The 101,567-nt window shown below is 53.9% G+C and overlaps 6 protein-coding genes and 2 long non-coding RNA genes across 21 annotated transcripts; 5 read left to right on the top strand and 3 right to left on the bottom strand.

The window, feature by feature from the left end:
- Positions 1 to 1,141: 1,141 nt before the first annotated feature.
- Positions 1,142 to 18,026, top strand: HOMER3 (homer scaffold protein 3). Of its 9 annotated transcripts, XR_011683166.1 has the most exons (11): positions 1,433 to 1,975; positions 7,806 to 7,944; positions 11,179 to 11,335; positions 11,954 to 12,085; positions 12,652 to 12,789; positions 13,349 to 13,470; positions 14,157 to 14,313; positions 15,670 to 15,780; positions 16,171 to 16,251; positions 16,658 to 17,014; positions 17,056 to 18,026. XR_011683166.1 is itself a non-coding variant. In XM_071452013.1 (10 exons), the coding sequence occupies exons 2-10, from the start codon at positions 7,931 to 7,933 to the stop codon at positions 16,844 to 16,846; spliced, it is 1,101 nt and encodes a 366-aa protein (XP_071308114.1). In that variant the 5' UTR covers positions 1,142 to 1,293; positions 7,806 to 7,930; the 3' UTR covers positions 16,847 to 18,026. The 9 variants fall into 9 exon arrangements, 8 of the variants coding, with proteins under 8 accessions (XP_071308114.1, XP_071308119.1, XP_071308116.1 ...); XM_071452013.1 differs by lacking the exon at positions 1,433 to 1,975 and adding an exon at positions 1,142 to 1,293 and having other exon boundaries at positions 16,658 to 18,026; XM_071452011.1 differs by having other exon boundaries at positions 16,658 to 18,026.
- A 361-nt stretch (positions 18,027 to 18,387) lies between these two features.
- DDX49 (DEAD-box helicase 49) lies at positions 18,388 to 26,301 on the bottom strand. The gene is made up of 13 exons (XM_071452010.1): positions 26,143 to 26,301; positions 25,692 to 25,815; positions 25,493 to 25,578; positions 24,960 to 25,081; positions 24,298 to 24,485; positions 23,606 to 23,746; positions 23,000 to 23,075; positions 22,843 to 22,919; positions 22,246 to 22,343; positions 21,620 to 21,694; positions 20,925 to 21,013; positions 20,726 to 20,797; positions 18,388 to 19,930 (listed from the first exon to the last, which is right to left on the bottom strand). Exons 1-13 carry the CDS (start codon positions 26,255 to 26,257, stop codon positions 19,727 to 19,729), a joined length of 1,467 nt encoding a protein of 488 aa, XP_071308111.1. The 5' UTR covers positions 26,258 to 26,301; the 3' UTR covers positions 18,388 to 19,726.
- Positions 26,302 to 26,545: 244 nt separating this feature from the next.
- Positions 26,546 to 32,697, top strand: COPE (COPI coat complex subunit epsilon). The gene is made up of 10 exons (XM_071452020.1): positions 26,546 to 26,708; positions 26,930 to 26,992; positions 27,476 to 27,582; positions 28,198 to 28,350; positions 28,725 to 28,778; positions 29,043 to 29,124; positions 30,096 to 30,251; positions 31,222 to 31,290; positions 31,781 to 31,855; positions 32,323 to 32,697. Exons 1-10 carry the CDS (start codon positions 26,592 to 26,594, stop codon positions 32,368 to 32,370), a joined length of 924 nt encoding a protein of 307 aa, XP_071308121.1. The 5' UTR covers positions 26,546 to 26,591; the 3' UTR covers positions 32,371 to 32,697.
- A 1,034-nt stretch (positions 32,698 to 33,731) lies between these two features.
- Positions 33,732 to 34,704, bottom strand: LOC139602298 (uncharacterized). Its single transcript, XR_011683172.1, has 2 exons — positions 34,239 to 34,704; positions 33,732 to 34,011 (listed from the first exon to the last, which is right to left on the bottom strand). It is a non-coding gene; the product is annotated as an uncharacterized lncRNA (long non-coding RNA).
- Positions 34,705 to 34,802: 98 nt separating this feature from the next.
- CERS1 (ceramide synthase 1) lies at positions 34,803 to 47,670 on the top strand. The gene is made up of 7 exons (XM_071452022.1): positions 34,803 to 35,192; positions 42,427 to 42,586; positions 43,541 to 43,721; positions 44,327 to 44,488; positions 45,574 to 45,721; positions 46,327 to 46,463; positions 46,889 to 47,670. Exons 1-7 carry the CDS (start codon positions 34,971 to 34,973, stop codon positions 46,929 to 46,931), a joined length of 1,053 nt encoding a protein of 350 aa, XP_071308123.1. The 5' UTR covers positions 34,803 to 34,970; the 3' UTR covers positions 46,932 to 47,670.
- Positions 47,671 to 48,554: 884 nt separating this feature from the next.
- GDF1 (growth differentiation factor 1) lies at positions 48,555 to 52,242 on the top strand. Its single transcript, XM_071452019.1, has 2 exons — positions 48,555 to 49,088; positions 49,719 to 52,242. Exons 1-2 carry the CDS (start codon positions 48,827 to 48,829, stop codon positions 50,510 to 50,512), a joined length of 1,056 nt encoding a protein of 351 aa, XP_071308120.1. The 5' UTR covers positions 48,555 to 48,826; the 3' UTR covers positions 50,513 to 52,242.
- UPF1 (UPF1 RNA helicase and ATPase) lies at positions 52,217 to 76,372 on the bottom strand. Of its 2 annotated transcripts, none has more exons than XM_071451997.1 (24): positions 75,816 to 76,372; positions 69,544 to 69,686; positions 68,896 to 68,985; positions 68,236 to 68,403; positions 67,242 to 67,422; positions 66,624 to 66,785; positions 65,946 to 66,030; positions 65,704 to 65,802; positions 65,393 to 65,510; positions 64,437 to 64,596; positions 64,214 to 64,332; positions 63,803 to 63,967; positions 63,516 to 63,630; positions 62,599 to 62,742; positions 61,537 to 61,750; positions 60,510 to 60,627; positions 59,366 to 59,522; positions 58,316 to 58,458; positions 57,520 to 57,694; positions 56,813 to 56,894; positions 55,783 to 55,944; positions 55,476 to 55,693; positions 55,031 to 55,153; positions 52,217 to 54,625 (listed from the first exon to the last, which is right to left on the bottom strand). In XM_071451997.1, exons 1-23 carry the CDS (start codon positions 76,038 to 76,040, stop codon positions 55,034 to 55,036), a joined length of 3,363 nt encoding a protein of 1,120 aa, XP_071308098.1. In that variant the 5' UTR covers positions 76,041 to 76,372; the 3' UTR covers positions 52,217 to 54,625; positions 55,031 to 55,033. The 2 variants fall into 2 exon arrangements, with proteins under 2 accessions (XP_071308098.1, XP_071308099.1); XM_071451998.1 differs by having other exon boundaries at positions 65,393 to 65,501; positions 75,816 to 76,371.
- LOC139602297 (uncharacterized) lies at positions 75,861 to 98,858 on the top strand. 5 transcript variants are annotated; one of them, XR_011683170.1, is made up of 4 exons: positions 75,861 to 75,999; positions 79,623 to 79,743; positions 80,961 to 81,074; positions 98,625 to 98,858. It is a non-coding gene; the product is annotated as an uncharacterized lncRNA (long non-coding RNA). The 5 variants fall into 5 exon arrangements; XR_011683167.1 differs by lacking the exon at positions 98,625 to 98,858 and adding an exon at positions 84,090 to 86,821; XR_011683169.1 differs by lacking the exon at positions 98,625 to 98,858 and adding an exon at positions 82,524 to 84,079 and having other exon boundaries at positions 80,961 to 81,078.
- The last annotated feature ends 2,709 nt before the right edge of the window (positions 98,859 to 101,567 follow it).

Here is a 101,567-nt window from a genome sequence, read left to right on the forward strand (position 1 = left end):
GCAGATCTTGGGGTTTATTGGAGTTCTGAGCTCCAGGGGGAGATGGGGGATCCCTGCAGGAGGTTACATTGCAGTGGTTTGCATTGAAACACTCTAAATTTAAATACTAAAATAACACGAAATACTAAAATAACACTGAATACTACTGCTACTCAATATTGGCAGTGTTCAACTCGGACAAAGCGACAGAGAGTGAGAGGAAATGCAGCATCAAATGGGGAATTTCTGTTCGGTTTTAGAGAAACACAGAATGGGAGGGGATGGGGATGGGACAGGGGTGGGACAGGGACGGGGACGGGGATGGGGATGGGGACAGGGATGGGACAAGGGATGGGACAGGGATGGGGACAGGGAAACAGCGTAGGATGGGGAGGAGAGGAAAGGCTGAGTGAGAGCAGTGGGGGATTCACACTGGGTTATCACACCCGGGTTATCACACTCAGGATATCACACTGGGTTATCTCACTGGGTTATCACAGGTTATCGGTCTGGGTTATCATCACTTGTGTTATCACACCCGGGTTATCACACCCGGGATATCACACCCGGGTTATCACAGGTTATCAGTCTGGGTTATCACACTGGGTTATCACACCTGGGTTTTCATCACTTGTGTTATCACACCTGGGTTATCACACTCAGGATATCACACCTGGGTTATCACAGGTTATCAGTCTGGGTTATCATCACTTGTGTTATTACACCCGGGTTATCAGTCTGGGTTATCACACCCCGGTTATCACACCCGGGTTATCAGTCTGGGTTATCACACCCGGGTTATCATCACTTGTGTTATCACACCCGGGTTATCAGTCTGGGTTACCACACCCGGGTTATCTCACTCAGGTTCCCACACCCGGGTTATCACACTGGGTTATCATCACTTGTGTTATCAGTCTGGGTTATCACACCCGGGTTATCTCACTCAGGTTCTCACACCTGGGTTATCACACTGGGTTATCATCATTTGTGTTATCACACCCGGGTTATCAGTCTGGGTTATCACACCCCAGTTATCACACCCGGGTTATCAGTCTGGGTTATCAGTCGGGGTTATCACACCCGGGTTATCTCACTCAGGTTCTCGCACCCGTGTTGGTGCTGCCAGGGTGGAATCTGGATTCCAGGGCTGAGGGCGTTTTGGGGCACAGAGAACCCCAAGGATTCCAGGGTTTTGTGCTGCAGACACTCCCGGGGCCCCGAGCTCCCGTCCCCGGTGGCCCCGAGCCGCTGTCCCGGCAGGCGGTGCCGCCGCCGCCGCGAATAAAGCGGGGAGAAGAAAAGCGGCCAAACGTGAGCGGGATGGGGCGGCGGGAGCGGGGAGGGACCGGGTAGGGGGCGGACGGGGAGCGGGCAAGGACCGGGCAGGAGCGGGGAGGGACCGGAGAGGGAGCGGGCAGGAGGGACAGGGACCGGGCAAGAGCGGGCAGAGAGCGGCAGGCAGCGGGCAGGAGCGGACCGGGAGAGGGCAGGAGCGGACCGGGAGAGGGCAGCGAAGAGCTCGGGCCGGGCGGGCTGGGGGCAAGGCTCGGAGCGGGGGCAGGAAAGGCTCGGAGCGGCACCGGCTCCATCCAGGCGCTCCCTGCGGGGCCGGAACCGAGCGGGGCAGCCGGGGAGCAGCGGGCGGAGAAGCGCCGGGGCCGCTCCCGGTCCTGGAGCCTCTCCCTGAGCCACTCCCGGAGCCACTCCCGGTCCCGGAGCCGCTCCCGGTGCCGGTGCCGCTCCCGATCCCGGTGCTGATCCCGGAGCCGAAGCCGCTCCCGGTGCCGATCCCGGTGCCGCTCCCGCTCCCGGTGCCGCGGAGCAGCAGCAGCAGCTGCAGCAGCTGCAAGGCTTCAAAGTGAAATTCCGGAGGAAATTTAAAGAGCATCCGGATCCGGAGAAAGACAGAAAGAAAGAGGAAGGGGAGAAGGAGAGGAAGAGGAGGCAGAGGAGGCGGCGGCGCCGGGAGAGGAGCGGCGCCGGCGGGGATGGGGTGAGAGCCGCGGCCGCCGTTCCTGCCCTGCTTTCGCTGTTCCTTTGTTGTTTCGTTATTCATCGCTCCCGAGGCAGCGGGGACGGCCACTCAAGGGTTAAATCGCCGCTTTTCTCCGCGCTCCGGCTGGAAAGTTTCGCCTCCCTTTGATTTTCGGGGCAGGGAAGCGGGGAAGGGCGAGTTGCTGCAAGTTCTTTAAACCAATTCCCGTGGAAGGGAGAGCTCCGGGGTCTGTGGGAGCCGAGCCGGGAGGGCTGGAGCGCGGCTGTGCCCGAAAACTTTCCCGGAGTTAAAAATTGGGGTAAAATTCGGGGATTTTGTCGGGTTTGCTGCGGCTCGGGATGCAGGAAAATGGAACCCGGCGGTGCTGAGCGGGTGGGAGCTGCTGGAAACTGCCCGGGCTTCGGTTGGGCTTTGGGGCTGGAATTTGGGGTTTGGGATTTGGGGTTTGGGGTTCTCGTGTTGGGATTTGGGGGTTTGAGGTTTTGGGGTTTGGAATTTTGGTGTTGGGATTTTAAGAGTTTGGGATTTGGGGTTTGGGATTTTGGGGTTTGGGATTCTGCTGCGGGGATGTGGCGCTGTGTGGATTTTAGTGGATTTTGGTGGATTTTGGGTGGATTTCGGTGGATTTTGTTGTGGGACAGGAGCTCAGGCTGGGCTTTGATTCCTGTCCCAGTTCTGAGCCTCAGCCACTTTTAGGACCCGGCGTTGTTGGAGTTTCTTGTGCAGATCATTCCCTGCCAGCGTGGGCATTGGAATAAATCACATTCCGGGGGCTCCTTTTCCTTTTTTTAAATTTACTATTCTCCTTTTTAAATTTTTTTCTGTTTTCCTTTTTTTTAAAAAAAATTCCCTTTTCTTTTTTTTTAAATTTTCTAGTTTCCTTTTAAAAATTTTTCCCCTTCCTTTTTTTTTTTTTAAATTTCCATAATTCTGAAATTCCAGCACGATTTCCATAACTCTGAAATTCCAGCAGAATTTCCATAACTCTGGCTACAAAAAAGATTTAAAAAATCACCTTCAGGGAGCTGATTTTAGTTAAATTATTTTTAAAGCAATATATCAATATATTAAATCTCCATTTCTCTAATTCTCATTTTCCCATTTCTCTAATTCTCATTTTCCCATTTCTCTAATTCTCATTTTCTCGTTGCTGGGTTTTTGGTTTTTTTTTTTTTTTTTTTCTGGGATCTTTGAAAAATTCCTGAGCTCCAGCCTGGCTTTGATTTTTAAATTTTAATTGCTAAATTAAATTTTAAATTTTTTTAAAATTTTAATTCCGTGGTAGCGGCGTTTGTGTCCCAGAGCAGGAGGAGGAAAGGGGCACCCAGGAGGCTCCATAATTCCAGAAAAATCCATTTATTGGGGTTTAAAGGCCCTGGGAGTGTGTGTGACCTTGCTGGGGGCTGTCCCTGATCTGGAGCAGCTGCCCCAGGAATCTCCTGGGATGGGGCAGAGCCGGATCCTATTCCTGGAGCTGCTCCTCCCCAAGGGCACAGCCTGGGGAGGGAAAAGCCCTGACTGGGAACCCAGACCTTGTCCCCAAAGCCCCAAATCCGGATTGGGAACCCAAACCTTGCACCCAAAACCCCAAATCCGGATTGGGAACCCAAACCTTGTACCCCAAAACCCCAAATCCTGATTGGGAACCCAGACCTTGTCCCCAAAGCCCCAAATCCGGATTGGGAACCCAAACCTTGTCCCCAAAGCCCCAAATCCGGATTGGGAACCCAAACCTTGTCCCCAAAGCCCCAAATCCGGATTGGGAACCCAAACCTTGTCCCCAAAGCCCCAAATCCGGATTGGGAACCCAGACCTTGTCCCCAAAACCCCAAATCCTGCTTTGGAACCCAAACCTTGTCCCCAAAGCCCCAAATCCTGATATGGAACCCAAACCTTGTCCCCAAAGCCCCAAATCCTGATATGGAACCCAAACCTTGTCCCCAAAGCCCCAAATCCGGATTGGGAACCCAAACCTTGCACCCAAAACCCCAAATCCTGATTTGGAACCCAAACCTTGTGCCCAAAACCCCAAATCCTGCTTTGGAACCCAAACCTTGTGCCCAAAGCCCCAGATCCTGATTTGGAACCCAAACCTTGTCCCCAAAACCCCAAATCCGGATTGGGAACCCAGACCTTGTCCCCAAAACCCCAAATCCTGCTTGGGAACCCAAACCTTGTCTCCAAAGCCCCAAATCCATCTTCCCAAACTTTATTCCCAAACCCCTAAATCCATTTTTGGAATCCAAACTTTGTCCCCAAAGCAATTCTGCAGTTCAGCGCCCTGGGGAGGAACCGTGGGATATCCTGGATTGTGGGAAATCCCGGCTTGAAATGTGGAATATCCTGAGATGTGGAATATCCTGGATTGTGGAATATCCTGGGTAGTGGAAAGTCCTGAATTGAATTGTGGACTATCCTGGGTAGAATTGTGGAATATCCTGAATTGTGGATGTGGGCTATGGAATATGCTGGGTAGAATTGTGGAATACCCTGGCATGTGGAATACCCTGGCATGTGGAATACCCTGAATTGTGGAATACCCTGGCATGTGGAATACCCTGGCATGTGGAATACCCTGGATGGGGAGGGATCAGCCAAGGCCGGCTCCAGGCCCTGCCCAGGACAGGGACCAGGGCTGGGATTCTCCTGCACCCCCAGAGGCTCTGCAGGGGCAGAGGGAAGGAGCTGGGGCTGAGTTTATCAGCAGCACTGACAGACAGGCAGACAGACAGACAGACAGACAGACAGCTCCTGGGGCTGCTGAGGGGAGATAAAAGGAGAGCAGGCAGACAGCCCTGGAGGAGGAGCAGGAGGAGGAGGAGCAGGGTTGGGCTCCCAGCCCCTCTCTGTGCCCCAGTTCTGCCTTCGGCTGCTGGGCTCAGCCTGGGCTGCCCTGGGCTCAACCTGGCCTGGGCTTTGCTGGGGGGGTCTTTCCATCAGGGATTCCTGGGGGTTCTTTCCCTCTGGGATTCCTGGGGGGTTCTTTCCATCAGGGATTCCTGGGGGATTCTTTCCCTCGGGGATTCCTGGGATTTCTCCCTCCTCAGGGATTGCTGGGGGTTCTCCCTCAGGGAGGGGAGGCAGAGCCTGGCTCAGCCCCAGGCTGGGCTCAGCTGACTCAGCATGGCCAGCGGCCAGGGCTGGGCTCATCCCTGTCCTGCTCACACTCACTCATCTTAATCCTGCTCACACTCATCTTAATCCTGCTCACACTCATTCCTGTCCTGCTCACACTCATTCCTGTCCTGCTCACACTCATCCCTGTCCTGCTCACACTCATTTATTCCTGTCCTGCTCTCATCCCTGTCCTGCTCTCATCCCTGTCCCCCTCACTCATTTCAGTCCTATTCTCACCCATCCCTGTCCTGCAGACCCCGCTCAGGGAGAGGCCCCTGAGGGTGGGAGGGCAGAGCCCAGGCCAGGACAGTGAGGACAGCAAGGACAGCCCGTGTGACATCCATGGCAGGACAGGACAGCCCCTGTGACACTGTGACAGGACAGGACAGCCCGTGTGACACTGGGACAGGACAGGACAGCCTGTGTGACAGGACAGCCTGTGTGACACCGTGACAGGACAGCCCGTGTGACACTGGGAGAGGACAGCACAGCCCCTGTGACACTGTGACAGGACAGTACAGCCTGTGTGACAGGACAGTGAGGACAGCCCGTGTGACACTGTGACAGGACAGTGAGGACAGCCCGTGTGACACTGTGACAGGACAGTGAGGACAGCCTGTGTGACACTGTGGCAGGACAGGACAGCCCCTGTGACACTGGGACAGCACAGCCCCTGTGACACTGTGGCAGGGCTGGCTCCTGTCCCTGCCAGCCCCTGGCACCTCCTGTGCCCAGCCTGGTGCCACTGGTGCCATCTGTCCCTCCTGGCACGGGGCTGCTGTGCCCTGGGCCTGTGTCACCGTGTCCCCAGCTCTCCTCACCCTGCCCTGCGGGGCACTGCTGCTTGCCCAGACCCACAGCTGGGGGCTCAGAGCACAGAGCACAGATCACAGATAACAAATCACTGATAACAGATCACTGATAACAAATAAGAAATCACAAATAAGAAATGACAGATAACAAACATTCCTTGGGACCTTCCCTGGATCCCTGGATCCTCCCCAGACATCCACTAAAAGAAGGGATGCTTTTAAAGGATATTCACTGAATTCAGGGGTTCTTTTAAATGATATTCACTAAATTCAGGGGTGCTTTTAATGGATATCCACTAAATTCAGGGCTGCTTTTAATAGATATTCACTAAATTCAGGGGTTCTTTTAAAGGATATTCACTGAATTCAGGGGTGCTTTTAAAGGACATTCACTAACTGGAGATGCTCTTTCAGCGGATAGCCACTAAAAGAAGTTGCAGCAACTCACAACTCCCCACTTCCTCACCCCTAAAATAAAATGCAAGGCTAAACATTCCAGCTCAGAACGTGTTAAAAATGCAGCATTTGACCCCTTCCCTATCCCCTCATTCAGTGAATATCCCCCGGTTATTTTGAAGCTCCCAGGGCTGTTGAATTCTGCCCTTCCCCCTGAGCTGGATCCCTTCCAGTGCCACCAGATCTTTGTCCTTCCAGGCCTTTGCTTTGCTCCTCCTCAGTTATCTGCCAAGGCCAGCCCCGGGTGCGAGTGGTTTTATTTACACCTTTATTTATTCACTATTTGCACCTTTATTTATTCACTATTTGCACCTTTATTTGTTCACTATTTACACCTTTATTTATTCACTATTTGCACCTTTATTTGTTCTCTATTTACACCTTTATTTATTCACTATTTACACCTTTATTTATTCACCCTTTGCTGCGGGGACTCAGCATTTCAGGGAGGGGAACAGGAGTGGGAGCCCCAGCGCTGCTTTGGAACGCTTGGTGGTGTCTGGGGAGCAGCTCCTGGGGCAGCTCAGCTCCGGCTGTCACCCCTGGGTGTCCCTCTGTCCCGTCCCTCTGTCCCGTCCCTCTGTCCCGTCCCTCTGTCCCATCCCTCTGTCCCGTCCCTCTGTCCTCACCTTCTGCTGGTTCAGGCTGGAGATGATGGGAAGGGGCTGGGATGGAATTCCCAGAGCAGCTGAGGCTGCCCCTGCACCCCTGGAGGTGCCCAAGGCTGGGGAAGGGAAGTTACAGAGAAACCCTGGAGCTGTTCCCAGAGCCTGGAAAGGGCTCCAGGAGAGCTGGAGAGGACAGGGAGGGACAGGGACACGGGGACATGGGGACAGGATGGACAGGGACACAGGGACAGAGCTCCAGAATGGACAGGGACACAGGGACAGGATCTGGATGGACAGGGACACAGGGACAGGGCTCCAGGACGGACAGGGACACAGGGACAGGGCTCCAGGATGGACAGGGACACAGGGACAGGATCCTGGACAGACAGGGACACAGGGACAGGGCTCCAGGACAGACAAGGACACAGGGACAGGATCCTGGACAGACAGGGACACAGGGACAGGGCTCCAGGACAGACAGGGACACAGGGACAGGGCTCCAGGACGGACAGGAGCCCAGGAACAGCTGCTGTGCCCGAGGAATGATCTCCCAGGAGGGTTTTCCATCAGGCAGCAGCACCACGTGGGCTTGGCTGGAAGCCCTGGAGCCTCCCAGGCTCCTGTGGCCCCTTCCCTGCTGCCAGGGGGTTTTGCTCCATTTGCTCAGCTCACCCAAATGTCTCCCACAGCGGGGAAATAAACCTTGTTCAGTGATGAGGAGTCACTGCAAACGAGCAGCTCTGTGAATGCTGGGGGCACACAGAGCCCCTGGAGGTGCCTGCTTGTGTGGGGAGTAACAAATCACAAATAATTGTTGGGTTTTTCCCTTGCCAGGGAATGAATCCCTGTGGAGGCAGCGCTGGGAAGGAGCCTCAGAGCAGCTGAGGGAGCCCTGAGGAGGAGCTGCTGGAGGAGGGGACACCCCACTAACTGCACGAGCCTCCTGCCCCTACTAACAAATGTCAACAACTCGGTAAAGTCCTGCCTCGGGCCTGTCCAAAACCAGCCCAGGATCTGGGGGTTCAGGAGCAGAAATATCAGTTTTTTCCCCTGTGCCAAAGATAGGTCATGATCCACGTGAAAACAGAGCCTGGGAAATTGGAATCTCACTCCAGAAATGCAGGCAGAGAGGGAGGGGGGTTGTGCTGGCGGGAGAAATCTGAGCCAGGGCTGGGAGGGGGAAGGAAATCAAATATTCCCTGCTGAGCTCTGGGGCTGGCCCTGGAGAGCTGCAGGGGTGCTGGGATTGATGGGACAGGCGGCTCAGGCTGCCCCGGAGCGGGGAGGGAGCAGCAGGGGCTGGGGCTGGGCAGCTGCACACAGCGGGAATGGGCCTGGGCCTGGGCCTGGGCTTGTGCCTGAGTCTGGGCCTGGGTCTGGGCTTGGGCCTGGGCTTGTGCCTGAGTCTGGGCCTGGGCCTGGGCCTGGGCCTGGGCCTGGGCCTGTGACTGGGCCTGGGCCTGTGGCCGTGCCTGGGCCTGTGGCCGTGCCTGGGCCTGTGACTGGGCCCGGGCCTGTGACTGGGCCTGGGCCTGTGACTGGGCCTGTGCCCGTGACGGTGCCTGGGCCTGGGCCTGTGACTGTGACTGGGCCTGGGCCTGGGCCTGGCAGCTGCCAGCGGGGCCAATCCCATCAAACTCCCCTGGGTTTGGGTTCTGAGCACGGCCCTGGGTGCAGTCAGAGCCAGAGGAACCCTGGAGCAGTTGGGCTGTTTTATCATGGAAAACATTCCTGAAACCAACCTTCCTACCTTCCTTCCTTCCTTCCTTCCTTCCTTCCTTCCTTCCTTCCTTCCTTCCTTCCTTCCTTCCTTCCTTCCTTCCTTCCTTCCTTCCTTCCTTCCTTCCCTCCTTCCCTCCTTCCTTCCCTCCTTCCTTCCCTCCCTCCCTCCCTCCCCTGGAACACCCTGGGGGCAGCAGCCCTGCTCAGTTGGGACAATCCAACCCCAGACCCCCAACCCTGGGGGCAGCACCCTGGGATATTCCTGACCCAAATCCCTGACTCTGGGGGCAGCAGCTCTGAGCATTCCAGCCCCAAACCCCGCTGGGCTGGGGGCAGAATCCCTGCTCAGCTCCTGGGATATTCCAGCCCCAAACCCCACTGGGCTGGGGCTCCCTGAGCAGCTGCACGTCTGGGGGTGCAGAGTTTCCTTCCATCACTGGGGGACCTGCTTTGATCCTGGGACGTGCAGGATGTGCTTCCCTGGTGTGAGTCAGGGCAGGAAGGGCTGTGCTGGGGGCAGGGAGCTTTGTGGGCTCAATTCCTGTGTCTGTCTGTCTGTCTGTCCATCCATGACCAATCCATCCATCCAGGAGTAGCACTCTGGAGAATCATGTCTGTAAACAACAGTTTTAGCCACATTGCTCTGCACAGAGAAAAGCAAGGCACAATTCCTCCCAAGAATATTTCTGGGTTTCACATTCTCTGAACCTCAGAGAAAGGAAAAACACAATTCTCATCATTTTCTGTGCCTGTGTTTGTGCCACAGCAGAATGCAATGTGGGGATTGTTCACCCACAGTGAGGGGGCTTGGTTCCTTGGCCTGTGTGTGTGTCAGGACTGTCAGGACAGGCACAGATTCTGGGCAGGGTGAGCAGGGTTGGGTGCTTGGCAGATTCAGCTCAGATGTGTGGAATATAGTGTAATACAGCATAGAATAATAGAGGATAATAAATAATTAATTAGCCCTCTGATAAGATGGAGTCTCCTCCTCATTCCTCCCTACCATGGGGGCTGTCCTGTTTCGATAAATGGCTACAGAAAGAGAGATAATAATTGTAGGAATCCTTTCCTCTGAGTTTCCCAGGATTTTCCTGGGAGAAGCATGGTTCAGAGGATCTGTGATTATTACACAATGATCTCTGTCCCTGGAGGGGCTGGCGGGCACCTGGCAGCAGCAGCAGGGCTGACCAGGACAGAGGGAGGCAGCGTGGCTGGAAATTGCTGCTCTTGCCCCTTCCCTCAGCTGCCCCCACACTGGGACCAAAAATCACAGACAATTCTGAAATGTGTGACTGCGCTGCACAAGGCTCTTTGCCTTCTATTTATTTCCCAAAATAATGCATTTGCATAAGGCCAGCCCCGCCCATCCCTGCTCTGTGTTAAAATGAGGTTATTAGTCCTTCACACGTGTGCACTTCTTCTGTCTAATTGGGTCAGTGGTCTCAAACTGGGTCAGGGATGAAGTCAGGAAAGTCTTCCTCAGGTCTCTGTGACCTCTGGCACCATCCAAGCCCCCCTGCTTTGTGTTCCAGGTGCTGGGCACTGTTCTGCTGGTTCCAATAATTCCTTTAATGCTTCACTTGCTCCACTTCCTTCTACAAATGAGCTCGTAATAGAACAATTACCTTTAGATTGTTATTTCTACAACAGATTTAAGCATCTAATAATCACTAACCTATCATTGGTGTATCTAGCTTCAGTGGGAATTGGTTCTGACCCTCAGCTGAAATTTTAACCCTATAAAATCATGATTCAAAGCCCTGTTCTCCTGCTGGTGTATCTAACTTCAATGTGGATTGGTCCTGACCTGAAATTTTAACCCTATAAAATCATGATTCCAATGTGAATTGGTTCTCATCTCAAATCCTGCCCCTATAAAATCATGATTCCAATATTAGCTGGTTCTGACCCCCAGCTGAAATTCTAACCCTATAAAATGATGATTTCAGTATTAATTGGTTCTGGCCCCCAGCTGGAATCCTGCCCCTATAAAACAATGATTCCAATGTGAACTGGTTCTGGCCCCCAGCTGGAATCCTGCCCCTATAAAATCATGATTCCAATGTGAACTGGTTCTGACCCCCAGCTGGAATTCTGCCCCTATAAAATCATGATTCCAATGTGAACTGGTTCTGGCCCCCAGCTGGAATCCTGCCCCTATAAAATGATGATTTCAGTATTAATCAGTTCTGGCCCCCAGCTGGAATCCTGCCCCTATAAAACGATGATTCCAATATTAATTTGTTCTGGCCCCCAGCTGGAATCCTGCCCCTATAAAATCATGATTCCAATGTGAACTGGTTCTGACCCCCAGCTGGAATCCTGCCCCTATAAAATGATGATTTCAGTATTAATCAGTTCTGGCCCCCAGCTGAAATCCTGCCCCTATAAAACAATGATTCCAATATTAATTTGTTCTGGCCCCCAGCTGGAATCCTGCCCCTATAAAGCCATGAATTAACAGCCCTGTTCTCCATCCCTGCAGGGAGCAGCCCATCTTCAGCACCAGGGCCCACGTGTTCCAGATCGACCCTGCCACCAAGAGGAACTGGATCCCAGCCAGCAAACACGCCCTGACCGTCTCCTACTTCTACGATGCCACGCGCAGCGTCTACAGGATCATCAGCGTGGGGGGCACCAAGGTGGGCACTGCCCCGGCACCCCCCGGCAGCTGTGCCCCCCAAAATGACAGCTGTGCCCCCCAAAATGACAGCTGTGCCCCTAAAATGACAGCTGTGTGCCTAAAATAACAGCTGTGTGCCCAAAATGACAGCTGTGCCCCCAGAATGACAGCTGTGCCCCCCAGAATGACAGCTGTGTCCCCAGAATGACAGCTATGCCCCCCAAAATAACAGCTGTGCCCCCAGAATGACAGCTGTGTGCCTAAAATAACAGCTGTGCCCCCCAAAATGACAGCTGTGTCCCCAGAATGACAGCTGTGCCCCCAGAATAACAGCTGTGCCCCCAAAATAATGGCTGTGCCCCCAGAATAACAGCTGTGTCCCTAAATAACAGCTGTGTCCCTAAAATAACAGCTGTGTCCCTAAATAACAGCTGTGTCCCAAAAAAAGCAGCTGTTCCCCCCACAAAAGCAGATGATTCTCTGATTGGTTCTCTGATTGATCCCCTGACTGACTCCCTGACTCCCTGACTGATTCCCTGATCAATTCCCTGATTGATTCCCTGATCAATGATTCCCTGATCGATGATTCCCTGATGGATTCCCTCCTTCCCCATTGTCCCCATTGTCCCCTGCCCAGGCCATCATCAACAGCACCATCACCCCCAACATGACGTTCACCAAGACCTCGCAGAAGTTCGGGCAGTGGGCAGACAGCAGGGCCAACACGGTGTACGGGCTGGGCTTCGCCTCTGAGCAGCACCTGAGCCAGGTGAGCTGGGACCTGGGGAGCCTGGGGAGCCTGAGCCAGGTGAGCTGGAGCCTGGGGAGCCTGGGGAGCCTGGGGAACCTGAGCCAGGTGAGCCTGGGGAGCCTGGGGAACCTGGGGAGCCTGGGGAGCCTGAGCCAGGTGAGCGGGGACCTGGGGAGCCTGGGGAGACCTGGGGAACCTGTCCCAGGTGAGCTCAGGGACCCCCTGCAGAAACCCCTCCAGAGGATCCTCAGGCACCTCCTGAGGTGCTGTTCTCACCAGGCTGGAATGGGATTCAAGGTGCCAAGGTTCCAAAACCAGCTCTAAAGTGAAGCTGGGTCTGCAGAGGGGTTTGGGTGCCACGAATGGAGCTGGGGCTGCTTCTGTGCTGAACCCACGGCCCTGAGTGCCAAACTCAGATTCAAATCCCTGAATTTTGGTGTTGGAGAGAAGTTCAGAAGTGTTTTAAAGGAGGCTGCAGGCAGAGCATCATTATATGTTTATATAATATATGGTATATTATATATTTATATGATATTTATATAATATCAATATAATTTCTATTACATTGCTCTGCTGGCCCCCAGCCCCAGGGTGACTCTTCCCTTCCCCTCCAGTTTGCAGAGAAGTTCCAGGAAGTGAAGGAGGCAGCTCGTGTGGCCAGGGAGAAATGCCAGGATAAAACTGAGCTCACCAACCCTGCCCTGAGCATCCCTTCCCACCAGGTGAGGCCGGGGAATGGGGAGAAAAGGGGAGAAAAAGGGAAAAATGCTCCCTGTGCTGCTGCCCTGCTGTCCCTCTGTGCCCTGCATGGACCCCTCCAGGTCTGACCCTGCACAGCCAGGCCGGGTTGGTGGCCCCAGGGCCAGCCCAGAGGGAGGGGACCCTGCTGGAGGTGCCCACCCGTCCCTGTCCTTCCTCCCAGCCCCATCATCATCATCACCTGTCCCTGTCCTTCCTCCCAGCCCCATCATCACCATCACCCGTCCCTGTCCTTCCTCCCATCCCCATCATCATCATCACCCGTCCCTGTCCTTCCTCCCATCCCCATCATCATCATCACCCGTCCCTGTCCTTCCTCCCATCCCCATCATCATCATCACCCGTCCCTGTCCTTCCTCCCAGCCCCATCATCATCATCACCCGTCCCTGTCCTTCCTCCCAGCCCCATCATCACCATCACCCGTCCCTGTCCTTCCTCCCAGCCCCATCATCACCATCACCTGTCCCTGTCCTTCCTCCCAGCCCCATCATCATCATCACCTGTCCCTGTCCTTGCCCCAGGTGCTGCCCAGCCCCATCATCAGCTCCAATGGACCTGGGGAGGACAAACTGTTCCGCAGCCAGAGCGCGGATGTGGAGATCAGCACCGAGAAGGAGAGGCTGAAGAAGATGCTCTCCGAGGGGTGAGGCTGCCCTCAAATTCCCCCTCTGTCAGGGTTGGGTGCTTGGTTTTGTCATCCCAAATTGTTCTGACCCGTTCTGCACTTTTCATTCTCTGCCTACTGCTCAAAGCCTCGGCTGGATTCAGAGAATCAATCACAGAATCAATCACAGAATCCCAGAATCACAGTCACAGAATCAATTACAGAATCACAGAATCGTTACAGAATCACAGATTCACAGACTCACCACAGAATCCCAGAATCAATCACAGAATCAATCACAGAATCACAGATTTACAGAATCATCACAGAATCCCAGAATCGATCCCAGAATCAATCCCAGAATCAATCCCAGAATCATTCACAGAATCCCAGAATCAATCCCAGAATCAATCCCAGATTTACAGAATCATTCACAGAATCCCAGAATTAATCGCAGAATCAATCCCAGAATCCCAGAGTCAATCTCAGAATCAATCCCAGAATCAATCACAGAATCCCAGAATCAATCCCAGAATCAATCACAGATTTACAGAATCATTCACAGAATCCCAGAATCAATCCCAGAATCAATCTCAGAATCCCAGAATCAATCCCAGAATCAATCCCAGAATCAATCAATAGATTTACAGAATCAATCCCAGAATTAATCCCAGAATCAATCCCAGAATCCCAGAACCAATCCCAGAATTTCCCCCCTGTCCCAGCTCGGTGAGCGAGGTGCAGTGGGAGGCCGAGTTCTTCAGCCTGCAGGACAACAACTCCAAGCTGGTGGCGGCGCTGCACGAGGCCAACGCCAGCGTGGAGCAGTGGAAGAAGGAGCTGGCGGCGTACCAGGAGGAGACGGAGGCGCTGCGCCAGCGGGTGAGCCAGGAGGGCAGGGGGACACGGCCTCAGGACTGACAACAGCCTCCATCCCTCCATCAGGAGGGACAACATCCATCCCTCCATCCATCCCTCAGGATTGACAACATCCCGCCCCAGGGATTCCCTGGGCTCATTCCCAACATTCCGCTCCCAGGGTTCCCAGTGCCCATCCCTCAGGATCACCAACATCCCTCCCTCAGGACTCCCTCAGGATTCCCCTTTGTTATTCCCAACATTCCTCCCTCAGGATTCCCTCAGGATTCCCTGGTGTTATTCCCAACATCCCTCCCTCAAGTTTCTCTCAGAATTCCCTTGGTATCCCCAACGTCCCTCCCTCAGGATTCCCCAGTGTTATTCTAAACATCCCTCCCTCAGGATTCCCTCAGGGTTCCCCGTTGTTATTCCAAATATCCCTCCCTCAGGATTCCCTCAGGATTCCCTCAGGATTCCCCATTGTTATTCCAAATATCCCTCCCTCAGGATTCCCTCAGGATTCCCTGATGTTATTCCCAACATCCATCCCTCAGTATTCCATCAGGATTCCCTCAGGATTCCCCGTTGTTATTCCCAATATCCCTCCCTCAGGATTCCCTCAGGATTCCCTCAGGATTCCCTCAGGATTCCCTGGACCTCGGCAGGATCACAGAAGGAGCCATAGCTCAGTGAAACACCCCCATCACTGTCCCTAAATCCCTAAATTTTGGTGGGTTCTGGCCCCACCCTGGCCCTGGTGCTCCAGGGAGCTGCAGGATCTGCTCCGTGTCTGGGTGAGCTCCTTGGAGCTCAGAGCAGAGCTCAGAGCAGCCCAGAATCACTTTAAAAATTCATCCTCCTCATGAATAATCCAAGGCACCGAGCTGCATTTTCCAGGGGAGTTCTCCTGGGCAAACCCTTCCAGCTCAGCTCTGCAGCAGCTCCAGAGCTTTTGGAGGCCTCCAAACGGAGCTGGATCTGCAGGCTGGGGCTCAGGGGCCGGGTGTGAGCCAGTTCAGCCGTGCTGGAGCACAGAATTCCTGCAGAAAGCACAGGCACGGGCTCTAAAGTGGGTTTGTTTTGAGCACAAAATGGTTTTTTGAGCCACCAAATGGGTGTGGTCCGGGCAGAGCTGAAGGAATTGTTTCCCTCCCAGCCCCAGGCAGGAGCTGCCCGGTGAAAGCCAGGTGGGTTTGCAGGGAGGCCAGAGCATGGCAGTGGTGCTGAGGGTGAGGAAATTCCTGAGGGGAGGATTCCACCTTGCAGGGAATTATTGAGGGGTCAGGAAGTTCCTGAGGGGAGGATTCCAGCTTGCAGGGAATTATTGAGGGAATTATTGAGGGGTCAGGAAGTTCCTGAGGCAATGATTTCACCTTGCAGGTGGCAGAGCTGGAGGCTCAGGGCACCCAGGACTCCTCCAGTGACAACAACAAGGAGGAGCTGAGCCAGAGCCTGGAGGAGCTGGAGCTGCTGCTCAAGGCCAAGGATGAGGTGAGGCTGGCAGAACCCCCCAAAACCTGTGTAACCCCCCAAAACCTGTGTAACCCCCCCAAAACCTGTGTGACCCCCCCAAAACCTGTGTGACCCTCCCAAAACCTGTGTTACCCCCCCAAACCTGTGAGAGCCCCCAGCTATCTGAGCTCTAAGGGACAGGGATGTGCTGGGGTAGAGAGGCTCAGGATCTTGGCAGCTCAGAATTCCCAGAATCACCAGGTTGGGAAGAGAACTCTGATCACAAACCCCCATTTTTCACACTAACACACACAATATTCACCTCAATATTTGCACAAAGCCAATGATAAACCCCCATTTTTCACACTAACACACACAATATTCACCTCAGTATTTGCACAAAGCCAATGATAAACCCCATTTCCCCAGGAGATCCAGCTGCTGAAGAGCCAGAGGTGCGGCCGCTGGGAGGCCGAGGGCGAGCGCGAGGAGACGCTGCAGAAGCTGCAGGTAAAGGGGGAGGTGGCACCTTGGGGACAGCCCTGCTTTGCCCAGGCTGTGACTGGGGAGCCAACCCCACCGGGCTGGGAGGATCCAGGCTGGGATCCTGGGTGGGATCCACACCTGGGGAGGATCCAGGGCCGATCCCACGGGGCTGGGGAGGATCCAGGGCCGATCCCACGGGGCTGGGGAGGATCCAGGGCCGACCCCACAGGGCTGGGCCATCCCTGCGGGCACAGCTGCCCTCCCACAGCCTCACCCCATGGGCAGGGCAGGGCACGGAGCTCCCCCCTGGTGGCTCAGGAAGGAGCCCTGGGGTGGCGCTCTGGGCTGTGAGCAGCCTGTCTGTCCGTCTGTCCGTCTGTCTGTCTGTCTCTCTCTCTCTCTCTGTCCGTCCGTCCGTCCGTCCCCGCAGGAGCTGGAGGCCCGGAACGCGGAGCTGGAGCAGCGGCTGCAGCTGGCAGAGCAGAGCCTGGCAGAGAGCCTGGCACAGAGGGACAGGGTGCAGCACGAGGTCACCAGGGTGGCCGAGATCATGGATGTGAAGATCTTCGAGCTCAGCGAGCTCAGGCAGGGCCTGGCCAAGCTGGTGGAGAGCAACTGAGCAGAGCAGAGAGCCCTGGAGAGGGGCAGCTCAGCTGGGGCTGGGCACCACCCAGACACCCTGAGGGCACCCAGAGGTCCTTGGGCACCACTGAGAGATCCTGTGGGCACCAAGAGAGATCCTGGGCACCACCCAGAGCTTCCGTGGGCATCACCAAGAGATCCTTGGGCATCACTGAGAGCTCCCGTGGGCACCCAGAGCTCCTGCAGGCACCACTGAGAGCTCCCGTGGGCACCCAGCAGCCTCAGCCCTGCCCGGGCAGGATTTGCCACCCACCAGCAGCTGCCTGGCCAGAGCGGGCACCAGGCTGGGCCCTCGCTGCCCAGGGAGCCCCAGAGCAGGGCACAGAGCTCCTGAACCCCCAGATCCTCTCCAGGGAGCTCCTGAACCCCCAGATCCTCTCCAGGGAGCTCCTGAACCCCCAGATCCTCTTCAGGGAGTACCCAAAGTCCTCAAATCCTCTCCAGGGAGAACCTGAGCTCCCAAATCCTCTCCAGGGAGCCCCTGAAGCCCCAAACCTCTCCAGGGAGAATCTGAACCCCTGAACCTTTTCCAGGGAGCTCCTGAACCTCTCCAGGAAGCAGCTGGACCCCCAAACCTTCTCCAGGGAGAATCTGAGCTTCCAAATCCTCTCCAGGGAGCCCCTGGACCCCCAAACCTCTCCAGGGAGCCCCAGCCCAGCTCCCTGGCCCTGCCCCGGCCGTGGCACAGCCCAGAGGTGCCAGCTGTGCCCAGCTGTGCCCAGAGGTGCCAGCTGTGCCCGTGCCACCCCCTTGCCACACCCCAGAGCTGCCCCCCAGGTTTTTACATTTTCCAAGGGCACGGGGCCGAGCCCTTTGGTTTTCCTGTGGTTTTTTAGGAGCCATTTGCCTTCTGCAGGTCCTGCCTGGAGCAGCTGGGCACGGCCAGCACTGAGCCTCCTCCTCCTCCTCTTCCTCCATCCTGGGCGCTCCCAGCCCCTGGAGCATCCCAGGGGAGCAGAGATGGAGGAAAATTCTGGATTTCCCCAGGGGAAAATGCTGCAGTTCCACAGCCTGGATGAGCTGAACACAGAGGATTTGAGGCCTGCTGGAAAACTGGGGCTGGGCTGGGGAATTTGGGACAAGGGACATCCCTGAGGGCACCAAGCTGCTGGGTTGGCACCTCTGAGGTTAATTGGAATTAAATGGAGCAAATCTCAGCTGCTCGTGGGGTTCTTGTTTCCTTTTTTGGTCCTTTCCACATTGAGGAGAAGCCCCCAGGGATGCCCTGCTCTGTGTGGGACAGGGACGGGCCCAGCTGGGGCCAAGGACAGGCCAGGAGCTGGGGACAGAAATTCAGGAGCTACCCCAGGAATGTGGGAGGTATCACAGAAAATTGGGAATAATCTCAGAAATTTGGGATTGATCTCAGAAGTTTGGGATTGATCTCAGAAGTTTGGGAGTCGCCCCAGATGTTTCCCAGCCTCTGGAACTGAGCAAGGCCTGAGGGAGGCCCTGGCTCTGCTTTACCACAACTTCCCTGTTTTATTTTAAGCGTGGTTCCTCTTGCTGCCTCATCTCTTTATTTCTTTTATTTCAATGCTTTATTTGGCTTTTTGGTCAGAAAGTTTCAAAACCTTTCCTTGTGTCTGTTTTGGACACAGCAGATCCAACCAGCATTTGCTGATTCCATTGCAAACTGACAGGAAAACCACACAAAATTGACACAAAATCCCACAAAACTGACACAAAAGTGCACAAAATTGACACAAAATTGGCACAAAATCCCACAAAACTGCCCCAAAATCCCAAGAACATTTTCCTCAGCAGCTTTGGGGCCGTCCCTGGGCAGTGCCAGCCCTGTGCTCCCCCCGGCCATGCCCAGTGTCCCCTCTCATCCTTGCCAGAATTTTCTGGAAATCCTTTTGGAGCAGCCCAGGGCCGGGCTCAGCACTGGGAATGACAAAAGCTCTGTCCAGGCTGTGATGGATGGGGCTGGGAGGCGCTTCCCTCCCTCCTCCCTTTCATCCCCAGCCCTTCCCTCACTGCCCTGGGCTGCTCCAGAGCATTTTCCTTCCAATCCCAGCCATTTCCAGAGGATTTTATTTAATTTCTGGTTGTTTCAGAGCAGGGGGACCAACACCTCCCCTCTGGGCCCTCTGCAGCCCTGATTAATTCCTCATTAACCGTATCACCCTGATTAATTCCTTATTTTTGTGCTTCCAAAGGGGAAAACCTTGTGCTGCAAAGGTGACAAAGCTGCATTTGTGTGTCTGGCAGCAGCATTTGGTGCATTTTGTGTGGTTTTGTGTCTGGCAGCAGCTCCATCCCAGCATCCTCCTGGCTGAGGCCTCACAAATGAGGATTTCAATTATTCACAAGGCAGCCAGAGCGTTAATAATGGGAGAAATTCATCACAGAGGAGGGTGGGATGGGCAAGGAAAAGCTCTTGGAGATTCCCCCTGAGCACAGAAGGCAAAGCTGAACGCAAAAGGGATCCAAGGGAAACCTGGAGCTGCTTCCAGAGGTGCAAGGGGCTCCAAAGGAGCTGGAGAGGATTTGGGATGAGGGACAGGAGCCAGGGAATGGATCTGGGATTTGGGAATTCCAGGGCACAGGGAATGGATTTGGGAATTCCAGGACACAGGGAATGGATTTAAGCTGGAAAGGGGAATCTGGATGGGATTTGGGCAGGAATTCCCAGAGGAGCTGAGGCTGCCCCTGGATCTCTGGAATGTCCAAGGCTGGGAGCGGATGAGCCCTGAGCTCCTCCCAATCCCAATCCCAATCCCAGTCCCAAGGGTTCTGGGGTTCTTCCCTCCTCCCCAGCTCTGATTTTTTTCCCCACATTCAAGAGTTCAATCCCAATTTTCCCAAAGCAGCAGCAATTCCAGGGCACTCCAGGCCAGTCCCAGCCACGTCACTGCTCCTCCTTCTCCTTGTCCTTGTCCTCCTTGTCCTTGTCCATCTTCCTCCTCCTCCTCTCCATCCTCCTGTGCAGTTTCCTGTGGAGCTGCAGCTGCCGCCTCCTGTGCAGCCTCTGCTGCAGCTGCTCCCGGCACTCCCTGTTCCTGCTCCTGATCCGCGACAGCTCCGCCCTCCTGCGCGCCTCCTGCTCCGGGTCCTGGGGACACAGCGGCGATGGGGACACCGGGGACAGCAGGGACACAGCCGGGAATGGGGACACCAGGACAGCGGGGACACACCCGGGACACAGCCGGGACAGAGCTGGGAATGGGGACACCAGGGACACACCCGGGACAGCGGGGACACAGCCAGGACACAGCCGGGAATGGGGACACCGGGACAGCGGGGACACACCAGGGACAGCGGGGATGGGGACAGCGGGGACAAGCGGGGACACAGCCGGGAATGGGGACACTGAGGACACACCCGGGACACCGGGGACAGCGACACTGGGCATGGGGACACCGGGGATTGGGACAGGACACTGGGGACACTAGGGACAGGCCCAGGATGTTGGGGACAGGCTCAGGACATTGGGGACACGCCCAGGACACACCCAGGACATTGGGGACACACCCAGGACAATCCCTTGCCCTTTCCAAGGTGTGCCCACTGGGACTGAGGAGGCCCCAAAATTCAGCCCCTTCTCCATTTTCTCCAGAGCATTTTTAACTTCCTAATATTGAATCTATTTAACCTCATAACACCTAATATATTTAATATTTCATATTTTTAACAGCATAGTGTTTAATCTTTTTAAACCCTATAATATTTAATATTGTAATAGAACAGTATTTAATATTTCTTTTAAGATGATTTTAAACAAACTTTCCCCACCCAGAAGGGAAAGGAAGGGAAAAGGGAAGGAGAGGCTGTGCTTCCCTTTCCCCTTCCCTTTCCCGTTCCCGTTCCCTTTCCCACATTCCCCAGCTCATCCAGCAGCAGCTCTCACCTTCCCCTCCAGGATCATCTGTTTCCTTTTATTGATTTCCTTCTTCTCATCAAAGTCCATCCCCTCCAGCTCCTGGCCAAGGGAAGAGCAGCAGAGCCACAAACCTCAGCCCTGAGCAGCAAAACCCCTGAAAAGCTGTGAAAAAAACCCCAAAAGCACGGGGAGAGGCCCCAGGCCAGGCTCCCCCAGGGCCACTCACGATCTCACACTCCCGCCTGGTGACGTTCACTTGGGTCAGGATGTCCAGCACCAGCTGCTCCTGCACTGAGAACTCCGGCAGCTGCAGCTCTGGGGAGACACAGAGGGTGACAAACCCAGAGGTGACAAACCCCCAAACCCCAGAGGTGACAAACCCAGAGGTGACAAACCCCAGAGGTGACAAATCCAGAGGGTGACAAACCCCCAAACCCCAGAGGTGACAATCCCCAGAGGTGACAAACCCAGAGATGACAAACCCCACAGAGAACTGCTGCAGCTCTGGGACACACAGAGGGTGACAATCCCCAGAGGTGACAATCCCCAGAGGGTGACAAACCCAGAGGTGACAAACCCAGAGGTGACAAACCCAGAGGGTGACAAACCCAGAGGTGACAAACCCAGAGGTGACAAACCCCACAGAGAACTGATGCAGCTCTGGGACACACACAGGGTGACAAACCCGAGGTGACAAATCCAGAGGTGACAAACCCAGAGGTGACAAACCCAGAGGTGACAAACCCTGTTTTTGAAGCAGCTGCTGCTTTCATCAAGAGCAGCTCCACAGAAATTCTGCTCCACCAAAAGCAGCAGGGACAGGAGCAGGGGCCCTGAGCCAGCCAGGGCTGGAGCTGGGGAGGGGAGGGGAGGGGAGGGGAGGGGAGGGGAGGGAAGGGCCCAGCCCCCAGCTGCACTCACTGATCTCCTCCTCGATGGCGTGCACCAGGTGGATGTCATACTGTGTCACCAGGGTGATGGCCATGCCCTTCCTCCCTGGAAGGGTTGAAAGCAGGGATGGATGGGCCAGTCCTGGCAGGCACAGAGGGATGGACCCCAGGCACCCCAGCCCCTCCATCCCCAGCAGCCAGGCTGGGAGGGCTCCTTGAGCTCTGCAATCCCATTCAGGATCCCGTTAAAACCAGCAGGGATTAATGATCCCCCCGAGAGACCCAGGGCAGGATCCCAGCGGTGCCTTAAAGGGGGGAAAATGAGGATTTGGGGAATTAAAGACAGAAATGGGAGAATGGGAGGTGTCCCAGGAGCTGCCCAGGCCAGGCTGGAGCACCCTGGACAGTCCTAGCTCTGTCCTGCTCCATTCCCTGGAGCATCCTGGGCATTCTCCTGATTGTCCACTCCCTGGGTTCTGTGTCCCCCCCTGGGTTCTGTGTCCCCCCCTGGGTTCTGTGTCCCTCCCTGGGTTCTGTGTCCCCTCCCTGGGTTCTGTGTCCCCTCCCTGGGTTCTGTGTCCCTCCCTGGGTTCTGTGTCCCCTCCCTGGGTTCTGTGTCCCCTCCCTGGGTTCTGTGTCCCCACGGTGTCCCCGGACCTGCCCGTGCTGTCCGTCCCACGCGGTGGATGTAGATCTTGGGCAGCCCTGGGGTGTTGTGGTTGATCACCACCTGCACTGCTGGGATGTCCAAACCTCTGCAGGTCAGGGGGAAACACAGCCAGGGGTGGGCAAAGAGCGTAAAGAGCACAGCACTGTCAGAGGGAGCAGGCTCTGGGCTGGGAGGGACCTCAACACACCCTGAGTGCCTGCCTGGCCTTGGGCAGGAGCTCTGCCAGTGCCAGGATCTGTTCAATCAACCCCTGCCTTCTCCAAACACCCCAGATTCCCATGGAAAAAGCCTTTATTGGCTGATTGGAGAAATTCCTTCCTCATAACAATTCCCCAACTCCTTCCCTCAGGGCTCATCAATTCCCAACTCAACAATTCCCCAATTCTCCCTCAGGGCTCATCAATTCCCAGTCCCCTTGGAGCTGCTCCAGGCGCCCTCAGCACCCCCAGGCTCCAAAGCCCAGCTCAGTCAGGCTGGGAGAGCCTGTCCCACCCAGAGCTGGGGCATTTGAAGGTCTGGCCTGGCTAAACTCAGCCTAAGCTGGTTCTGGTGGACAAACCCAGGTGGGAGAGCTCTGGTTTTACCTGGCAGCCACATCTGTGGCAATGAGGATCTTGAAGATGCTGGACTTGAACTTGGCCAGAGCTGCAAATCTCTGTTTCTGGGAGGGGAAGATTCCAGGTGAGGGCTGGGAGGAAATTCCAGGTGGGAGCAGCCCCTGGCAGGGCCTGCAGGCCTCACCTGCTTCATCATGGAGTGCAGAGCCACAGAGGGGAAGCTGAACTTCCTCAGCATCATGTTCAGCACCTGGCAGTCCCTGCAGGGGAGGGAAAACCAGGAGAATGCTCAGGATGCACCAGGACAGAGCTGGGCCAGGCAGGGACTGGGACAACCCAGTTCCAGGGACACTTCACACTTCTGGGTGCAATTCCCAAAACCCTCATTGTTCCCCTCTTTATGACACCTCCCACTATCCCAGAGTGCTCCAGCGTGGCCTGGGACAATTCCTGAGGTGGGAAATCTGTGCCAGGGAGGAGGAAAAGGGAGGAGGAAAAGGGAGGAAAAGGGAGGAGGAAATGAGGAGGAAATGAGGAGGAAAAGGAGGCGGAAAAGGAGGCGGAAAAGGAGGAGGAAAAGGAGGCGGAAAAGGAGGAAGAAAAGGAGGAGGAAAAGGAGGAGGAAAAGGAGGAGGAAATGAGGAAAAGAGGGAGGTAAAGGAGCAGGAAAAGGGAGCAGGAAAAGGGAGCAGGAAATGAGGAGCAGGAAATGAGGAGCAGGAAATGAGGAGCAGGAAATGAGGAGGAAAAGAGGGACGAAAAGCAGCAGGAAAAGGAGCAGGGCTCTCACTTGCAGGTCTTGGTGAAGATGATGATGGCCCAGTCCTCGTGCTGGTCCTGGAAGCTCTGCACCAGGTGCACCAGGTAGGCGTCCTTGAGCGCCTCGGGCACCAGCAGGTACCTCTGCTCCAGCCCCTCCACCGTCCTCACCCTGCAGGGACAGGGACCCCCAGGATCCCTGAGGCTGCAAAAGCCCTGCAGGATCCCCCAGCCCGTCCCACACCGGCCCAGCCCTGCCCTGCTCCCTTTCCATGAGGAAATTCCTGCTGAGGTCCCACCCGGGGCTGCTCCCTCCTGTCCTGGTGTCCCCTGGGGCCCTCCTGGCTGTCCCCTCCTGCTGGGACCTGTGGGGATTGGGAATCTGATCCTGCTGATCTGGTCCTGCTTTGCTCCAGGCTGGGCCCTTCCCAGCCCCCTCGGGAACTCCCCAGCTCCTCCCCAGGAATTTTCCCTTCCCAGCTCCCTCAGGAATTCCCAACTCCCTCAGGAGTTTTCTGATCCCTTTTCCAGCTCCCTCAGGAGTTCTCCAGCCCCTTCCCAGCTCCCTCAGGAATTCTCCAGCCCTTCCCAGGAATTTCCCAGCCCCTCCATGTCCTTCTCCCGACACCCCCAAAGCCCCAGCAGGGCCCCAGCAGCGCCAGCACAGGAAAGGGCGGCAGAAGGAGCCAAGCCCAGGGAGGATGGGGGATCCCGGGCACTCACGGGGCCGTGGCCTCCCAGCAGAAGGGGCTGTTGGCAGCCAGGGCCCGCAGCTGGCACAGGGTGCTGGTCAGGGTGGCACTGAACAGCAGCGTCTGCCGGCGGGCGGGCACAGCCCCCAGGATCAGCTCCAGGTCCGCGCTGAAATCGGCGCTGCCCTGCTCCAGCAGGCGGTCAGCCTCGTCCAGAACCTGGGCACAGGGCCCACAGAGGCTGGGAAACCCTGGGAGCCACCAGGGAAACCCTGGGAGCCCAGGATCCACCAGGGAAACCCAGGATCCACCAGGGAATCCACCAGGGAAACCCTGGGAGCCACCAGGGAAACCCAGGATCCACCAGGGAAACCCTGGGAGCCACCAGGGAAACCCAGGGAGCCCAGGATCCACCAGGGAAACCCAGGATCCACCAGGGAATCCACCAGGGAAACCCAGGATCCACCAGGGAATCCACCAGGGAAACCCTGGGAGCCACCAGGGAACCCCCAGGGTATGCAGGGAACCCACCAGGGAACCTGAAGGGCATCCCAGGAACCCCCAGGGATGGAGGAAACCCAGGGGGATTCCTGGAAATGCTCCCAAGGACACAGGAAACCCCCCAGGATTCCCAGGAACCCCCCCAGGGATGGAGGGAACCCCCAGGATCCCCGGGCCGGGTTTGGGGCTCACCAGGAACTGGACCTTGCTGAGGCTGAAGGTGCTGGAGCTGCGCAGGTGATCAGCGAGACGGCCGGGGGTGGCCACCACCACGTGGGGCCTGCGAGACAGGGCCAGGGCCTGCGACACCATGTCTGGGACAGACAGACAGACAGACACACAGACAGACTGGGAATGTGAGCCAGGGCCTGCGACACCATGGCTGGGACAGACGGACAGACAGACAGGCTGGGGTCAGGGCCTGGGACACCATGGCTGGGACAGACGGACAGACAGATAGACAGACAGACTGGGAATGTGAGCCAGGGCCTGCGACACCATGGCTGGGACAGACGGACACACAGACAGACAGACAGACTGGGAATGGGCTGGGAATGACGGGGAGAGACTGAGAATCCTGGGAACACTGGGAATGGGCTGAGAACACTGGGAACGGGGCAGGACCCCCCAGACCCCCCACAAGCCCCCCAGTGTCCCCCCAAATCCCCCCCAGGCTCACTCACCGAGCCCCCCCCAGACCCCCCAAGCCCCCCAAGCTCACTCACCGAGCCCCCCCACCACCACGCAGTCCTTGAGGCCCAGGGGTTTGCCCAGCACCCGGAACTGCTCTGCGATCTGGTACGCCAGCTCCCTGCGGGGAAGGGGGGAACCGCGGGGGTCAGCCCGCACGGGGGGGTCCCCGGGGCTCCCCCGGAGCTCCCCGAGTCTCCCCGCCGCTCTCCCGTTGCCCCGCGGGGCCGGTACCGGGTGGGGGTGAGCACGAGGCAGAAGATGCCGTAGGGGTCCTGGGCCAGCACGTGCAGCACCGGCAGCACGAACGCCGCCGTCTTCCCGCTGCCCGTCTGGGCACAGCCCAGGCAGTCCCGGCCTGCGGGGAACGGGGGCGTCAGCGGAACGGGAAATGGGAACGGGAATGGGGAATGAGAAACGGGACCGGGAATAGGGAAAGGGAAACGGGACCGGGAACAGGGAACGGGAATGGGAAACGGGGACGGGAACAGGATCGGGGAACGGGAAATGGGAATGGGGAACGAAACCGGGAACGGGACCGAGAACTGGGAGGGGAATGGCCGGACCAGGACCGGGGAAAGGGGCACGGGGGGAGAACGGCCCGAAGGAGGGATGGGGACCATGAGGGGCCGGTCCCGGGGAAGGACCGGGGCTCGCCCATGGCCGTCCCGGGCCGGGCGCTCACCCTGCAGCACGGGCGGGATGCAGGCGGCCTGCACGGGCGTGGGCCGGAGCAGCCCCACCTGCCGGGCCTGCTCCACCAGCCACGGCGCCAGCCCGAGCGCACGGAACTCCGCCATGGCCGCGCTCCGCCGCCTCCGCGCGTCCTGATGGCGTCACCGCCGCGCGCGCCGCTCATTGGCCGGCTCGAGCTGACCCCGCCCGCAAGCTGCGCCGCGCGTCCTGATGGCGTCACCACCGCGTTCGCCGCTCATTGGACAGCTCGCTCTAACCCCGCCCCGATTGCGTCACAGCCTCGCGCGCTGCTCATTGGCCCTCTCGCCCTGACCCCGCCCACACGGCGCTTTTTGCTGACGTATCCTTTTGCTCGCGTTGCTATTGGCGGTTCCCATGGAGACGGCGGCTCCCGGCAGCCCGCGCGGCGCGGGCGCTTCCGGGTTCGTGTCTGCGGCGATGGCGGCAGGGGCGGGCGCGGCCCCGGCCGGGGAGGCGGACGAGCTCTTCGACCTCCGCAACAACTTCTACATCGGAGCCTTCCAGGCCGCCATCAACGAGGCCCAGCGCGCCAAGGTCCGGGCCCGCCGCGCCTCCCGGGGCTGGGCGGGCCCGGGAGGGTTCGGGAGGGGCTGGGCTGCGGAGGGTTTGTGTGGGGTGGGTGTGTGGGGCGGGTGTGTGGGGTGGGTTTGTGTGGGGCTGGTTCTGTGGGGTGGGTGTGTGGGGTGCGTTTGTGTGGGGCTGTTTTGTGGGGCTGTTTTGGGGTCCCTGACGATTCCCTGTTTCCCACTCCCCAGCCCAGCAGCCCCCAGCAGGAGGTCGAGCGGGACGTGTTCCTGTTCCGATCCTACATCGCCCAGGTGAGCCTGGGGAGGGGCAAAGCCCTGGAATTCCCAAATCCCAAATCCATTCCCTGGGCCCTGGGATTCCCAAATCCCTTCCCTGGGTCCTGTCCCTGCAGATCCTTGAGAGTTCTGCTCAAACCTCAACCTCCCTTCTCTCCCTTCTCTCCCTTTCTTCCTGCCCTTCCTGCTTTTTTTGATTGTCCTTTTCCTTCTCTTCCTGCCTTTCCTGCTTTTTTTTTTTATTTTCCTGCCCTTCCTTCTTTTTCTTCTTTTTCTTTTTCTGCTCTCCCTTTCTTTCCCTGTTTTCCTTTTCTTTCCTTTTCCCCCATTCTTTCCTTCCTTTCCTCTCTCTCCTTCCTTTGCTTTCTCTCCTTCCTTTGCTTTCTCTCCTTCCTTTTCTTTCTTTCCTTTTTTCCTTTCTCTCATTTTTTCCTTTTTTCCCCTTCTTTCCTTCCCTCCCTCCCGCCCTGCCCTCCCTGCCGTGTCCGTGTTTTTCAGAGGAAGTTTGGGGTGGTTCTGGACGAGCTGCAGGGCAGCTCCAGCCCCGAGCTGCAGTCTGTCAGGATGTTCGCTCAGTTCCTGGCCAGCGACAGCCAGAGCCAGAGGTGAGGGGGGCCCAGCCCTTCCTGGGCTCTGGGGCTCTGTGGGGTGGCAGCAAAGCTGGAAAAGGCACAATTCCTACAGAACTGGGAGCTTGTGGGGTGGGGGTTTGGGTTTAATATCCAGGGATCCCTTCCAGGGTGCTCCAGCCTGGCCTGGGGCAGTCCAGGGATGGAGCAGCCACAGCTTCTCCTCTTTTCTCCTCTTTTATCCTCTTTTCTCCCATTTTCTCCCCTCTTTCCCCCAATTTTCCCCATTTTCTTCCCCATTTTATCCCATCCCCCCACCACCATTTTCTCCCATTTTTCTCCCCCATTCTTCCCCATTTTCTCCCTCATTTTATCCCATCCCCCCCCACCGTTTTCTCCCCAATCTCCCCCCCATTTTCTCCCCTGTTTTCCCCCTTTCTCCCTCCCATTTTCTCCCCCATGTCCCTCCCATTTTCTTCCCCTTTTCTCCCCATTTCCCCCTCATTTTCTCCTCCCTTTCTCCCCCATTTTATTCCCTGTTTTTCCCCATTTTCTTCCCCGTTTTATCCCATTCTCTCCCCCCATTTTCCCCCATTTTTTCTCCCCATTTCCCCCCAAACCCACCCCATTTCCCCTTGTCCCCCCCCACAGGGACTCCATCGTGGCAGAGCTGGACAAGAAGATGGCCAAGAGCGTGGATGTGGCCAACAGCACCTTCCTGCTGATGGCAGCGTCCATCTACTGCCACCAGCAGGACCCCGACGCTGCCCTGAGGGCCCTGCACCAGGGGGACAGCCTGGAATGGTCAGGAGATCCCAAAAACGGGGTCACATCCTCCCCAAAACCCAGGGGGACAGCCTGGAATGGTCAGGAGATCCCAAAAATGGGGTCAGATCATCCCTAAAACCCAGGGGGACAGCCTGGAATGGTCAGGGGATCCCAAAAACGGGGTCACAAGCTCAGAGTTTGGGTCAGGAGGGCCCCTCAGGAGGGCCCCAGGTGGGGTTTGGGGTCAGGAGGGCCCCTCAGGACCCTCCCAGGTGGGGTTTGGGGTCAGGATGGACCCTCAGGACCCTCCCAGGTGGGGTTTGGGGTCAGGAGGGCCCCTCAGGACCCTCCCAGGTGGGGTTTGGGGTGTGAGTCCAGCGGGGTCAGTCCCTGTGCTCCTGTCCCTGCAGCTTGGCCATGATGGTGCAGATCCTGCTGAAGCTCGACAGGCTCGACCTGGCCAGGTGGGATTGGCCCTTCCCTTTTCCCTTTCCCCTTTCTCCTTTTCCCTTTTCCCTTTTCCCTTTTCCCTTTTCCCTTTCTCCTTTTCCCTTTTCCCTTTTTCCTTTTCCCTTTTTCCTTTTTCCCTTCTCCTTCTTCTCCGTTCCCATTTCCAGGGATCAGACCAGGCCTCTCCTGGTGAAATGAACCCCAGGAAACTCAACCCCCAGTTAATTTGGTTTTGTGCTGAAATCCCTTTTCCTCTGTGATTCCCCCTTTTCCTGCAGGAAGGAGCTGAAGAAGATGCAGGAGCAGGATGAGGATGCCACCCTGACCCAGCTGGCCACAGCCTGGGTCAACCTGGCCCTGGTGGGTGCCCCCTCCTCCCAGGAGGAGCCAGATGACCCCAAAACAACCCCAAAAAACCCCAAAAAAATCCCCAAACAGCCCAGGGAGCTGCTCTGCTGCCCCACCCAGACTCCAGGACACAAAATGTCCTTAAAGAGGTTTGGGAATGAGGCAAAACCACCGAGTTTGGGGTGCAGGAGGGATGGAAATCAACTCCTCCAGCTCCTGAAATCCGGGGTCACAGAGCCTGGGCTCCATGGAATCAGCTCTGAATCAGGAGTGACCCCAGGGATGGAGATCAGGAATTGCCATCACCCCAAGGATGGAGATCAGGAATTGCCATCACCCCAGGGATGGAGATCAGGAATTGCCATCACCCCAGGGATGACCCTAAGGATGGAGATCAGGAATTCCCAGCCCAGGGGTGACCCCAAAGATGGAAATCAGGAATTCCCATGACCCAGTGGATGTAAATGAGGATTCCCCATGCCAGAGGTGACCCCAAAGGTGTCAGTGAGGGCTCCCCAGCCCAGGGCTGACCCCAGAGGTGTCACTGAGGGCTCCCCAGCCCAGGGCTGACCCCAGAGGTGTCACTGAGGGCTCCCCAGCCCAGGGCTGACCCCAGAGGTGTCACTGAGGGCTCCCCAGCCCAGGGCTGACCCCAAAGGTGTCACTGAGGGCTCCCCAGCCCAGGGCTGACCCCAGAGGTGTCACTGAGGGCTCCCCATTCCAGGGGTGACCCCAAAGATGGAAATCAGGAATTCCCATGACCCAGTGGATGTAAATGAGGATTCCCCATTCCAGGGGTGACCCCAAAGGTGCCACTGAGGGTTCCCCAGCCCAGGGGTGACCCCAGAGGTGTCAATGGGAGCCCAGAGGTGACCCCAGAGGTGCCAGTGAGGGCTCCCCAGCCCAGGAGTGTCCCCAGAGGTGCCACTGAGGGCTCCCCAGCCCAGGGCTGACCCTGTGTGTGTGTGTGTGTGTCCCTGCAGGGTGGGGAGAAGCTGCAGGACGCCTTCTACACCTTCCAGGAGCTGGCAGACAGGTCCAGCCCCTCGCTGCTGCTGCTCAACGGGCAGGCGGCCGCCGCCATGGCCCAGGGCCGCTGGGACGAGGCCGAGGGGCTGCTCCAGGAGGCTCTGGACAAGGTACAGGGGATCCCCCAGGGATGGGGAGAGACCCAGGGAAATCCCTGATGGACAAGGTACAGGGAATCCCCCAGGGATGGGGAGAGACCCGGGGAAATCCCTGATGGACAGGGGAGAGACCCAGGGAAATCCCTCAGGGACAGGGACAGACCCAGGGAAATCCCACAGGGATGGGGAGAGACCCAGGGAAATCCCACAGGGACAGGGACAGCACAAAGAGTCCCCAAATGGACAGGGGACAGCCCCACAGGGACAGGGGACAGCCCCACAGGGACAGGGGACAGCCCCAATGCCACAGGGACAGGGACAGCCCAAAGTGCACCCCAAATTCCCACACGGACAAGGGACAGCCCCGAATTCCCAGGGGTTTTCCTGCTCACATCCACAGCAATGGCAATTTATGGAATTTATGGATCCCCCTCGCTGGGCTTGGCCTTGCACAGTGGTTTGGTTTGGTGTATTTTATTTTATTTTATTTTATTTTATTTTAGTATTTTATTTTATATTTTATATTTTATTTTTTATTTTATTTATTGTATTGTATTTTATTTTGTTAAATTTTATTGGCTGGCTATTCTATTGTTTTAATTTTTATTTTATTTTAGTATTTTATTTTTTATTTTATTTTATATTTTATTTTTTATTTTATTTTATATTTTATTTATTCTATTGTATTTCATTTTGTTAAATTTTATTGGCTATTCTATTCTATTTATTTTTATTTTATTTTAGCATTTTATTTTGTATTTTATTTATAGTATTGTATTTAATTTATTGAATGTTATGATTTATTTTATTTTATTTTATTTTATTTTATTTTATTTTATTTCCATTCCATTGCACCTGCACAATCCCAGGTGGCTCCCAGCCAAGGGGCAGCCAGGGATTTCTCTGGGAATCCCATCCCAGAGTTCCCAAATCCCTGTCTGGGCCCCCCAGCCCCTTTTCCTGTGATAATCCCATTTTCCAGGACAGTGGGCACCCTGAGACCCTGCTGAACCTGGTGGTGCTGTCCCAGCACCTGGGCAAGGCCCCCGAGGTGAGACATGGGGGAAATGGGGTCCTTTGGGGGGAAATGGGCTCATTTTGGGGATAAAAGGGCTCATTTTGGGCTCATTTTGGGCTCATTTTGGGCACGGGCAGCTCAGAGCCCCAGGGCACCGTTTGGGATTTGGGGCATTTGGGGATTTGGCTTTTCCCATGGAATTTGATGATCCTTGAGGTCCCTTCCAGCCCAAACCACTCCAGAATTCCAGAATTTCCTCATTATTGAGAAAAACCCTGGGCAGAAAAAGCATTTGGAGTTGGAAGTTCAGCTCTTCCCAGTTTTTAATTTTTTTTAACTTGGAACCACCACAGAAAGTTGATTTTGAGGTGTTTTGTTTTTTATTTCAAGTGTGTGCATGGGTCCTACTGGTTCGAACTGGGACAGTGAGAAAATCAGGATTTTCTCAGGTGTAAAACCCCCACATTTGGGTGGGATTTGTTCCACTCTGCCATCCCAAAATTGAATTTTCTCGTCCCTCCAGGTCACCAATCGTTACCTGTCCCAGCTGAAGGATGCTCACAAGAACCATCCCTTCATCCAGGAGTACCAGGCCAAGGTAGGCAATGGCAGAAAATAGAAACAATAATAGAAACAAATCAAATAAACTGAATTTTCCCCGTTCTGATGGATCCAGGGGAAATGAATCCCAAGGGGGCAGCTCCTTCTCCTTCAGTTTTTTCATTTTGGGATTCCCAAGGTTGGAGCAAAAGCCCTGAGATGCAGATTTTTAATCCAGGTGGAAATTTGTGCTCAAAACAGGAAAAAACTGGGAGAGGGAATTTGGGGAGAGGGGAAGGGAAAAGCAGCAAATGACAAAAAAAGGAATAAATGGGGTTTGCTGTTAATTTAGAGTCAATGGGAATGAAATAAATTGGAATTAATTTAGTTTTAGGGAGCTGGTTGTGGTGGGTTCAGCCAGAGGAGAGGTAATAAATGCAAATTGGAGGGGGATGGATTGGTAATAATTAATTAATGATTAATTAAGGATTAATTTAATCCATTTATTTTTGGCTGTGGTTGCAGGAGAACGACTTTGACCGCCTGGCCCTGCAGTACGCACCCAGTGCCTGAGCCTGGGGCCCAGAAAATCCTCCTGGAACACAGAAAATCCCCCTGGAACCCAAAAAATCCCCTCTGGAACCCAGGAATCCCCTCTGTGGGACCCCCCAAATTTGGGGTTAAATTCTGGGGTTCAGGCCCCAGCTGAGCCCTGAGCTCAGCTCCAGGGAGATCCCAGAGCAGCTGAGCCGTGCCCAAGAAATGGAATTTATTCCTGAAGTTCTGCATCACCTCCAGCCCTTCTGACAATTCCTTGGGGATGAAAACCCCCAAAAAATAATAAAGAAATGAAAAGAATAAAAAGAGAAATAAATAAAAATAAAAGGAATCCTTCTGTAAGAGGCTGAGGCTGAGTCTGGTGTCCCTCCTGCCGCGTCCTTGTCACCAACCCCTGCTGCTGCTGGGTCCAACCTGGGTTTTTAGGAATTATTGTGGCAGAAATCCCCGTGGGAATTTCCCCAATCCCAGCCAGATCCAAACAAGAATTTTTAGGAATTATTTTAACAGAAATCCCCATAGAATTTCCCAAAATCCCAGCCAGATCCAACCTGGAGTTTTTAGGATATATTTGAACAGAAATCTCCCTGCGAGTTTCCCCAATCCCTGCTGGGCCCACCCTGCGTTTTTGGGAATTCTGGCCCCTTCCCCATGGAACCCCTGCCAGATCCTGGATTTTTGGGAATTATTGTAGCCGGGATCCCCATGGGAATTTCCCTCAATCCCTCTATGGCTCTACCCTGGGTTTTTGGGATTTCTGCCCCCTCCCCACGGGAATTTCCCCCGGGTTTTGGGATTTTGGTGGCTCTGAAAGGTCCCTTTGTGCCCGGGCTGCGGTGTCCCTGCAGTGTCCCCTCAATGTCCCCTCAATGTCCCCTCAATGTCCCTTTGTGCCGCTCTGAAAGGGCCCAGTGTGCTCAGAAATTCCTGCAGCACCCCCGGGGACACCGAGGACATTGTTTGGTTTGAGATTTGCATAATTTTTATTTTACATCGGTGCAGTTTTATTTTAGATTTGCATCATTTTTGTTTTCTATTTGTGTAGTTTTTATTTAATAGAATTTTTATTTTATATTTATATCATTTTTATTTCAGATTTTTATCATTTTATTTCATATTGATATCGTCTTTCCTTTCCCTGGCAGCTCCGGGGGTGCCTGTGGTGATGGTGATGATGGTGATGATGGTGATGATGATGATGGTGATGGAGTTCAGTGAGGTCTTTTCATCAGGGGTGACCTTTGAGAGGAAGTTTGGTTTTTAAGCTGAATGTTACAGATTCCAGGCCCATCTTTAGGGTGAATTTTATGATTCCAGATCCACTTTTAAGGTGAATTTTATCATTCATCTTCAAGGCGAATTTCATTATTCCAGGCCCATCTTTAAGGTGAATTTTATGATTCCAGACCCATTTTCAGGGTGAATTTTATTATTCCAGACCCTTGAACTGCAGCAGGGGCCCCAAACGGCTGAGGGGAAATTCGGGGCACACCTGGAGGGTGAGGAGGGAAAGGCTCCGAGGTTTCCTCTGAGGTTTGTGCCGAGGGAAGATAAAAAATCCCTGGAGAAATGAATTTATTTTCTTTGTACATCCAATGCAACAGCGCTGCAGGAGGAAGGCTCCGGCAGGGATCCTTAACACGGGGCTGTGTGCACCTGAACCCCCAAAATTCACATTTAAAACCCCCAAATTCACGCTTGAACCGCCCAAAATTCACACTTGAACCCCCCAAATTCTCACTTGGATCCCCTCAATTGGCACCTGAGACCCCCAAATTGGCACCTGAGACCCCAAAGTGTCCCCTGACTCCCTGCAGTGGCAGCTCCGTGCTGAGCCGTGCTGTGCCATTTCTGTGCCATCCCTGTGCCATCCCCGTGCTGACCATGCCATGCTGTGCCGTGCCATTTCTGTGCCATCTCTGTGCCATTCTGTGCCATTTCTGTGCCATTTCTGTGCCATGCCGTGCCATCTCTGTCATCCCCGTGCTAGCCATGCCATGCCGTGCTGTGCCGTGCTATCTCTGTGCCATCTCCATGCCATCCCTGTGCCATCCCCGTGCCATTCCGTGCCATTCCGTGCCGTGCCGTGTCTGTGCCATCTCCGTGCCATCCCCGTGCCATCTCCGTGCCATTCCGTTCCATTCCATTCCGTGCCATTCCGTGCCATCCCCGTGCCATTCCATTCCGTGCCATTCCGTTCCATTCCATTCCGTGCCATCCCCGTGCCATTCCGTGCCGTGTCCGTGCCGTGTCCGTGCCATCCCCGTGCCATTCCGTGCCATCCCCGTGCCATTCCGTGCCGTGCCGTGTCCGTGCCATCCCCGTGCCATTCCCGTGCCATTCCATTCCGTGCCGTGCCGTCCCCGTGCCCCTCCCAGCGCTTCCCCCGTTCCCATCACCCCCGGTACCGAATTTCGCTTTTCCTCCGCTCTCCCCTCCCGGTCCCGCGGCGCCCCCAGCGCGCTCCCCCCGCGTTCCTCCCTCTGCTGTGCCCGGGTGGGCCGGGCCGGGCCGGGCCGTGCCAGGGGGCGGCTCCCGCCCGGTACCGGCGCGGGGGGAGCGCGGTGCCCGCCCCGCCGGAGCCTGCGCGGGGCCGCGGCCGTGCCAGCTCCGCGATGCCGCCTCCGGAGCCCATGCCCGGCTACGGGGAGCTGCTCCGCCGGGGCTACGGCAGCCTGGCGGCGGCGGCGCGGGGCTGCGGCGACTGCGGCTGGGAGCTGGCGCTGCGCACCTGGGCCGAGAACGCGCACCTGGGCTGGGCGGAGGTGCTGCTGTGCGGGATCTGCGCGCTGGGCTGGACCGCGCTGCGCCGCGCCTGCTCCCGCCGCCTCTTTCGGGTCAGTGCCGGGCTCCGGCAGCGGGGATCGGGGCTGGGAGCGGGGAACGGGGCTGGGAGCGGGGGAACGGGGCTGGGAGCGGGGAACAGGGCTGGGAGCGATGGAAACGGGGCTGGGAGCGGGGATCGGGGCTGGGAGCGGGGGAACGGGGCTGGGAGCGATGGAAACGGGGCTGGGAGCGGGGATCGGGGCTGGGAGCGGGGGAACGCGGGGGGCAGCGCCCGCAGCCGCTGCGGGATTCGGGGATGCGTTGGTGGGGCCAGGGACGCGCCCCGGGGGCCGCATCCCCGAGCGCGGAGCATCCCGAGGTGGCGGGAGAGCCCCCGCGGGGCTGAGCGCGTTCTCTTCCAGGTTATTCCCGGGTTGTTCCGCGCCTTCCTCCGGCGCTGCAGCCCCGGGGATGGGGCAGGGAGAGCCCCCCCTGCGCCGCTGCCCCCTCCGCCATCCCCCGCATCCATCCCCAGCCCCTCCAGGCCGAGGCCATTTCTTCCCGGTTATTCCCGGATTTTTCTGCCTTTCCCGGGGCTGCATCCTGCAGGATTTGAGCATCCCCGTGCCCCCCCCGCTCCATTTTCCCCTCCGCGTTTCCATCCCTGCCCCCACAAGGCTGAGGCGTTTTTCCTCCCGGTTATTCCCGGTTTTTTCCGTGCTTCCATGCCTTTCCCGGAGCTGCATCCTGCAGGGTTTGAGCATCCCGGAGCAGAGCCCCCCCTGCTCCTCTTCCCCCTTATTCCCCCCACATTTCCATCCCCACGAGGCTGAGGTTTTTTCTCCCCGGTTATTCCTGGTTTTTGTGCCTTTCCCGGGGCTGCATCCCGAAGGATTTGAGCCCTCCCTGCTCCTCCCCCGCTGCCGTTTCCATCCCCGCATCCCCAGAAGGTCACGGATTTTTCCTTCCCGCTCGTTCCCGGCTCGTCCCTTGCCCGGGGGGAAAAAAGGGGACACAGAGGGGACACGGAGGGGACACGGAGGGGGCACGGAGGGGACACAGAGGGGACACAGAGGGGACACAGAGGGGACACGGAGGGGACACGGAGGGGACACAGAGGGGACACAGAGGGGACACATTCCTGCGGGTTTTGGAGCAGATCTCGGTGCCCGGCTCGCTGCTGCAGCGCTGCCGCTGCCCGGCCCAGGAGCGCCGTCCCCTCTGTCTGTCTGTCCCCTCTGTCTGTCTGTCCCCTCTGTCTGTCCCCTCTGTCTGTCCCCTCTGTCTGTCCCCCCGCTGTCCCCTCTGTCTGTCCCCTCTGTCTGTCTGTCCCCTCTGTCTGTCTGTCCCCTCTGTCTGTCCCCTCTGTCTGTCTGTCCCCTCTCGCTGTCCCCGCTCAGGGACGGGCCGAGCAGGGTCCCTTGTGGGGCTCTTGGTGGCTCTGTCCCCTCTGTCCCTGTGCTCCGGTTCCTCGGGAGGTGCTGCCGGCTCTGCCGCGGCCTCCAGGGCAGAGCCCTCGGGGATTTGGGGCATTTGGGGCATTTGGGGACAGTTCTTTGTCACCCCCCGGGCCTGGCTGCCCTCCCCTGGCCGAGCTGGGGGCTCAGGGTGTCCCTAAAGGGGTCCCGGGGGCTCCCGGCCTTGGGCGAGCTCCAGCCCAGTCCTGCAGGGCAGGGGTGAGGATTGAGAGCAGAATTTGTGCTGGGAGTTTGTGCCAGGCTGGATTTCCCCCATTCCCAGTCTGTCCCTGATGTGTGGGAGGGACTGAGGGTGAGGATTGGGAGCAGAATTTGTGCCAGGCTGGATTTCCCTCGTGCCCTGTCTGGCTCTGAAGGGTTGAAGGGGCTGTGGGTGAGGATTGTGATGGAATTCGTGCCAGGATGGATTCTCCCCATCCCCTCGCTGCCCATGAGGCATTGAAGGGGCTGTGGGTGAAGAATCTGCTGGGACTTTGTGCCAGACTGGATTTCCCCTCATTCCCTGTGAGGGCTTCAACAAGGGGCTGCGGATGAGGAAAGTGCTGGGAATTTGTGCCAGACTGGATTTCCCTGGCAGGTCCTGGCAGCTCCTGGTGGGTCCTGGCAGGTCCTGGCAGCCCCTGGCAGTCCCTGGCAGCCCTGGCAGCCCCTGATGGGTCCTGGCAGCCCCTGGCAGGTCCTGGCAGCCCCTGGTGGGTCCTGGCAGCCCCTGGTGGGTCCTGGCAGCTCCTGGCAGTCCCTGGCAGCCCCTGGCAGCCCCTGGTGGGTCCTGGCAGCCCCTGGCAGCTCCTGGTGGGTCCTGGCAGCCCCTGGCAGCCCCTGGCAGCCCCGAGGTGCCGTTCCCTGGGGAAATGGGTCACGTCTGTAACTGCAGAAGGGCCAGGGGGGCCGGGGGTTCCAGCTGCCTGTGCCTGATGCTGATGAGATGCTGAGCAGGGCTCTGGTGGCATCAGCTTTCCCTGGCAGCAGGGAGGCACAGCTCAGGCTCCAGGGCTGTATTTTAAAAAGATTGGAAAATTTCCTGGCTGGAATGGCAGAGGGCAGGGATGGGGACACTGGAATTCCTGTAAAAGGTGCCAGGTTTGGGTCTCAGAGACTCGGGGAGGGCAGGGCTGGGTCAGGATGGTCCAAGGGGAGAAAAGGGAGAGGTTTGAGCCCAGGAACTGCTCCCCTGCTCAGCATTTGGCTTCTTGGGGCATCCTTCCTCCCCTGGAGGCTGAAATGACCAATCCTAACCCTAACCCGAGCCTAATCATAGCCCTAAGCCTAAATTTAACCCTAATCCTAACCCTAACCCAACCCTAACCCTAAATCTAACCCTAACCCTAAATCTAACCCCAACCCTAACCCCAACCCTAACCCTAACCGTAATCCCAATCCTAACCCTAACCCTAATCCTAAACCTGGAACTAACTCCAAACCCGACCCTGACCTGCTGGTGTCCAGGTTTTCAGGACATCCCAGTGTCCCCTGCAGGGAAAAATGTCGGGAAAAGTCCTCAGGGGAGGGGAGCAACCCAGAGCAGCCCCAGGGGGATGTGAGAGCTGGAAATTTGGGAGGCTGGAAATCCAGGATTCTGGAAATTCAGGATTCTGGAAATTCAAGGTTCTGGAAATTCAGAATTCTGGAAATTCAGATGCTGGAAACTCAGGATTCTGGAAATCCAGGATTCTGGAAATTTGGGATTCTGGAAATTCAGATGCTGGAAATTTTGGATTCTGGAAATTTGGGATGCTGGAAATTCAGAATGCTGGAAATTCAGATGCTGGAAATTTGGGATTCTGGAAATTCAGGATGATGGAAATTCAGAATGCTGGAAATCCGGGATTCTGGAAATCTAGGATTCTGGAAATTCGGGATTCTGGAAATTCAGATGCTGGAAATTCAGGATTCTGGAAATTCAAGATTCTGGGAATTCAGGATTCTGGGAATTCAGGATTCTGGAAATTCAGGATTCTGGAAATTCGGGATTCTGGAAATTCAGGATTCTGGAAATTTGGGATGTTGGAAATTTGGGATTCTGGACATTCAGAATGCTGGAAATCCGGGATTCTGGAAATTTGGGATTTGGAAATCCGGGATTCCTGGCGTCCTTCCCCCCTGCAGCCCTGCCAGGAGCTCCTTTCCCAGCCCCGTGTGGGAGCGGAGGACGCGGAGCCGGGGCTGCTCTGCCCCTTCCTGCCCTGAGCACAAAGCCGGGGCTGCCGGGGGGGCAGAGCCACAAAGGCGCCTTTGTGCCCCGGGGCTGCTCTGCTGTGTCAGCAGCGGCTCCTCCTTCCCCGACACCAATCCAGGGCATGGAATCGCTGCTCCTGCTGGGAATCGGGGGGGAATCGCCTTTTCCCACCGCTGCGGCTGGGGAATGCCGGCCAGGGCTTGGCACGGCGGGGAAACTGAGGCACGGGGAGGAGAGGAGAGCGGGGAGGGTGGCAGCCACTGCCCCCGTGTCCTCAGGGCGCTCTGGCCTCACAGATCAGGGATTTTTTCCTGGTTTTTCCTTTCTGGGGCTGCCGGGTGGGATTTTGGGGAGGAACGGTTCCATTTGGGGCAGAATTCCCAAAGAATTCCCAAAGAATTCCCAAGGAATGCCCCAAGGAAGCTGCATCTGCCCTGCCCCTGGCAGTGCCCCGGGGGCTTTGCTGCACCCTGGGGGGGTGGAAGGTGCCGGGTTTGGGGTCCCAAATCCATTCTGGGACCCTTTGGGAGCCCCAGCCCTGGGGTGGCTGAGCCGGGAGCAGAGGGACAGAGGGACAGAGGGACACAGGGACACAGGGACACAGGGGACAGAGGGACAGAATGGGGCAGAATGGGACAGAATGGGACAGAGGGGACAGAGGGACAGAGGGGACAGAATGGGACAGAGGGGACACAGAGGGGACAGAGTGGGACAGAATGGGACAGAGGGGACAGACGGACAGAGGGACAGAGGGATACGGGACAGAGGGACAGAGGGGATAGAGGGACAGAGGGACAGACAGACGGACAGAGGGACAGAGGGGGACAGAGGGACAGAGGGGACAGAGGGACAGACGGACAGAGGGGACAGAGGGGATGGAGGGACAGAAGGACAGAGGGACGGACGGGCAGAGGGCTCGGAGCCCCCTGGGCACCCCCAGCCCTGGAAGGGGAAGGAGCCGGAGCCGGGCTCGGGTGAGGCCGGGCAGGGCCCGGGGGCTGTCCTGGCTCATCGTCCCCCCTGGCACTGCCAGTTCCGGGGCTGCTCCGTGCCAGCCGCTCCTTTGTGTCCCTGGGGAACGTTCTGTGCCCCGGCCAGCCCTGGCACCGGCCCTGGCACCGGCCCTGGCACCAGCCCTGGCACCGCCGGCTCCTCCCAGCCCTGGCACTGGATGCCCCTTCCCCCTGCCCAGCTCTCCTGGCTCCTGCTGCTGGGACTGAAGAGGGATTTAGGGTCCCTGGGGGTGGATTTGGGGTCCCTGGGGATGGATTTAAGGATACCTGGGGATGGATTTAAGGATCCCTGGGGATGGATTGAGGGTCCCTGGGGGTGGATTTGGGGTCCCTGGGGATGGATTGAGGGATCCCGGCTGTGGATTTTGGGATCTCTGGAATTTGGGGTGGATTTAGGGATCCCAGCTGTGGATTTCGGGATCTCCGGAATTTGGGGTGGATTTAGGGAGCCCGGCTGTGCTGGGGGCTGGCAAAGGAGCCCCCTCATTGTCTCCTCCCCGCGGGTGTTCCCGGCCCCGGGGGCAGCCCCAGCCCCTTCCCCCGGCCTGCAGGGCCCCGCGGGAGGAGGAGGAGGAGGAGGAGGGGAGGCAGGGCAGGCTCGGCCCTTTCAGCAGAGCCCGAGTGACATCAGCGCCCGCAGCCCTGGGCTCCTCCAGCCCCAGCCAGATCCCGACGCGGCTCCGTCGCCCGTAGCAACGGGCATCTCTGCGCCGTCACCATGGCAACGGCACCGGGTGATGGGAGGACATCCCCCAGCCCCTCCCCCCCCCCACGGGGCAGAGCTGGGCCCGTGGGCAGCGCTGGGGACACCCCCAGGGACACCCCCAGGGACACCCCCATGTCCCCCTGTCCCCCCCGTGTCCCCTCCGTGTCCCCCCTGGAGCCACCTCCTGTCCTGGAAGCCCCAGGATGGGGAAGGGCTGGAAATGGGAGAGCCCTGAGGGGGCTCTGACCCCAAACCCTGTGGGGTGAGCAGGGATTTGAGGCCCAGCTCAGATCCCAAATCCAGCCTGGGATGGGGAAGGGCTGGAAATGGATGATCCCTGTGGTCCTTTCCACCCCAAACCTTGCGGGGTGAGGCCCAGCTCAGATCCCAAATCCACCTTGGGAAAGGGGATCCCTGCCCCACAGACCCCACGGATCCCTGTGGTCCCTTGAACCCCAAACCCTGTGGGCTGAGTGGGGCTTTGAGAACCCCAAAGCCCCTGGGCTGTCTCTGCTGTGTGCACACCCCAGGAACTGAAGCTTTCTGTGCATTATTGACTCCCCCTGCTCCTCTTCTGCCCTGGAAAAGGCCTCAGCAGCAGGGGACGAGTCCAGAAACCCCAGAGCTTTTGGGATTGGAGCCCCTGGAGAAGGGGCCAAGCACCAGGGACAGCTGGGGCCTTAATTTAGGAGCAGAAAGTGCTGACCCGGGCAGGGTCCTGTTACCCTGCAGAGTTTTGTTTTCACCTGGGGCTCACCCGGAGCAGTTCTGGGGGGGATTTGGGGTTTCTCAGGGACCCCAGTGCTGTCACTGCTCTGGTGGGAAGCAGGAATGGGGCCTGGAAGGGCTCAGCTGCCAGCAGGGGCTGGAAACCCTCCCTGGGGCAGGGAAAATCCCCTCTGGGACAGAAAGGAATCCCCCCTGACACCCAAAACCCTCCCTGGGGCAGGGAAAATCCCCCTGGGACAGAAAGAAATCCCCCCTGATACCCCAAACCCTCCCTGGGGCACAGGGGAGGGCACAAGGGGACAGAGGGACAGAGGGGACAGAGGGACAGAGTGGTCAGAGCCTCTGCTCCCTTCATTCCCAAAATCCCGGGGTTGTGCCTGGCTGGATCTGTTTCTTCCCAAAAAATGAGGCTGTGCCTGCCTGGATCCATTTATTCCCCCCATAAATGAGGCTGGATCCATTTACCACCCCCCAGAAATGAGGCTGGGTCAGTTTGTTCCCCCCAGAACGAGTCTGGATCCGTGTCTCCCCCCAAACCCGAGGCTGTCCCCGTCCCCCTGGGCAGCCGGGACAGGAATTTCAGGAATTTCGTTGGATTCCCCCAGCAGAGCTGCCCTGGGGAGGGGAATCCCGGCGGGATCGGGGCTGGAGAAGGCGCTGGGGGCGCGGGGAGGGGTGGCAGAGCCGCTGGTGGCACCTGGTGGCAGCGCCCAGCCCTGCCCTGCCCGGGTAATGCTGGTGGAGCTTCTCCTCGGGGCTTTCCTGCCATTTCCTGGGATTTTCTGCATTCCCGGCCCCACCCTGCCAGAGCCAGCGTGCCCGGGGCGCCCCGGGACGGGAGGATGCTCGGGGGATGCTCCAGGGATGCTCCGGGGATGCTCCAGGGAGGGGCAGGAGGGAGGGGATGCTCCGAGGATGCTCCAAGGATGCTCCGAGGATGCTCTGAGGATGCTCCAGGGATGCTCCAGGGATGCTCCGAGGATGCTCCAGGGATGCTCTGAGGATGCTCCAGGGAGGGGCAGGATGCCCCAGGCTCCCTTGCACGGCTCCAGAGGGGTCTCTCCCCTCCCCATTTCCCCTTCCCCAGCTCGTTCCTGCTGGCAGAGCCGGGCTCTGGCCTCTGCTGAGCCCCCTGGCTGAGGCTTTGCTGATGAAATTCCCCCTTTTCCCTTTTCCTGATGAAATTCCCCCTTTTCCCCGCAGCCCTTCGGGGAGTGGTGCCAGCTGCAGCCCAAAGATGCTGCCAAGATGCCCGAGAGTGCCTGGAAGTTGTTTTTCTACTCGGTGTCGTGGTCCTACGGCGCCTACCTGCTCTTCTGCACCGACTACCCCTTCTTCCACGACCCGCCCTCCGTCTTCTACGGTGAGGCTGCACAGCCACCCCCAAATTCCCCTTTTTATCCCTTTTTCTGTCCTGCTCTGGGTGCAGAAAGGGCACAAGGGGGTGTCTGGGTGTTCCTTTCTTTTGGTGGCTGCTGGAGGGGCGGAGTGAACCAGGAACTGATGAAATAAATCATGGACAATGAAATCATGGACAATGAAATCATGGACAATGAAATAATGGACAATGAAATAATGGCCTGGGCTGGGGTGGGAAGGACCTTGAAGATCAGCTCATGGTCATGGGCAGGGGCAGCAAGTCAGGGCTTGAAAATCTCCTCATTCCAACCCCTGCACAAAACCAGGGCTAAAAATCACCTCAAATTCCCTGCACTAAATCAGGGCTTAAAAATCCCCTCATTCCCCCCACTGCTGTGGACAGGGATACAAACCCAAAACCACACACATATATAATGTATAAACTCATTGAGATTGATCACAACTTGCAAAAACTAAGCTATAATAACATAGATTAATATTTCATCATAATCTATAATAATATCAATTATTTTGAATTTTCTATAATAATATAGATTATTATTATTATATAGATAATAATTTATATAGATAATTATATAGATAATTACTTTTAATTACTTTTATTTTATATAGATAAATACTTTTAATTTTCTATTATTTTTTTTTTTCTATTTCTATTTCTATATCTATTTTTTATTTTTATTATTATTATTACAAACATAAACTAACCTGTTCCCCTCAGGCTGGTAGCAGGGCACTATTATTATTATTATTACCATTATTATTATTATTATTATTGTAATTACTATTATTACTATTATTACTATCATTACTATTATGATTATTTAGATTATTTAGATTATTTAGATTATTTTTATTCTCTACAATAATACAGATGATTTTATTTCGATTTCTGTTTCTATTTTCCTTTTCCCCCTGCCAAACCCGAACCCTGCAGGCTGGCAGCGGGGCATGGAGGTGCCCAGGGACATTGCCCTGGCGTACCTGCTGCAGGGCAGCTTCTACGGGCACTCCCTGTACGCCACGGCCTACATGGACACGTGGCGCAAGGACTCGCTGGTGATGCTGCTGCACCACGTGGTCACCCTGACCCTGCTGGCCTCCTCCTACGCCTTCAGGTCAGCCTTCTCCCCGGGATTTTCCCCATTTCATTTCCCCATTTCCCTGGTTTTCCCCATTTCCCCGGTTGTTCCCCCCCATTTTCCCCATTTCCTCATGGTTTTCCCCATTTCCCCACAGTTTTTCCCACGTCCCCGTGGTTTTTCCCCATTTCCCCGTGGTTTTTCCCATTTCCCCGCTGTTTTTTCTCTATTTCATTTCCCCATTTCCCCACAGCTTTCCCCTGCAGTTTTTCCCATTTCCCCGTGTTTTTTCCCATTTCCCCACAGTTTTTCTCTATTTCATTTCCCCATTTCCCTGCAGTTTTTCCCTGCAATTTTTCCCATTTCCCCGTGGTTTTTCCCCATGATTTTTCCCCATTTCCCTGCAGTTTTTCCCATTTCCCCACAGTTTCCCCCATTTCCCCCCATGTTTCCCCATTGTTTCCCCATTTCCCCGCAGTTTCCTCCATTTCCCCACAGTTTCCCCCATTTCCCCCCATTTTTCCCATTTTTCCCTGTTGTTTCTCCCATTTTTCCCCATTGTTTCCCCATTTCCCCCCATTTTTCCCATTTCCCCCCATTTTTCCCCGCTGTTTCCCCATTTTCCCCGCTGTTTCCCGCAGGTACCACAACGTGGGTGTGCTGGTGCTGTTCCTGCACGATGTCAATGACGTTCAGCTCGAGTTCACCAAGCTCAACGTGTACTTCAAGCACCGCGGCGGCGCCTTCCACCGCCTCAACGACCTCCTGGCCAACGCCGGCTGCCTGGCCTTCAGCGTCAGCTGGTGGGTCTGGGACAGAGCCCCTGATCCTAAACCCTGGGGGCTTTGGGGCCCTCATCCCAATCCTGGCCCTGAACCCTGCTGGCTTTGGGGCCCTCATCCCAATCCTGACCCTCCCTGCTGGCTTTGGGGCCCTGATCCCAATCCTGACCCTCCCTGCTGGCTTTGGGGCTCTGATCCCAATCCTGACCCTCCCTGCTGGCTTTGGGGCCCTCATCCCAATCCTGACCCTCCCTGCTGGCTTTGGGGCCCTCATCCTAAACCTCACCCTCCCTGCTGGGTTTGTGTCCCTGATCCTAATCCCGTTCTCATGGGTCTGGTTTGGGTCCCTGATCCCAATCCTGACCCTCCCGGGTGGCTTTGGGGCCCTGATCCCAATCCTGACCTTCCCTGGTGTGTCTGTGTCCCTGATCCCAGTCCAGACCTTCCTCCCTGCTGGGTTTGTGCCCCTGATCCCACTCCTGACCCTCTCTGGAGGATTTTTGTACCCTGATCCCACTCCTGACCCTTTCTGAAGGATTTTTGTCCCCTGATCCCACTCCTGACCCTCTCTGGAGGATTTTTGTCCCCCTGCTCCCAGTCCCCTCTCCCCTCCCGGTTTTTGGGACCCCCCACCATCTCCTGGGGCCGAGCTCCTGCTGGGCTCGGAATCCCTCTGTAGTGCAGGCTCTGAGTGCCTGTGAAATTCCTGTGACACCGCTGGTGACAGACACTGCTGGTGACATTGCTGGTGACACTGCTGTGACAAATGACCCGGGCAGGGGGGAGGAGGAGGAGGATGGATGGATGGATGGATGGATGGATGGATGGATGGATGGACAGACGGACACATCCATGGATGAACAGGCTGTGCTGGCTCTGTCCCTTTCCCAGAGCAGGGATTGGGGCTCAGGGGGCAGCAGGAATTGGGGCCCAGGGGGCAGCAGGAATTGGGGCTCAGGGGGCACAGGCTGTGCTGGCCCTGTCCCTTTCCCAGAGCGGGAATTGGGGTTCAGGGGGCAGCAGGAATTGGGGTTCAGGGGGCACAGGCTGTGCTGGCTCTGTCCCTGCCATCCCACCCTGACCCCACGCTGTCCCCATCCCTGCAGGTTCTGGTTCCGTCTCTACTGGTTCCCGCTGAAGGTGCTCTATGCCACCTGCCACTCCAGCCTCCAGTCCGTCCCCAACATCCCCTTCTACTTCTTCTTCAACGCCCTGCTGCTCGTGCTCACCCTGATGAACATCTACTGGTTCCTGGTGGGTGATCCCGGGCTGCTGCCACCCCACGGGGACAAAGTGGGGCTGGGGACAGCGGGGACACGTCCCCTGTCCCTGGGGTCAGCCCCGTCCTCGCTGCTGCTGCTGCTGCGGGGGTGGCAGCCATAGGGGAGGTTTGGGGGGTCGGGGGGAAGGCTGGGGGGGTTCCCTTGGGAATTCAGAGTGTCTGACACCCCCGGGGGGAGTGATAACAGCAGGGAGAGAGGTGGGAACGTCCTGGGAGTGTTCCTGTATCCCAGAAAGGGGATTTGAGAGAGGTGTGAACGGTCTGGGAGTGTTCGTGCATCCCAGAAAGGGGATTTGAGAGAGGTGTGAACGTCCTGAGAATGTTCCTGTATCCCAGAAAGGATTTGAGAGAGGTGGAAACGGTCTGGGAATGTTCCTGCCTGCCCCAGGCTGCGGGCAGGGGTGGAGAGGGGGGATCCGTGGGGCAGAGCAGGGCAGGGAGCTGCCAGTGCCATCGCCCCTGGGATGAAGGCAGGAATTGTCCCTGGAGTTCTGCTCCGAGCCCCCAGGCCTGGGCCCGTGCTGAGGGTCACTGTCCCCTCTGTCCCCTCTGTCCCCTCTGTCCCCTCTGTCCCCAGTACATCGTGCTGTTCGTGGCCAAGGTGCTGCTGGGGCAGATGCAGGAGGTGAACGACGTCCGTGAGTACGACCTGGAGGAGAGCAGGAAACCCGGCAAGGAGCCTGGGATCCAACTGCCCCGGGCTCTGAAGGAAGGGTACGTGGAATTCCAGCCTGGTTTGGGTCAGAAACCCTAAAGCCCACCCAGCTCCACACCTGGGACATCCCCGTGAGCCCAGGGCCTGGCCTGGGGCACTGCCAGGGCTCCAGGGGCAGCCACAGCTGCTCTGGGAACTCCATCCCCACCCTCCCAGCCAGGAATCCCTTCCCAATGTCCCACCCAAATCTCCCTTTTCCCACTTTAAATCCACTCCCTGGCTCCTGTCCCTCCATCCTTGTCCCCAGTCCCTCTGCAGCTCTCCTGGAGCCCCTTCAGGCCCTGCCAGGGCTCTGAGCTCTCCCTGGAGCTTCTCCCTGGAGCTGGAGCCATCACAGTGCAGGGCTCTGGGGGCAGCAGTGGCCCCAGCAGGGCATGAGGGGCTCTGTGTGTTCAGGGGCTGACACGGGCTCTGCTCTCCCCAGGCTGCACCTCAGGAACGGCCTCGTCAAGGACAAGAGGTTGTGAGGGCGGCGTGGCCACGGCTGCGGGGCTGGCGCTGCCCAGGACCTGCCCTGGGACCCTGCCAAGGACAGGCCCGAGGAGAATCCCCCTGCCAGCCCTGGGCAGGACAGGGCCCCTCGGGGCTGGGCTGGGCCCTGTCCCTGTCCCCTGCGCCTGGGGGCTCCCACTTTGGCCCAGTTTGGCCCAGTTTGGCCCAGTTTGGCCAGGACTCTGGTGGCTGTGCTGGCCAGGTGGGACCTGGGGCTGCCTTTGTGTCCCTGGTGTTGCTCCACGTCCTCAGCCCCGCTGTGACACCCCCAGACCCTCCCCAGCTGCTCCAGCCTGGGCAGGGGAGCTCCTGTCCTGCCCTAGGAAGGGACCCCGAGGCCAGCTGTGCTCCAGCTGTGCTCCAGCTGTGCTCCAGCTGTGCCCCAGCTGTGCCCCAGCTGCCAGCCAGGCACTGCAGAGCTGCCCTTGCAGGAGCCACTGTCCCCTGCAGCTGCCACTGCCTGGGAATCCACCTCGGGTGGAGGCCCAGGAGGTTCCATTTCCTTGGAAAAATCCCCGTGTAGGTCTTGGAGTGGCTTAGAAAGCATCCTGCAGGTCCCTGCTGGGGGATTTCCCCCAGGACTGTCCCCTTGTGAAGGAAGAGCAGAGAATTCCTGCTCCAGGGCTGGGTTTTTGGGAAGAACAGAGAATTCCTGCTCCAGGGCTGGGATTTTGGGAAGAACAGAGAATTCCTGCTCCAGGGCTGGGTTTTGGGGAAGAACAGAGAATTCCTGCTCCAGGGTTGGGTTTTTGGGAAGAACAGAGAATTCCTGCTGGGTTTCCAGGCAGCCCCAGCCCTGCAGGTTCCAGGTCCCTGCCCTGGGCAGCTCTGTGGGTTTGGGTCCCTCGCTGTCCCCTCGCTGTCCCCTCCCAGGCCAGGACCCTCAGCTGCCTCCCCCAGCAGCCGAGGGGGATCCAGGGCATCAATTCCAGGTGTGGGAATTTGTGGGATTTTTCCATGTTCGGTGGTTCCCTCCCCTGTTGTGTCTGAGCCAGGGACAGGCCCTGAGTGGGGCTGTGGGAATGTCCCCAGGCTGTGGCAGGACCTTGTCCCCCCCTGTGACCTCCAGGGTGTCAGAGGAGCCTCCCAGTGTGGAATTCCTTGGTTTTCTGTGAGGTTTGCAGGGCAGGAGGGGAACTGAACCCCCGGGATGGGCCGGAGCAGAGCTGGGGTGGCCTTGGGGAGATAAAACTGAATTTTCCAGGGCTGGCATTGAGCTGGGTGGCTCCAGCTGGCTTTGGGGGCTGTGACATGGAGGTGGTGGCAGCAGCTCTGCTGTGATGGCCAAGAAGGGACTGGGGGACCTGGGGGTGCCTGGCTGGGGCAGGACCTGGTGCTGGGTGGGGACTGGGGGTTTTGGGCCGATGGTTTTTGGGGCCGTGTGAAGCAGGACTTGGATGGTTTGATGTGCTGGAGGTCGATGGCTTTAAGAGAGAAGCGTTGGACGCCGTGATTGAGTTTAAAAAGGGATTTTTTGGGAGGAAAAGCCGGCTCCGGGTCTGCCCCTGGCTCCGGGCAGGGTTTTAGCGAGCAGCGCTGGATTTCCATCCTCATCCCGATCCCACATGGAGTTAAAAAGGGATTTTTTGGGAGGAAGAGCCTTTCCAGGTCTGCCCCCAGCTCCGGGCAGGGTTTTTGCAGCAGCGCTGGATTTCCATCCTCACCCCGAGCCCACGGACCGCCCTGGAGCCCGAGCGGGCGCTCGGGAGCTGCGGGAGAGCCGGCGGAGCGCTGAAAGGGTTAAGGGGTGCCGGAGCCCTCCCAGAGCCGATCCCGCGGTGCTCATTGAGCTCCGAGCCCATCAAAGGCTCCGCTCCCGGCCCCCGCCCGGCGCTGCCCGGCCCGGCCGCTCTCGGTGCGCAGAGCGGGGATGTGGCTCCTCCGCAGCCTCGCCTGGGCCCTGCTCAGCCCCGTGCTGGCCTCGGAGCTGGGCCCGCAGGAAAATTCCCTGCTCAGATCGCTGGGGCTGAGCGCCAAGCCCAGCCCCAGGAGCCCCGCGCCGGTGCCGCCCGTGCTCTGGAGGATCTTCCACAAGAGGAGGGCCCTGCCCCGGCCCGAGGCAGCGCCGGAGCCCTGCAGGGTGGAGGAGTTCAATGTCCCCGGGAACATCGTCCGAGTCTTCGCCGACCAAGGTACAGCCACAGCCGCGCCGCGTTCGGGCTTCCCCGGGCTCCGCTCCGCCCTGCCCCGTGTCCCGAGCTGGATTCCAGGAGAAATCCCTGCGGGATGGAGTCCTGTGGATGCTGCCGGTGATGGTGATGGGTGTGGGACCCCGAGATGGGGGTGAGGGGGGCAGCGGTGCCAGGGTCTGTCCTGGAGCCCCCTAAATCCCTCCCGAGGCGCTGCTTTGATCCCAGGCCTGGTCCCAGGGATGGGATGGATGCTCGATCCCCGGGCTGTGTCCCCCCTCCTCATTGTCCCAGCGCCTCTGGCTGACCCCGGGGCACATCTGGCTGACCCCGGGACACATCTGGCTGCGCTGAGCCGTTCACAGTCCCCTGGGGATTGTTTGGTTGGTGTCCCTGAGGGCTCAAGGCATCCCAAAGCTCTTTTCTCTCGTGGTTCCAGTTTGGCTCGGGCTGGCTAAACCAGGCTAAACCCAAATTCGCTCCTGTTCGCCCTCTCTTTCCCCATCCCGCTCAGCCCCGTCCCACCCTGGAGCCGATCCTGCCCAGCCCCAGGGCTCCCCCAGCCCATCCTGGAGCCGATCCTGCCCAGCCCCGGATCCAGCCACCCCCACGCCGTTTCTCCTTCCTCGCCAGGCCGTTTCCTGCCCGCGGGGCAGCCCCAGGGCCGGCTGTGCCTGCGGAAGCTCCTGCTCTTCAACCTCTCGGCGCTCGAGGAGGGCGAGCGCCCGACCCTGGCCCAGCTGGAGCTGCGCTTCCAGCACAGCTCCTACCACGGCCCCAGCCCGGGTCGCGTCCTGGAGCTGCGGCTGTACCGGGCGTCCCCGCGGGGGCTGCCGCAGCCCGGCCGGGCCCCGCTGCTGGAGCGGTCGCTGGTCCAGCTGCGCAAATCGCTCGTGTTCGAGCTGAGCGCGGCGCTGGGCGGCCGGGCGGCGCCGCCGGGCAGGGATTCCCTGGCTTTGGTGCTGGAGATGTCGGAGAGCGGCGGCGCCGGGGGCCCCTGCGGCAGCTCCGACGCCTTCGCGGCCGCCTCGCTGCTGCTGGTGACGCTGGGCCGGCAGTGCCGCGCCGGCCGCGGCCGGAGGAGCGCCCCGGGCCCCGCGGGGACCCCCAGCCCCCTGTGCAAGCCCCGCCGGCTCTACATCAGCTTCAGCGACGTGGGCTGGGAGAACTGGATCATCGCCCCCCAGGGCTACCTGGCCAACTACTGCGGCGGGGAGTGCCCGTTCCCGCTGGCGGCCGAGCTCAACAGCACCAACCACGCCGTGCTGCAGACCATGGTGCACTCGCTGGACCCGCAGGGCACCCCCCAGCCCTGCTGCGTGCCCGTCCGCCTCTCCCCCATCTCCATCCTCTACTACGACAACAGCGACAACGTGGTGCTGCGGCACTACGAGGACATGGTGGTGGACGAGTGCGGCTGCAGGTAGCGCGGCTCCGGAGGGAACGGCGGACAAGGGGGGAAATTCCTTTGTTATTCCCGCTGGGAAACCCCCGCCGTGCTCGGGGGCTGCTCTGGGGCTGGGCCGGCGCTCGGGGCGGTGCTGGTTTGGGATCAGCTGGGATGGGGTGCGGGATTATGACCGAGGCTGGTGCTGGGTCCTTTCTCGCCTGGGGACGCTGGCACCGCGCTGTGAATCCCAGATTTCCCCCCTTGTTCGTGCCGGACACCTCCAGGGCTGCAGATTTTGGGGGTTTGGCTGAACTCCGCAGATTTCTCAGGGCATAAATGACTCCTCTGGGTGAAAAGGGGCTGGGGGTTCCCCGGGTGTGGCCCGGCTGCGGGGACAGGGATGGGGTCACCAAATCCCGTCCCAGGGAGGCAGGGCCAGGCAGGAGCTGCCTCGGTGCTGTGGGAGCCGCTCTCAGGGCGTGCTTGGTGATGGGCGGACAGGGCTTGTGCTGGGTGGCCAAATGCAGTGGAGGTTTTGCCTAAAAAATGAAGGTTTTTCCCTAAAAATTGAGATTTTTGCCTAAAAAAGGGGAGATTTTACCCAAGAAATCCGCTGGGAGCAGTGAAATGCAAGGGCAGGATCCTGCAGGAGCGGGGCTGAAGGAATCCAGGGCTGGGTCAGGGGCTCCCCGCCCTCCCAGCCCGCTGTGGTCAGTATTAATTTAATTTACCTCATTTGCATGAGCCCGGGCTGTCCCCCGAGCGTCCCCAGGTGGCAGCCGAGCCCCAGGCAAGGGCAGGGCACGGAGCTCCGCACATTTTTGCTTTTCCGGGCTGTTTTTGGTGCATTTGTTGGTTTTTGTGGCGCCTGGCAGCCCCAGCCCCTCTGCGGTGCCACCGAGGGGCAGCAGGGACCCAGTTTGGGCCATTTCCCATCCTGGGCTCCTCTCTCCCCCTCCGGGGGAAGGGGCTGAGCCATGGAGCCCTGGGTGTGAAACCACCAGAGCGAGGATTTGGGGCAAGGGAATCCCAGTTAGACTTGAATTTTTTCTCTTTATTTTGAACTGTGAAGCCGTAGTGCAGCTTTTGGGGTTTTTTTTGCTATTTTCTCCTTGAGCTCTGATGGTTTTCCCACCTCCTCCCCCAGGGAAGCACTGAGGGTTTATCCACTGGGGGGGGGGGGGCTTGGGATGGGGTTTTTTTTGTTTTTTGTTTGTTCTCACACCCAAAATGTGGAGCTTTTGGAAGACCCAGCCTGGAGCAGCTTTAGCTGAATTCCCATTCCCAAATCCTGGTGTTCCCCACCCTGCCCCGCTCTGCTCCATTTCAGTGTTTAAAGGGCTTAACTCCAGCCAGCAGGAGCCATTTAATTCTGATTTTAGATGGGCAGAAGAAAAAAACCCTTGGAGTATTCCTGGGTTTGTGCCAGCCTGGGGGCACTGGCAGCCAGGACAGGACCTGGGCTCAGCCAGGCCCGAGTCTGTGCCCAGGGCGGTGCCAAGGCCAGGCCCAAACCCCCCGAGCCAGCGTGGAGCCCCAGCCCTGATGAGCCTGGCAGGGCAAAGCCATTGCTGTGCTTCCTGCAGGGCAGGGGGAGCTTCTCCCAGATCCTGGGGCTGGAAGAGAGTGGGGGCCCTTCCCAGTATTCCCAGTTCTCCCAGTCGAGCCGCTCACCCCCTCTGCTATGCACACCCCCACTTTTGTACTAGTCTTGTGTTTAAAAAAAGTAATAAACTTGAGGTTTATACAATCAGACTAAAGCTTTAATGAACGTTGCATGGTTTCCTCATTGAAACTTAGGGGCCACCTTGAATGCAAGAGCTGTTTTATTCTTTTTTTTTTTTTTTATTGATGACAAACAGGTTTTAAAACAAAACTGAGACAAAAAAAAATTAATTAATTAAAAAAAAAAAAGAAAAGAGTTTTAACACCGTGCTAGCACTGATGTCTGGATTTGTAAAACTCAAAAAGAGTTTGAACTGCTACAAAGGAAAAAACCAGCACGAAGCAGAGGCAAGCATTCCCAGCAGTGAAATAAAGGGCGAGGGGAGAGCTGGGGCTACAATACTCATGGAAAGCTTTGCACAGAGGGGTTCAGCTTAAACCTACCCGAAAATCTACGCCACTACGCTGCCTACCAAGGAAAAAAAAATTAAAAAAGCCCTTCGGCAATGTTAATAAATAAAACAAGTCCATCTCACGAGGAAGGAAGGTGGCCTGTGTCTCCATTCTTTCACTGTTTTAGAATCTAAACTCTGGAGGCTTTGGATGAGAAAAGAATGGGTTTGTGAGTTGAGATTTTTGTGGTTTTTGCAGTTTCTGCAGCTCCCCCCGGGCTGGGGGAGCGAATCCCTCCCGGGCTGGGGGTGCTCCACACCAGGGCTGCTCTGGGGCCAGTCCAGCAAATCCAGGGCAGGGATCTGCAGGAAGGACAGGAAGGGAAGGGTTCCCCCTCCCCGGTACAAAAGGGGCTCTGAGCTGTTTGTTTAAGTACATTCAGATGAGAGGTATTTTGAGTTTCCCCCCAAGAAAAGGACTAGAAACACTTGGAGCCCTTTGAGTGTAAAGCTTAACTCAGGCTGAGAAGAGCCAGGCTCTGCTCAATCTCTGCTGCTGCCCAGCTGGGAGGTAGAGGCTCCTCTGATTCAGGACCTGCTAAGAACGGGGCTGGAGGAATCAATTCTCTCTGTGCTGCTCCTAAAAGAGCTTCTGGCAGAAATGAAAAGCTCCCAAGTGTTCCAGACATGGCTACACCTCAGAGCCTGGATGGCTTCTCCTCCCAGCCCTGCTCCCAGCTGGGCTCAGAGCTCTGCTCCACAGAGCAAAGCTTGAACAAACTTTCTTCCCCCTGAAATTCCCTTCAGCTCCTCACTCTGTCCTCTCCTGCCTCCACCGCCCCAAAGCCTGACCCATTCTCCCAAATTAAACCCAGCTCTGTCTCTCAGAGGCCACCACCTTCCACCACCTGCCTGCTTTGTCCGTGTGTCCGTCCTGCTCCTGCAGTGGTGCGGAGCCTTCCCTTCCACCCAAAATAATCCCCAATTTCCACTGCTCCTCCCCAGGGCTGTGGGGACCAAAGCAGGCCTGGCTGCACCTTCCCTCCAGGGCCGAAGGGCACAGGAACCCGTCCCCTTTCAAGCATAAAGTTCATCTTACAGAAAGGCTGTTTTTCACAGAGTAGAGTCCAGACAGTTGCCAATTAAAGCATACAGAAAACACTTTGAAACCCTCCTGCTCGAGCACGCAGGCTCCTCTCACTCTAAACCTATCCCATGTAGGAAGAAGAGGCTGATTGCTGCAACTTGAAATCACACTGAAAGTTCTCAAGGATGGTGCTCTAATTTTTGTTTGAAACATTTTTTTTGGTTTTTTTTAAGGTTTTTTTTTTTTGTAATATAAGCTTCTCAGAACAAGGATCTAAATCTCCCAGGTCCACCACTAAGAATTCAGAGACAAAACTTCTTAAAAAATTCAGTGCTCTTTTTGAAAGAATCTCTTTAAAACCACCTCGTTCAGAATGTGGGCGACACGATGACAACAAATTTCAGAGCCAGTGTTGGACAACAAAACCTGCACCTCAGAGTTGAGCAGAGCTGCATTTCTGCTTGGCTGGCTCTCACCTAGGCAGGGACTTTCTCTCTCTTTGCTTCCCCCCCTTCTCTCAGATACTCTGCTTCTAAAATGTAAACAGTTCCTGCTAAAATGTTTTCAGTACCCTCAGCAAACGAGCCCAACTCTGAGGTGAGGGTTTTCCTCTCCCCATCTGCTCTGAAAGGTTCATAATGCCCTGCTCGCCAAGAGAAGTATGGAATGAAGTGAAACCTGCTTTGTTAAGGCCCTTCTCCGGAGCTGGGGGGACTCAGCTGAGCACTCTGCTGGGTGAGTTCCTTCCTCAGGCTCTCTCTCCTCTCTCCGGCTCCGTGGCTCAGTGAGCTCCAGCAGTGGCTCTCTCCTCTCTCGCGCGCTCCTCTCTCTCTCTTTTCTCTCCTCTCCGTTGGTTGGTTTCTTTCTCTCTCCTGTTGCTCTCACACAGTGGTGCTTCAGTTTTAGCAGTGGAAAACAGGTATCCATTTTATTTTATTTTTTTTATTACCCAGAATAAAATGCTGATGAACTAAGCTCCACACAAGCTTAGCTCTTCTTCCTCAACCTGGGGGCAGACGGAGAGCTCAGTTAGGGGAGTCCTGCTCACCCAGTCAGGCTTAAACTGGGGAGGGGACACTTAAACCAGGGAGGGGACAGCTTAAACTGGGGAGGGGACAGCTTAAACCGGGGAGGGGACAGCTTAAACCAGGGAGGGGACAGCTTAAACCAGGGAGGGGACAGCTTAAACTGGGGAGGGGACAGCTTAAACCGGGGAGGGGACAGCTTAAACTGGGGAGGGGACAGCTTAAACCAGGGGGAGGGGATAGTTAAATAAGGGAGGGGACAGTATAAATTAGAGGAGGGAACAGTTGAAATCAGGGGATGGGGACAGTTGAAATCAGGGGATGGGGACAGATTAAATCAGGGTAAAGGACAGTTTGGCTCAGGGGAGGGGCAGAGGGGTGCTTACACTCTAATACTGTGACAGTCCCGTCACTCCACCATGTTGATAAGCTCGTTCCCCCTGGTAAGTTGAGTCCTGTGACAGCGCCACGTCAATCTGGGATTTAAACTCATCACCAAGGTAACTGTCCTGCAAGGGGAGAGGTGAGGGAAGCCTCAACATCAGTGTCCAGCTCAAGTGCAAGGCAGAGCCAGGTTGATCATAAAGCTGAGAGCGTTTGGGTTTTTTAAATCTGCTCTTTTTGGTGCAGAATTTCCCCAAATTAAGGGGGTTTTGAGCTGTGTATCAGCTGAAGCAACATTTCCCTTCCATGGCCCCATCAGTGCAGCTATGAACGCTGCAGCTGAGTCACTGAGAGCAGTTTCAGTTTCATTTCCCTCAGCAGGGAGGAGGTGCAGGCACAGATCACAAACCCCAGGAAAGGCTCTGCTATCCCCAAATCCTCACTCACCTGGGATAATTCCGGCTGGGAGAGCCCAGGCTGACTCATCTGTGAGGGCTGGCTCATGGAGATGTAGCCCTGGGTCAGGGGGCCCTGCGAGAAGGGCTGGGACACCACGTCCTGGCTGGCCTGGCTGTTGGGCAGGTTGGACTGGCTGGTGCCAGGAATCCCAAAGCGATTCTTCTGCCGCCCGCCACGGCCCGCCTTCCCTTTGGGAGCCCCACGGCCTGGAAAAGAGCCAGGCAGGCAGCAGTGAGAACCTGAGGGGCACCAACGCCTCTGCTGGGGAGTCTGAGCCCTGCCAGGGCTCCTTTACCTGCAGCGGGGCCGTTGGCCTGGCCGAAGTAGCCCGGGGGGGGCATGGGGGGCATGACGAGGTTGAAGGGGATGGGAATGTTCATGGCAGTGACGTGGCTGGGGCCTGCACTGATCATCCCAATCTGGTCGTGGGTCTGGAAGTACATGTTGGATGGACGGCCTGGGGAAGGAGAGCACAGGGGCTCAGGGATTCTGCTGCTGCAGGAGCCATCCCCAGCTCCCCCTGCCCGAGGAGCAGCGGCTCTGCCTCTGCCTCGCTGCTGATTCCACAGCTGGGACTGCACAAATCCACCCAACACAGGCTCATCCCACAGCTCCTCCCACAGCACCACCCGAGATCCCTGAAATGCTGCTCACACTCCTTTTCCCCTCACTTTGCACCTGCTCTGCACATGCCAGGCTGGGATTCTATTTACAGGGAGCAAAATCCAGGCTCAAGACTTTCAGCACTCAAATTCATCCCAAATATTTTCAGTTGTTAAATTAAATCTCAAACGTTTCAGCCTCAAACTCATCCTAAATATTTTCAGTTGTTAAATTAAATCTCAAACATTTCAGCCTCAAACTCATCCCGAACATTTTCAGTTGTTAAATTAAATCCTGAACATGTTCAGTCCTCAATTTCGTCCTAAGCATCTTCAGTCCTTAAATTCATCCACAGCATTTTCAGCCTCAAATTCATCCCAGACACTTCAGTCTCCAATTCACCCCAAGTATTTCAGCCTCAACTTCATCCCAAACATTTTCAGCCCTCAAATTTATCCCAAACGTTTTCAGTCCTTAAATTCATTCCATTTTCAGCCCTTAAACCCATCCCAAACATTTTCAGTCTTCAAATTCCATCGATTCCAGTTCTTAAATTCCATTTCTGTAGTTTGGAGTTTAAATCTTTAACGGATTCAAAATCTGCACAAGTTTAAAAGCTTTTAAGAAGCTTCAAAGTTTGAAGTGTGTAAGATGTGACCCCTCAGGGGCTGGTTAGGGGGAAAAGAAACCCCTAAGAAGGGAACTTGGGGCATTTCCTTTACCTTGGCTGCTGCGGTCGTAGACAGAGCCAGGGATGATGGCCTCGCGTGCATCGTACATGGCAGTGGTCATGAAACGGGCACCCTGCAGGGATTTTGGCAATTAGCATTCATCCTCCTTCTTTTCCCCCAGAAAACCTCACACTGCAACCCCAGTGGAAGCTATTTTGGGTAAAAATCCATAAAACTCCACAGATGGCACAAATGTTGTGGAAATTAATTCTAACACATAGAAAACCTTTAATTATTATTTCAGCCACATCCTGACCACCAAAAGTAAGATTTTCCAGCAGCCTGTCCCAAGCTGTGAGACATTTGATGAGTTTTCAGTCTATTCTGAGGCCCTGGCAATTCCCTTGCTCCACTCAGTGTCCTGTGGTGGCTGCCAAGCTCCCCCAATAATAATTTGTATAAAATTTGCAGCTTGAGGGTTAAAAGCGAGTTTGCCCTTTCTACACAAACCAGTTCCTTCATTTCATTCACCTCAAGATTTACCCCAATAAAATCCTGCAATTAAGGAGAAATGATGAAGTTTGCTCAGCCCAGGGACAGCAGCAGCCGCTTCCCCCTGCAGTCACGCTGCACCAAAAGGCAGCAAAAATGGAAACCCGTGGGGGTGTGAGGCTGTGTGGGCGGCTCATTCCACCCATTGAGCATTAATTAAGGCATCAGGGGCTAATTGGCTGCTGTCAGGAGCCCGGGTCACTCACAGGGTTGATGGTGTTGACGAGCTTGCGGGGTTTGCTGAACTGCATCAGGCTCTCGCGCAGGTTGTTCAGGGGCCCCTCCACCAGCACCTTCTGCTCCTTGTAGTAATTCAGGAGGTGATTCCAGAGGGGCTGCTTGGACAGGGCCTTGGGGTTCCCCACAATGATCACCCCGTACCTGTGGACACAGAGGGTTTGTGAAAAGGACGATGAGCAGAGCAGCCCCTGGGCTCTCCTCTCTGGGGGCTGCAGGAGGAGCCTGATGCAGCTGGGGCTGCTCACAGCAGCCACTCCAGATGTGCCTCAACACCTGGAAGGAGCCTGCAGCAGGCAGCTCCTCCTCCAGGCTCGCCCTGTGTCCCAGCAAACCCCCAGTGCTGGTTCTGGGGCTCGGGGACAGCAGGGAAGGCAAGGAGCACCTGAGGTGCTGGGCTCCACCTCAGCCTCTCTGGAATCAAAGGCATCACCAAGAGCCAAGTGGGCACAAAGTGGTTGCTGGAAGTGATAAAGCAGCAGATGAAGGGATGGGATCTGTGCTGAAAATGGGAAGGACACGGTGACTTCCCAAATGGTGGCAGGGGCTGAGATGAGCACATAAAAATGGCACAGAATGGTTTGGGACCTTAAATCTCACCCAGTGCCACCCCTGCCACGGCAGGGACACCTCCCCAGCTGCTCTGGGAACTGCAGCCCAACCCCTCCCACCCTCAGAGGGAACAATTCCTCCCCAGTATCAGCCCAAGGCTGCCCTCAGTGCCTTGCCCTGCCCCTGCACCCCTCCATGCCCTGTTTCCCTCACCTGGCTCTGGTCAGGGCCACGTTCAGCCTCCTGGGGTCGTTGAGGAAGCCGATGCCCTGGTGCTCGTTGGCCCTCACACAGGACAGGATGATGAAATCCTTCTCCCTGCCCTGGAAGGCGTCCACACTGGCAATTTCCACTTCCTGCAGCACAGGAAAACACCTCAGGCACGGAAGCAAAACAGCTCTGCCACCAGCAGGCACTGCCAAAGGGCCTGGCCAGCACTGAGCCCTCCATCAGCTGAGAAAAATGTTGTTTTTGGAGGGAGGAGTGATTTGGTAATTCCTCTGGGCACTGAGCAGCTGCCCCAGAAGGGAACAGGGAGTCTCAGCTCAGGAGAAATTCCTTTCATGTTCAGCTTTATGGTTCTGCTGTTTCCCCAAAACTGTGCAAAGCAGCTCTTTGCTTCAAGACATTGCCAAAAAGTTCTGACTGTTCCAAAATGTTGGAGGATGAAACATCCAAATTAGCCCTGAGAAACCTCAGTGAGAGGGACACATCATTCCTGGCACAGGGAAAAATATTTCCACCAAGTTTCCCTGCAGTGAAAACACTGCTCAAGTTCTCAATCTTGCAAAACAAGATCATATTAAACACAGAACTGTCCTGTTTGTAGCAGCTCATTTTTCTCTTTGGTGGAGGAGTCTCCACTGGTGGAGGAGTTCCACTGGTGGCAGGACGTGTTCCCAAGCACATCAATCGTGTGGGCACCAGGGTTTATTTGCTTGGTTTCCTGCACGTCCCCTGGCACGCAGGGCTGCTGAGGGCACAAGGTTTTCCACAGGGACCTCTCCCTTCTGTGTCTCACAGGGTTTGTTACAACCTCTTTCCACACAGATTTCAGCAGGGCTTCGTCCTCTCCCTGTTCCCACTGGTCCCTCCTACCTCTGCTCCTTGATTTTAACCAAAACCGACTCAAAAACTCAAAAACTGATCGACATTAACCAAAACCAGCTCAAAAACCCCACAGACTGGGCCTGAAGATGGACTAGACATAAGAAACCAGGGAGAATTCCCAGGCAGGGCCTCCTGGGCTGCGTGCAGCCGTACCTGGTAGAGCTTGGTGTGCAGGGAGCCGCTGAACTGCATGTACTGCACCAGGTAGGAGCGCTGGCCCTCGTAGGGGGTGATGATGCCGATCTGGTCAGGCTTGGCCCCTGCCTTCAGCAGCTTGGTGGTGATCTTCTCCACATTGGCAGCCTCGGTCCTGCAGAGGCACAGAGGGGCAGCCCAGCAGGGCTCAGTTTTTAGCAAGGTAATGGGGTTTAAAGGCTCCCACGTGAGGGTGCTTCAATGGAAAGATCAATTTTGCTCGAGCACTGCAATTAATTCAGCTCCAGCTCCTCACTCTGGGCATGCACAGAGGAATTTGGGCCAAAACCAACATCCCAAAGGCCTCAGAACCACACAGGTTTCACCTCCACCTCTCCTCAGCACTGCACAACAAACAGCAAAACCTCAATTCCAAATGGGATTTCTTGCTGGAGTTAAATGTACACGTGGAACTTTTACAATCATTCCAAACATCCCCCAGATCCTTCAGCTGCTTTATCTTAAAGCTTTAAATATAGAATGTTTTGGATGTCAATGCCCCCTATCAGGCAGGCATTGTGCTGGTTGTTTGTGCACAATCTGCTCCACTGTATCCAGTCTTGCACATGCTGCTCAGGAAACAGGCTGACATTAAAAATATCTCAGCTGATATTTTGTTCACAACTTGGGCTGGTTTCCCTGCCAGGCACGTGAACAACCATGACCCAAGAGGAGCAGATTTTACATTTATTTGTTGAAAAAGAAGGTTGAATGTGCAGAAAAAAGAGACAGGAGAAAAAAAAAGTGCATTTCCATCCCTTTTGAAGTAAATCTGAGATTCAGGATTCTGCTTGAGGAGTTTCTGGAATTCAAAATGTGACTTGATCAGCAATTCCTGCTGGCCCAAATTCACCCACATCAGGCATTTTATCATGGCCTGCTCCCTCTCCACCAGTGAGGTGAACTCCTCCACACAGCAACCCCAGCCCTGAGCTGCTCCCTCCTGGTTTGCTGTGAGAGGAGCCCAGGCAAAAGCAGCTCTGAAGAGCAGCTGGGGCTGCAAGCCCTGAGGGAGGCCCTCATTACACCCCAGGTGAGGATTTGCCCACCAGGAGCCAGCAGCCCTGCCCAGGGGCAGCTCAGGTGCCAGAGCTGAGCTCACCTGTTCAGGTAGGAGGTGCCTGAGCTGGCGATCTCCTCCTGGCCCTGGGTCACGTAGAAGAACATGGGCTTGTCAGGCTGGGGCCACTGGAAATCAAAGCCTTTCTTCACCCTGTCAGCTGAGGAGCACAGCAACAGGAGCAGAACAAATCAGCAACACCACTCGGCAATTTCCATATCAAAGAGCCTCAGAATGAAGCGTGATGCAAAATTTTATTAAAAAACCAACCCCAGATGAGAGAATGCCTGCTTTGATCCCTGCTCAAGATTTGCAGCTCTCCCCAAAGGCTCAGAAACCTTTAGTGTCACTCTCTTTTCAGGTGATCATTTTCATATAAAACCTTATTCACTCTCCAGATTGTTCCAACAGCACCAACACCTTCCAGGCCATGGAAACAGAAACGAGCAGGGCTGAGCCCAAATGAACAGGGCTGAGCCCAAATGAACAGGGCTGACCCTAAATGGACAGGGCTGAGCTCAAATGGACAGGGCTGAGCCCAAATGGACAGGGCTGAGCCCAAATGGACAGGGTTGAGCCCAAATGAACAGGGTTGAGCCCAAATGAACAGGGTTGAGCCCAAATGAACAGCACTAACCCCAAATGAACAGCACTAACCCCAAATGAACAGCACTAACCCCAAATGAACAGCACTAACCCCAAATGAACAGCACTAACCCCAAATGAACAGCACTAACCCCAAATGAACAGCACTAACCCCAAATGAACAGGACTGACCCCAAATGAACAGTGCTAACCCCAAATGAACAGCGCTAACCCCAAATGAACAGGGCTATCACCAATTGAACAGCACTAACCCCAAATGAACAGGACCAACCCCAAATGAACAGGACCGACCCCAAATGAACAGGACTGACCCCAAATGAACAGGACTGACCCCAAATGAACAGGACTGACCCCAAATGAAGTCAGCCAGGTTGATGTGATGCAAGGGGGAACATTGGGGTGCCTACCCTGGGCGTGAGGCTGCCCAGTGCTGCTCCCCCAGTGCTGCCCAGGCCCCCCTTACCTGCAGTGACCCCGTTCTGCAGGGAGCCCTCGTAGAAGATGTTGGAGGGGAAGGCGCTGAGCGCGGGGTGCATGCGGTACTGCACCTGCAGCCGGATGGGCCGGATGCCCAGCACCACCAGCCTCTCAAACAGCGACTGCGACAGCCCGGCCTTGGCTGCCTTCTTGCACATCACCACAGGGCCCAGCTGGCAGTGGTCTCCCACCAGGATCAGCTGTGGGGAGAGAGCGGGGACAGCTCAGGTTGGCTGCTGGAGGTTGTTTGGGATAACAGAAATATCCTATAGGAGAATGCAGGACTGTGATTTGGGGTGGGAGGATCTTAAATCCCACCCCGTGCCACCCCCGGGGCATCTCCCACCACCCCAGGCGGCTCCAGCCTGGCCTTGGGCACTCCCAGGATCCATTCCCTCCCCACCCTCCCAGCCAGGAACCCCTTCCCAATATCCCACCCAAATCTCCCTTTTCCCAGTTTAAATCCATTCCCAGTGTCCTGTCCCTCCATCCCTTGTCCCCAGCTCCTGTCCAGCTCTCCTGGAGCCCCTTCAGGCCCTGCAAGGGGCCCTAAGATCTCCCTGGAACTTCTCTTTCCCAACCTGGCCTTGGACAATCCCAGGGATGAGGCAGCCACAGCTTCTCTGGGAATTCCATCCCAGCCCCTCCCTCCCAGAAACAATTTCCCCTAAATATAAAACCCAAACCCACTCTCTGTCAGTTCAAACCATTCCCTGACATATTAGGAATTAATCATTCCAACTTGTGATAGGCTTCAGCTCTCCCCAAAGGCTCAGAAACCTTTAGTGTCACTCTCTTTTCAGGTGATCATTTTAATGTAAAATCTTGGTAACTCTCCAGATTGTTCCAACAGCACCAACACCTTCCAGGCCATGGAAACAGAAACGAGCAGGGCTGAGCCCAAATGAACAGGGCTGAGCCCAAATGAAGTCAGGTAAGTTTATGTTCTAGAAAAGGAAGAATGCTGTGCCTGCACTGGGAATGTGGCTGCTCAGTGCTGCTTCCTGCAGTGTTCCCAGACCCTTTGCAGGGGAAGCCAGGGCTTTACCTGCTTTGCCCCCAGCACCACGGGCACCATGCACTCGGGCTCGGTGGCCTGCGTGCTCTCGTCGATGAGGATGGAGCGGAACTGCATCTTGGCCAGCCTGGGGTCCCCAGCTCCCACACACGTGCAGCAGATGACATCAGCGTTCTGGGACAGCCAGGGAGCAGCATTAGCAGGGCAGGGGGGCACGGCCAGGGGGGCACGAGCAGGGGGGCAGCCCCAGGGATTTGGGGCAGTGACCATGGGGATTTATGGAGGGACAGCCCCAGGGATTTGGGGCAGTGACCATGGGGATTTGGGGGGGACAGCCCCAGGGATTTGGGGCAGTGGCCATGGGGATTTGGGGTGATAGCCCCAGGGATTTGGGGTGGCAGCCCCAGGGATTTGGGGGATCAGCCCCAGGGATTTGGGGCAGGGACCATGGGGATTTGGGGGGAACAGCCCCAGGGATTTGGGGCAGTGGCCATGGGGATTTGGGAGGGACAGCCCCAGGGATTTGGGGGATCAGCCCCAGGGATTTGGGGCAGTGACCATGGGGATTTGGGGTGACAGCCCCAGGGATTTGGGGCAGTGACCATGGGGATTTGGGGGGGACAGCCCCAGGGATTTGGGGTAGTGACCATGGGGATCTGGGGTGGCAGCCCCAGGGATTTGGGACAGTGACCGTGGGGATTTGGGGTGATAGCCCCAGGGATTTGGGGTGGCAGCCCCAGGGATTTGGGGGATCAGCCCCCGGGATTTGGGGCAGTGACCATGGGGATTTGGGAGGGACAGCCCCAGGGATTGGGGGATCAGCCCCAGGGATTTGGGGCAGTGACCATGGGGATTTGGGGGGAACAGCCCCAGGGATTTGGGGCAGTGACCATGGGGATTTGGGAGGGACAGCCCCAGGGATTGGGGGATCAGCCCCAGGCCCTCACCATGAGCAGCTCCCGCTCCGCCGTGCGCTTCAGAGCCCGGTAACGCTTCTCATCAGCAGAGGAAAGTTCTCCAGTCTCATCCTTGAGCTGCTGCAGCTTCTGAAGCTCTGGCATGCTGAAAAACAACCCAGGAATTTTGCTTTACAGCCCAACCAAATGTGTAGGATTGCAGTGAAAGCAATTTGTAACTAAAACAAAACAAACCCATCAAGCAAACAGCAGTGACAACAGCCCTCAGCTGTGCCCAGCACGAACCCCAAAAATGGAAGTTTTCCCTCACTGCTCACCTGTCCATGTTCCTGATCTGGTTGTGCAGGGCCAGGAAGGACACGGGGGAGTCGATGGCCTCGCGGCTCTTGGCACACAGGCGAACCACCTTGAGGCCAGTCTGGTGGATCTTCTCTGTCAGCTGATCCACGGCGATGTTGCTGGGGGCACACACCAGCACAGGCCTGGCAAAATCAGCCAACAATCAGCCAACAATCTCAATAAACTGCAATTTCTTTCCACTGCACTTGCAATACAATGTGAGTAGTAACACATCCCCTAACAATATGCAGGGGAAGGGCATTTTGTGCAACGAGCCCAAGTCCCCCCACTCAGTACAGTCCAATGACACAAATTATGTTTGCTTTTAAAATCAAGGTGATTCTTTGCATGAATCCAGCTCACACAAAGGCTCAGGGAGCAGCTCTCACCCGTTGCCCTGCCTGGCCAGGTGATACACGATGGTGGCTGATGTCACTGTCTTCCCAGTGCCAGGGGGACCCTGGATAAGGCTCAGAGGACGCTGCAGGACGGTCTTGACAGCATAAACCTAAAAAAAATGAGATTTATTGTTATTTAACATTCCCAACAGTGTTTCACCTTTATTTATAAATCCCTTCTGTCATGCTGGGCAGTGAGAGGAGATGAGGTTACCTGAGAGTGGTTGAGATCAGGGAGTCCCTGGGCTGTGAAGCGTTTTGGCAGCTGGCATTTGATGATGACATCTTCCACCTCGTGGCCCAGCAGTTTGTGGTAAATGTACCCAGACACCGAGGTCTCGTCCACCGCAAATGTCTTCAGAGCACTCTGCATCCTGAAATGAAGGAAAAGCAGGAAAATGATTCCTAAAGATCAGTGTGAGGCACCCCCAGTGTCCTACAGCAGGTGTCAGACACAAATGGGAAAGAGAACAGCCAACACTTATTAACAGAATTAAACACAGAATTAACAGAATTAAAATCACACAAATTACACTCTGAGAACACACATTTTGTTTTTTCCCCACATGAACATTACAAGGTATTCCCAGAAAATGTGGAGGGGAGCACCAGCTTTGGTGACAGAATCTGGGACAGTAATTTCAGGTGCAAGAACCTGTGACAGGAATTTAGGTGCAAGATTTAAAGAAAATTTGCAGCCACAATGAATAAAATAAGAGGATCAGAGGAGATAATAGTAATAGGATATATTACTAATAGGAAATTCTAATAATAGGATAAGAAGCCAACTCCTGTCTTACCAAACAGACTTGGCTGAAGCCTGTGGCCTCCACAGCCAAATTTTGATATTTTAACAGTTTAAAGCGATTTCAGGAAGCTCAACTATAAAACTGTTTTTCTTCTTCTGTTTCAAGTATTATTAAACATAAGGTAAATTCCTCCCTTTGATGTGTTTGCAACAAACCCTTCCAGATGAGACCAGCTGGCCATTTTGTGCCATTAATTCCATTTCTGAACCAGGCACCAGGTGCTCACCACACACTCAGATCTCTGCTGGCTGCTGCCAAACCAAGACCAATTTCTTGGTTGAAAACCACTGAGCCAAGGCAAAGAACAAAACTGCAGTGAGTGCATGCAGTGCCTGCCAGGCTGGGGCTGCTGCCTCCATACCTGTCAAAGGAAGTGGATTTCCACACAAAATCCACCTGGAAGTTGTGGGTGACCTCCACGGGAGCTCCCACGCTGCTCCTCAGCTCGATGGCGATCTCATCACCATAATCTGTAGAACCTCGTTAAGTAGTAATTTCGAGCAAAAATTTGAATTTTATTCTCCCCAATTTTGGTGATTTTCTTCAGCAGACCCCCACCCCCTCCCACCCCGAGTTTTTAATTAGCAGAAATTACTTTTGGAGATAATTACTGGCTTGTTACCGATCCCAGCCCTGGCCAGCCCTGCAGAGGGCTCCCCAAGTAAAGGATACTATCAGGAACTTTGATCACGTGCCCAATTCCTTTCCAGAGGGGGGCCAGGTCTCCCTTGTACCTCAGGCAGATCTCATCTCCCTGCATGAGGCGCATGTCTGCAAAGGAGGGGGGAAAAAGCTCTGAACAGCCACAGAAACCTTCCAGAGCCTCCCCAGGCCAGCCCTCAGAGGGCTCTGAAGGCTGCTGTTACTCAAAGGGACAAAAACCCCTGACAAAGGGACTGCCCAGGTGTCCTTACCTGAATCAGTCTTTGGCAAAGTGAAATAAGCAATTCTCTTCTTGTTCAAGCCCAGGTCCCACCTGACTGTGATGTTATCTTGGGTCTGAGGGTAACAAAAAGAGCAGCTATTATTTTCCTGAAGAATTGTTTGCCAACCACCACAGTGCTGTGCTTCAAAACAGTGCAGAAATGACAAAACTGCCTGTTCCAATGTCACAAAAATCTGTGTCCATTGCTGTGGCTGAGTTCACAGCACCTGCAGAAGGTGAATTCTGCTCTGAGAGCTAATGGTGAGAAACAAAGCCCTGCTCAGCAGCTGTGCAATTCTCCCCCTCCTCAAACACCCATGAAATGTTTCCAGGAGCTCTCAGAACTCCCATTTCCCTGCCAGGGAACTGCAGCTTCTGAGGGTAGCAAACAGCTGCACCCCTGGGACAGAAGGTGCTTTTTGGAAAGGAAAACTTGAACACAGCAAAGATGAGAAGTTCCCAAGTGTTTCAAGCTCTTAAAACTGTGAGGATTCTCCTCTCCCTGCTCTCACAGCACCATCACTGCTGATATCCCAGTGCTGCTACACCACAGCAATTCTAACATTTATTTAATTTATTTATTGCACTCAAGGTTTTGTGCTGTGATTCCATCTTTGACCCCTGGACTGTCAGGAGCCCCTCAAAAAGCAAATCTCACACATTTTACCTGAGATTCCTTCAGTTTCTTGTCATAATCTGCCTCAAGCTTGACCAGAGGACCAAATATATTTTGGTATTGATAAGCATCTTCATATCTAAGCAGGACATGCTGGGGTTCCTCATCAACACCTGGTTTTTCCAAGTCCTCAAGGGTTGCAGATGGATTTTCCTGGAAATAAAAGCAGAGATGTTTTGTTTCACAGTGGGAAGTGTAAAAATTGACAGCAGGACTGGTAAAATTGTGTTTTACTGACACAGGGAGTGCTATCAAGGTGGAACTACCCTTAAAGCTACACCAGGGCATTACAAATTGTATTAAACCCGGTTTAAAATTTAAAGGAGGCACAAAAAACCTCTCAAAAGCCCCAGAACTGATTGAGAAACAATTCCCTGCTCTGCTGGGCCCCACTTAAAGCAGAACTATTTGGAAGTCCTGATATGAGCAAGGGAAGTTGGTTTTCAGCTTGGTGAAGCTTTCAACAATTCCCTGAATCCTCTGAGCACTGTGGCACTGCAGGATTTACACCTTGTGTGATTTCTGCCCTCCAGAGCCCCTGAAACTCTTGTCCTCCCTTGAGAACAGCCTCAGCCCTGGTGGGACAAGCCCCTCAGGCCCAGGCTGTACCTTCCAGAGCTCCTCCAGTTTGTTGATCTGCTGGGCCGTGATCTGGCGGGCGCGGAGCTGCTCCTGCTCCGAGGGGATCTTCACCAGCCACGAGAGGAAGCAGCGGTCCTGGATCAGGGGCTGCCACTGCGAGCTGTCCCAGTTGATGTCCTTCAGGCTGCTCTGGCTGGCACAGGGCTGCCTGCAGGGCCAAACACAGCCAGGAGCTGAGACATCGCAACAGTGAGGGACAGTCTGGAGTGCAGGGGGAAAGCTGGGCTGTGTGCGCCTGAAACTGCTCAAAAACCAGGGGAAATCCAAGCAAAACAACCCCAGTCTGCTGGGAAAACTCATTTCTCAGTTCTCCTTTCAGTATTGTGACAAGTGTTGCTTGGGTGTTCCCAGGGCTGAAAATGGATCTAAAATATTTAACATGACATCTTTGGAGGTGGCCATTGTCCATGAAGGCTGTGCACACTCAGACCAGAAAAGGAGGTTATTTCCCAAACAGAACTTCCTCCACAGAAATTCAATTTCTACCAGCAACCACACAGTGACAGCACCCAATTAAAACACTCACAATTATAAATTTTCAGTTCTGACTTAGCCTGTCAGAGCAATTTCTGATTTATTGTGGCCTCAAATGACTCTGAGCTGAGAGAAAAACACCCTGAGTGAGAGTCACTGTTCCATGGCTCCAGAATCACTTCCTGAACAGAACTGTGCCTCTTGCAAAGCTCAAAACAGAGGGAAAAACACCTTTCTTCCATTAAGGAATGCAGAATTTCTTCCATTAAGGAATGCAGAATTCAGGAAAAAACCACTTTTCTACAGCACCAAGATGTTTGCCCACAGAACACAACAGAGCTCCCTTTGCTGCATTATCCACCTGCAGCCCTGAATTCTGTGCAACCACCCGAAGGGAAAAGGGTGGCAAACCAGGAAATCCAATGTATTTTGGGCTAAAATGCAAGCAAGGGCTGCTGTTTATCAAAGCAGCAGAGGCGAGGCTGACCTGCAGAGCAGAACCACCACGGAGTCGGCCTTGGCTGGGATGAAGCCCAGCAGGAAGACGTTGCGGCAGCCGCAGTTGTAGCACTCCAGGACCGTCTCTCCCAGGGGCCCGTCCTTGTGCAGGGTCACCTCCTTGCACTTGGCTCTCACCAGGTGGTTCACAATGTGGCTGCAAGGGACACAGGTCACAGCTCAGGTTACAGCTCAGACTGACAGCAGCTCCACACCACAAACACCTGTGGTAGCAATGAGCAACACACACACAAATCTGTTTATCACGGCACACAGTGGGAGGATGTGGCTCTGCCCATCCATGCAGGGAACATCTCTCAGTGCAGGGCTGCTCAGATGAGAAAGAAAAATGGGTACAGAGTTCAAAGGAGAAGAAATGGGTACTGAGTTCAAAGGAGAAGAAATGGGTACTGAGTTCAAAGGAGAAGAAATGGGTACTGAGTTGTGTCTGGGTCTTCCCATCCACGCAGGGAACATCTCTCAGTGCAGGGCTGCTCTGAGAGTGAAAGAAGAGGCAATGGGTACTGAGTTGTGTCTGGCTCTTTCCATCCATGCAGGGAACATCTCTCAGTGCATGGATGCTCTGAGAGTGAAAGAAGAGGCAATGGGTACAAAGTTGATGTTTTTGTTTCCTGGTTCCATCCCTTACCTGCCAGAGGTGTTCCCACGGCCGTTGCAGAACCATTTCTTGCTGGTGTTGCAGTAAACCACACAGGCAGGGTCGTGGATCCCACAGTAGCTGCAGTGGCAAAGGGAAAGGCAGCAAGAGATTGGTTATTGCTGAGAGGAAAACCCAAACCCAAACTCTAACTGGATTTACAGGGCACAGAAACAAGGGGAAGTGGAAACTGGGGAACATCAGTGCTGGGACAAGCACCAAACAGGAGCCAAATTCCTGCTGTGGGTCATAAATATTTAACTATTTAATTAATATTGTAATATTATTTAATTATCAATATTTAAAATTCTCAATATTCAATATTCTCATCACTGGGGTGGCTGAGCCTGGGATTTATCCCCCAGGGAGCTCTGAGCTGGCCAGAAGTGGAGGTGGCAGCTCCAAATCTGTCCAGGAGCAGCACAGCTCTGGGAGCTGTTCCTAAATCTGCCCAGGAGCCCCAGCACAGCTCTGGGAGCTGTTCCCAATCTGCCCAGGAGCCCCAGGAGCACACAGGGAGCTGTTCCCCAATCTGCTCAGGAGCACACAGGGAGCTGTTCCCAATCTGCCCAGGAGCCCCAGCACAGCTCTGGGAGCTGTTCCCAGTCCCCTGGGCCCGGTGCCCCCTGGCAGCCCCACCTGCAGGCGTGCACAGGCAGGTCCTTGGTGTAGTAGGTGTCCTCCTCATCCTCCTCGAAGTTGAGCTCTGCCAGGAGCTGGCTGGTCTTGGCCACGTTCTCATCCACAGCTCCATTCTGCAGGATCCCATCAGGACCATTCACCTGCGTTGGGGTGCACACCCAAAATGAGCCCCAGAATCTTGGGTGGCACTGAAACTCCCCCAGAGCATTAAATCCACACCCATTACACAGGGATGCCCATTACCAGGACCTGCTCCATTCCTACCAGGATTATTTCAACTCCAAGTGATAAATTGGAATAAAGTTTCCAGGAGGAGGTTGTTTTCCTGCAGATTGTATTTTTCCATACAATCCCACAATCAATACCTGCTCCATCACCTCCTGTTTCACAGGATTATCTGAACTCCAACTGATAAGCAGGAAAACAGGGAGATTGCTTTTCTGCAGTCACATTTTTCCACAGCCTTACATAACAAAATTCCATTTCAACCATTCCAGCAGCTGTTTTCTCACCCTTATTTATTCCAGGGATCCACCAGGGAACAGGAATTTCCTAATCCTGTGCCCACCATGGACTGCCAGAACCACGGAATTCTGCAACATTTGGTGCTGTCTCAGCAACTTTCTCCTGACCAAAGGAACTCCATTTCTGGGCACTTTTAGCACCAGGAGGTGTGGATGTCACGCTGGGACTTGGGCATGGCCACTGCAGCTGCTGCCCCTTGGGCCTCCCAGGTATCCTGGTTCAGTCTCTCCAGCCCTGAGGGGCTTTAGCACCTCAATACTGAGCTGGGAAAGACCCCAACATTTGGTTTATTCTCTGCATTCTTTAGCCAAGCTGCCACCAAAAGCTGAACAGGGATAAACTTATCTTAATCCATGTTAATTTTGAGTGGAAAATGTGGGAAAGGGGCCACCAAAGTGACTGGAATATTCCCAACACATCTGAGGGAGGGCTGGGGTCATTTCCCTATCAAAGGGATAATTAACACCCCCCAATGTTTGTAAAGTTAAGATTTATTTATAAATTCTAACCAGCCAAACAGGACAAAAATCACTCAAGGCCTTTGTCTCTGAATACAGTATTTGCACAACTTAGATTTAATGCAGTTTCTCTGGGAGGTGCAACTTCATTCTGACAGAAAGCTGAGAACACAAAACCTTTTGTAAAGGGCATCACAAAATAAATTAAAAAGTTGCCCTCTTCAAGCTGTAATGAAGCAAACTCAGCTTATTCCTCATTTAGAGAGATTCACATTAAAAATTTAACAGCCAATTGCAAGAGTTAAAGTCCAAAGCCAACTTCCCACTTGCCCTGAGCCATCAGGGCTGCCCTCAAAGCCACCAGCTCCGTTTCCAGCCCTGCAAATGAAATGAGGAGCATTTCAATAAAATACAAGAAATAAATAAATGGGCTGGCTTTTATTGGTGCTATCTCCAAGCTCTGCCTTTTAATAGGAACAATCAGCCCAAAGGAACTGAAAGTGCAAAAGGGAAGATGGAAAAAGGAATCAAACCCCACAGAAGGAGCAGCAGCAGCAGCACAAGCCCGTGAGTGGGGTGAGGAGAAATCCCATCAGCACACAAACATCCACCTCAAATCTCCATTGCTGCAAACATCCACCTCAAATCTCCATTGCTGCAAATATCCACCTCAAATCTCCATTTCTTCAAACACCCACCTCAAATCTCCATTGCTGCAAACATCCACCTCAAATCTCCATTGCTGCAAACATCCACCTCAAATCTCCATTTCCAATTGACAGAGCCATTTCAGAGCAGATAAACAAGGCCTGATCTGGCCCAGGTGGGATTTCAAAGCCTGGAGTTGATCTGAACTCCTTCCCAGCATTCCCAGCATTTCTACCCCACAATGTGTTACTTTAAGGTTGGTTGATTTTAATGCACTTTTTGGGGTGCTCCCAAAAACCTGTCCTGCTGTTTTTAAAAGAAAGCAGCAAAGTTTGGGCTCAGTTTGGGAGTTTTCAAGGCAGAAGTGGCAGGGCAGGAGCGGCTGTGCTGTCCCAGCCCTCGGGGAGGCAGCAGTGATGTCACCCGAGCTGGGAGGTGCAGCCCCAGGCCTTGGCAGCCCTGCAGGAGGAAGTGATTGCTGCAAAGCCTCCTGTGATGTCAGCCCTGCATTACAAACCTGGCACGGGCAGCCCTGGTGGCAGGGGGGCCACTGCTCTGCTCCAGAGAATGTTGGCTGCAGCTCCTGGCACGGCGAGTTTGGCAGCTCCGGCCCCGAGTGCCACAGAACTACTCCCAAAAACTGCTGGGCCTGCCCCGCTCCTGTGCCGGCCTCAACCCTCCCTGGGACACAGACCAGGCTGGACAGAGCTGAGGGACACAAACCAGCGGGGACAGGGAGCTGGGGCTGCTCCGCCCCTGAGAACGGCCCGCGATGGCCTGGAGATGGCCTGGAGGGGGCTTGGAGCAGCCTGGGACAGTGGGAGCTGTCCCTGGGATTGGGGTGGGACTGGGGTGGGATTGAAGGCCCGTCCACCCAGGCTGGCAGTGCCTGGTCCCATGGAGCACAAGGTGGTGCTCACCAGGACTGCAGCCCCTGAGGGATCCGGGAGAGCTGCAGAGGGACTGGGGACCAGGGCTGGAGGGACAGACAGGACACAGGGAGTGGCTCCCAGAGCCAGAGGGGCAGGGCTGGGATGCTGGGAATCAGGGATTGTTCCCTGTGGGATTCAAGGCCAGGCTGCAGGAGGGAAGAAGCTCCAGGGACACCTTGCAGAGCCTAAAGGGGCTCCAGGAGAGCTGGAAAGGGATCTGGGACAAGGACTGGAATCCCAAGACAGGGCATGGATTTAAACTGGGAAAAGGGAGATTTGGGTGGGATATTGGGCAGAATTCCTGGCTGGGATGGAATTCCCAGAGCAGCTGTGACCAGCCCTGGGTCCCTGGCAGTGCCCCAGGCCAGGCTGGACGGGTTTGGAGCACCCTGGCACAGTGGGAGGGAGGTGTCCCTGCCTCTGGGACTTCCAGGGTTGAAGTTTTCCATCCCAAATCCAACCAGGACTGTGGGATCCCAGATCAGGGTAGCAGAACAGCCCCAGCCCAGGTGAGCACACCTGCTCCTCCTCACCCAGCTCTGCTCTCAGTGCTGCATTCAGGCTGCACCAAGAACTGCAGCTGCCCTTGCACTCCTGCAGGATTCGCGCTAGCACCGTCCTGCAGCTGGACCCCAGCCCAGGCCATCCCCAAACCCCACATTTGTGGGGCCGGCTGGCAAAGGCAGCAGCTGCTGCTGTTTGTGCGTTCCCCAGGGCTCTGCCCCCAGGGCTCTGCCCCCAGGGATCCCCAGGGAGGGGCATCTGCTCTCCCTTTCCCGAGGAGGAAGTTGGGAAAGCCTCGCCCCTGGGAGGGAGCGGCGCTTCCAGATGGGACCTGAGCAACAAGGACTCGTCTGGCCCGGACAAAACAGCCTTTGTTAGCCCTGCAAATTAAACCCAGCCTGCCTAGGCCACCGCGCCGGCCTAGGAGCTGAGCTCACCCACACCGAGGGTGCAGCAGGGGAAAGGGAGGAAAGGGAGGAAAGGGAGGCAGGAGCGAGAACTGCAGAGAGCCCCGGGCTGCTTTGGGGTGGGGAGGGACCCTAAAGGGCTGCTTTGGGGTGGGGAGGGACCCTAAAGCCCATCTGGGGGCACCCCATGATCCCAGGGTGCTCCTTGGACACTGCAGAGAACCCCGGGGTGCTTTGATTCCTTTTGGGGTGGGAAGGGACCCTAAAGCCCCTTGGACACTGCAGGGATGGTTTGGGGTTCCAGGGACCCTAAAGCCCATCTGGGGGTACTCCCATGATCCCGGGGTGCTCCTTGGACACTGCAGGGATCCAGGGATGGTTTGGGGTTCCAGGGGAACCTTCCCTGATCCCAGGGTGCTCCTTGGACACTGCAGGGATCCAGGGATGGTTTGGGGTTCCGGGGTACCCCGTGTGATCCCGGGGTGCTCCTTGGACACTGCAGGGATGGTTTGGGGTTCCAGGGCACCCCGTGTGATCCCGGGTGCTCCTTGGACACTGCAGGGATCCAGGGATGGTTTGGGGTTCCGGGGTACCCCCTGTGATCCCGGGGTGCTCCTTGGACACTGCAGGGATCCAGGGGCAGCCACAGCTGCTCTGAGGATTTTAAGTTCCTCTTAAAACACTTCAGAAAATCGATTCTTGTGTTTAATTAATTCTAGGAAACAATGGAAATAGAATTTTCTGTAGAAAATGTTTGGGCTCTACTCCTACTTTTGGCAATTGACTATTAACCAATTGTAACGCTATTAAACTGTTAATTAAATATATTGGGAAAGGGCATTCTTTTATACTAAATACATCAAATTTTCCTAAAACATGAGGTGCCCTGCATTGCTCAACTCATCTTTTTAAAAAGACCCCAGAAACAGCAGAGCAGAAGATTCCACCCTCAATATTCCTCAGCTCCAAATAAAATTTTTGATTTAATTAGCTGTAATTATAATTACAGGGCTAATATTTCATTAAGCAAAACCTGATTAATTGGTGAAGTCATTAATTAAGATGCCAAAAAGAACAACAAACTTCGATTATCTGGGGAGGGCAGCAAAAATTTTGCCCAGAACCTTTTAAAAAACCCCAGATTTTGTGATTTTATCAGCCCTGAGCCCATTGAGAGGGGCAGGTCTGAGCAGGTCCCGGGCTTTGCTTTATTCCACTCCACCTCTGAGAGTCCCTCCCCAAAAATGACATTTCCAACGTCAGAACGAGCACCAGGATGACCACAAAAGTTTGCAGAAACTCAAAACCACCCTGATTTTTAAAAAAATCAACACAAAATCCTTTTCTTTTAGCCAGGAGACAAAACCAGTACCTGAAGGTGCTCTCCAGAGCTTTTATTATTTTTTTTTTACTTTGACTTCAAAGGTTTTCCAAACGTGTTTAGACAAATAAAAAAGGGCCAATTAATAATCCTCTTGTCTGGACTTTCAGCTTATGAGGCTGATTTTGGGGTGGTTTTTCTTCTCCTTGGCCACAAATTCCCTGCTGGGAGCTCTGGAGTGATCACAACCCATTAAAGGTTTGAAATTAAATGTGATTAACATTCTCTTTTCATGTACAGTCACAGAGATTTTACTGCTGCTAGGAAAGAATCCTGATCTCTCGAGGGCCAAACTGGATCAATTCTACCAAATGCAAAAGGTGCAAATAAACAGAAAATAACAGCTCTGAGCTCTCTGACTCACAAACACAGCGACCCGAGCACATCCCTGCTGTCACCGAGCACTTTCGGGCATAAAAATGGATTTAATTGTGCTGGGATAACCCCAGGAGAGGAGAAACCCTCCCTCAGTGCTGCCCTGCACACCTGTGGAGCTGCCGTGCTCCCTGCTCCCCTCACAGACACAGCTGGGGCAGCTTCTGCCAGTAAAGGGACAAAAACCAGGTCCAGGAGGGTTGGCTGGGGATAAAACCTCACCTAAACTCATCCCTTGACACGTGGGTGATGCACAAGAGTTTCACGGTTAATAATGGGATTTCTGGGAGGAACCTGAATATTGCATGATCTTTGAGCTGCACAAAAGTGTGGCTGTTTTAAAAATACCGGAGAGTTCTTTGGTGTTTTTGTTGTTTACTACGGGCACACTGAGATTGTTATCTTCATTTGCAGCACTTCTTGGGAGCTGTAATCCCAATTCCTGCCCTGCCTACGAGCTGTGAATTGCTAAATAAACACAACTTCATTCTCTTTTAGGTACCAGCCATCAACTGTAATAATAAAAAAACCCCAAACTAAAACCTGTTTTTAAGCCACGAGGAAGCAGAGCTCAGAACCTGTCTCAGGCCTAGCCCTGCCACACAACCGCCAAACAAACCAGCCCAACAACCGTGCAGCAAAGAAAGTGGAAACTGAAATAAAAAATTAACATTCACAGTAACAACAAGAAGAAATTAACGCGTATTTTAGCGAGGGGAAGTAAAAAACCCGAATTTCCTCAGCGCCCAACTTCCGATAAGCAAACACCCCCCTAACCCCGCGTTTGTTTTAAGGAGAAAGAACCCGAACTGACACCCAGGCTCGGTGGGTTTTCCTCCTCCCTGTCGCAACGACACAACTATCGCGACTGGGCCAGCCGGCCGCGAGTTTCCTCCCCGAACAACCCTCTCCAATTCCGCCTCCCGGGGCTCCTCCACACGCGGCTCCCGCTCCCCGCCCGCCCCGGCGGGGCCCGAGCGCCCAACCCCGCCCGCCCCTTCCGGAGCCCCCGCTCCGGGCCGCCCCCCGGCCCCCTCACCTGCGCTTCCAGCGGGCCCGGAGCTCCCTGTCCCGCGCCGGGGGGCCCCTGGCCCTGGGCCGGCCCCGCCTGGCCGGGCCCGGGCGGGGTCTGGGTCTGGCTGGGGAGGGTGAAGTCGGTGAACTCGAACTCGGAGCCCTGCGTGTCGGCGCCGAGCAGCTCGGCCTCCTCGGTGTCCAGGAAGGTGAGGGTCTGCGAGCTGGGGCCGTACGCCTCCACGCTCATGGCGGCGGCGTTTCCTCAGGCCGGGAGCCTTCGTTCTCCCCCCCCCCCCCAGCCCGGGCCTCCCCCTCAGCGAGCCCGGGCGGCCGCGCTACGCGAGCGGCGGGATCCGCCGCGCGCACCAGGCCGCGCGCCCCCCCCACACACAAAAACGAACCCGCGGCCGCCGCCGCCGCGCTCGGGCCGCTCCGCCGGGCGGCCCCGGAGCCAACGGGCGGGAGAAGGGAGAGGAGCGGGGCCGCGTCCGTGTGTCCGGCCGGGTCCGAGCGTCCGTCCGGCCGCCGCGCGCCAGGCCCGTGAGCGGTGACGCGGAGCGCGCGCGGGGGACGCGCCGACGGCAGCGCGCGCGCGCGGGAGGGGGTGGGGGGGGGGTGACGCACACGCAGCACGTACGGGGGGGGGGGGGGGGGGGGGGAGAGCACGGCGCGGTCGCCAGGGGGCGCGCTGCCCTCATGGGGAAGGGCGTGGCTTGGCTCTGAGTGACGGGTGCGGCAGCCAATGGGTTGGTGAGATGAGGGAGGGGGAGTGCGCGCCCCGCCCGCTCAGTGCAAGCCGGGGGGAGGGGACGGGGTTTGGTTCTGAGTGATGGGTGTGGCGGCCAATGGGCCATCGAGATGAGGGTTAAAAGGGGGCTGGGGCGTGTCCAGAGCCGCCTGGCATGGGGGAGTGCTCTCCCACACTCACGCGGGAGGGGCGGGTTTGAGTCTGAGTGACAGGCGTAGCAGCCAATGAGAGCGAGAGGGCGGGAGTGCGCGCTCCACCCACCATCGCCCACGTTGGCGGGAGGGGCTTAGGTCTAAGTGACGGCCCTGGCAGCCAATGGGTTCTTGAGATTCTGTGTGGGCTGTGTCTGGCTCTGAGTGACGGCTGTGGCAGCCAATGGGACACCGAGATGAGGGGCGGGGGCTGTGGAGGCTGAGGTGGTGGAGGGGTCACTGAGGGGGATGTGGTGGCGGTGGGCATTTGTGAGCGGCTGAGGTGTAGAGAGGTCACTCTGAGGTGGCACTGGACACTTGTGAGGGGCTGAGGTGGTGGACAGGTCACTCTGAGGGGCTGAGGTCCTGGACAGGTCACTCTGAGGGGATGTGGTCCTGGACAGGTCACTCTGAGGGGAGATGTGGTGGCGCTGGACCCTCGTGAGGGGAAGGGCTGAGGTGGGTGACCCTGTGGTGACAATGGGGTCACTGTGCCCACCTGAGCTGCCAGTCCCTTGGAACTGAGCCCCTGTTGGGGGTTAAGTGGGAATTAAGGATTGAGAATTGCAGGAATTCCTGCTCCAGCTGTAATTCCAGTCACACCTGTAGCCCTGAGTGAAAGCTGAGCTGCTCTGGGCCTGCTGGACTGGGGATTCTCTGAGGTCAGAGAAGGGAGCACCACATTTCTACCTTTAAATACAAAAAACTTCGGATTTACCCTCATTCCGTTGGATCAGCACACAATAAATCCCTTTTAAGAGAAATCTTCTGTGTGTTGGGAAAGGCTGGATATTCAGTCCCTCTTCCCTTCCAAGCTGAGATGCAAATATGTATCTTCTCTTATAAATAACTTGGATTTTATAGTCTTGCTTTTGGTGTAGGATAAAGCCCAGCCTGAATCAACGTGTTCCAGATCTGCAGCTGAAAAGATGGAGACTGGAAAACATCCCTGTCCTGGGAATATTGTGCAGCAAAAGGAGGGGAAAAAACAAATCCAGAGAATCCACTTCTGCAGAGAGACTGAATTCATCTCGTTTTTGAGTGGAATAAACTGATCAGACCAAAGAGTAACGGGGAGAAATAACATTCGAGGATGAAAGTGGAACCAGAGTGGGGTGGGAAAAAAAAAAACCATTACAAAGCCAGGTGGCTGCTGGCTGCAAACACTTTTATTTATTAATAAACACAACACACTCCAAACATTTGGCTGCTCGACAGAATCCTCAAAAGTCTTGGCAGGGGCTCAAAGCTGCGCTGCTGTGCCGGGTTCCTGTGTTCCTGTCCCTGCCCAGCTCAGGAGTAACGGCAGCGCAAGCTGGAAAGGTCCCTCCGGGCTGCGTCCCCTCAGGGCGGCCTTGGGGACACTTTGGTGCTGCTGTCTGCGGTGCTGAAGCTGCAGATCCCCAGCACGGCCTGCCTGAGCTGGACAAGCAGCTGGGAAACCAGACTGGTTTGAACTGGGGTTGGAACTCTCTTTGCACCGGCCCAGAGCACAGCCACGGGAATTTGGGGGTAACTTTGCTCCATGGCGGCGCTGGAAGCTCTGGGGGCGCTTGGAGGCCTTTCAGGATCAGGGGGATGCCCGGGCAGGCTGCAGAGCTCCCAGGCTGTGCTTCTGGGGTGTTTGTGCGAGGTTTCTCCCTCAGATCCGGGCTGCTGCAGAGGAGAGGCTGTGACTCACTGAGCTCGAGTGCTGTGCAGCCAGCGTGGAATTGAAACAGGCAAAAACTGGCACAATTCCCTGCAGACGGTGCTGGGCTCCCCGTTTGCCTGCAGATCAGGAGCTGGAATGCACCAGAAGAGAAGAAACCCGGGTGAACTGATATTTCAAAGGGTGAACTGATATTTCAAAGGGTGAACTGATATTTCAAAGGCATTTTCTGCTCGCAGGAGGTGACAGCGTGCAGGTGATTATCCCCAGGTGCTGGTGAGCAGCTGGAGGTGCTGGGGCAAACGCCAGCCCTGGGAAGGAGGAGAGGCCTTTCCCTGAGGCTGGTTTGAATTCCAGGGCAGCCCAGCAGCTCTGGGATTCGCTGGCATCCTCCTCCTCCTCCTCCTCCTCCTCCTCCTGCTCGGCTGGGGCCAGGGCTGGGATTGGTCTCCAGGAATTCCCAGCCATGGAGATAAGGCTGCTGACGTGAGGGGGGCACAGCCAATGGAGCCCAGGCCGGCCGAAACGGGGGGAAAATGGGATATTTTTACCCTGGGATGGGTAAAAATGGGGTTAGGGGGAGGTGAGGGTGGAGCAGGGAGGAGCTCGAGGGAAGCTCCCACCCACAGCAATAAATGCACCCAGGGTGTTCGTTAATAAATAATAAATGAAGCAAATTAATCACTTTATTTCCCCCCCTGCTCTGGTCGCATCTTTTTATTTCGTGCTCAGAGGGTTCAAAACTCACAGAATTCCAGGATGGTTTGGGGTGGAAGGACCTTAAATCCCATCCATTCCCGTGGCAGGGACCCCTCCACCATCCCAGGCTGTTCCCACCCCATCCCTCAGGCACTTCCAGGGATGGGGAACCCACACCAATCTCTTCCAGTGCCTTTCATAATAAAGAATTTCACCCAAATTCTCCATTTTCTTCTTTTTCTGTCTCTGTTTATTGCCTTTTTCTTTCTTTTTCCTAAAAATTATTCCTAAATGAAAATGCCTTAAAATTGTACTTATTTCACCTTTATTGCCTTTTTCTTTCCTTTTTCCTTAAAACTAATCTTAAATGAAAATGCCTTAAAATTTTATTTATTTATGAATACCAATAAATAAAAGAACCAACCAATCGGTATTCAATTTATTGAATACCAATAAATGAAAGAACAACAAAAAAAGTCTGGTTTTTAAAAAAATAAAAATATTCTCTATGCTGACAAAATTTCAATTTTTTTTTTTAAGGGTTAAATCCATAGGGAAGAAATTGGGAATGAGCTGGGCCATTCTCCTGAGCCACCACGAGAGGGACACAGAGGGAAAGCAAAAGGAGCTGGGAAGGGAAGAATCCAAGGAACGGCTCAAGGTGGGATCATAGCAACACATTTCCCTTTTGTTTGGGAATCACAGCATTCCTACAGCTCCCATAAAATCCTAAAAAAAAATCCCTAAAATCCTGAATCCATCCCGTAAAATCCTAAAAAGTCTTCGCAGATAATGGGCTAAGAAACGTGAATAGTTAAAATGTTTTTTGGGGTTTTTTTTTCCCTCAGATTTTCCTCATTTTCCCTCAGCTTTTTCCATTTAGAATGTCAGGACAGGGAGAGGTTGGGCTGGCTGGGATTTTGTTCCGTCCTGAGCTCCTGGAGCAACAAATCCCCCAGGATTTTGTGGGTTTGGGGAGGGATTTCTGTTTATTCCCGGTGAGTTTATGCCTGTGGAGGTTGGGGAGGGATTTCTGTTCATTCCCAGGGAATCTTCACTAATTACCAGCTGATGATGCAAATGCCAGGAAATCCCAAATCCCATAAAATTTCTGCATGGAACAAAGGCCCCATAAAAACCCCCTGAAGTAAATATTGAGTATTTCGTGGGCTCTTGTGGAATTCAAAGTCTCAGGCCTAAAATGCCCTGGCTTGGAATTAATGCAGAGTGGATTTTTAGGGATCTGCAGTTGATTCATCCTTAATGTCAGCAAAGCCCTGGCTGGGCAGGCTGGGATTGGGATAAAAATGCTGAGAAAAAGGAAAATGGGAGGGAAAAAATCCTTATTTAAAAAAAAAAATTATTACTTTATGGACTTCAGTCTTACATTTTTGGGACAACATTTTAATATCACATTAAAAGGCCCATTGAGTGCTGGGACACTGAGTGATCATTTTAATATATTAATATATTTATATAATTTTACATATTTACATAACTATTTTTATTTTATATTTTTATAATATACTATTGTATTCATATATTTTTATAATTTTTATTTCTATTTTATATTGTTGTATATTCCTAATTTTATATTTATTTCTATAATTTCATCTATTTTTATTTATTTTTGTATTTTTACCAAGGCCTTTAATGCCCAGAATGTTTTCACAAGCCAAGAACATCTCCAAAAAGTGTTATTAAATAAATTTCAGAACTTCTTTAATTTGCCAGAAATTTTAGTGCAAGGGGAAATGCAAATCCAGCTCTGATTTCAGTGGAGAAAATTCACAGCAAAGGGTTTTTCTTCAGGATCTGTTTTTGCTTTTATCCCTCAGCAAATTGTGATAAATCTGATTAATTTTGATTTACCTGCAGGTTTAATTGGGGATGAATATTCCCAGAACAAGTCACGGGGATGTAGGAAATGGAGGAGAAGATTTTGGGCAAAATCCAGGGATTTTGAATGAAGAAAGTTCTCAGAAATGAATGGTGAGTGACATTAAAAGATAGCAGGTATTAGAAGATAACAGAGAATAAAACATAAATAATAAAAGATAACAGCAGGAGATGAAAAGGAAATGAAACTTGGTGCTCCAAACCAGCTCCAAATGGATACTAAAAATAAATAAATAAACAAACAAACTCCAGTAAATCAGAATTTAATATTAAAATAAGAATTAAAAATACTGAGTTTCAGTGGGAAACTTGAAATCCTTCCTTCCAAAATTGTGTTAAAATTCCCTTTCCTTGAAAAGAGCTGAAACAACAAGACAGGACCTGAATTCAAGGAATTAGTGCAGGGAAAAAAGCTTTTTATGGGCAGAACTTGTGCCTTTTGTAGGTTCAGAATCACCATGGGAAGGTAAAACTCACTAAGAAAAAGCCAAGAGTTCCTAAAACCCGAGGAAAAGCTGCTGGAACTCCTGAATTTATTCAAGGAGAACTTTGGGAGGATCTGTTCCCTATTAAAGCTGCCTCTGGAAGGAGCAGAGTTGTTAAAAATCCTCCATTTCCAAAGGGGCATCCACAGCTCCCGGGGAAAACAAAAATTAAAAAAAAAAAAAAAAAAAAAAGGGATTTTTCCAAAGCAGATGTTGTTGGAGCTGAGCTCAAAAACAAAATGTGGAGCTGCTGATGGGCTCCAAAATGTCCCTGTTTGTTGGGATTGCTGGCAGCTTTCCTGGGCAGATGCAGGGCTGGTGGAGTAATGGAAAATCCAGGCTTCCCACAGGGCTCTGGGGCTGCTGATCCTCCCCAAAACCTGGGGAAAAGGGAGATTCCAGGTTATCCCACGGGAATTTGGGAATGTGGGCAGCTTTGGGTTTCTCCTCAGATTCTGTGTGATGCAGGTTTTTCATTCTGGGGCAAGGCAGAACACTCAGGGTTAAAGCTGAGGTTGGGGTTGTGTCTTCAAAGAGGAAAAAAAATCCCTTCAAAATCAGGAATTTTGGAGTCCCACCCTGGCTTTTGGTGTAATGGAATAACATATTTACATTCTCTGCATAGGAAATAAATCCTCCCAAGGAAATCCTTCTTTCCTGCTGTGGAAAAATCTTAATTTGGCTCTTAATGATGAAATGATGCAAGGAATCAATAATTGGGGTTTGGCTGAGTGTCCCAACTTGTCCAAGGTGTGTTTGGCCACACCAGGACTTCAGGAGGGCTCCAGGACGAAACACCCTCACCCAAAAATGGCCTGAAACAGGAACATTTCATTTTCTGGCCTCCATCCCTGAAGAATTTTCCTTTTCAGTCCCTTTTGATGTTAAATTTGCCCAGCTTGGCCTTATCTTTACCTTGCAAATACCCCAAGTCTGGAAAACAAGGAGTGTAAAGTCATTTATGCTTCCACTGCTATAGGAAAAACTGGTGATATTTCATCAAATTTAAGTTTCCTTTTCATTTTTTTTTTTTTTGCTGAATAAAAATCAAACAGAGTGGAGAGACCCCAGAAGTGCTGGTGCTGGAGCTGTTTTGCCATGGTGGAAGGCCTTGCAAGGAGCTGTGCTTGTGGTGTCTGGGGGATGCTTTGAGGAAGGACAAGGAATGTTTTGATGTTTTCCTTGCAGAATTCTGTGGATTTCGGGAGGAACCCAGCCAGGGCTGCCCTCAGGCCATCAATGGTCCCAGTGTAGTTCTGGGAGGCCTTCCCAGAAGTCAGGAGCTCCTTGGAAGTGAGCCCAGGGCTGCCATCAAACAGCCTGGGACGAGATCAAGGGGGCTGTGGGCTCCCAGATGGCCCCACACTGCCAGAGGGGAACATTCCCATTGCACCACGGCCCCAGCACCCTGAAACAGAGAAAACACAGAGGCCCTGCAACTCTGGCTGTGCCCCTACGTGCTGGGAAGGTTTCCCTCATCCCCCTCATGTTCTGGGCTCTTCCAGCTGCTCCTTTTCCCTTTTTCCCCTCATCCCCCTCATGTTCTGGGCTCTTCCAGCTGCTCCTTTTCCCTTTTTCCCTTCATCCCCCTGATGTTCTGGGCTCTTCCAGCTGCTCCCTTTGCCAGGGATGATCCCTTTTCCTTTTTACCCCTCATCCCCCCAGTGTTCAGGGCTATTCTAGCTGCCAAGGATGAGCCCTTTTCCCTTTGTTCCCTTTTTCCACGTGGGCAACAAGGCTGGTGAGGGACCCAAACCACCCTCACTGTGGGTGAACAATCCCCACATTGCATTCTGCTGTGGCACACACACAGGCACAGAAAATGAGATAAGAATATTCTTGGGGAGATTTGTGCCTTGCTTTTCTCTGTCAAGAGAAATGTGGGGCTACACACTTGGCCTGACAGGCCAAGGAGCCAAAACACCAACAATCCCCACATTGCCTTCTGCTGTGGCACAAACACAGGCACAGCAAATGATGAGAATTGTGTTTTTCCTTTCTCTGGGGTTCAGAGAACATGGAACCCAGAAATATTCTTGGGCAGAATCGTGCCTTGCTTTTCCCTGTGCAGGGCAATGGGGTGGCACAGGCTGGGCAGGATCATGATGGAGACACCTCAGCCCCTCTCTGGCCCTAGCCCAGGCTCCTGCAGAGCCTCCTGCCTGCTGCAGGGCTGTGTGAGGAGGCAGAGCTCCCCCAGGAAGGGCAGAGACAGGGAATAATCACTGGGAGAAACCATGGAAATTCAGAGATAAGGACTTTTCCCATGCTGCTCCCTGCAGAGTCACCAGCAGAGCTGGGGTTCACATTCCCACAGGTGCTGTGGTGGGAGTGGAGCCTGGTGGAGCTGCTGGGTTCTGAGCAGGGCCCGTGGCAGCACAGCACAGCCATGGAGGAGGCTGGAAACTCTGAACTGGGGCTGTTTGTGCTAAAAACGGCACCGCTGGCCCTGATTTATGAGCAAACAGGAGTTTGCAAAGGGCCTCGGGAGCCTGGCCCAGAAATCCATGAGCCTGATGTCATGTGGAGAGGGCCCAGAACACAGAATTATTTTTATGGAGTTGTTAGCAAGTGTTATTAAAAAATTGAAATGTTCAATTGGAATTTTTTTTCTTGGCTATAGGATGAGGGCAGAGCAAAAGTCCTGGAATGGATGTGGACGAGACATCCCAGTTTTAGGCCACCCTTCCTGGCTCCAGATGAGAGCATGGCTTTGCTGGAAGAGGGGATTGCAAAAGGGGATGTGAGGGAGGTCTGGAGCAGTAATTTTAAACAGCACTTCAGCCATGATGTCATTTCAGCTGAAAAATAATGTTCAAAAATAATGTTCAAGTTTGGGTAAGCAGAGCCCGGGGCCAGCAGCCGGGGGGGGAGGAACTGCAGCAAAATGGAAAGTCCAAAAAGTGGAAGGTCATGGTGGAAAACCAAATCAGAATAACCTCGAAAAAAGGTGGATGAAAACCCTGGAATTTTCAGTGAGCAGGAGGATTCCAAGGAAATGGAGGGGAGGAAGATGTTCAAACCCTGGACAGGGCTTTCACTCCCCTGTCTGGAAGTCAGAAGCCAAATCCTGGAGCACAGGAACAGCCTGAAGGATTGTTGTGACCCCAGGCTGAGATCCCAGAGTGATCCCAGATCTTCTGCTGGGATTTAACCCAAATCCAGCCAAAAGCTGCATCCACTCCTTGCCTGGAGAGGCCAAAAGGCTGAAACAACGCAGGGACGTTGTTCCAGTGGGCTGGTGGTTTGTCCAGTGTCATTGCAGAGGTGGCACTGTCACCCTCCAACCCCCTATCACTCTTGGAAATCTATAAATGTTATCTATAAATCTATAAATGTTGGAGTCAGAAATTAAAAATTCTCCTTTACCTTGTGAGAGCTGCGTGTCCATGTTGTGCTGCTGTGGCCTGCAGGCTCAGGGGATCACAGCTGGAGCAGCCCTGCCCTCGGTGCCACCCCCAGGAAAACCTCTCTGCACAGGAAGCGTCCAGCAGGCACCCAGAGCCTGCCCAGGGTGTTTAGGAGCAGAGGAAAGGATGAAGAGGAGCAGCCCTGCTCTGTTTCACTGTTTGCATCACCTCCAAAAAGAAGCAGCTGAACTGTGATTCCCCTGAGGCAGCTCCCAAGGAATTTACCCAACAATCCAAGGAAAAAAACCTTTTTTTTTCTTTTTTCTTTTTTTTTTTTTTTTTTCTCCACCTACAGAGTTGGCTGCAAAAGCTCATTCTCACTGCACAAGAGGAAATAAAAAATCCCATTTTGTTGGGGAGAGCCCAGTCCTGCCAGAGAGCCCGGCCCATGGGGCCAGGCTGGGAGCAGGAGTGGGACAGGAGGGAATAAAGTGGCTCTTGATGTGCTGGGGCTGGGGGTGAGGCACAGGCAGCAGAAATGGAAAGGTCAAATTTCCCAACAGCCCCAAGAGAGGGCTCTTCCTTCTGGGGGAGCTAGAGGGGGAAAAAGGAGGAGAATCTGAGCAGCAAACAGGGAGATGGGAGCACGGGAGAACCTCCTTGGGCAGCAGCACATTCCCAAGCCATGGAGGAGGCCACATTCCCTTCTTGGAGGTGAAGGAGCAGAGATGGGGAAGGCCATGGGAGAGATGAGGGGAAAGGAGGGGAAAAGCTGAGGTTGGATACAGCAGGAGCTTTCCTTTTCCTTTTCCTTTTCCTTTTCCTTTTCCTTTTCCGTTTCCGTTTCCTTTTCCCTTTCCTTTCCTCCCTCATTTTTTTCTCCACCAGAGAACCCCAGCCCCAGCAAAGCTCAGTTTTGTTCATGGTGGAGGAAGATCTGCTTTGCTTTCACCCCACCAACACCCACTCCTGCAGCCCTGCAGGGTCCTGCCTGCCCTGGGGAAGCTCCAGGAGCAGAACCAGCCCTTCCTGCCCTTGGTTCTGCCCATCAGGGGCTGGTGCTGCTGCCCAGGGTGCCCTGCCCATCCATCCCTGCCCATCCCTGCCCATCCATCCCTGCCCATCCATCCCTGCCCATCCCTATCCATCCCTGCCCATCCATCCCATCCCTGCCCATCCCTGCCCATCCCTGCCCATCCCTGCCCATCCCTATCCATCCCTGCCCATCCACCCCTGCCCATCCCTGCCCACCCCTGTCCGTCCCATCCCTGCCCATCCATCCCTGCCCATCCCTGCCCATCCATCCCATCCCTGTCCATCCCTGCCCATCCCATCCCTGCCCACCTCCCTGTGCTCAGGGTGCAGGGCAGGGTGCAGGGACACCAAGCCATCTCCCATCACCATGGACATGCTCACTCAAGCTGAGTTCAAAGGAAATTGTTGCAGCTAAAGCTGACGAGGCTGGCAGGAGAGGCTGGCTGGCAGCTGAAAGGGGCCAGCTCCTGGTGGAAGGAGGTGGGGTCAGAAAGGGGCCCTGCTCCAGAGAGCCCTGGAGAGCTCCCTTGGAACAGAGCCTCCCCCAGCAGCACAGGAGGCCAGGCAGCATCCCCAGAACACCCCTGCAAGGTGCAGAGAGGGCAGGACAGAGAGAAGGACAGAGAGAGGGGCAGGACAGAATGCAGGACAGAGAATTCAGGATAGAGCAGGGCAGGACAGAGAGAAGGACAGAGAAGAGATGGACAGGGAGAAGGGCAGGACAGAGAAGGGAATTGATAGGGTTTTTTTAGGGTCCTTTCAAGCATGACAGGCTGGGGGCAGCTCAAGGGGCACTGTGGGGGCTTGAGGGTGGCACAGGCTGGGAGCTGAGGGAGGAGCAGGGAGAGGGCGCAGTGGGTGACACACAGAGAGGCTGAGGGTGACAGGGACAGCAGGAGGGTGACAGAAGCTGGGGGCTGAGGAGCAAAGGAGAGGGAGTAAGGGTGACAGACAGGAGCTGAGGGGCAGCTGAGAGGGGGCTTGAGGGGCATAGGGGGGGCTTGAGGGTGACAGCCAGAGCCTGAGGGCTGGGGGACAAAAGGAAAAGGGCTGGGGTAGGTGTCTGGGGGCCCGCAGTGGCCAGCTGCCATCACCTGGCACTGACATGTTTGATGAAAATCCTTTCGCTGGGATTTTCCTCCTGAGAAGCCTCAGAACAGAAATGGAACCAATAAGGATCTGCTGACTGTGGAGTGTGGGCTGGAGATGGTTTAGCAACAGGAGCATCTTGGATTGGTCTCCTGTGCATTGTTTCTACTTGGTGACCAATCATGGTCCAGCGGTGTCGGGGCTGTGAGCAGTCCCAGGTTTTTATTATTCATTCCTTTCCAGCTTTCTGATGTCTCCTTGCTCTTTTAGTATAGTTGTAATATCTCATTTTCTTTTAATAGAATAGAGACAATAAAATAATATTTCAGCCTTCTGAAAGATGGAGTCAAGATTCCTGTCTCTTCCCTTGTCCTGGGGACCCTCAAACAGCACCACAATCACCAGCTTGAGCTGGTCTGGGCAGCAGCAAGTAAAATAAAATAAAAAGCTTTAAAAAAAGAAAAATTAAAAATAAATAAAAAATAACTTAAAATTTAAAAAATAAAATGAATTAAAAATAAATGAAAAACAAAATAAAAACTGTAAAGTGCTGTAAAGTACCGTAAAAGTTCCATAAAAGGAAGTGCCATAAAGGGCGACTGTTGTAAAATTAAATAAAAAATAATATTTAAAAAATAAAATAAAAAGCTTCAAAAAAAGAAAAATGAAAAATAAAAATTAAATAAAAAATAAAATTAAAAAAATAAAATAAATGCTTTAAAAATAGAAAAATGAAAAAAATGTAAAAAATAAAATAGAAAGCTTTAAAAATAGAAAAATGAAAAATAAAAATTAAATTAAAAAATTAAAAAATAAAATAAAAAGCTTTAAAAATAGAAAAATGAAAAATAAAAATTAAATAAAAATAAAATTAAAATAATAAAATAAATGCTTTAAAAATAGAAAAATGAAAAAAAATTTTAAAAATAAAGCTTTAAAAATAGAAAAATGAAAAATAAAAATTAAATTAAAAAATTAAAAAAATAAAATAAAAAGCTTTAAAAAAAAATGAAAAATAAAAATTAAATAAAAAATAAAACTAAAAAAATAAAATGAAATGCTTTAAAAATGGAAAAATGAAAAAATATTTAAAAACATAAAATAAAAAGCTTTAAAAAAGGAAAAATGAAAAAAAAATTAAAAATAAAATAAAAAGATTTAAAAATAGAAAAATGAAAAATAAAAATTAAATTAAAAAATTAAAAAAATAAAATAAAAAGCTTTAAAAAAACAAAAACGAAAAATAAAAATTAAATAAAAAATAAAACTAAAAAAATAAAATAAAATGCTTTAAAAATAGAAAAATGAAAAATAAAAATTAAATTAAAAAATTTAAAAAATAAAATAAAAAGCTTTAAAAAAGAAAAATGAAAAATAAAAGTTTAATAAAAAAGTAAAAAATAAAATAAAAAGCGTTAAAATTACAAAAATGAAAAATAAAAATTAAGTAAAAAAATTTTAAAAATAAAATAAAAAGCTTTAAAAATAGAAAAATGAAAAATAAAAATTAAAAAATAAAATAAAAGCTTTAAAAAAAGAAAAACAAAAAAATTAATAAATAATTAAAAAATAAAAAAGCTTTAAAAATAGGAAAATGAAAAATAAAAATTAAATAAAAAATAAAATAAAAAAAATAAAATTAATTAAAAATAACTGAAAAGCAAAATAAAAACCGTAAAGTGCTGTAAAGTACCATAAAAGTTCCATAAAAGGTAGTGCTGTAATGCACGACTGTCGTAAAACTGCCGTAAAGCAGAACTGTCGTAAAAGGTGCCGTAAAGCGCGACTGTCGTAAAACTGCCATAAAGCAGAACTGTCGTAAAAGGTGCCGTAAAGCAGAACTGTCGTAAAAGGTGCCGTAAAGCGCGACTGTCGTAAAAGGTGCCGTAAAGTGCGACTGTCGCAAAAGGTGCCGTAAAGCGCGGCTGTCGTAAAAGGTGCCGTAAAGCGCGACTGTCGTAAAAGGTGCCGTAAAGCGCGACTGTCCTAAAAGGTGCCGTAAAGCGCGACTGTCGTAAAAGGTGCCGTAAAGCGCGACTGTCGTAAAAGGTGCCGTAAAGCAGAACTGTCGTAAAAGGTGCCGTAAAGCGCGACTGTCGTAAAAGGTGCCGTAAAGCGCGACTGTCGTAAAAGGTGCCGTAAAGCGCGACTGTCGTAAAAGGTGCCGTAAAGCGCGACTGTCGTAAAACTGCCGTAAAGCAGAACTGTCGTAAAAGGTGCCGTAAAGCGCGACTGTCGTAAAAGGTGCCGTAAAGCGCGACTGTCGTAAAAGGTGCCGTAAAGCAGAACTGTCGCAAAAGGTGCCGTAAAGCGCGGCTGTCGTAAAAGGTGCCGTAAAGCAGAACTGTCGTAAAAGGTGCCGTAAAGCGCGACTGTCGTAAAAGGTGCCGTAAAGCGCGACTGTCGTAAAAGGTGCCGTAAAGCGCGACTGTCGTAAAACTGCCGTAAAGCAGAACTGTCGTAAAAGGTGCCGTAAAGCGCGACTGTCGTAAAAGGTGCCGTAAAGCAGAACTGTCGTAAAAGGTGCCGTAAAGCGCGACTGTCGTAAAAGGTGCCGTAAAGCGCGACTGTCGTAAAAGGTGCCGTAAAGCGCGGCTGTCGTAAAAGGTGCCGTAAAGCGCGACTGTCGTAAAACTGCCGTAAAGCAGAACTGTCGTAAAAGGTGCCGTAAAGCGCGACTGTCGTAAAAGGTGCCGTAAAGCGCGACTGTCGTAAAAGGTGCCGTAAAGCGCGACTGTCGTAAAAGGTGCCGTAAAGTGCGACTGTCGCAAAAGGTGCCGTAAAGCGCGGCTGTCGTAAAAGGTGCCGTAAAGCAGAACTGTCGTAAAAGGTGCCGTAAAGCGCGACTGTCGTAAAAGGTGCCGTAAAGTGCGACTGTCGTAAAAGGTGCCGTAAAGCAGAACTGTCGTAAAAGGTGCCGTAAAGTGCGACTGACGTAAAAGGTGCCGTAAAGTGCGACTGACGTAAAAGGTGCCGTAAAGTGCGACTGTCGTAAAAGGTGCCGTAAAGTGCGACTGTCGTAAAAGGTGCCGTAAAGTGCGACTGTCGTAAAAGGTGCCGTAAAGCGCGACTGTCGTAAAAGGTGCCGTAAAGCGCGACTGTCGTAAAAGGTGCCGTAAAGCGCGACTGTCGCAAAAGGTGCCGTAAAGCGCGACTGTCGCAAAAGGTGCCGTAAAGCGCGACTGTCGTAAAAGGTGCCGTAAAGCAGAACTGTCGTAAAAGGTGCCGTAAAGCGCGACTGTCGCAAAAGGTGCCGTAAAGCGCGACTGTCGTAAAAGGTGCCGTAAAGCGCGACTGTCGCAAAAGGTGCCGTAAAGCGCGGCTGTCGTGAAAGGTGCCGTAAAGCGCGACTGTCGTAAAAGGTGCCGTAAAGCGAGACTGTCATAAACGGGAGTTAAGCCTCATAGAACGGATTTTAATGAATTTCCCCAATGCTGACTGTTCAGTCGTGTTTAGCAGAGACTTTTGGGGCACAGTTTGAATAAAGCACTTTAATAGCACCTCCTGCCGGGCCATGGCTGCCGCGGGGCCGGTCCCAGCTTGCAGGGCGTGGCTTGAGCTGTGTTTGCCGCACGGGGGGTGCCCGCAGCAGCCGCCCCGCCCCTCCTGCGGCTCCGCCCCTCCTGCGGCTCCGCCCCTCCTGCGGCTCCGCCCCTCCTGCGGCTCCGCCCCTCCTGCGGCTCCGCCCCTCCTGCGGCTCCGCCCCTCCTGCGGCTCCGCCCCTCGCCGCCGCGAGGCTCCAGCGGGACACGCCCCCCCCCCCCCCCACCCCCCCCGTCGGACCGCGCGGCTCCGGTACCCGCGGTGCTGCTCGCCGCTGCCGCCCCGCCCCCCGGCCCCGGCCCCGCCATCCCCGCTTTTGCCGTCCCGTTGGTCCCTGCTCTCCCGGCTACCGCGGTTCCCGCCCCCGGTTTTGCCATCCTCGCGGCCCCGCCCCCTAACCCCGCCTCTCCGAGCCCGCCCCCCGGCGCCACCGCGGCCCCGCCCCCTCCTGCCCCCGCGGGTCCCGCCGCTTCCCCCCCCCGTTCCCCGCGAGTGCGGCCGCTCCTGCCCCCCCCACGTCCCCCTCGCCCCCTCTGCCGACACAGCGGGGCCGGCGGCAGCCCGGTCCCGTCGCTGCCGCGTCTTTGCCGTTCCCTGCGGCTCCCGGATCTGCAGTGCCGAGCGCGCCCGGCGCGGCCGCGCCGCCCCCAGCGCCCCCTGTGCGCGCTGCCGCGGGACCCGCCCCCCCCCCCCCCCCTCCCGCCTCCCCCCCCCTCCCGCCGGCGTTCAAGCGCACGCAGCGCAGGCCGAGCCGCCCCCGGGCCCCGCGGCAGGGCAGATCCCGTCCCCGCCGGCGCTTCAGCGCCATCCCCCGGCCCCGGCACGGCGCCGCTTGCGCCGGGACCGGGGCGCCCCGTGCCGGCGCCGCGGCGTCCACAGCGGCGGCTGCAGCCTCTGCCGCCGCCTCCCCGCCGCTCCTCCCGCCTCCTGCCGCCCCCCCGGGATCATCTCCCGCTGATGCGGCCGCCCCGCCGCCGCCCGTGGTCGCTTTCTCGCTCCTGCCGCCGCCGCTGCATGGCGGGGGCCGAGCCGCGCCTTCCCCACCGCGGCCCCCGCCTCAGAGCTGCCGGATGGCGCAGCTCCGCCGCCTCCTGCCACCACGGCCGTCCCGGCGTTCCTGGCCGCGGCCCCGTTCCCGTTCCCGCGGCTCCGCCGCCTCCCGCCCCGCGCCCGCCCCACGCCGCAGCTGCTCCAACCCCGCACCAGCGATCTCGGTCCGCGCCGCCGCTTCCGGGAACAGCCGCACGCATGCGCAGGTCTTGTCTATTTTTGTCTATTTTTGTCTATTATTTTTGTCTATTTTTGTCTATCCCCACGGCCCCGCCGCCACCCCACACTGCTTTGCCGCAGCTCCCCCATCCCTCATCGCTCTGCCTGAGCCCTCTCCCACCCTTTCCTTTGCTTTCATCCTCCCCAGCTGCCAGGCTGCAGCTGCTGCAGAAAAAAGGAGATTTTTGCTACTGCACAACGGGGAGATTTTTCACCAGCTGGAGGAAAAAATGTTTTCTATGCCCCTTTTTTTCCGCCTTTTTTTCCCCCTTTTTTTCCCCCTTTTTTTCCCCCTTTTCCTATCAGAGTCACTCCCTTGCACAGCTCCTCTCCCCCTGTGCCACTCCAGGGGCTCCCTCCTGACTTTTGGCCTCCTCAGGGGCAGAGCACAGCAAGGAGAAGGGGAAGGACAGGCTCGTGTTTCTGCTCGCTGCTGAGTGCAGGGCAGACCTGGATTTGCAGCTTTTGGGAAGAGCAGCAGGACGCTGGAGCCTCTCTGGCCCTGTAACCTCAGGGCTGGGGTCCCAGCCCACTCGTGGCCACGTGGAATCTAAAATCTGCTTTGTGGGGCTTCTCCCTCACGGGCTGAAATGGAATCACCCCATGGAATCTGAAATGGAAACGAGGGAGATGAGGATCACCCTCAGGCCAAGCTGTAGGATCAGCCCTTCCCATGGGGTTTTAAATGAATTCCCACTGATCCAGCCTTAGAAAGCTGAGCCTTGCTCAGCCTTGGATAAAGCCTCGCACATTTTGTCCTCTTTTCGTTCCCTGTTCCACCACAAACCTCAGCTGGGGAAAAAAAAACCCAACAAAGCAAGCAAAGGAAGGGGCACCTGCAGCTGGAAATGACAAAAAGCTCCTGTTTTAGGAGGAGATTTAGGACTTGGAGCTCCCCAGGAACAACTTCTCTTCCCGCTGTGCTGGGAGCCAGCAATGAGCTCAGGCTGTGAGATCAGATTTTGCTGAGTCCACAGGGTTAGGCTCGTTCTTTCCTCTTCTCCAGAAGTTCCCCTCTCCAAGCCATGCCTGGATTTTTGATTTCCTTGGGAAATCTCGGCCCCCTCAGCAGCTTTTGCTGCAGTTCTGTGTCCGGGACACTCAGCTCTGCCAGCACAAAAGTTGCTTCTGTCATTCCCATTTCTCCACCTGAGGCTGTGTGGGGTTCCTGGAACTGGGTGAGTTTTCCTGGAAGGCAGGATTAAATTTGCAGGGCAGAATGGTTTGTGCAGAAAGCACTCCAGGGCTGCAGAGGCGTCCAGGAGGCTGCTGGAATTTAGGGAGAGCTCCTGGAATTCTCTCTCCTGGTGGGGATTTCTCTGGCTGTTGATGAGCACCCAACGTGCCCTGGCTCGAGGGGATGTTCAGGGGAGAACCTGACTCTGTGCTGGCCAAAAGGAGTTGGGATTTCATGGAGGGAACACTGCAAAAATGCACAGATTGATGTGGTTTCCATCTGGAATTCAAATTAAAGGAATTTGGGACCATCACCATCAGGCCAAACCTGTGCCCTTGCAATTTTGGGGTGGGAAGAGCAGTTCAGATGGAGCCAGGGCTGACTCTGGGTCTCTCCACAGCCCATGATCCTGAGGATGATGATGGAAAAGCAGCAGGTTTGCCCTCAAGGCTATTTTTCAGCCCTGGGTGGGGCCTGGAGAAGGCACTGCCAGCACTCTCCAGAGCCAGTTCATTCCTAGGAGATTTCTGGGGCTGAGATTTTCTGGAAAACTCCAGAGGTTTGCGTCAGTCTCCATCCTCCTTCTTTCTGGAGAGCTTCCCACCCCTTGTGAGCCTGCACACGCTGTTTTTCCATCTCTCTGGAAGTGACCAAAAACCCCAAAACAAGCCCAGAGCCTGGATGATGCTGGATTTTCCTCTGAGCTCATCGAGGATGTCCAAAGCAGCACCATCTGCTGATGGGGCCAAGAATCTGTAATGTCTCAAAGCTGAGCAAAATAAAACGTGTGGGACAGAAGAGGTGGGTGATAAGGGGAGCTGAGGGGGTGGCAGCCAGGGAAAAAATGGATTTGGGAGCCAGGGGTTGTCCCAAAAGGCAGGAGGGGGTGAAATGAGCATTTCCACAAGTGCAGCTGCTGGTTTGAACCTCTTTAATGAATGACTTGGATTTACATTTATTAATTACCTTCAGGAAGGAGCTGTAGCTCCAGACTGGGAATGTTCTCCTGCATGGAAGTGTTTCCCACTGCTCCCCAGCTGCTGCAGGTTTTTATTGCTGGAACTTCCCCTCTTTCCCATTTGGAAATTCATCTTTTCATTGGAGGAAATCTTTCTTTGGAGAGGGACAAAGCACAGGGTGAGGAACCCTGAGGGTGCCCCTGTCCCTGCTGGAAAACCCTGGGAATGCCCTGGGGATGCAGGGGAGGAACTCACCCAGCAGGGCTGGCCTGGCCTTGTCCCCCTCTGCTCTGGAACCCTCCCCTGCTCAGGATTCCGGGAGCGGTTCCCAAAGGAGCTAAAAGCAGATTTTGGGGAAGAAAACTTCCTTCTGCTGTGCTGGGGGAGAAATATCAGCTGAGAGGGGGACAGGCAGAAAGGATGGAGACAAAGCTCTGCTCCAGCACCCCCACAAGAGGAAGAGTTTGATAATAAATCCATTTTCTAATTCAGGATTCTCATTTTGCCTAAGGACAACGAGACCACTTCAAAGAACAGCATGGAGAATTTGCTGGTGCTTCCTCTACCACTCTTTTCTTTGTGTTCTTCACAAATCTCCCCATTCCACAGCAAAAAAAAAACCAAACCCACTTCTCCTGGAGAGTTCTCATTGTAATTCAGAAAGGTTTTCTCCCCCATTTTCCTAGATAAGAAAAAGCCCTTTTTCCTCACACAAGTGTTAAATGACTCCTATTAAAACCAAATTTAATCAAATTTAGGTGAATTTAATCTCTTCCCGAGACGAGACAGAGAATATTACATTCAATAATCAATTTATTTCCCCCCTTTTTCTCTGTCCCACTCAGTATTTCCAGTTGGGAGAAAGGGAATTAGCACACAGTGATCGATCCTTTCTTCCTCTCCTTACAACTCAAATCTCATTTCCAGCAGTGAAAAGGTTTCTGTCTCCTGCCAAGAGCTGGCTGCAAAATCGTTTGTACAGAGCACCTCTTTGATCACTGGTGTCCTGAAAAGACCTGATTGCTGGGTTTGCCTTTTTCCAGCTGTTAAATTATCCCAGATATCTTCCTGCTGCGTTTGTTGAGGGGTTTTATTAATGGAAAGAGGGAAAACCGAGAGGGGAAACGCAGCCCCTGTTGCAGTCAGCGAGAGGAAGAGGCGAGAGAAGTGGCATTAATTTTGAATTCATGAACTAAAAGCTGGGTTTTGCTGTGCATTCAGGAGATTTGGGCAGGTTTCCTCAAGCAAAGCCCTGGCATGGAGAATCCCTGGAGTTCCCTTGGGATGCCCATGGGAAGGGCAGCTCTGGGGGCAGCGTGGCCGCAATTCCTGGGAAATTCCCAATTCCCATCTTCCCATCCCTCAGGCCCAGAAATTCCCTTTTTCCCTGGGGGATGTGCCCAGCTCCACCTCCAGGGGATCCATCCCTCAGCCCCTGGGAAAAACAAGATTTTCTCTGCAGTTCCAGCCCAAATATTTCCCTTTCCCCCTGGATTTGGCTGTGCTCCCTGTCCCTGTTTTCAGGGTGAATCCTCCCTGTGGGAAGGAGAGATGGAAGCTCTGTCCTGGATGTCCCCAGCTGTGCCGGGAGGCACCAACCTGGGGCCACCGAATCCTCACCTGGGCCACCCCTGGGGTTACAAAAACGCCTTTTTTCCTCCCCAAAATGCGAATTCTTGTGCAGCTCCAGAGCCCACCACGCACAGGCAGCTCCGAGAGATCCCCAAGCAGCGAGGAGATCCCCAAGCTCGGTGCCAGATGTTCCTTTGGAGCTCATCAAGCCTGGGACGTGCTCAGAGGCAGCTCCGTGCTCCCGAGAGAGCTCCCTGAGCCATGGAGGCCTGGAGTGCCCAGAGCCCTGAGCACCCCAGTCCTGCCTGCAGGAGCCAACTCGGGCTTGCTCCTGCTGGAGACCCCTGGCTCCCAAAACCCAGGAGTTTCACCACAGAAATCAGTGGGATGCATCCTTTGGGACCCCTGGCTCCCAAAATCCAGGAGTTTCACCACAGAAATCAGTGGGATGCATCCTTTGGGACCCCTGGCTCCCAAAACCCAGGAGCTTTCACCACAGAAATCAGTGGGATGCATCATTTAGGGGAAAAGGAAAAGCCAGGCTGCTTCCAACAGCTTTTGGTTTCAAGTTCTGCCATCCCAGAGGGTTTTGGGAACACGGAGCAGCAGAGCTGTGTTATTGTCATTATGGCTCTGGGAAGTGTTTTGCAGGAGAAAATCCCAAAAAAAGAAAAAAAAGGGGGAGATCAGAGCCAAAGGACTTTTATTGGGAAAAGATGAAGGCTCAGAGCACGAAAGCCCCAACAATTCCCAGCAAGCAGGGACAGCTCCTCTCTCTCATCCCTTTGCACCTCTCTCAGACAAAACATCCCCCAGCCTCCCCCCACTTTCCAGTGCAATTCCAGGGAATCCTTCCCAGATTCCTCGGCGTGTCTGGGCTCCCGCTGGCCGCTGGAGGAAGAGCAGCTCATTGTTACCAACGATCTTAATCCGGAGCTCCAAACCTTTTATTGTCCCTGCTGGAGAAGGCCGTGAATAGTGCAGGAAAAAATGCGAGCGGTTTCCTGCGGGGTTCAGAGCTCTCCTGGGGCTGGGATTGCGCCATGGACCGGCCAGGAATCGCCATGGATGGGCCAGGAATTGCTCCTGGGGAATCACTCCAGCCATGGATGGGGAATCGCTCCTGGGGCTGGGATTGTGCCATGGACTGGCCAGGAATCGCCATGGACGGGCCAGGAATTGCTCCCAGCCATGGACCGGCCAGGAATCAGCATGGATGGGCTGGGAATGCTCCTGGGGAATCGCTCCAGCCATGGATGGGGAATCGCTCCTGGGGCTGGGATTGTGCCATGGACCAGCCAGGAATCGCCATGGATGGGCCAGGAATTGCTCCTGGGGAATTGCTCCAGCCATGGATGGGGAATCGCTCCCGGCCATGGATGTGTTGGGAATCACTCCTGGCCATGGATGTGTTGGGAATCACTCCCGGCCATGGATGTGTTGGGAATCACTCCCAGCCATGGATGTGTTGGGAATCGCTCCCAGCCATGGATGGGGAATTGCTCCAGCCATGGATGTGTTGGGAATCGCTCCCAGGGGAGCAGCCCCAGCACCGTTCCCACATCCCACCCCCAGTGCAGGCTCCTTACTGGGGAGACTGGGAAGGATGGGACTCAGCTCCTCCTGATCCCACTTCCCCTGGGATTTGTCCCCTCTGTCCCTGCCAGGGCTGCCTGGGGACCTTGGGGACCTTCCTTGGCCTCCTGGTCGTGGGTGGCTCCAGCCCAGGTGAATTCCAGGTGTTCTGGGACAGGATCCTGGGGACACAGGGCTGGGTTGGTCAATCCCAGGTGAATTCCAGGTGTTCTCAGGATCCTGGTGACACCAGGATTGGGGTTGGTCAATCCCAGGTGAATTCCAGGTGTTCTGGGACAGGATCCTGGGGACACAGGGCTGGGTTGGTCAATCCCAGGTGAATTCCAGGTGTTCTCAGGATCCTGGTGACACCAGGATTGGGGTTGGTCAATCCCAGGTGAATTCCAGGTGTTCTGGGACAGGATGCTGCTGGCACAGGGCTCAGGTATTTCACACTTTGGATGCTCCATGTGCAAATTCCCCCAAATCCCCCATGGGAACAGCTGGGCACTGCAGCTGGAGGCAGGAGCCTCCTTCCTGCCCACCTTCCTGCTCCCAGGCCTGACAAAACCCTGCTGCTCAAAGCCTGCACAAACAGGGGTTTAAAAAGATCAGGGTCCAAATTTTATAAAGATCAGGGTGCAGATTTTAAAAAGATCAGGGTCCAGATTTTAAAAAGATCAGGTTCCAGATTTTAAAAAGACCAGGGTCCAAATTTTAAAAAGATCAGGGTCCAGATTTTAAAAAGATCAGGATCCAAATTTTAAAAAGATCAGGGTCCAGATTTTATAAAGATCAGGATCCAAATTTTAAAAAGATCAGGGTCCAGATTTTATAAAGACCAGGATCCAGATTTTAAAAAGATCAGGATCCAAATTTTAAAAAGATCAGGATCCAAATTTTAAAAAGATCAGGGTCCAGATTTTAGAAATACCAGGATCCAGATTTTCCAGCTTGGTCCTGTTCAAAGCCCACTCTCATCCGTTGCTAAAACAATCCCAACAAACAGATCCCAAAGGGATCCCCTCAGAGCTGAGCTAACGACCTGGAGACACTCATTAATTAATGAATGAATTAACGATGGGCAGCAGTAGCAGCAGTGATGATGTGAGACAAACACCAGGGTGGTGCAGAAATGAGAAATAACCCCATTAATCCTGGCAAGGGCATCAATAATCCATCCATGCTCTGAGCAGCCCAGCCTGCTGCACTCTGCTTGTGTCTCACTCTCAACTCCTCAGCAAACCCAGGCATTGAAGACCTTTGTTCAATCACTTTAATGCTTTTTATTTTTCCATTTCATCAGTGGCAAAGTGAATCAAACCTGGACACAGCTCCATTGTGCAATTTAGCTTTTTTTTTTAACTCTAGCCTTAATTTTTTCACTTTATCCTAAAGGTTTTTTTCACTTTATCCTTAATTTTTTCGCTTTATCCTTAATTTTTTCACTTTATCCTTAATTTTTTCACTCTATCCTTAATTTTTTCACTCTATCCTTAATTTTTTCAGCTCACCCGTAATTTTTTAACCCCACCCCTAATTTTTTAACTTCGCCCCTCATTGTTTCACTCTCTCCTTTATTTCTCCAGCTCTTTTCTTCCCCATTTATGGAATCTGAGCCATGGCAAGGCTGGGTCACCAGCAGGGACTGGCACCTTGGGACCAGGATGGTTCTTTCAAGTAAGGTTGGGCTTCCAAGCATCGTTTTATTGGGGTTTATTGGGATTTATTGGGGTTTATTGGGATTTATTGGGATTTATTGGGGTTTATAGGGGTTTATTCAGATTTATTGAGGTTTATTGGGATTTATTTGTGTTTATTGGGATTTATTGGGGTTTGTTTGGGTTCCAGGATCCTAGGAAAGCACGGAATTGCACTGCAAGTTTTCCAAACCACAATGAAGGCACAAATTTGCTCCCGGAGTCCCTGGGGAATGAAAAAAGGAGGAATGGCCTTAAAAATCCCTTCAGACTTGGAATGTCACTGCCTGCATCCCCTCCTGGCTGGAAGGATTTGGAAAGAGGGAAGAGAAACCTTTGGAAGCCCAGACTGTGGTGAAAAGGAGAAGTTTTTTGGAGCTTCCCTTGTGTCTCCTCTGTAATTTGGATTTTTACCCCAGAAATGCACCAGAGCCCCTCTGAAGCCTCCTCAGCCCAGTCCAGGCCGGAGATGTTTTCCACTTATTTTTAGACCCTGACCTTCCAAGGCTGAAAAATAACATTTTCCTCCTTCTGACTTTTGTCCTTCTCTTGGCAGAGGCCTGTTCAAAACAGAGAAATGGAAAATATTTCAACTTGCAGGCAGCAGGAGCTTCACTTTTTGCTGTTTGTTTGTGAGCTCCTCTCGTTTGTGATGTCAGCTCCAGGCAGGAAAAAAAGGTGCAATGAACCTGGCGGAGCCCAGACTCCAAAAAATCCCAAAAAAACATTTTCTGCTGCATATTTTGATTTTTTTTTTTCAATCAGTAAAGCTTCAATAATAATCCTGCTCCAGGCTGGGAGATGTTTCCCCATCAGCTCCTCCTGAATTTGGGTTTTTTCAACAGGAACAAGCAAAGTTTTCTGCCCTGTTCTTGTCCTGGGTTGGAGCAGGGAATTCAGGGCTGGATCTCGGAAGGAATCAGAAGAATCCAAGGAAAATAAAGGTGGGAATGAGCTCAGCCCAACCAGCTCTGCTGGACTTTGCTGCTCTCCGTGGCCACAGCTGATCCCAAAAATCTGCTGCAGCCTAAAGAGAAATCCCTTTGGGTTTCTAAAAGGATAAAAATGGGGAAAAAAATTTAAAAAAATTTAAATATTGCCTTGATATGCAGGAGCCTCAATTCCTTTTAATGTCAATTATTGGGGTTTCTTGCAGCCTGGAGCAAAAAGTCCCAGAGGAAATGACCTGACTTGCCAATAATGTGGTTTTGGTGAGTTGATTTGGCTGTTAAATAATGGAAATAATAGAAAATGGGATTCTTTTTATTTATCATGTGACCACCATTCTATAGAATAACAGATATATTATTATTATTATCAGTTATAAATGGGATTTTGGAAGTGCTGAGCTCTGTCCAGAGGCAGCAGATGATTCCTGATGGGCTTTAAATTAAAAACAATCCCTCCCTGGCTGGCTGGGGGCACAAAGAGTCCCAAAGTGCTTTCTCCTGTCCAAAACTGGTGAGGAAAACTTAAAAACCCAGAATTCTCTGGAAAGTGAAAATTTAGAAACCCAAAATTCACTGGGGACTGGAAATTTAAAAACCCAGAATTCTCTGGAAAGTGAAAATTTAGAAACCCAAAATTCACTGGGGACTGGAAATTTAAAAACCCAGAATTCAGTGGAGACTGAACTGTCAAGGCTTTGGTTTGGATGTTCATTTATAATGTGGATTTCTTCGATCAATAAAAACATAACAATAAATTTAAAATCTATTAAAATACAGAACTCAAATCTGATATCTGTGGATGGCCCTTCCAGGCCAAGCCATTCCAGGATCCCAGGGTTGTTTTTCCTGCAAAGTGGGGATTTGGGCCTCTCTTTGCTCCCACAAAAATCAGATTTTTGCTCAGTTGTGTCTCTCCCCAGTGGCCCTGTCCACTCTTCATTCCATGGCAGTTACATCTCTTTTCTTGCTGCACTTTTATGACTTTTCCACAGTTAAAAAAACCTCATTTTTTCACGAATTCTTGGCAAAACCCCTTTTTTATTGCTGTGCTGTCAGGCCTGTGATAAGAAATGTGCTTTTCCTTCCCTGTGCTGCCTTTCCTGGGGTGGGAATGTGAAAATTCTGATTTTTCTGGCTGCTCCTGCCCTCCCCAGCTGGAAGAGCCCCAAATTTCACAGCTCTGGGTGAAAGATTTGATCCCTCAGGGATGTGGGACAGGGAATTTCTCCATCACTCACTCCTCATTTGGTACTGGAAAATTCAGATTAGAAAGAAGATTTTCCCCCAGGATATCAGTGGGAAAAAATCCTTTCTCTTAATAATAATAATAATAATAATCATCGTCTTCATCATGATAATCATCATCATCATCTTAATAACAATAACAAAATTATAATAATAATGATAGTGATAATGATGATGATAATAATGGGTTGGTTTATGCAGAAATATAATAATAATAATAATAATAATAATAATAATAATAATAATAATAATAATAATAATAATAGTAGTAGTAGTAGTAATGGGTTGATTTATCCAGAAATTCTAAACCCAGGGAAATTCCAAAATTTGGATCCCACAAGGATCAAACCCTTCAGCCCCTGGCTGGATTTGCCAGCAGAGCCACCCAAATGTCACTGAGTCCAAATTCCCTTCTTTCCAGTGAGAATTTGCTGCAAAAAAGGGTAAAAAAATCCATAAATTCCAACATTCCTGGCACACCAAACTGGGAATTTTTATTATTTCTTTTTATTAGTTATTTAAAATTTTGTATATTTTATTTATATTTATGTTTAATTTTATTAATAATTTTATTTTAATATATTTTTTATTTATTTTATTTTTTCTTTTTATTTTTTTTATGATTTCTTCTGGGGCC

The sequence above is a fragment of the Agelaius tricolor genome, unplaced genomic scaffold, assembly GCF_023055355.1.
Source record: "Agelaius tricolor isolate 1412-34295 unplaced genomic scaffold, bAgeTri1.0.p SCAF_33, whole genome shotgun sequence".
Taxonomy (NCBI): domain Eukaryota; kingdom Metazoa; phylum Chordata; class Aves; order Passeriformes; family Icteridae; genus Agelaius; species Agelaius tricolor.

What these genes read in the sequence shown, in the direction of transcription:
- UPF1 (XM_071451997.1), bottom strand. Translation starts at nt 76,040, where the DNA reads ATGAGCGTGGAGGCGTACGGCCCCAGCTCGCAGACCCTCACCTTCCTG. An exon ending in CTGCCTGTGCACGCCTGCAG is followed by an intron (nt 68,986 to 69,543) that starts GTGGGGCTGCCA and finishes TTGCCACTGCAG; the next exon opens with CTACTGTGGGATCCACGACC. An exon ending in CGTGATCAAAGTTCCTGATA is followed by an intron (nt 65,511 to 65,703) that starts GTATCCTTTACT and finishes CTACTTAACGAG; the next exon opens with GTTCTACAGATTATGGTGAT.
- HOMER3 (XM_071452013.1), top strand. An exon ending in TGAGCATCCCTTCCCACCAG is followed by an intron (nt 12,790 to 13,348) that starts GTGAGGCCGGGG and finishes TCCTTGCCCCAG; the next exon opens with GTGCTGCCCAGCCCCATCAT. An exon ending in AAGAAGATGCTCTCCGAGGG is followed by an intron (nt 13,471 to 14,156) that starts GTGAGGCTGCCC and finishes CCCCTGTCCCAG; the next exon opens with CTCGGTGAGCGAGGTGCAGT.
- GDF1 (XM_071452019.1), top strand. Translation starts at nt 48,827, where the DNA reads ATGTGGCTCCTCCGCAGCCTCGCCTGGGCCCTGCTCAGCCCCGTGCTG. An exon ending in CCGAGTCTTCGCCGACCAAG is followed by an intron (nt 49,089 to 49,718) that starts GTACAGCCACAG and finishes CTTCCTCGCCAG; the next exon opens with GCCGTTTCCTGCCCGCGGGG.
- COPE (XM_071452020.1), top strand. Translation starts at nt 26,592, where the DNA reads ATGGCGGCAGGGGCGGGCGCGGCCCCGGCCGGGGAGGCGGACGAGCTC. An exon ending in TCCGATCCTACATCGCCCAG is followed by an intron (nt 26,993 to 27,475) that starts GTGAGCCTGGGG and finishes CGTGTTTTTCAG; the next exon opens with AGGAAGTTTGGGGTGGTTCT. An exon ending in CCTGGGTCAACCTGGCCCTG is followed by an intron (nt 29,125 to 30,095) that starts GTGGGTGCCCCC and finishes GTGTCCCTGCAG; the next exon opens with GGTGGGGAGAAGCTGCAGGA.
- CERS1 (XM_071452022.1), top strand. Translation starts at nt 34,971, where the DNA reads ATGCCGCCTCCGGAGCCCATGCCCGGCTACGGGGAGCTGCTCCGCCGG. An exon ending in GCTCCCGCCGCCTCTTTCGG is followed by an intron (nt 35,193 to 42,426) that starts GTCAGTGCCGGG and finishes TTTTCCCCGCAG; the next exon opens with CCCTTCGGGGAGTGGTGCCA. An exon ending in TGAACATCTACTGGTTCCTG is followed by an intron (nt 45,722 to 46,326) that starts GTGGGTGATCCC and finishes CTCTGTCCCCAG; the next exon opens with TACATCGTGCTGTTCGTGGC.
- DDX49 (XM_071452010.1), bottom strand. Translation starts at nt 26,257, where the DNA reads ATGGCGGAGTTCCGTGCGCTCGGGCTGGCGCCGTGGCTGGTGGAGCAG. An exon ending in CTCGTGCTCACCCCCACCCG is followed by an intron (nt 25,579 to 25,691) that starts GTACCGGCCCCG and finishes CCTTCCCCGCAG; the next exon opens with GGAGCTGGCGTACCAGATCG. An exon ending in CGCCATCGAGGAGGAGATCA is followed by an intron (nt 21,014 to 21,619) that starts GTGAGTGCAGCT and finishes GTGTCTCCCCAG; the next exon opens with AGCTGCAGCTGCCGGAGTTC.